Source organism: Malaclemys terrapin, chromosome 5 (genome assembly GCF_027887155.1).
Source record: "Malaclemys terrapin pileata isolate rMalTer1 chromosome 5, rMalTer1.hap1, whole genome shotgun sequence".
NCBI lineage: Eukaryota > Metazoa > Chordata > Testudines > Emydidae > Malaclemys > Malaclemys terrapin.
In genome coordinates this window covers 135,309,328-135,446,455 of record NC_071509.1, presented here as the reverse complement: position 1 = coordinate 135,446,455, position 137,128 = coordinate 135,309,328, and the positions used below count along the sequence as shown (strand labels likewise).

The 137,128-nt window shown below is 48.6% G+C and overlaps 5 protein-coding genes across 17 annotated transcripts; all 5 read right to left on the bottom strand.

Annotated features, from left to right (window-relative positions):
• Positions 1-4,827: 4,827 nt before the first annotated feature.
• Positions 4,828-44,387, bottom strand: LOC128837922 (UDP-glucuronosyltransferase 2A2-like). 8 transcript variants are annotated; one of them, XM_054029609.1, is made up of 9 exons: positions 30,077-30,622; positions 29,434-29,446; positions 28,626-28,653; positions 16,532-16,877; positions 13,228-13,376; positions 10,426-10,557; positions 9,679-9,766; positions 6,975-7,194; positions 4,828-5,533 (listed from the first exon to the last, which is right to left on the bottom strand). In XM_054029609.1, exons 1-9 carry the CDS (start codon positions 30,414-30,416, stop codon positions 5,254-5,256), a joined length of 1,596 nt encoding a protein of 531 aa, XP_053885584.1. In that variant the 5' UTR covers positions 30,417-30,622; the 3' UTR covers positions 4,828-5,253. The 8 variants fall into 8 exon arrangements, with proteins under 8 accessions (XP_053885584.1, XP_053885585.1, XP_053885583.1 ...); XM_054029610.1 differs by lacking the exons at positions 16,532-16,877; positions 28,626-28,653; positions 29,434-29,446 and adding an exon at positions 24,045-24,076 and having other exon boundaries at positions 30,061-30,616; XM_054029608.1 differs by lacking the exons at positions 28,626-28,653; positions 29,434-29,446; positions 30,077-30,622 and adding an exon at positions 20,456-22,902 and having other exon boundaries at positions 16,532-17,183.
• An 11,706-nt stretch (positions 44,388-56,093) lies between these two features.
• On the bottom strand, positions 56,094-58,715 carry LOC128838538 (fibrous sheath CABYR-binding protein-like). The gene has a single exon (XM_054030785.1). It carries the CDS (start codon positions 58,713-58,715, stop codon positions 56,094-56,096), a length of 2,622 nt encoding a protein of 873 aa, XP_053886760.1.
• A 13,926-nt stretch (positions 58,716-72,641) lies between these two features.
• Positions 72,642-86,019, bottom strand: LOC128838428 (sulfotransferase 1B1-like). 4 transcript variants are annotated; one of them, XM_054030609.1, is made up of 8 exons: positions 85,896-86,019; positions 82,975-83,123; positions 80,251-80,379; positions 79,923-80,020; positions 78,413-78,539; positions 77,525-77,619; positions 75,461-75,641; positions 72,642-73,034 (listed from the first exon to the last, which is right to left on the bottom strand). In XM_054030609.1, the coding sequence occupies exons 2-8, from the start codon at positions 83,120-83,122 to the stop codon at positions 72,922-72,924; spliced, it is 891 nt and encodes a 296-aa protein (XP_053886584.1). In that variant the 5' UTR covers position 83,123; positions 85,896-86,019; the 3' UTR covers positions 72,642-72,921. The 4 variants fall into 4 exon arrangements, with proteins under 4 accessions (XP_053886584.1, XP_053886581.1, XP_053886583.1 ...); XM_054030606.1 differs by lacking the exon at positions 85,896-86,019 and adding an exon at positions 85,327-85,419; XM_054030608.1 differs by lacking the exon at positions 85,896-86,019 and adding an exon at positions 83,830-84,108.
• A 5,111-nt stretch (positions 86,020-91,130) lies between these two features.
• On the bottom strand, positions 91,131-118,113 carry LOC128837928 (sulfotransferase 1 family member D1-like). 3 transcript variants are annotated; one of them, XM_054029626.1, is made up of 8 exons: positions 115,046-118,113; positions 100,361-100,523; positions 98,753-98,878; positions 97,247-97,344; positions 95,411-95,537; positions 93,342-93,436; positions 92,692-92,872; positions 91,131-92,241 (listed from the first exon to the last, which is right to left on the bottom strand). In XM_054029626.1, the coding sequence occupies exons 2-8, from the start codon at positions 100,506-100,508 to the stop codon at positions 92,129-92,131; spliced, it is 888 nt and encodes a 295-aa protein (XP_053885601.1). In that variant the 5' UTR covers positions 100,509-100,523; positions 115,046-118,113; the 3' UTR covers positions 91,131-92,128. The 3 variants fall into 3 exon arrangements, with proteins under 3 accessions (XP_053885601.1, XP_053885604.1, XP_053885603.1); XM_054029629.1 differs by lacking the exon at positions 115,046-118,113 and adding an exon at positions 106,794-106,897; XM_054029628.1 differs by lacking the exon at positions 115,046-118,113 and adding an exon at positions 105,039-105,148.
• On the bottom strand, positions 113,879-136,637 carry LOC128837929 (sulfotransferase 1 family member D1-like). Its single transcript, XM_054029630.1, has 8 exons — positions 136,333-136,637; positions 130,665-130,813; positions 130,403-130,528; positions 128,639-128,736; positions 128,252-128,378; positions 126,480-126,574; positions 119,969-120,149; positions 113,879-118,265 (listed from the first exon to the last, which is right to left on the bottom strand). The coding sequence occupies exons 2-8, from the start codon at positions 130,801-130,803 to the stop codon at positions 118,153-118,155; spliced, it is 879 nt and encodes a 292-aa protein (XP_053885605.1). The 5' UTR covers positions 130,804-130,813; positions 136,333-136,637; the 3' UTR covers positions 113,879-118,152.
• Positions 136,638-137,128: the final 491 nt, after the last annotated feature.

Here is a 137,128-nt window from a genome sequence, read left to right as displayed (position 1 = left end):
TGTCATATAGTGCAGAGCCATACATATGCTAGCTGTAATTTGTCACCTGAATCATGGCTTGTAGAGCTACTTCAGTAACTGGCAAATTATAGTGTGACTGTGTGTCTGCGCACATGTGTGTGCGTCATGCTAAGAAGAATAAATTAGGGCAGTAGCAATGAGGCAGCATCTGGCCAGAGTATAAAAGCCAAGCAGGTTTATGTCCAGATTTCACATGTTCAGCTCCTTCACATGCGGCCAGGCTTGTGAAAGTCTAGCACTCCACTTGCTAACTTCTGAAAAAGGCAGCCCTTTTGTCTCCACATACTTGTTCTCGTCCATCTTCATTCAGTCCTACTTCCTCTGACGGCATTTGTCTCCTGCTTAGGCAAACTTTTAAATAACCTGGTCCAGTAAGGCTGCAACTGTGCCTGGTAATTTCTGTGGGTAGCAGTCCATCTGCACTAAGTGCAATGCAGGTTACTGTGGGATCTTCTACAGCTGAATTCCCTCACTTGAAACTGCCATGTATTAACCTAAGCATTGCATGTTTTAGTAGAGGGAATCTTTCCTAGACTTAATCAGTTTGACACTCAATAATAGGAATAACAAATCAACCCAAGGAGCTGAATGCTCTAGCCACGAGGTAGCAAATATTTTGGTTAGCAGCAGTGGCGATGTAGTAGTATTAAGGGAGCTAGTTCATTCGACGAGTGCGACACGCGTTGAATTACACCAGAGCCTGAACTTGTATGACATTTTACATTCAAATAACATGCCTGCCCCCTCTCAGGCAGAGATCTTCCTAGGGTCATGCTAATGGGGTTTCATGGAGTGGGCTCACAGTTTTGTCTTTCCCTGTGAAGGGAAAAGTAAGACTAGAGCTGGTCAAAACTCCTCAGTGATACTTTCCACAAACTCTGCTCCCTCCCCCCCCGCCTAGCAGGTCTACCTAACTTACTCTGGCTTCCTGCTTCCAAGTATCAAATCTCTGAATGTTTTATATGTCAACAATCAAGGCTGTGATCGTGCCAACTGCCTGGATGGGCACATGCAGCTCCTGCTGACTGCATTCAGCCTGCATGCATTTCGCTGCAGGATCGGGGCACAGATTTGTACGGAGTTCCAGCACAGACCTAGGCAACCTGTAGATTTCTGTAGACCTTTTGTAATAGCTACTTGACCTAATTCTCTGGGGTGCACTGGCCTAGCTCCACTCAAGTGCTTACAAGAGGGCAGGTTACACCAGCTGAGGAGCTCACCCAGTGTTTCCAGTGATTTACAGCAACAAGGGGAATCTCAATGATCAATCACATAACGCTGGTGGCTGTAGCTGACTACCAATTTGGGTATTTTTCTGTATACGCAATATAAGTAAGCTCAGAAACATGACTATTCACATTAGTGTGTCTTATACTCCGTATATCTGCTATGATAGGCCCCGGAGGCTAGATTCTCCTAAATCAACATCAAGGTGTCCCGTTTTCAGTTTAGCATCAAAGCTTTAGCTTTGATGAACAAAGCCATTTTTCCATCTTCTATATTTAAGGCTTAAGATTTGTCACAGCCCGCTCCAAAAATTAGCGCTAATAAAATTGGGGCAAGAAAAAATATTCAGTAAATGAAGAACCTTGCTGTTTTCTCCAGCTGCTTTGTCTGCAGGCAAATAGAAGTTGCCTTCCATTAAGCGCTGGATCGTATTTACAAATGCAACCCAACTCTGACAAAGGCAAGTTTAAAGGCACTCTTCGACATGAGCTGGTGGCTTGCTTATTGTAGCAACCATGCAATACTGTTGCTGCATAAGTGATCCTCAGCTGTTCTAAAATCTTCATGGCGCTCAACAGAATAATTGATATGGATTTAGTGTTGCTGAGGAGTTGGCCTGCTACGCAGGTAATAGGTTTGCCCGTTACTGAGGGAAATTAGCAGTTCCACTTGGTGTTTCCAGGAGCATCTTAAGACAACCTCTTACAGACCAGTGAAGCCACAAGGTCCATTATTCAGCAGGTCTCCTCTCCAGCAGCTCTGGAATGCTGTAGCACAGGTGACCCACTCCTGTGTACAGCAGCAGACGCTTGGGAATTACTGACGGCACGATGAGCTAAGCCAGTAAAGGCCTGAGCCAAAGCCCACTGAAGTTAATGCAAGTCTTCAGGGAGCTTTGGCAGCTGTCAGGATGTGCAAGTCGCTGGTTCTGCTGTGGAGGCCAGCGAACAAGATGAACAGAGACCATGTGCCCTAAGGCCCACGGAAGGGGGACCACTGGGAAGAGAGTCCTGCAGCACAGGGAGGCCCGTATGTGTGTATGGAGGGGATGGGACACAGTGGAATGCCTTCCCTGCACCAGTCTGTCTCCCCACCTTGGTTGGGCAGAGCAGCTGTTTCTTCAGCTTTCTGGGTTGCAGTGGGCCGGCGCTGGAGGCTGAGCACAGGACTATGGAGCAAAGGGGGCAGACCTAGATGCACATAAAACCCCTTGAGTTATTCTGCCATTTCCTGGATCCCCTTGTGTACTGGTTTGACCATTGGGAGTTCTACGCTGTAGCGATTGTGATCTTCCCTGCGTATAGAGTTGTGGAATGCCTTCCCTGCCGTTCGAACAGCCACCCCCTTTCTTGGGCCCACACTCTAGCACGTGCCTACTGAATTCCCAGCGCTATAATTCTCAGCCATCAAATTGTGTCTTCACCCACAGAAATTAAACTCAGGGTAAAGTCTCATTAAACTTTGGAGAGATTTTTCACAAGAGCCAATGCAGAAGGGATCTGATTGGAGCCTCCATATCACTACACAAACCAGTCCCCTTTTATACTCCGGATCAGGCTTTCAGACACGGGACGTGAAGTTCTTCTCTTTGGCTGAGATTTTGAAAGGAGGCCAAGAGAGTTGAGGACCTTGAGGTTAATGGCAAGTGCGATAATTTACAACATGGTTTTACGAAGGGCAGATCGTGCCAAACGAATCTGATCTCCTTCTTTGAGAAAGTAATGGACTTATTAGATAAGGGAAATGCGGTGGACCTAATATACCTGGATTTCAGTAAAGCATTTGATACTGTACCCCATGAGGAATTACTGGTTAAACTGGAAAACATGGGGATCGATATGAAAATCCAGAGGTGGATAAGGAATTGGTTACTGGGGAGAATGCAGCGGGTGGTATTAAAAGGTGAACTGTCAGGTTGGAGGGAGGTTACTAGTGGAGTGCCTCAAGGTTCGGTTTTGGGACCCATTTTATTTAATCTATTTATAACTGACCTCAGAACCGATTGCAGGAGTGGGCTGATAAAGTTTGCGGATGATACGAAGGTGGGAGGCGTTGCCAATTCGGAGGAGGATAGGGATATTCTGCAGGGAGACTTGAATGAGCTTGTGAATTGGAGTATCAGAAATAGGATGAAATTTAATAGTGAAAAGTGTAAGGTGATGCACTTGGGGATGACTAATAACAATTTTAGTTACAAGATGGGGACGCATTGGTTAGAAGTAACGGAAGAGGAGAAGGACTTAGAGGTCCTTGTAGACCGCAGGATGACTATGAGTTGACAATGTGATGTGGCGGTGAAAAAAGCCAATGCGGTCTTGGGATGCATTAGGCGAGGTATATCTAGTAGGGATAAGGAGGTCCTGCTTCCATTGTATAAGGTGCTGGTGAGACCTCATTTGGAGTACTGTGTGCAGTTCTGGTCTCCCATGTTTAAAAAAGATGAACTTAAACTGGAAAGAGTGCAGAGAAGGGCTACTAGGATGATCAGAGGAATGGAAAACCTGTCGTATGAAAGGAGACTAGAGGAGCTTGGGTTGTTTAGTCTGACAAAGCGAAGGCTGAGGGGGGATATGATTGCTATCTTTAAATATATCAGAGGGATAAATACAAGGGAGGGAGAGGAATTATTCCAGCTTAGTACTAATGTGGACACGAGAACGAATGGATATAAACTGGCCGTGGGAAAGTTCAGGCTTGAAATTAGACGAAGGTTTCTGACCGTCAGAGGGGTGAAATATTGGAACGGCCTTCCGAGGGAAACGGTGGGGGCGACGGACCTGTCTGGTTTTAAGATTAAGTTAGATAAGTTTATGGAGGGAATGGTTTAATGGTAAAACATAGTAGCCAAGGAAAACCAAGCAATGGCAGGTAAATAGTATAATGGCTAACAGGGGTCAGGCTGGAGACTCTTGCCTACATGCTCGGGGTCTTACTGATCGCCATATTTGGGGTCGGGAAGGAATTTTCCTCCAGGGTAGATTGGCAGAGGCCCTGGAGGTTTTTTGCCTTCCTCCGCAGCATGGGGCAGGGATCACTAGCAGGAGGGTCTCTGCTGATTGAAGTCACTGAAACACAGGATTGGGGACTTCAACAGCAGAGTCCAGGGAAGGGTTTTGTGGCCTGCAGCATGCAGGGGGTCAGACCAGATGATCATAATGGTCCCTTCTGACCTTAAAGTCTATGAGAGTTTGGTGAAATTCAATGGGAGTGGCGCCCTTAACTACCATAGGTGCCTTTGAAAATCCAATTCCTTGATCCTCACCATGGTTGCTAAAAAAAACTGATTTTCAAACATGATGAGCACCCAGCATCTCCAACTGAAGTCAGAAGGAGCTGCTGCATGCCCAGAACATTGGAAAATCAGGTTATCTATTAAGACACTTAAATATGGACATAGGAACCTACAGGCAGATGGCTATTTTCAGAAGTCTTGGCCTTTCGGGTGGGCATCTTCTAGGAGCATCTGACCGCTTATCTGGACTCCGACCTAGTCAGTGTCTGCTCTTCCAGGAGCCATACAACAGACACACAGACATTTCGGTTCTGGGTGATCTAGTGAGGGGACACACTCACAGATCGTAGGGTGGGCAAATCAACTTTAATACCCGCAGGTGGAAGACACAGCAAAGGACCTAAAATATATGGGCTTTGTCCTTTTAAAATAAAGTCTCTGGAAAGTTACATTCTGAACATCATTGCCCCAGTTAGCATATGACAAGCCCTGTGTAATCACCGAAGGAGTCCGATTGGTGGATCAAGCTAATGATTCATTCTTATTCAAGCCAAAAGGAAGTTACTGTCAACATCACATTCGCTAAGTGTGCAGCTTTCCTGATACTACTTCACCAGAACATGGCCCTGATTACGCATGGGTATTGCAGCATGCGCCTCATTTTCAGCATATGCCTAGATCAACAGGACCACGAACACGTTGAAGTACCTGGCTGAACCACGGCCGAACCACGGCCTAACCAGAGACAAGCGTGGCCAATGGGAACAGCAAATCTACTCCGTTTTCTTTTTCTTTACAATCCTACCGCATTTCTTACAGCAAAACAAGCAGCACCTGACAGCAATGAAAACAGCAGCTGCTGCACAGACGAGCAAGAACGCCAGGACATCCAGGCAGTGATACTGGTACCAGGTGAGCTCGTGAGCTGCTGGTCTCAAGTGCTTTGCCCCTTTGTGGCGCATGACAAATTCGATCCAGAAGACAGCTCGGTCCAGAGGCTTTATGGGCTGGTCGTGGTGAATCTCGGATAACCTCACTGCATTTTCTTTATAGCTGAAGGAATGGGGGGAAACCAAAACAACATGGTGATTATTCTGAAACAGTGCTTTCCTCAACACAGCTACAGGATGGGGCAACTTGCAAGCAAAGGGATCACTGACCCGGCTCCCTCCACACTACAGGGTCAGGTCAATGTAAGCTGCCTTGTCTCGACCTAGCTGTGGAAGGGGGAGGGATAGCTCAGTGGTTTGAGCATTGGCCTGCTAAACCCAGGGTCGTGAGTTCAATCCTTGAGGGGGCCATTTAGGAATCTGGGGGAAAAATCTGTCTGGGGATGGGTCCTACTTTGAGCAGGGGGTTGGACTAGATGACGACCTGAGGTCCCTTCCAGCCCTGATATTCTCTGATCTAAGCATCTTCACTTAAATTTGGCGCCCACTGATGTAAGTGCCTCTCTACGCTGATTTATTAACACCCCCTCCCTGAGCGGTGGAGAGTCACGGTCGATGGCATTAGGTCAATGCAGTGTCAGTGCAGACACTGCATTGCTTACGGTGACTGCTACCGGCTTTCAGGAGCCATCTCTCAATACCCCGCACTGACAATGCAGTCGATAGAAGCGCTCCTGGTGAGGATGCGCACCACCGACACAAGGAGCCAAGTGTGCGCACACAAGTGATTTAATAACTGCGGTGACTGCTGACATAAGTTAGGTTGACTTAATTGTGTAGTGTAGGCATGGCCTCAGTCAAGATGTAAAGTGAGCTGAAAAGATGAACTAGCCCCAATTTGCTATTACATAATGAGACTTCTCCAGCGGGTTCGCCACAAGACACTCCTAGCATCCAGCTTTTTCTAGTGTCATTTTCCCTTGCAAAAAATACTTCTGGGAAGATAATTTGCAGGGTTTTCCCTCCTGATCTGGTGTTTCGTAGCTTGAGACAGGTGGAATTCCCCCAATGCCCTATGGACAGTGGTAGCAAGTTGGGAAGCCAAGACGCAGTGTCACAAACTAGCCAAGAAGGAAGTTTGCCCATGGTCGCATGTGTGCATTGGAAATTGGCTGGGTGACTTCATTCGAACTTGCTGCAAGAAGGGAGCAGAAAACTACACAATCTCCGGGGCTGCTCCAGGGCCTTTTCAGAGGGATCTTTCCCAAAGAGATCACAAAATACAATGTGAGGGAAATTGATTTCCTGTCCACCCCTTCCAGGAGCTGCTGCATGCTCAGATAGAGACACGCTTAATGCAAGAACCTTGGGGAGGTTACCACTTGTTTTATGCCCAGACTGTTCAGCATTTTTGGTGATAGAGTTCCCAGAGGAGAAAGCCAGCTGGGTTTCTCGCCTCAACAGCACTGTTTCAGTAAACTGACCCTGTCCCATTAGAGATACAAGGTAATAAAAGATATTCCCTCGCCCACCTTATCTCCTTAGTCTCCTTGAACCAACACAGCTACCACAACCCTGTCCCATTAGGCAGAGACTGAACTCACCTGGAGTTGTTAATGACCATATTCAATGCATTGATTAAATCCTGGGTTTGCATTGTGTTAAAATCCAGCTCGACTGCCATCCCTTTCGCCTTCATGTGAGCAATGTTATCTGGCTGGTCAGCGAACATGGGAATCCCAACCATGGGAATCCCATGGTAGATCGCTTCATAGATCCCGTTGGTTCCACCGTGAGTAATAAAGGCTTTGGTCTTGGGGTGGCCTGGAATAGGAGGAGAGAAGTGTTTAGGAACAATGGGTACATAAATGCTCAGATTCCAGAGAAAAGGCAACAATTTTGTACTAACTAGATAAATAATGGGTTGTTTGACAAGGGGCTAGTCCTGATTACTCCAGATTAGCATTAGGAACAGATAATGGGGTGTACATGCTCGAACCCTAGCCAATGGGGAAGTACCTTGCAAAACTTTACAAACTCTGCTGTTGATCTACGATTAAGGCTGACCCAGCAGGAAGTTCTATTTCATTCACACCGATCCCTGCACAGGTTATACTGCATGGGTGGAGCTGGAGAAGTGGATCTCCTGGAGCCAGACTGGCTCACATAGAATCATAGAATCTCAGGGTTGGAAGGGACCTCAGGAGGTCATCTAGTCCAACCTCCTGCTCAAAGCAGTACCAATCCCCGGACAGACTTTTGCCCCAGATCCCTCAATGGACCCCTCAAGGATTGAACTCACAACCCTGGGTTTAGCAGGCCAATGCTCAAACCACATGTTCTGGGACTGGGACACAATCCTTTTAGCTAAAAGTAGGCAGGAGGGTTACGATGATGATAGATACAGAACCTCCCTAAAAACTACTTCCTGAAGTGTGCTTTGGGATCTATCCCATCAGCTGGGCAACTCTCTCTGGGCGGGTACCGTTTCAGAGAAGAGGGACCTCAGACCAAGTATTTTCAAATTGGTTAAAATTTTTGAAAACTTTGACTAATCCCTAGAGGATGGAAACGGAGATGTTACTCTCCTTCCCCTGCCCTTTCTTTCCTTTCCCTCACTTCTTTGCTCTTTTTACTCCCCCGTTCTCCCCTTATTTTTGTAAAAAAAAGATTCAACAGAATACAAATAAAAAGGGAAAGGCAGTGGCTGCCTTCTAGATACTTATGTTTAAATGCTACACACCAGTTACTGGGCCTGTTTCACTCCCGTTTATCCCAGTGTAACTCCAGTTTTTGCATCACTTCTGCTGCCCTTCTTTGTGTTTACTCTAGTTTTTGTCACGGGAGCCACACACACTGATTCCAAGGGTAGGGGCACCAGGACAAAGCAATGTTGTTCTCTCTCTGGTTTTATGGCAATGCTATTTCGGTCCATACCACTGAGGACAGCCCTGGCTGGTTTCAGGACTTCAGACCCAAAGCTGCTACCCGGATAGAGCTTTACTGTCGCTCCCACTTGGCTCACTGCTTTCCTAACAGTCAACTGTGCAGTTTACACCCCTCTGCCCCAGGAGAAGACTCTCCACTTGTCCATACTGAGTCTCAGGTTGTTGCCTGGTCCACTCTCTCCATAGCTCTGGTCCCCAGCGCGCTCGTCTAACTGAGCCTACGTAGGCCAGCAGCCAGCTTTGAACCTGGGACGCACAGAGCTAGAAGAACAAGTCTTCACTGCTGAAGTTAAGCTACTAAGGGCCGGTGCCACACAGGTATTCAGGCTTCTAACGTCCACTGTTATCAGTGAGAGTTAAGCACTTTAGTACCTTTTGTGAACCCTATCCTTGCTCTGCGACCATCAGGACCGGCTCTAGCTTTTTTGCTGCCCCAAGCAGCAAAAAAAAGCGCCGCCCTCCCCCCCCCCCGAGCCTCCCAGCCGAGTGCCGCCAGAACCCCCCCCCAGAGCGCCGCCCCCCCGCCGAGCACTGGAGGCCGCCCCCCCCCCACGCTGAGCGCCGCTGGAACCCCCCTCCAGCGCCGCGCCCGCGCCGCCCCCCCGACGAGCGCCGCATGCCGGAGCCTGCCCCCCGTGCCGAGCGCCGCCAGAACCCCCCCCCTGAACGCCGAGCCCCGGGCTGCCCCCCCCACCGAGCGCCACGCAGCGCACCGCTGCCGGAGCCCGCTCCCCGCCGAGAGCCGCCGGAACGCCCCCCCGCGCCGCCAGAGCCCGCCCCCCACCGAGAGCCACCGGAACGCCCCCCCGCGCCGCCAGAGCCCGCCCCGCGCCGAGAGCCGCCGGAACGCCCCCCCCCCGCTGCCAGAGCCCGCCCCCCGCCGAGAGCCGCCGGAACGCCCCCCCGCGCCGCCAGAGCCCGCCCCCCGCCAAGAGCTGCCGGAACGCCCCCCCCCGCGCCGCCAGAGCCCGCCCCGCGCCGAGAGCCACCGGAACGCCCCCCAGCGCCGCCAGAGCCCGCCCCCCCTCCCCGGGAATGCCGCGCCGCGCTCCCCCCGCCGCCCCTTACCAGGTGCCGCCCCAAGCATGTGCTTGGGTGCCTGGTGCCTGGAGCCGGCCCTGGCGACCATCAGGAGGGTAATTAAGGCTGAGTAAGCACCTCTCCCTAGATAACAAACACACTAAGTACCCTGGCCTCCAAGTGACCTCTGAGGTACTGCACTTGGCTACAGGATGAGCTTGTGTGTAGAATGGGCCAGCTAGTCTCTTTGTGTCATAAATGAAATGAGTAAAGGGAGGAGTGAACACGCTTGTCAATACTGAGAAAAGCTCAGCTAGGAACATTTCCAGCACAGTCTTACCAAGCAGGTCATTCTGGGGTATCCAGTCATAAATCCTAGTGTTGGGTCCTAACGTTTCTGGTTTCTTCCCTTTGTACCTCCAAAGGACCTTGAATGAAAATGTTTGAAGATACATGAGCTGTAGTTCAAGCTGCACTGTGGCACCGCAATGCAATCTGGGGCCTGATCCAAAGCCCACTGACGTCTACTGGAGTCTTTCCATTGATTTCAGTGGGCCTTAGATCAGGCCCTTGTTTAGCAAGGCTTCTTTTGAGCTGCTTGAGTTATTTACATAATACGGTATTGATTAGATCTCTCAAAGCGCTTTGAGAGCAGTTTCATTATCCCCATTGTACAGATGGGGAAACTGAGGCATGGGTGGGGAAGTGACTTGCCCAAGGTCACCCAGAAGGCCAGTGGCCAAATCAGGAATGGAACCCAGTCCTGCTCTCTATCCACTAGTCCACACTGCCTCATTGCGGCATGGGAACTCACCCCACATGGTTTTGTTCAAGTGAGTCATATACCAGAAAAATACTATAAAGTTAATTTCTGTGACCACTCGGGACTCAACCCTGCTTCTTTGCAAGCTCCAGACCCAGTGACTTCAATTGGAGCTGCAGGAGAAGAAACATCAGAGCACTTCTATTGAGGGGAAGTAAAGAGCCTACCTTTAGGCAAGGCAGTTTGAAAGCTGTGGCCTGAGGGATTTTGCAGCAGGGCTGCTGATCTTGTTGGCAGGAATGCAGTTCATTTACAGAAACTGACCTTTTGTGGAATCTGGCTGAGGGCCAAGGCAACCATGTTACTTTTCTCCTCGGTTAAGTTGTAAACCATCGAGCCAAGAGAAAACACCACGATACCATGTTCCCCTGAACTCTGGACAAACTCTTCCATTTCCTGGAGAGAGACAAGAGCCTTTTAGTTTTGGAAAGCAGCCCACACCGTCCAGTGCTGTTGTGTTCTGTTCACGGCACGCCTACGAAATAAAACCAAAATACTCTAACTGAAAGTCTAAGCGTAACACTATTTTTATCCTTAGACTCCAGAAATCTCACACACAACAACCAAATACAGAGCCGCACCTCAGGGAGAGAGGCACAACCCAATTCACCAGGCCCTAGGCTGCCTCTTTTGCAGACTGACTGCTGATCTCAGCTTCCCTACAGCGTAGTCTGCAAGCATGAGCAGCAAACCCCTTAAAATGACAAGCTATCACTTTAAATTCTAACCCACTTTTCAATGCACTGCAGAGTGAAATAGGTGAAAGGTACTCGGTAGAAATGCACGTGGCAAGAGACATATTTATGTGAATACAAAGCTTATCTAAGAGAAGGCTAAAATGTTATTTGCTCACGGTCTCTAAGCACCTACATGGGGAAATTTCTTATAGCAGAAGGTTCTTTAATCTAGCTGACACAGGTATAAGGAGCCAATGGCTAGCGATTGCGTGGGTAGCTGGTTTAACAAAGCTTTCATCGTCATCGATTGTTAGCTGTTCAGCACAGATACGTGCCTGGCGCCGAGCAGTTCAATCCGGCCATCATTCCTATCTGACTTAGGCGATGTCTACACTACACACCACTTTCGTCGGCGCAGCTACACGCTGCAGGGAAAGGCAGCACCACGTCCATGCTGCGGGTGTCAGGGAAAGGGCTCTGGCAGAGGGGAGGCAGCCAGGAAAGGCTCAGTCTGTCCCTGCTGCTTTTCCCCGCTGCCGGAGCCTTTCCCTGCAGAGCCTGTGGAGGGAGGGAGCAGCTGGCACCTTTCCCTGATGCTTCTCCCCCGCCAAAGGCTCCAGCGGCCAGATGTGATGCTGCTAAAAACAGCAATACAGATGTGGGAGTAGGGTGACCAGACAGCAAATGTGAAAAATCGGGACAGGGGGTGGGGGGTAATAGAAGCCTATATAAGAAAAAGACCCCAAAATGGGGACTGTCCCTATAAAATCGGGACATCTGGTCACCCTATGTGGGAGACACAGCTTGGGTGAGTAGAGAGCCATGGGATGAGGGGTGTACTCGGGTATTTTTTAAGCTGAGCACTGGATTCACTACCGGGGGGGAGGGTTAGCTCAGTGGTTTGAGCATTGGCCTGCTAAACCCAGGGTTGTGAGTTCAATCCTTGAGGGGGCCATGGGGGGGACAAAACAAACAAACAAACAACTGTCAGGGACAGTACTTGGTCCTGTAGTGAAAGCAGGGGACTGGACTTGATGACCATCAAGGTCCCTTCCCGCTCTATGAGATAGGGTTGTGGAAGCAGAGAAAGAACGGACAGGAAGGGGATGTGATGCATGACAGTTCGTTAGCAAGAGTCAGGCTAACTGTAACCCTAATAACGCGAGATTTGTAGAAGCGAGGAATGTGTAAGGCAAGTGGGAAAGAACTGTGTGAGAAGTTGTTGCAACCTTGTGTAGATAATCTGGAATGTAGACTAAGAGTCTACATCAGTGAGCAAAACAAGATATCAGAATGACCTATGTATAAACAAAATGCAGCTGTTGCTCATTATTGTCTGTAACAAAAGGTATAAATGCTTGCTGTAATTGTTTACCTGTTGAGAGACCTGCTTAGCTCTCTCCCTCTGCGCAACTGGGAGAGAAATAAAGCATCTGACTAGCTGTACCCAAACAAAAAGTGAGAGCTGTGTTTTTCTCCAACAGGTATATCTCCATATATTACTGCTATGCCTTAACAACCCTCTTCCCCCATGAGGATCCACAGGTGGGTCCTACACGTGGTGTACCTCATCCAGTGCACTAAATATCTCAACAACAATTACGGGGGTGAAACCAGACAATCACTACACTCTCGAATGAACTCACCCAGGGAAATGATAAAAGACAAAAACACCCTGTCACGTGGGGGTGAACACTTTTCACAGAACGATCGCTCCCTATCCGAGCTCTCAGTCCTCAGCCTCAAAGGAAACCTGCCCAACACTTTCAAAAGACGAGCCGGGAAGCTTAAATTCATGACTCTGCTAGAGACTAAAAATCAGAGACTGAACAGAGACACTGGACTTATGGCTTATTACAACAATCTCTAACCCCCTAAATGACCCCTCCCCCAGCTGTTTCCTCCCCCCTCCCCCCTTCCTTTCCTCCCTATCACCGGAGAGATGTTAACAGGTCACTTCACTTCAAATGGTCACTTGACATGTGGTAGTTATTTACGCTAAACAATCTGTTCCATTTAGCTGGGACACTCTGAAGAAGAGCCGTGTGTGCCTGGAAAGTTTGTCTCTCTCGTCAATAGAAGTTGGTCCAATAAAATATATCCCCTCCCCCACCTTGTCCCCCCCGCAGGCAGACAGGCGATGGACTACAGGCCAGCTCCTGAACTGGAGTAAATTAGCACAGCTCTGGAACTGGCCCTGTATTTTCAATCCGCAACGGAGCATCATCCAACATTGCAGTGATGCAGAACAGATTTCTCTTGCCCAGAGCGGACATTGTTCTCAGCGAGCGCCCCAGGATATGGCACACCCTGCGTGTGGAAACCAGGGAACCAAACGGCGGTTGAGCTGATGGGCAGATGACTAGACCAAGGGAGAGTATTAAGGTACCTCAGGTAAAGGCTTTGCAGGCTTGCAGTGGAGTCCCCCGACAAACTCAAAGTTAGGCAGGAAAGGGCGAGGGAATTCAAAGTCCCAGTACGTGCGGATCAGCCACATCTCTGCTTTGCCCATCGTTTCACACAGCGTCGTGGGCCTTCCTGCAAGCAAAAGATAAGGCGTTAAAATGAGCCGCAGGAGGGAGCAGTCTTGCTCATTGTCTATTGAAACATACCAGCCCTACGTCTGAGACCCAGCGCTCCTGGACACTGCTCAGTGCCGCGTGGCCTAGTGAACAGAACTGGGACTCAGGAGACCTGGGGTTTGTCACAGCTCTGCCGCTGGATTGTTGCATGGCCTTGGGCAGGTGACCTCAACTCTCTTTCCCCTCCCATCCTTCAGTCTGACACACTGCAGCTCCACTGATTTACCTTAAACTGGGTTTGTTCAAATGGTGCAACTGTGTGTCTGGACTTTCTTAGAACTTGTTTTAGTCACATCTATCAGCTGAACTGGAGCCTGTACACTTCTGTATGTACAGTGAATCAATACCAGTGGCCACACAACGTTACAGAGGCTTAACTAAATTGGTATAAAGTGACCCCTTTAGCTGAATCGCTACAACTGTGTGTTTAGACCAGGCCTCAGATTGCAAACTCTTCAGGGCAGGGATTATGCGTTTGTCCAGGGCTTAGCTCTGGGGACACTAGCTGCTACTCGCAGATAAATAATAGGGACCTTTGTCTAGAGTCTCAATCACGCCAATCGCAGCTAGGAATGAAGATTGTCAATGATTGAGCCCCATGTCCTGCCCTGTTCAGAGCTGAAGTGCTGACTAACAGGATTTTCACACCCACATGACACCATGACACAGTAAACTTTGATCATGACACAGGTTAGTTAGTATGCAATGTTGTTGTAGCTGTGTCGGTCCCAGGATATTAGAGAGACAAGGTGGGTGAGGTCATCTCTTTTATTGGACCAACTTCTGTTGGTGAGAGAGACAAGCTTTTGAGCTACACAGATCTTTCCTTCCTTCAGGCCTGGTCTACATTACACGGTTAGGTCAATGTAAGCTGCTTTGCGCCGACCTAAGTGTGGAAGTGTCTTCATTTAAATTTGGCTCAGTCGACCTAAGTGCCTCTCTATGCCGAGTTAGTAACACCATCCCCACAGGCCGCCCACAGGGCATCCCCGCCCCGAGCCACTGATCTCGCTGCAGAGCACAACCTACCGAACTGGAGAAGGGGAGCGGTGGGGAGGCAGGGAAGACTCTGCTAAAGGAGCCAATAAGTTCAACAGCAGTCCCAGAAAACTGCTCCCCTGCTGGGCAGCTGATAATCATATAGGCGTTTGCTCTCCTTTCTGCATAGACAGAGTTTGGAAAACAGTCCAGAGCTGACAACACTATAAAGACCTCTCAAATCATCAGGCTACAGCACGTCTGTACTTTGCTGGGCCAAGCGTTCTATTGGGCTCGCAATGCTTACCCACATCTTTAAAGTGTGTTCGGATCTACAGATAAAGCACTACAGACATATACATCATTGTTAGTAGCCTTATCTTTTTCAGATGGGTTAACTAAGGCCCGGCGAGGGTCAGGGACTTGGTTGGCAGGGCCACTGGCCTAGGGATTAGGATATCGGCTGCCTTCTGTCTGATACTTAATTTGCTCTGATCATTGATCACTTTTTCCTGATGTTGAGAGGGAAGGCAGGCTGTGCTGCACATGCCTCGCCAGTGTAGGCCTCAAGCCTGCACATACAACTTCACTCCAGGAAGTTGTCTCAATGCGCAAAAATGTCAAAAGCTCCCACCTCACAGGGCTCTGGCGCCCAAGCTCCAGTCTGAGCCCAAACACCTACACTGCAATTAAACATCCCCACAGCCCACGTGAGCCCAAATCAGCTGGCATGGACCAGCCGTGGGTTTTTAACTGCAGTATAGACATATCCGAAGTGTCTTAGGGTTAGATTTTCAAAGGTATTTAAGTGCCTAAAGATGCAGCTAGGTGGCAGTGTGGAATTTATAGATGTACCTCGGCAGGTTAGGTGTTTAACTCCCATTGAAACTCAAAGGGACAAACTCACTGGGGTGCTTTTGTAAATCCTGCTAGACGCCTAAATTCCCTTTGCCAATTGGATCCTTAGGCCTGGTCTACACTAACCCCCCAATTCGAACTAAGGTACGCAATTTTAGCTACGTGAATAATGTAGCTGAAGTCGACGTACCTTAGTTTGAACTTACCGTGGTCCAGACGCGGCAGGCAGGCTCCCCCGTCGACTCCGCGTACTCCTCGCACCGAGCAGGATTACCGGAGTCGACGGCGAGCACTTCTGGGTTCGATTTATCGCGTCCAGACAAGACGCGATAAATCGAACCCAGAAGTTCGATTGCCTGCCACCGAACCAGCGCGTAAGTATAGACAAGCCCTTAGTCATTTTCAAAAATATGCTTGAAAATGTTGCCTATTGTCTGCACTGGAACTAGCATATGGTCATCATCTTCGCAGGATCAAGTCTTCAAGTTGCTATCTGAAAGCCGTGGTCTTACCTCTCATGTCCATTACAAAACTCAAGCACTTATGAGCAAGATCACACCTCTTACACTGCCCATATAATAAACAAACATTATTCTTATAATATACAAGATAATTAAGATATCAGCACAATCTGGCCCCAATTCCGGAAAGCACATAAACACGTGATTAGATCCCACTGACTTCAAGTTAAAGCACATGCTTAAGCACTCTTCTTGAGTTGGGATACTTTGCTGAATTGGGGGCTTAACTTTGAACCTGGGCCTCATGTAGATACTTCCCAGGGAAATGGGACTAAGAATGCAAAGGTGGTTAATTGGAGATCAGTGGTAAAGTTTAGCTCCTGTTTATTAAAAAGGGAGCAGAGCTGTGCCCACGTTCAGGACATGTTTGGCTGACACTTTAGGCTTTGTGAATACAAGTTTCTACAAAACCTAGGATGTTAAATTTCATTTAAAATGCAAACAACTTATTCTTATGCACGGTCCCTGCAGGACTGTGCTCACATGGGAAAACCAGGAAGTGAAATGTATTCGAAACGTTTATAAAACTAATTGTCCCAGCTCAGAGAAATGCACAAATTGATCAAACAGTGAAAAGAAAATTACATTTAAAATTTCTTTCAATCTCTGTATCTGGCTTTGGAGGTGAAAGTGCTCAGTGCTCTTGAAAAAGCAGGCCACTTAGGGACCTAAATGCAGTTCCTAACTTGAGGCCCCCAATTTTTAAAGTCTTGGCCTGGGCAAAAAAGCTATGTCTGTCCAGTCACTGCCTTACCTAAGACATCACTGTAATACTGATTCCACTCATCCACCAAGAAATGCAGGAAAAACACATCATGGTAAATATAAAGCAGCAAGTTTGTTATCTTCTCTGTGAAGGACATCCTGTCCGTCAGTCCCCCCGTGCTGGCAGGTACGTACGAAGGAGGGGCTGGAAGCCCCCCACACAGCCGCTCCATTGTGTTCCCTTCAGAGAACCGGAAGGTATAGACAAAAGGAATTTCAAGCAACTCTGCTACCAGCTCACCGCCTGGAGAAAGAGGGTCTGAGATTAGCACATCAAACCCTGCTTGCCGGAGCTTTGCTATCAGCCTGGGGTTCAGCACGACACTGTCACAGGTCTGCTTGAACATCTTGATAGAGACTGCCATGAATTCTTTCATTTTCAACATGAGCTCCCAGTAGGACAGATGGGGAAGCTCGTACAGACACAGGTGCAGGAAGTCCTCCAACAGGGCCACCTTGGTCTCCCTGGTAAAGGGCACCAGCAGGACCTCAAAGTCAAATGCGGAAGAGGACTCATTGTAATCGATGAGTAAACTTGCTGAAGGCGCCAGCACAGTCACATCGTGGCCCCGAAGGGAGAGTTCCTCCAGCACCAGTTTTATGTTGAGCCAGTGACTGGCATCGGTGGGCCAGACCAGCAACTTCCCACAGGATCCTGCGCTCCAGCAGCTCATGTGAGCCCACAGCACCAGCAAAAGCCACTTCTTCAACATCATGGCTGCACGTCTGCAACTCCTATCGGAGCGAAGTTCTGTTCCAAAGTCCACAGTGTAAACGCTTCTAAGCACAGCCCACAAAGACTGGATCCTGAACGTTCCAATCTTCATATAAGGTCATTTCAATGCAAAATTAGCATAGGTGGGGACAGGCTCAGCAAGTACCAAACTCTGTCGTGGATCACCTACGATTGTCCTACAGAGACGGCACTGTTCCCTCTGCAGGACAACTGTTGTAACGCAATGTGTGGAGAAGGTGGCTGTGGATGCAGCTGCGGCCTCTTTACAAGGAGAAGGGAGCGATCCATCCTTGGATGATGGAGCATGGATCACTACATTATCTTTCCACGGGAAACTCTGCATCACTCTTACCGCCTCGCCTGCCCTACACTCAGATCACTGGGGCACAATCAGAGCCAGAGCTTTTTGCATGCAGTGCCCAGCGCGATACTGCTAGTGCACATAGGTCACAGAGCAGCCATCACACACTCACAGCCTAGAAGACGAGCGCCTGTTTTTATCATTAAGAGGGAAGTTGGTTAGGAACCAGACCTCTCTGCTTAGTGTTCTCTTCAGCGACTCGGGGAATGCCATTTTTGGATCAATCAGTTAACCTTTGGGAGTTGAAAAGTGTAACCCTCCTTCTGGTGAAGTTTCCATTCTCAGAGCAGGTAGCTGGCAAACAACCAGCTTCCTCATTACCTTGCCTGAGGGCAAATGCTGTGTCTGTGGTGTGTTCTCAGAACTAGTCCCAGCCCCCAAACTCAAACAGGTTTAACTACCTCGGTCACGATGCCAATAAATAACTCGTCTCTCACATGGATAAGGCAAGTGACAAACTGAAACTGCTACTTCTCTGCACCGGCACCTTTCACTTCAGCTTCTCGTTTGCAGTGAATATTTGCTTTACCTGAGCCACATCTTTAAAGGAAAGGTCCACATCATGAATTTGTAAGACCCCTTTTCTTGGCATTTATCGTTAAATGTCTGGTCTTACCCAACTCCTCCAGCTGGCTCATCCAGGCGGCCGCCTTTCACTGTGGTCTGTGACCCTTTGTTTTTCTTTTCAAGGCGATTTCACAGATCCTGAAGTCCTTGCTGCAGCTCATCTCTGTTAGCAAGTTCCAAATCGGCCAGAGTTTTCTTGGTCTCCACTAATTCATGGAAAACCTTCAGGTCTATGGCAGTCAGGTTGCTGATCACCTCACTGATCTGTCTTACTATTGCAAACTGGGAGTGTTGCAACTCCAGTCTGTCCGGACTTTTTGTAGTTGCCACTCCAATACATATTTCACCTCTGCCTGCAACTCATCCCTTGGGCTAGTCTGGGAAGACTCCAGATGCCGCTTTAATTCCTTTTGCAAAGTCTCCAATTGTTTTAGGTCTTGTTATACTTCCTTTTGTCCAGCTTCAATTTCTCTGAGCACTTCCATTATTTGTTCCATCTTGGTTCAACAGAAAGGCCAACTCACAAGCTCTCTCCTTGAAAACTGAATCCCATTTTTTGCCCTGAACGGTTAACCAAAGTTCAGGGTCCTGTGGATTGTTTCCGTTAGCAAGAGAAATTGAGAACGGAGACAGGTATCTCTGTGACGCAATCCTGCTTACTTGTAAAGAGAGCACAAAACCCGGTTTTCTTCAACACAGGAGGAATCAGACAGCAGGAGGCAGTGTCTTCCAGCCAGCACTCTGCTCAAAAAGCTCCCTATAGAAGCTTTTTTCCCCACTAAGGGCTGTCCCCAGGCCTCTGCGGGGGGACAGTGGAGGGGGCTGTCCCCAGGCCTCTGCGAGGGAGGAGGGGGCAGGCCTCCGAGGGGAGAAGGAGCTGGACTTGCTTGGGGGGCAGGAGGGAACCACCCCTCAGCACTCACCAGTGGTGCGGCTGGGGCCGGGTCTGCACTTCCCACCACCAGGGAGTTCAGACCCGGCCTTACTACAATCCTCAGGGGAGTGAGGGCGGGACTGGGGCAGAGCCGGAGCAGAGGCTGGAGCAGCATGCAGCTGCGCAGGGCACAGGAAATTTGGTCAGGGCCGTCCTTACCCATACGCAAAGTACGCAGCTACACCCCCTGCCCCCTCCTGGCAGAGGCTTGGGGCCAGTCCCCCCGCTCTCATCCCGCAGAAGCCTGGGGCTCCACAGAATAGCTAGGGACGGCTCTGAATTTGGTGCCCCAAGTTTCCTGGTGCCCTACACAGCTGCGTACTTTGGGTATGGGTAAGGACGGCCCAGAGCACTCTGCTCAAAAAGCTTCCTATAGAAACTTTTTTCCCCACTAAGGGCCATTCTCCCAGGCCCAGTGCTTGTCTCTTTGGCTTTCAGTTCCTTTTCTCCTAGCTTCTCTGGTATGTTCATCTGCTTCTCTGACACAATCCACTCCAACGAATCCCCCGCCCCCGAGACGGTTATCAGATCACAGAGGAAACTGGGGGTCACATGACAACTCCAGCCTTCCATGTGACTTTGTTTTGGGCAGAGGCCCCTGACTGTTTCAGCTATCTGGTTCCATGAAGAATTTTATTTATTTATTTATTTATTACATTTATCCAGAATGAGGGGCACGGATACACCCACCAGTTTCAATAAGGTTTAACCCTTATCTGATCAGCACATCACAATGTTTAATATATTTGTCCTGATAATACCCCTGTGAGGTAATGCACTGCTAGTACCCCCATATACCGATAGGGAACTGAGGCACAGAGGGATGGAGGCGTTATCTAAACAGGTTTTTTGTGTTTGTTTCTTTTTAACCAGTACAACTATTGAAATGAAGGTATGGTTTGGGTTTTTTTTTTAAAAACAAAATAGCTAGACCAATATAATCGCTAGAGGACTCAGAGATGTTGACTGAAATGTGCCTTATACCCATATAACTTATTCCCCTTTCCACATGGGAAGAGGCGATGCTGCTATAAACACCTTAACACATCCCTCCTCACTCCAGGGGTGGTACCATTTTAGCTACAATGGTATAGCTAAAGCAGTACAACTTTTATCTACAGACAAGCCCTATGTGACTTGCCCAAGGACACCCAGGAAATATGTGGCAGAGCATGAAGTTGAACCAAGGTGTCTGGAATCCCAGGGTAGCATCCTACCCACTGGACTAGCCTTCCTTTCGGAAAGTGCGGTCCCACATTTTTGATGTTACCGTATAGACACAATCACCGCTAACAAGAGCGGCCTTACCTAAAACATCGCTGTAGTACTGATTCCATTCTCTCCACAAAACCTGGTAAAAGAGAACATCCTGAAGAGCATAAAAGAGCATGTTTTCCATCCTCTCCGTGAAGGACATCCTGTCCGTCAGTCCCCCCGTGCTGGCAGGTATGTACGAAGGAGGGGCTGGAAGCCCCCCACACAGCCGCTCCACTGTGTTCCCCATAGAGAACCGGAAAGTATAGACAAAAGGGATTTCAAGCAACTCTGCTATCAGCTCACCGCCCGGAGAAAGAGGGTCTGAGATTAGCACATCAAACCCTGCTTGCCGGAGCTTTGCTATCAGCCTGGGGTTCAGCACGACACTGTCACAGGTCTGCTTGAACATCTTGCTAGAGACTGCCATGAATTCTTTCATTTTCAACATGAGCTCCCAGTAGGACAGATGGGGAAGCTCGTACAGCCACAGGTGCAGGAAGTCCTCCAACAGGGCCGCCTTGGTCTCCCTGGTAAAGGGCACCGGCAGGACCTCAAAGTCAAATGCGGAAGAGGACTCATTGTAATCGATGAGTAAACTTGCTGAAGGCGCCAGCACAGTCACATCGTGGCCCCGAAGGGAGAGTTCCTCCAGCACCAGTTTTATGTTGAGCCAGTGACTGGCATCGGTGGGCCAGACCAGCACCTTCCCACAGGATCCTGCGCTCCAGCAGCTCATGTGAGCCCACAGCACCAGCAAAAGCCACTTCTTCAACATCATGGCTGCACATCTGCAACTCTTATCGGAGCGAAGTTCAGTTCCAAAGTCCACAGTGTAAACGCTTCTAAGCACAGCCCACAAAGACTGGATCCTGAACGTTCCAATCTTCATATAAGGTCATTTCAATGCAAAATTAGCATAGGTGGGGACAGGCTCAGCAAGTACCAAACTCTGTCGTGGATCACCTACGATTGTCCTACAGAGACGGCACTGTTCCCTCTGCAGGACAACTGTTGTAACGCAATGTGTGGAGAAGGTGGCTGTGGATGCAGCTGCGGCCTCTTTACAAGGAGAAGGGAGCGATCCATCCTTGAATGATGGAGCATGGATCACTACATTATCTTTCCACGGGAAACTCTGCATCACTCTTACCGCCTCGCCTGCCCTACACTCAGATCACTGGGGCACAACCAGAGCCAGAGCTTTTTGCATTCAGTGCCCAGCGCGATACTGCTAGTGCACATAGGTCACAGAGCAGCCATCACACACTCACAGCCTAGAAGACGAGCGCCTGTTTTTATCATTAAGAGGGAAGTTGGTTAGGAACCAGACCTCTCTGCTTAGTGTTCTCTTCAGCGACTCGGGGAATGCCATTTTTGGATCAATCAGTTAACCTTTGGGAGTTGAAAAGTGTAACCCTCCTTCTGGTGAAGTTTCCATTCTCAGAGCAGGTAGCTGGCAAACAACCAGCTTCCTCATTACCTTGCCTGAGGGCAAATGCTGTGTCTGTGGTGTGTTCTCAGAACTAGTCCCAGCCCCCAAACTCAAACAGGTTTAACTACCTCGGTCACGATGCCAACAAATAACTCGTCTCTCACATGGTTTAGGCAAGTGACAAACTGAAACTGCTACTTCTCTGCACCGGCACCTTTCACTTCAGCTTCTTGTTTGCAGTGAATATTTGCTTTACCTGAGCCATATCTTTAAAGGAAAGGTCCACATCATGAATTTGTAAGACCCCTTTTCTTGGCATTTATCGTTAAATGTCTGGTCTTACCCAACTCCTCCAGCTGGCTCATCCAGGCGGCCGCCTTTCACTTGGTCTGTGACCCTTTGTTTTTCTTTTCAAGGCGATTTCACAGATCCTGAAGTCCTTGCTGCAGCTCATCTCTGTTAGCAAGTTCCAAATCGGCCAGAGTTTTCTTGGTCTCTGCTAATTCATGGAAAACCTTCTGGTCTATGGCAGTCAGGTTGCTGATCACCTCACTGATCTGTCTTACTATTGCAAACTGGGAGTGTTGCAACTCCAGACTGTCCGGACTCTTTGTAGTTGCCATTCCAATACATATTTCACCTCTGCCTGCAACTCATCCCTCAGGCTAGTCTGGGAAGACTCCAGATGCCGCTTTAATTCCTTTTGCAAAGTCTCCAATTGTTTTAGGTCTTGTTATACTTCTTTTTGTCCAGCTTCAATTTCTCTGAGCACTTCCATTATTTGTTCCATCTTGGTTCAACAGAAAGGCCAACTCACAAGCTCTCTCCTTGAAAACTGAATCCCATTTTTAGTCCTGTGGATTGTTTCTGTTAGCAAGAGAAATTGAGAACGGAGACAGGTATCTCTGTGACGCAATCCTGCTTACTTGTAAAGAGAGCACAAAACCTGGTTTTCTTCAGCACAGGAGGAATCAGACAGCAGGAGGCAGTGTCTTCCAGCCAGCACTCTGCTCAAAAAGCTCCCTATAGAAGCTTTTTTCCCCTAAGGGCCATTCTCCCAGGCCCAGTGCTTGTTCAGCTGTCTCCTTGGCTTTCGGTTCCTTTTCTCCTAGCTCCTCCAATATCTACATCTGCTTCTCTGACACAATCCAATCCAATGAATCTCCCGCCCCCGAGACTGTTATCAGATCACAGAGGAACAGTGTGGGTCACATGACCACTCCTACTCCAGCCTTCCATGTGACTTTGTTTTGGCCAGAGGCCCTGACTGTTTCAGCTATCTGGTTCCATGAAGCTTTTTTTTTTTTTTTTTTTTTTTTTAAACATTTATCCAGAATGAGGGGCACTGATACACCCACCAGTTTCAACAAAGTTTAACCCAACCTATGACTGTATTTATCTGACCAGCACCTCACAATGTTTAATATACAGGGGAGTCGCATCTTACGCGGGGGTTAGGTTCTGAAGTCAGCGCGTAAGGCGAAAATGCGTATAGTAAAACGCTCATTGAGTGGAATGGTGGGCGGAATCGCCCGCACTACAGGTACAGTATTTAAATTGTTATTTTTCTCTTTTTTTTGTTTTGTTTTGTTTTGCCGAGCGTGTATAGTTAAAATCGGGTAAGTTCAATGCGCCTATGATGTGACTCCACTGTATTTGTCCTGACAACACCCCTGTGAGTTAATGCACTGCTAGTATCCCCATATACAGATAGGGAACTGAGGCACAGAAAGACCAAGGCCTTGTCTAAACAGGTTTGTTTGTTTTTAACCAGTACAACTATTTCCACGAAGGTATGTTTTTGGGTGTGTTTTTTTAAAAAAACAAAATAGCTAGACCAGTATAATCTCTAGGGTGGACTCAGAGATGTTGACTGAAATGTGCCTTATACCCATATAACGTATTCCCCTTTCCACATGGGAAGAGGCGATGCTGCTATAAACACCTTAACACGTCCCTCCTCACTCCAGGGGTGGTACCATTTTAGCTACAATGGTATAGCTAAAGCAGTACAACTTTTATCTACAGACAAGCCCTATGTGACTTGCCCAAGGACACCCAGGAAATATGTGGCAGAGCATGAAGTTGAACCAAGGTGTCTGGAGTCCCAGGGTAGCATCCTATCCACTGGACTAGCCTTCCTTTCGGAAAGTGCGGCCCTACATTTTTGATGTTACCGTATAGACACAATCACCGCTAACAAGAGCAGTCTTACCTAAAACATCGCTGTAGTACTGATTCCATTCTCTCCACAAAACCTGGTGAAACAGAACATCCTGAAGAGCATAAAAGAACATGTTTTTCATCCTCTCCGTGAAGGACATCCTGTCCGTCAGTCCCCCCGTGCTGGCAGGTACGTACGAAGGAGGGGCTGGAAGCCCCCCACACAGCCGCTCCATTGTGTTCCCTTCAGAGAACCGGAAAGTATAGACAAAAGGGATTTCAAGCAACTCTGCTACCAGCTCACCGCCCGGAGAAAGAGGGTCTGAGATTAGCACATCAAACCCTGCTTGCCGGAGCTTTGCTATCAGCCTGGGGTTCAGTACGACACTGTCACAGGTCTGCTTGAAGATCTTGATAAAGACTGCTATGCTTTCCACCATTTTCCTCAGGCCCTCCCAGTAGGACAGATGGGGAAGCTCGTACAGCCACAGGTGCAGGAAGTCCTCCATCAGGGCCACTATGGTCTCCCTGGTATAGGGCACTGGCAGGACCTCAAAGTCAAATGGGGAAGAGGACTCATTGTAATCGATGAGTAAATTTGCTGAAGGCACCAGCACAGTCACATCGTGGCCCCGAAGGGAGAGTTCCTCCAGCACCAGTTTTACGTTGAGCCAGTGACTGGCATCGGTGGGCCAGACCAGCACCTTCCCACAGGATCCTGCGCTCCAGCAGCTCATGTGAGCCCACAGCACCAGCAAAAGCCACTTCTTCAACATCATGGCTGCATATCTGCAACTCTTATCGGAGCGAAGTTCAGTTCCAAAGTCCACAGTGTAAACGCTTCTAAGCACAGCCCTCAAAGACTGGATCCTGAACATTCCAATCTTGATAGAAGAATAAGGTCATTTCAGTGCAAAATTACCATATGTGGGGAAAGACTCAGCAAGTACCAAATCCTGTTCTGGATCACCTAAGATTCTCCTTCCGGAATGAAACTGATGGATTCTCGTGCAGGACTGAAAACAACCCGCTCCCTCTGCTGGACAGCTATTGTTACACAATGTGCATTTTCAGATCTGCAGGGAAATTCTAGTCTGAACTGCAAACTATGGCCCCAGTCCAAAGCTCGCTAAATCAATGCGAGTCTTTCCACTGATTTCAGTGGGCTTTGGATCAGACCCTTGTTACCAGGACTTGACCCTGTAATCACTGGTTTCTCTTCCACCAATCACGACTCACTGTCACCAACTTATTCATGAGTTGTGATTGGCTGAGGAACAGTTTTACAGACGCATTATTTGGGAACACTTGTCCTGAATGGGAATGTGTGACTGAGCGCCTGGCTTCTGCCTCCGCGCTGGGTGATAGGAGTAGTGCTTGAGGAGGTCCGAGGGGAGAGTCAGCCATCGTGGGAGGCACTCCAGGAGACGGGCAGGCAGAGGAAGCTTTAGGACATCGGCGTGTCACAGTTCTTGCCCACTTGGCTGCCGCTGTGGCTTCCCTTGCTCCCCAAGGGAAACACTCTCGCTGGCTCCCAATTTCTCCATGGTGGTGGGGGCAAGGCAGCAGAGCCTCTGTGTCACACGGGCCAGCACCAATTCACACAAAACATAGGGCCAGATTGCCCCTCCCCCTATGGGAAAACCCCCAGGGCAAAGCAAAGGGGGACAGCAAAGGGAGATGCTCCCTGGGGGATGGCTCCACACAGAATGGGGTAGCCCACTCACCCCACCATCCCCCAAGAGCCACGTGGATCTCAGCAAATCAGCAAGAGGCCTGGGCAAATTGCATGGAAGCCCTGTGCCTCCACACTTGCACAGAGGGACTCGGAGCCGTTCCCTAGCCATGGTGCAGTGGAGCCAGGATTACAGGGACCCCCCCCCAAACACAGCTGTCTCCAGGATCCCTCCTGTAAGGGGAGTCTCACACCGTGGGGGAGGGGCAGAATGATAATAGAGCTGGGGACCGTATTATCTTCCTCTGGGAAACTGCAGGGCTGATGGCGAGACAATCCTAATCACCCTACCCCAGCTCTGTGTGTGCGCAGATCCTTGGCCCCACAGAGAGCTCTTTGCCAGCTCTGGGAGCAATTGAGGAGGTGGCTGTGAAGGCAACTGAAGGATGGAGCATGGGTCACTGTATTATCGTTCCTTGGGACACTGCATCACCCCTATCTCGGCCCCATCCCACTCCATCACTAGGGCACAATCAGGGCCAAAGTTGTTTTGCATGCACTGCAAAGTGCGATACTGCTAGTGCATTTAGATAACAGAGAAGCTAGGACACTCAGCCTTGAACATTAGAGCCTGCTTTTAGCATTAAGAGGGAAATTGGTTAGGAGCCAGGTCTCTCAGCGTAATGTTCTCTTCTGCAGTTGGAGGAATGCCATTCTTGATCAACCAATTAAGCCTTTGGGAGTAGAGGATTTCATGAAAGTGTCCACTCTCAGAGCAGGTGTAATGCTGGCAGATCCTGGTTCTCTTCAGGCAGGATCAAACCTGGGACATCTGGAGCTAAATGCATGAGTCTCTACTGCATGAGCTAAAAGCCACATGGCTGTTAGCTAAAGCTGTAGAGCAGATTCAATCTCGCTAAGTGGTCTCGGTGCCACTACATGGGACAGAACACCACACCCCAGGAGGTGTGAGGGTTACACAGGTAGAATCATAGAATACCAGGGTTGGAAGGGACCTCAGGAGGTCATCGAGTCCAACCCCCTGCTCAAAGCAGGACCAATCCCCATTGTCAGTGCCCGGCTTCCTCATAATATTGCCTGTAGTTTGTTTCACAAATCTCTGATAAAAATCAGACTCCAAGTTTTAACTACTTCTGCCATGATGCCAACAAATCACTCCTCTCTGGCACTTCTTAGGCATATGGCAAGCTGACACTTTCGCTTCTCTGCTGAACTCACATCAATGTATTGTTACCGCATCCTCTCAATAGCATGTATCCGTTTTGTCCACCTCTCACATCAGGTCTGACACCCAGATTGCAAGATCTCCGAGTCAGGGCTTATCTTTTCTGTTACTTATCTGTACAAGGCTTAGCACAGGGGCCTTGATTGTGGTTCACAGGAGCTACCATAGAATGAACAACCAATTACCATGAGCATAATAAATTAGATCGGTATCTAGAAAAGTAGCTAGTTGATTTGAATAAATAATAGGGGGAGGGAGGGTTTCAAAAACAAAAGGATTTAGAAGCTAAAGTCCCTCAATGGTGCTTGTGCTCCTAAATCCCTTACACACTTTTGAAAATCTCTCCTTTGGTCTAGATTTTTTATTTTGTAAAGACAGTTGAAACCCTTTGTACATAAGACAAAGAGCCAACTACCTAGTGACTTTATATCAGTGGGTTTAAATTCTTTTTTTAGTGAGCAATGTCAGACAATCAAACCAGGGAAAGCAAACCAGCATGACTCCATTTTATATCCGAGTTCACATGGGGAATGATTCGTCTTCTCTCCCTTTGCATATCAGCATTATTTGCAGTGCAGTAGCCCCTGATATAGGCTAGGTTCTGTACTGTGACAGACCCAGACCAGTGGGGTACAGGAGTCTGGTAGAGGGCAAATATACTGGTCACTGGATGACCACTGAGTGACCAGAGCAGGGGCTGCACTAGAATAATCAGGAACCTGCTAGAACCAGTTAAGGCAGGCAGGCTAATTAGAACACCTGGAGCCAATTAAGAAGAAGCTGCTAGAATCAATTAAGGCAGGCTAATCAGGGCACCTGGGTTTTAAAAGGAGCTCACTTCAGTTTGTGGTGGGAGTGTGAGGAGCTGGGAGCAAGAGGCGCAAGGAGCTGAGAGTGAGAGGCTGTGCTGCTGGAGGACTGAGGAGCACAAGCGTTATCAGACACCAGGAGGAAGGTCCTGTGGTGAGAATAAGGAAGGTGTTTGGAGGAGGCCATGGGGAAGTAGCCCAGGGAGTTGTAGCTGTTACAGGAAGCACTATAGACAGCTGCAGTCCACAGAGCCCTGGGCTGGAACCTGGAGTAGAGGGTGGACCCGGGTTCCCCCCAAACCTCCCAATTGACCTGGACTGTGGGTTCTTCCAGAGGGGAAGGTCTCTGGGCTGTTCCCCAACCCACATGGTGAATCTCTGAGGCAAGAAAATCCGCCAATAAACGCAGGACCCACCAAGATAGAGGAGGAACTTTGTCACAGTACATACACACAGGACAGCAGGCTGGGCCCCAAAGAGACGACTGTCTCAAAAGACAAAACCAGATGAATGTTACAACAAGTCTACTGCTACCCCTTCTCATTTGGGAAACTCAGTATACTGCGCCTTCACTGGGTGATGTCCCAAATGTCTCCATTTCAACAGCACTAGTCGCTTATAACTAGCTACTCATTGTTCCACTGCAGTATTTGCCCTGATCACACCTTAATTTGAAACAGATTCTTTGAAAACGTAGACTAGTCAGGACCTGATTGAAAAGCCCTGGCAGCTTTGTTTACGTCAAGTGGACCCGCACACGCTTAGCCCCTTTGGAAATCAGGCCTCATTTTGTTGTTCTTATAATAAGGTTCAAAATAGAAACTAGAGCCCAGAGTGTAATGTTTGATCAATTCACCGCAAACAGCTTTCAAAATGGTTCCTGGTATACCTATTGTGAGCCACCTTATTATTACTAATGTCACAATAGAACCTAGAGCTGCCAACTGAAAATCAGGCCCTGTTGTGCTAGGAGCTGTACAAACACACAGCAAGAAAGCTTGCCATCTAAACAGGCGAGACGACAAACAGATGGGAGAGAGGAAGGATTATTTTACCCCTAGTAAATGGAGCCATGAAGAAGTGAAGTGACATGCCCAAGGTCACATAGGTAGTCTGTGGCAGAGCTGGGACTAGAATCCAGATCTCTTGCATTCCCAGTCCAGTGCTTTCACCACAAGGCCTGGTGGTTACTTGTTGTGCTGCTTTATAGGATCATGCCAAAAGAAACGGATGGAATGATTTTAGGTCCCAGTTTCCTCTACTGGGAAATAATCCATGGAGGGGAGAGAAAAAGCTGTGTTTCAACCAGCAGCGTTTCCTAGAGTCTTTCCCTTTCTCCTCTGCCTCCCACCCTCTCAGCTGCACCATGTAGAGCAGGAAGTTGGCACAGCTGGGCACTGAGACCAAGGCTTTTTCTTCTCACTCCCCTTTCTAGCTGTGAATGGAAGTGGCAAAGCTGGAAATGTCACAAGAATGTACAGCTGGGGAACTAAGCACAGAGAGATTAAGGTGTGGGCTCCATGCAGTTCTTGTATTGATGTACCTTTTCGGTTTAGGGATGTGATTTTTTACCAAAATACCTATGCCGGTACAACCCCTGGTGCAGACACAGTTAAACTGATATAAAAGTGCCTTAGGCCAGGCCTACACTAGTAGTGTTTTGCCAGTATCCTAGCTTGGCAAGTGCTCCTTAGAGGACTGCAGCTTATACCAGCAAAACTGGGCTTTTCCGGTGTAGCTTATTCCAGCCCCTCTAAGCAAAACAAGCTATACAAGTAAAACGGCAGTTTTGCTGATACAACTTTGTTTATGCTAGGGGCTAGGGCCAGTACAGCTGCCGGCAGCAGTCTAGACTTGGCCCAGGAAATTGAAGCCGTGTGCCTGGAATCCTCACCCACTGGACTAGGCTTCCTTTCACACAATGCAGCCCAAAGTAAAGACACAATCACGTCAAACAAGAGCAGCCTTACCTAAAACATCGCTGTAGTACTGACTCCATTCTCTCCAAAAAAACTGGTGAAACAGAACATCCTGAAGAGCATAAAAGAGCATGTTTTTCATCCTCTCCATGAAGGACATCCTGTCCGTCTGTCCCCCCATGCTGGCAGGCACGTACGACGGAGGGGCTGGAAGCCCCCCACACAGCCGCTCCACTGTGTTCCCAATAGAGAACCGGAAAGTATAGACAAATGGGACTCCAAGCTTCTCTGCCACTAGCTCCCCACCCAGCACTAATGGATCTGCAAGGAGAATGTCAAAGGCAGCCTCTCTCAGCATCTTCATCAGCTCCTCATTCCACACCACCGAATCACAAGTTGCTTTGTTTATAGACACCAACCGTGATATTAAGTTACACATCCTGGAAGTGGTCTCCCAGTATGAAAAGTTGGGCAGTTCATAAACCCACATCTGGAGAAAGTCTTCCATCAGGGATGCCATATCCTCCTTTGTGAATGGCACAGGGATCACCTCAAAATTGAAAGGAGAAGATCTGGTGGGATCTGTGCCCAGAAAGGATGAAGACAACAGCACGGTCACCTCATGGCCCCTGTCTGCGAGCTCTTCTAAAATGGACTTTACATTGAGCCAGTGACTGTTGTCAGCTGGCCAGACCAGCACCTTCCCACAGGACCCTGAGCCCAAGCCAGAGCCCAGAACCAAAAAGAGTACTGTAATATACTTCTCCGACATCATATGGCTGCGTTTCCTTGTAAGCTGTTCCACTCTGCCTGCTTGCTTGCCTACTTCTTTCGATCCACGTGCTGGTACACAAGAGGACAGCCCACGGTGGAGATTATTCTAAAACTTCCAACATTGATTAACCTTAGTTATCTCAGAGCACAGGGAATACCTTGGCAGTAAAATCAACCTGTGCTAACACAAAATCCTGTCCTGGATAAGACAGTATGAATCGCCTGCTTCAATCTACAGCAGGAAACAAGAGTCGAGTCAGATCACTTCCTCTGTTGAGCAATCACTAACATTCATTCTTGCTCTGGATGAATTACTGCTCTTCGTACTAACTGCTACTGCCCCTAGTGCTTAGAGAGAACTAGCCACCAGATAGAGTAAGGACTCTAGAAAAATATTGCCTTACTGTAGAAGAGCATTAAGAAGAAAGAAAGAAAGAAATGCATTGCAGCATGTGGGTTTCCGTAACTGTTTTTCAGTGATAGATCCTACAGAAGCTGTGATAGGGAAGCCAGGAAAGTGACAGCATGTCTATTATAGCCAGTCTGTAATATTAAGGGCTTGCTTTCTCAAGACTTTTATACCTGGAGTTAACTGATTGCCAATTAACTTGAGGTAATTACCAGATTTGTAAAGGCTGGTGTGGACACAGGGCACACATTTCATCATGTTACACAGGCCTTCTTCTTTTCGCTAGGGATCAGCATAGCCTGTCTGCAGTGGGGAGTGTCCACATTAAGCCTTTAGAAACATGTTAATTACCTCAAGTTAACTGGCAATCAATTACCTCAAGTTAATTGTCAATCAATTATCTCCAGCTACCACAGTCAAGTGAAGACAAGCATAGGCCCCTTCTATTTGGGATAGTTCACCTGTGACTCTCTTGGCCTCTGTTTTCACCAGTTTTTTTTCTTCCCTCTGCTTAATCTGGTTTCCTATGTTGGCTGCTTCTCTCTAGGCTAGTAGGCTGGGTTAAATACCCTGGGTCTCTTCTCACTCTGTCATACCCTCCTTCTATCACTCTGTGGCATAAAAGGGACCCAAAGCCAGATGACCTGGCCACCTGGGAATTCTCTTTATGCAGGGAGTATACAGCCTTTAATCCTCTTCATGCAAGGGTTTCCCTCTTATGTGTTAGAAAGGCTCGGTTAAGCCAATGGGATTCTTTCCAATGGGCTGTCAATCAGCCCTAAAATTGTAAGTAATCCCCAAAAGAAAATAAATGCAGTTCTTCTTCGAGTGCTTGCTCATATCCATTCCATTAGGTGTGTGCGCGCCGCGTGCACGATCGTCGGAAGATTTTCTACCCTAGCAACCCTACCCAGCGGATCGGCTGTGGAGCCCCCTAGAGTGGCGCCTTCATGGCGCTGAATATATACCCCAGCCGACCCGGCGCCCCCTCAGTTCCTTCTTACCGCCCCTGACGGTCGTTGGAACTGTGGAGCGCTGCTTAGCTGTTCTCCACTCTCCCTAGCTTAGTTTGTTGTATCACAGTTATAGTTATAGTTATAGTTATAGTGTTTATAGTTAAATAGTTAAATAGTTTAAAAGTTGTTCTAGTTGTTCTAAGTAGTTCAGGGGATTAAGGGGGTCGTCTCCTCCTTTCTCCCCCGGCCGCGGGGCCGGGCTCATGCCCAACGCTCCCGGCTTCAAGCAGTGCGCCTCCTGCGCTAAGCCTATGCCCACGAGCGACCCGCACGACTCCTGTCTGAAGTGCCTGGGAGAGTCCCATCAAACAGACAAGTGCAAGATCTGTAAGGCCTTCAGACCAAGGACCAAGAAGGAGCGGGACTTTCGGCTCCGGCAACTCCTGATGGAGGCGGCACTTAGTCCGGACGCTCCATCTACAAGTCAGACCCCGGCACCTAGCACCTCGGTGCGCAGTGCCCCGGCGGCACCGGCTATGACGACCACGCGAGTGGCGTCAGACAAGCCTCCCCGGCACCGGACCTCGTCGGCACCGCAAGCAGTGCCTCGGCGCCGGTCATTATCCCCGGGGCATAAAAAAGCCCATAAGACGGGGACATCCGTGCCGAAGACGCCGGCTCCCCCAGTGCCGGGGGTAGAGCCGCGTCCGCCGGTGGAGCACCGGAAACAGGTACCTCCAGCACCGTCGACTCCGGCGCCGAGGCCGTTGAGTCCGGTGCAGATAGCGTCTCCACCGAGACCGGCGGTGATACAGTGCCTCCCGTCGACTCCAGAGACCTTCGCGGCGGCGAGAGACTTAATAGCTCTCACGGAGCCGGCACCGCCTCAGCCACCGGCACCGACTGCACCGTTGACTCGTCCGGTCCAGTCGAGGGGGAAACCTGCCTTGATGCGCCCTCCATCACAAGGGCTGGAACCTCGGCACCGGTCCAGGTCCAGAAGCAGGTCCCCACGCCGCTCGCAGTCCCGGCACCGAATATCACCTCGGCACCGGTCGTACTCGCGGCCAAGATCTTCGTCGCGGCACCGCTCTACGTCTCGGCACCGCTATGATCATCGGCACCGATCAACGTCGAGACGTAGTTCTCGGCACCGCTACGGTCGACGCTCGACGTCGAGAGGCCGCTCCCGGCACCGGGCATACTCCAGGTCCTCGTCGAGGTCCAGATCCGGCTCCCGGCACCGACGAGGTCATCGGCACCGATCGCGGTCCCGGCACCGTTCGCCGGCACCGCGCAGAGATAGATCATCTCCGGACCGGTACCGTGCGGCACCGCAGCCCACGGGGATCGTTTCATCTCTCTCGGCACCGCCATGGCCGTCAAGATCGGTGTCTCGCTCCTCGGAGGACCTGTCGAGATCGGCATACCCCCCTCAAGGGCAAGCCGAGGAACGGAACTTGGGCCATTGGCAGGAGATGGCAGAGGACCACTCTCATGGACCATCTCACTGGTCATTTTGGACCCCGTGGGCGTACCACCAGGAGCAAGGGGCTCCAATACCATCGACCTCTCGCTCAGGTCACTCGGTTAGAAGGGCCCCAGAATCCACCATCTCTCGGCCTCCGCCAGGGGGCATGGAGGCTTCCGTGTCCACGCCACCTGACACCATAGACCCAAGTACAGGTGATGCTCCGGCCCAAGAGCAAGGGGATCAGGACCCCCCCTTGGATCCAGTACCACCGGAGGCATCTTCCTCCTCCTCTCCGGATGAGGCAGTGGCGGGCACTTCATGTACGGGTCCCCCTCCGATAGATCTTCGGGCTCACCAGGATCTCCTGCGTAGGATGGCCCGTAATATGGACCTGCAGGCGGAGGAGATAGTGGAAGTACAGGACCCTATCGTGAACATCCTCGGAGCGGATGCCCCATCGAGGGTGGCGCTACCCCTGATCCGCACGATACAAACCAATGCGGATACAATATGGCAAACTCCTGCCTCTATCCCACCCACAGCGAGAGGGGTGGAAAGGAAGTACTTTGTCCCGTCTAAGGACTACGGGTACTTGTATACCCACCCCCAACCGTGTTCACTGGTGGTGGCATCAGTGAACGCACGAGAGCGCCACGGCCAGCAGGCTGCAGCGCATAAATCAAAAGAGGCTAAGCGGCTCGATTTGTTTGGCCGTGAGGTTTACTCAGCCGGAGGGCTGCAACTTAGAGCGGCGAACCAACAGGCGCTACTGAGCCGTTACAATTTTAACTCCTGGAACTCTATGGGGAAGTTTAAGGAGTTGATTCCCCAAGAGTCCAGGGAGGAGTTTGGAGCCATGGTAGAGGAGGGTAAGAAGGTGGCTCGGACCTCCTTGCAGGCCTCCTTGGACATAGCAGACTCCGCTGCGAGGACCCTGGCTTCGGGTATCGCTATGCGGAGGATCTCCTGGCTTCAAGTTTCGGGTTTGCCTCCAGAGCTGCAGCAAACCCTACAGGATCTGCCCTTTGAGGGACATGGATTGTTCTCGGACAAGACGGACTCTCGCCTGCAGAGCCTCAAGGACTCGAGAACAATCATGCGCTCCCTGGGGATGCATGTTGTGGGCCCTCAGCGCAGACCATTTAGGCCGCAGCCTCAGCGCTTCTACCCCCCCCCCGCCTCGTCAGAGACAGGACTCGACCCGGAGGCGAGGGCGAGGTGGTAGAAGAAGGTGGACCGGCCCTCAACCCGGCCAAAACCAAGGGCCACCTAGACCACCTTCAGGCCCCAGGCAGAACTTTTGAAGGTGCGGTCGAGGACGGCGCCCCAGTCATCCCCCAGGATCCAGCCCCCTCCTTCCGGGATCGCCTCTCCCACTTCCACCGTGCTTGGTCCCTTATAACTTCGGACCGCTGGGTCCTCCGCACGGTGGAGAAGGGATACGCTATCCAGTTTTCTTCTATCCCCCCCTCCCACCCCCCTTCCCCATCCCTCTTCAGGGACCCTTCTCACGAGCAACTTCTTATACAGGAGGTTTCTACGCTCCTGGCCATGGGGGCCATAGAGGAGGTTCCGATAGAGTTAAGGGGCAGGGGATTTTATTCCCGTTACTTCCTGATCCCCAAGTCCAAAGGAGGTCTGCGGCCCATCTTGGACTTGCGCGGACTCAACAAATTCGTAGTAAAGTTGAAGTTCCGTATGGTCTCTTTGGGGGCCATTATCCCTTCCCTCGATCCTGGAGACTGGTTCGCCGCCGTCGACATGAAAGACGCATACTTTCACATCTCAATTTACCCACCTCACAGACGCTTCCTGCGATTCGTGGTAAACGCGGTGCACTACCAATTTGCAGTCCTTCCCTTCGGCCTATCCTCGGCCCCAAGAGTGTTCACGAAATGTATGGCTGTCGTGGCAGCGTACCTTCGTCGGCAAGGGATACAGGTGTTCCCGTACCTAGATGACTGGCTGGTACGCGGTCGCACCAAATACCAAGTTCAAGCTCACGTCCACATAATAGTGCACACATTCAACGAGTTGGGCATCCTACTCAACAAGGACAAATCCACTCTAGAACCTACCCAGAGAATAGATTTCATCGGCGCAGTTCTAGACTCCAGACGTGCACAAGCCATCCTGCCAGACAACCGCTTTGGCACCATCACGAGCCTCATTCAAGGGCTACAGGCCTTCCCAACTACCACGGTGAGGTCGTGCCTTACCCTGCTGGGTCACATGGCTTCCTGCACGTACGTAACCAGGCATGCCAGACTTCGGCTTCGCCCACTCCAGACCTGGGTGTCGTCAATATATCGACCACATCGGGACAGCCTGAACATGGTGGTCACGGTCCCGATCTCGGTCCTGACCTCCCTCACCTGGTGGCTAGATCACAATGTGGTCTGCGAGGGGATGCCATTTCACGCCCCACAACCCTCTCTGCACCTGGTCACAGACGCTTCATCTCTGGGTTGGGGCGCCCATCTCAACGAACACCATACCCAGGGTCTGTGGACTGCACCCCAGCTAGCCCTGCACATCAATGTTCGGGAACTGATGGCGGTGCGCCTGGCGTGCCAGGCATTTCTCAACCTCCTACGTGGCCGATGTGTGTTAGTTCTCATCGACAACACCACGGCCATGTTTTACATCAACAAGCAAGGAGGAGCACGTTCGTCAATTCTATGCCAAGAGGCCATTCGCCTGTGGGACTTCTGCATCGCCCACTCAATCCATCTCACGGCATCGTTCCTCCCTGGAGTCCAGAACACTCTAGCGGACCGACTCAGCAGGTCCTTCCAGACGCACGAGTGGTCTATCCGTCCGGACATCATACATTCCATTTTCCAAAAGTGGGGGTTTCCCCAGATAGACCTGTTTGCATCTCGAGACAACAGGAAGTGCCACGTGTTCTGCTCCCTACAAGGTCGAGCTCCGGGCTCCCTCTCGGATGCGTTTCTCCTTCCCTGGAAAGACCACCTGTTTTATGCCTTCCCTCCGTTTCCTCTGGTCCACAAGGTACTGCTCAAATTGCGCAGAGACCAGGCACAGGTAATTCTGGTCGCTCCAGCGTGGCCGAGACAACATTGGTACACCACACTGTTGGAACTCTCGGTTCAGACACCGATCCCGCTTCCGTTGTGTCCGGATCTCATCTCTCAGGACCACGGCCGGCTGCGTCACCCCGACCTGCAATCACTCCACCTCACGGCGTGGCTGCTCCATGGTTCACCCAGGCAGAGCAGCAATGCTCGCACTCTGTCCAACAGATTCTGCTGAGCAGTAGGAAGCCCTCAACACGCACCACGTACCTGGCCAAGTGGAAGCGGTTCTCCTGTTGGTGCGAACAACGAGCCATGTCCCCGTTGCAGGCACCCATTCCTCTCATTTTGGAATATCTCCTCTCCCTAAAACAGCAGGGGTTGGCGATATCTTCAATTAGAGTTCACCTGGCCGCTATATCGGCCTTTCACCCAGGGGAACTCGCGTCCTCGGTATTCTCTAACCCGATGGTCGTTAGATTCCTCAAGGGCTTAGACCGGATGTACCCACAACAACGTCAGCCCGTTCAGACGTGGGACCTCAACCTGGTTCTCTCCAAGCTCACAGGTCCTCCATTCGAGCCACTGGCCACCTGTTCACTTTTGTACCTATCCTGGAAGACAGCCTTCCTTGTAGCCATCACCTCAGCAAGGCGCGTTTCTGAACTCAGGGCGCTTACATCCGAGCCCCCTTATACAGTTTTCCATAAGGATAAAGTGCAGCTCCGTCCACATCCTGCCTTTCTCCCTAAGGTGGTTTCTCCTTTTCATATCAACCAGGACATCTTTCTCCCGGTCTTTCATCCCAAACCACATGCCACTCGCCAGGATCAACGTTTGCATTCCCTGGACGTACGAAGGGCCCTGGCCTTCTATATTGACCGCACAAAGCACTTTAGAAAGACGACGCAACTCTTCGTTGCAGTGGCCGACCGAATGAAAGGCTCACCGGTCTCCTCACAACGCCTATCCTCCTGGATTACGTCTTGCATCCAGACTTGCTATGACCTGGCAGGCGTCTCAGCACCGCACCTCACCGCTCACTCCACGAGGGCCCAGGCTTCCTCGACGGCTTTCCTGGCACAAGTTCCGATCCAGGACATTTGTAGAGCAGCGGTTTGGTCATCAGTCCACACATTTACAGCTCACTATGCACTAGTGCAGCAGTCCAGAGACGATGCTGCTTTCGGATCAGCGGTTTTGCACACAGCAATGTCTCACTCCGACCCCACCACCTAAGTTGGGCTTGGGAATCACCTAATGGAATGGATATGAGCAAGCACTCGAAGAAGAAAAGACGGTTACTCACCGTTGTAACTGTTGTTCTTCGAGATGTGTTGCTCATATCCATTCCAAACCCGCCCCCCGTCCCCACTGTCGGAGTAGCCGGCAAGAAGGAACTGAGGGGACGCCGGGTCGGCTGGGGTATATATTCAGCGCCATGAAGGCGCCACTCTAGGGGGCTCCACAGCCGACCCGCCGGTGTTGCTAGGGTAGAAAATCTTCCGACGATCGTGCACGCGGCGCGCACACACCTAATGGAATGGATATGAGCAACACATCTCGAAGAACAACAGTTACAACGGTGAGTAACCGTCTTTTTCATCATGAAGCAATTGCAAGAAGCCACGCAGAAGAGCAACAGAACAATAGCAGTCATCAGCGCCAGCTCCTTCACAGGCATTAGATACTCTCAGGTGTATCTCGCAGTTTCAAAATTAGGTACAACCTCCATTATCTGAATGCAATGAAGGCAAGAATAGGCTGAGATAAGTGAGGTTTCAGATAGCAGAAGAGTTTCTGGTGTAAGGGCTTGTCTATGGGTAAAGTTGGTTTAACCAAAGATGGACATGACCTTGGATAATTGAGGTGGACCGTGCTGCATTTGACATGAGAAACAAGAAGTGTCTGACTGAGGAGGGACATTTTCAACCCATGTGCATGATGGCATCCTCCTGCTGTAAAGAAATACAGCACCATGACAAAGAAAATAACTCCTCATGGATCCTCTTGTTGTTCTCTTCCAATGGCATTCCAGGCCAGTTGTGGTTCGGTGAAACATACTGGTAGCAGCCACGTGTGACACCACAGTACATAAATAACATTCCTACAAGGTTTTCACAAGTGCTTCCAAGGAGATTCCAGCCACACACTTCCCTCATCAGAATAGACAGCGTCACTGGCTGAGGAGAAGGGGAAGGAGGAGAGAGGTCGTATGGATTCAATATAGCTGCTGTAATCAGAGGGTCCTGGATCTCATTTATCCCTGTTTTAGGCCAGCGTCTCTGTTGATTTCAGTCAAGTCGCTCCTGAGTTACAACAGTGTCAGAGGAGAGGCAGCCCCACTGACTTCATCAAATATCATCCTCTGTCTCAGAGGAAACAGACCATTGATTATGTTTCCCTACTTCTGATACACAGATGTTCACCCTCCAGTGAAACCTCTAAGTTGGCCACATACTCAGCTCATATAAACCAGCGTCATTCCACTGAAGTCCATTTACACCAGCTGAGGATCTGGCCCTGTACTCAATCATTGTGTCACCTTATGTTACCCATCCCTTTTGAAAATAGAGGTGAGTACTTACAGAAACTCACCCAATACACTGCTGTAATAGGAGTCCCATTCCTTCCAAACCAGGAGCTGCAGAACGTCATGAATGAGATAGAGCAATAGGTTTTCAGTCCTCTCCAAGAAGGACATCTTTTCTTGTAGTTCAGAGGTGGCAGCTGGCACGTAAGAAGGAGGAGCCAATATCTGACCACACAGTCTCTCAAATGCAAAGCCTGGGGAAAACCTCAGGGTGAAGATAAACGGCACCCTCAGCAGCTCCGCCAGCAGCTCCCCACAGGGCAGCACTGGGTCTGAGAGAAGGACATCATACTGGGACAACCGCAGCTTTTCCAGCAACTTCCTGCTTTTTACTGCCCCATCACATATCTGCCTCTGCGTGTGAGAAACGCTACGCGAGAGGCTCCTCATTGTGCTATGCATTTCCCAGAAGGAGACCTGAGCTTTCTCATAGACCCAGAAATGCAGGAATTTTTCCCACAGTGATCGCAGCCTGTCAGATGTAAATCCAACCTCGATGGGCTCAAAATGAAGAGCGGAAGCTGAAGTAGCGTTGACAGAAAGGGATGCTGAATGGACCAGCACTGTAATGTTATGGCCCATGCTTGCCAGTTCTTCAGTCACCAGTTTCAGATTCATCCAGTGGCTGTAATCCGCAGGCCACACCAGCACCTTCCCAGACAGCACATTCTCAGCCAGCAGGGAGAGGCAAAGAAGTATCCTGCAGGTGCACTGCAAATTTAGCATCACTGCAGCAGCTGTGAATCAGCAGACAAAGGCTGTGTTCACACAGGGATCTGCCTTAAAAGAGTGAGTCATAAAAAATTCATGCTGTCAGTAAGAAACATCCATGATTTATGATACACCCATCTCTTTCTGGAAAACCTGGATGGGAATTCCATTCAGCATGGAATGGAGCAAACTTTGCAGCTCTCCCTATCAGACGGTACAAGCAGTGAACACGTGAACTTGCTGTTCCATGTGATTTTTAAAGCTAACGGCACAACTGGGAGTTAGGCAATCACTGACTTTTAATCAGAGATAAGGGCCAGATTTACAAAGGTATTTAGGTGCCTAATGAGGCAGACAGGTGCTTAACCTGCTTAGGTGCCTAGTGGTATTTAGACAAGTGCCTAACTCCCCTTAGCTTCTTCAAAGGGAGTTAGGCACCTAACCTGCTCAGAATGAAACCGCTCTAAAGCAACACTGTTTGATCACACACACAAATAGGGAAGTGGTTTGAAGAACTTGCCTCCTCTACAGCATCGCCAATGATCAAAGATGTCTTTCAGATGGTTAAATTGGTCTGCAGGTTGGGGTCCTTCTGGACTCCTCGGTGTTACTGGCTGGCCAAATAACCCTGGCCGCAAACAATGCCCACCCACTGCCACCTGCTGAAGAGAATGAAATACCCATGTGCAGCAAGCCCAGGGCTCTGTTGAAACAAAAGGGTTTGCAGGTAGCCTGTTCTCTCAGTAACTGGGTGGCTGAAAGAGGCCTGCTGTGGCCACTGAATATGCGCTGCACTCCAAGTTCTGCCCTTGGCAGAAATGTGAGAATGAGCTACAGGCCTGTTGCTACTATCTGCTCTGATAAATGGGTTTCCTCTGTTTAGGAATGGGCCCTGAGTAGTACAGCTAATTTAGAAGGGGCTCTAACTTTTCTGGGGGGCCCCTCTCCTCAAACCCCCATGCAAGCTGGGATCTGGGGGACTCTGCCCCTCCAACACTGGGTCTGAGCTCCTCTCCCTGTCCCCCCCCCATATGTGAGCCAGGAGCTGAGGGCCTCTGCCCCTTTGGGGGAGTTGAAGTTGAGCTACTTTCCCTGACCCCCCTGGGATCTGAGGTGGCCTTGACTCTGTACAATGGAGATAATAGCACTTCCTTACCTCACAGGGGTGTTGGGAGGATAAATACATTAAAGATGGTGAAATGCTCAGATGCTATAGTAACACAGGACAAATAAGTACAGTACCTGAAATGGAACTAGACTAGATCCCATGCAATGAGATGTTTGGTATAAGAGCTGTATGCTCTTCTGTATGCCACTAGGTGACAGTAATGTACTGTAGACTGGATTTGAAAGTCTTTGACAAAGCACTAGCTTTTTCCTGGTAACCTATTCTCTCTGCACTTAAGAAATCACTTGAAGTCCCTTTCACTGTGAGAAAAATACCTTCTGAGCTTCTGCTCTGCAAAAGTTCTCATTGTTTGTCCAGTCACATTGTTGTTGTCCTAATGTCTTTCATTGCAGCTTATGCGTACTGTTTGGATCATTCTTTCCTTTTTCATTCTCTGTCCATTCTTCCCATACAAAAGCAGACAGGTATTGTAATGGAATCGCTATGGGAAACCAAGCTGAGTCAAGTGATCTGCTGTGATTGCAGTCTGACAATAGAGGTCCATTTTCTTGAAGTGTGAAGGGCTCAGACTTGCAAGGAACTGAGCCTCAGTCAGGTGCCGGAGTCAGTGGGAGTTGAAGGTGCAGTTCACAGTTCAAACCTATTAAAATGTCATTCACTGATCCTATGTAATTAATATTTAAGTAAATGATCAGCATTACAAGACAGATTAGCTCCACTGACAACAATTCAGAACAAAGGTTCTATGTGAAATGAAAGAAATTGCAGTGCCCTCATTGCGTATTACTGGATGCAGTGTATGTAAGCATAATTTGTTTAGAAAAGAGAGGCTTGGTTTTAACTAACCTGTGATGTAAGTATGGGCTTTGGTTATCTGCTGAGAACCTCTAAATTTTCCTCTCATTCACCCGGCCAACTTGCCATGCTGGGAAGGAACGGTTTCGGCAGCGTGTATTTTGTCTTCAGCCTTTATCCACAACTGATTTGTAGCACTGACACAGAGAAAACTGGAAAGCCATCTTCACGATATTCATAGATTTTAAGGCCAGAAGGGCTCATTAGATCATCTAATCTCATCTCCTGTGTAACACAGGCCAGAGAATTTCACCCAGTTACCCCTATATTGAGCCCTATATCACAGAAGAGCCTCCAAAGTTACCATATCTTGCCATTAGGGGAAAATATGGCTTGGGTTCTGGGTCAGATCAGTGCTACCCAATACAGAAGCAATTCAAGAAGGGGAGTACCCATGGTGATGGTTTAGAACATCATGGCAGCAGCCTCTCTATAATTTAGGCTGTAAGTAAGATTCTAAAAATGCCCCAGAAAAGGCAGTTCATTCTGAATGTTGGCAGGTTGAGCCATGGGCCAGGGTTGGCTTCATGGGGAGAATCTCAAGTCAGTTGAACTAGGGGTTCCTAAGAAACAGCACACTACAAAATTGACTTTTTTCAAAATAACAAAAATACTGTAACGTTTTCTGCTCACCCTCCTGGAGGGGTGAAATGTCTACCCCTGTGCTTTTGTGGCTGACATCTTGTGCCTGGGCCCACAAAGAAAATTTGGCGCGTAAAATACAGAAAGGTATTAGCAAAAAGAACGAGGAGTACTTGTGGCACCGGCACCTCGTTCTTTTTGCTGATACAGACTAACACGGCTACCACTCAGAAAGGTATTTGGCTTTTTTTTTAGGAGCTATGGAAAGACCATGGGGACTGCTGGTGATCCATGGATAGAGGTCAGACTAAGAGATCTAATGGTCCTGTCTAGCCTTAAAATCTAGGACTCTATGGCTCACTAGCATTGTGTGCAGACTCCTGACTGAGTTCAGCACTAGCTCTCCTCTGAACCTAACAAAAAGCACAGAGGGAATGGGCAAAATGATGTGCTTGCTTGCTTCTCAGGTGGATTTGAACCCAGGACCTCCAACACCACAGTACAGACTTTTACCACTTGAACTAAAACAGTAACTACCTCAATTAGCTAGCAGCCCTTGTAGGTTTTATCATCTTATGGGAACCAGCCACTGAAGAGTCCACATAACATCACTGAACCAGTGGGTTGCACTTATATACTCCCATCAAACATCCTTTGGTCTAGGAGCAGCACTGGGCTAGGGACTTCTAGTCTCACCTCTTCCAACACACTAGTAGTTCCCTCACACCCCTTATTACTGAGCTAGTCATTGTGCCCCTGTCCTGGAAGAGAAACAAGCATCATTAATCCTCTTTTAGAGATGGGATAACGGTAGTTGACTGGAGACACAAGTTCACTTCTGGTACTGTTGGGAATAGAACCCTGGTCTCTCATCTGTCCTCTTGTAAATACACATTATAACCATCTGTAATTACATGACCGCATGCAATTTGTTCTATAGGACCCCTACCTCATTCAGGGACAGTAAATGAGACAGACAGTTGGAAAGGTTAGATTGTAAGGTCCTTAAAATGCCTAGCACAATCGGGTCCCGGGGTGACCAGACAGCAAGTGTGAAAAATCGGGACAGTGGGTAGGGAGTAATAGGCGCCTATATAAGACAAAGCTCCAAATATCAGGACTGTCCCTATAAAATCGGGACATCTGGTCCCCCTATGGGGTCCTGGTCCATGAGTTGGACTCCCAGGCCCTACAGTAATACAAATAATAATAATAAAGGCTGTTCTCCCATGGTTAAGGCACTGGACTGGAACCTAAGAGAGCTGACTTCTATTCCTAGCTCTGCCACAACGGTGTGGTGTGGGGCAAGGCTCAGTTATGCCCATGCAGATGCACAGTGGGGCCGGACTGATGTTGTCTGGGGCAACTTTAATTCTGGTGCCTCCTAACTTATAAGCGCTTGTCTTTGCAACATGAACATTCTTCTGACATAGATTTTTGGATGTAATATCGTTTGAGAATGAAAGAGTTAAATGCTTACCTAGAATTTCACTGTAATATGAATCCCATTCTCCCCAGTAGCTCTGAAACACATAGTCTTGTAGGAGGTAAGACACTATGTTTTTTATTCTTTCACTGAATGACAACGTGTCTGTGAGCTCAGACAGGGCTGCGGGTGCATACGAAGGCGGAGAGGGCATCTTCCCACAATGCCTCTCTACTGTTGAGGCTGGTGTGAAACGCAGAGAGTACACAAATGGAATTCCGAGTTTGAGAGCAACTAGGTCACCACCGATAGTCACCGGATCGGAGAGAAGCACATCATACTTGTCCCTCTGCAGCCGGGCCATTAAATCCCGGTTGGCTAGCACGCCATCACACAGCTGTCTATTCATCTCATTCGCTTTGCTGATCAGCTTTCCCAGTTCCTTGTAGAACTGCCAGAAGGTCAGTGTGGTTGGTCTGTTATACAGCCACAAGTTCACCATCTCCTTGATCAAGGAGTCAATGTAGTTCTTTCTGAAGGGCACAGGGTACACCTCAAACCTCTCAGCCGTCTCAGCATGCGGTGTGATGAAGAGGGAAGCGTTTGACACTAGGATGGTGACATTGTGCTCTCGGCGTATCAGTTCCTGTATAATGATCTTAACATTTAGCCAGTGACTGGCTTCCGTAGGCCAAATCAGCACATTCCCACAGAAGACCGTTCCTATCAGAGTGACCTGAAAAGCTATAAATTGGATGTGCTTCTTTGACACACTGGTTCGGGCTGTGGTGGAGGCCATGGCAGGTTTGGTGACTGGATAGGAATTATATTTTTCACTCTCAATCACTTTCTCAGTCTCTCTCAGTGATGTGGAATAGCCACTTGACCAGTACTCCTAATGCCGAACGGACATGCTCCAGAAGAGTGGGTTTTCCAAACCTGTACGGCGATGGATACACCTGGAACACAAGTACAGTTTAGGTGTCTGGATTAAAAAGACAGAAAGGGTTACGACATTTCTTTCTCGTTTAACTCTTCTCTTTCCACTTGTTTTTTAATTGTTAGTTTTGGCTGAGGAGAAAGAGGGCCCGTAGAAATCCTAAACATTAGTTAAGCCTTCAAAAATAGGGCTTCAAATGAGACTTAAGTGGGAGCCTTGTGTTGATCTCTCTGCATAGGGGTGAATTTAATCCTTTGGCTTTATCTGTGGTAGGACCATAGTATTTCCAGACAAAACTATTAATCATGGAAATGAGGATAAGTACGGAATGTCTCATGGTGCTCTTCTTGTATCGATTTGTTAGGGAAGTGTGACGATATGCCGCCTGTTCATTTTCCCAGGCAGGGCCACTGGAAAGCATACGATCATGTCAGGACTGTGACGGTTAGCTTTTTTAACTGTAGCATGATTGGCATTTATTTGTTCTAATGTTTGTGTTACTTACTATAGTAACTTTACTTTTAATTTAACACAGGTTTTTCTTTTGGTCTAAATATTTTCTTTTCTTCCCCCCCCCCTTTTTAAAAAAAAGATGTGGTGACACTAGTGGACGCCAGCAGGTGGCGCTGTTATAAGCAGTGTGATAAGGTCTATTCAAGAAATGCTTATTGGCGATGGAGAGGCAACCTGCCACCACAGCACTGAGCCTTGCGTGGGGAGAGGCCGCTATAGCAGGGGTCAGAGGTGCTGAATCCCCCATAGGGCTCTCTGCAATGAGGAGGGGCTGGCACTTCCCATAGCCATCTGCTCCAAGGCTGGTGGGGAGAGCACCACTTTCCTGGCCCTCTGCCCTGAGGATGGGTGACCCATAGAACAGGAATACTGGGCCAGGGTAGCCCCCTCTCCTCAAAGTCTCATGAGTGGCAGCACCAGCTGTGGTGGGTTAGGGAGGCGTGAGCTTTGCCTGCTCACTGAAGGACCAGTGGTGGAGGCTGGAGGGCTTCCTCCTCCCTAAGGAGAGCCAGCAGCAGCAGTCAAAGGCTCCCCTGCTCCCACAGTAACCTGGGCCCCAACCTCTCATCCCGATTAGCTGCCCGAGGAGCAGAAACACACTAAGATCCATCTTAACCAGGGCCGGCTCCAGCGTTTTTGCCGCCCCAAGCGGCGGGAAAAAAAAAAGATAAAGCCATGATTGGCGGCACTTCGGCGGCAGCTCTACCGCGCCACTTCATTCTTCGGCAGCCAATCCTTCCCTCCAAGAGGGACTGACGGACCCGCCGCCGAAGACCCGGACGTGCCACTCCTTTCCAGTGGCTGCCCCAAGCACCTCCTTTCTGCACTGGTGCCTGGAGCCAGCCCTGATCTTAACCTTATTCACTGATAGCTTGGCAATCTACCAACTCACATGACTGTGTATGTAAGGACATACGAATGGCCATACTGGTCAAACCCATGTTCCATTTAGCCCAGTAGCCTGTCTCTGACAGTGGCCAATGCCAGGTGCTTTGAAGGGAATGAACAGAACAGGGCAATTATCAGGTGATCCACCTTTGGTCATCCAGTCCCACTTTCTGTCACTCAAAGGTTTAGCCATTGATGGACCTATACTCCATAACTTATCTAATTCTTTTTTGAACCCACTTTCACTTTTGGCCTTCACAATATCCCCTGGCAGTGAGTTCCACAGGTTGACTGTGTGTTGTGTGAAGAAGTACTTCCTTTTGTATGTTTGAGACCTGCTGCCTATACATCTCACGGAGTGACCCCTGGTTCTTGTGTTATGTGAATGGGTAAAGAACTCTCCCCTATTCCCTTTCCACACCAGTCATGATGTTATAGACCTCTATCATATCCCCCCTTTGTCATCTCTTTTCTAGGCTGAACAGTCCCAGTCTTTTTAAGCTCTCCTTATATGGAAGCTGTTCATCATTTTTGTTGTTCTCTAGACCTTTTCCAGTTCCAGTATTCAAGGTAGTGGCGTACCAGGGGTTTATATAGTGACACTATGATATTTTCTGTCTTATTATCTAGCCGTTTCCTAATGGTTCCTTAAATAACAATAGCTTTTTTGACTGCTGCTGCACATTTGATGGCCACTGCACACTTAGTGGATGTTTTCAGAGAACTATCTAAGATGACTCCAAGATCTTTCTTGAGTGACAACAGCTAATTTAGACCCCCATCATTTTCTATGTATAGAATCATAGAATATCAGGGTTGGAAGGGACCTCAGGAGGTCATCTAGTCCAACCCCCTGTCCAAAGCAGGACCAATCTCCAGGTAGATTTTTGCCCCAAATCCCTCCCTCAAGGACTGAACTCACAACCCTGGGTTTAGCAGGCCAATACTCAAACCACTGAGCTATCCCTCTCCACCCCCCATATATTTAGTATAGTATAGTAGAGTAGAGATTGTTTTCCAATGTGCATTACTTTGCACTTATCAACACTGAATTTTGTAACATCTGTAAATTTTGCCACTTCACTGTTTGTCCCCTTTTTCAGATAATTTATGAATACGTTGAACAGCATACGTGCTGATGAGGTTCAACAAGGACAAATGCAGAGTCCTGCACTTAGGAAGGAAGAATCCCATGCACTGCTACAGACTGGGAACCGAGTGGCTAGGCAGCAGTTCTGCAGAAAAAGACCTAGGGGTTACAGTGGACGAGAAGCTGGATACGAGTCAACAGTGTGCCCTTGTTGCCAAGTCTAATGGCATTTTGGACTGTATAAGTAGGAGCACTGCCAGAAAATCGAGGGCCGTGATCATTTCCCTATATTTGGCATTGGTGAGGCCTCATCTGGAGTACTGTGTCCAGTTTGGGGCTCCACACTACAAGAAGGATGTGGAAAAATTGGAAAGAGTCCAGCGGAGGGCAACAAAAATGATTAAGGGTCTGGAGCACATGACTTATGAGGAGAAGCTGAGGGAACTGGGATTATTTAGTCTGCAGAAGAGAAGAATGAGGGGGGATTTGATAGCTGCTTTCAACTATCTGAAAGAGGGTTCCAAAGAGGATGGATCTAGACTGTTCTCAGTGGTACCAGATGACAGAACAAGGAGTAACGGTCTCAAGTTGCAGTGGGGGAGGTTTAGGTTGGATATTAGGAAAAACTTTTTCACTAGGAGGGTGGTGAAGCACTGGAATGGGTTAGCAAAGGAGGTCGTGGAATCTCCTTCCTTGGAGGTTTTTACGGTCAGGCCTGACAAAGCCCTGGCTGGGATAATTTAGTTGGGGATTGGTACTGCTTTGAGCAGGGGGTAGGACTAGATGACCTCCTGAGGTCCCTTCCAACCCTGATATTCTATGATTCTATGTCCCAGTACAGATCCTTAGGGGACCTTCTATTTATCTTTCTCCATTCTGAAAAGTGAACATTTATTCCTACCCTTTGTTTCCTGTCTTTTAATGAGTTACTGATCCATGAGAGGACCTTCCCTCTTATCACGACTCCTTACTTTAAGAGCCTTTTGTGTGGGATCTTGTCAAAGGCTTTCTGAAAGTCCACGTATACTACATCAACTGGATCACCCTTGTCCACATGTGTGCTGACACCCTCAAAGAAATAGATTGGCGAGGCATGATTTCCCTTAACAAAAGCCATCTTGACCCTTCCCCAACATATTGTGTTCATCAATGTGTCTAATAATTCTGTTCCTTACTACTGTTTCTACCAGATTGCCTAGTACTGAAGTTAGACTTACTGGCCTGGAATTGCCAACATCGTCCCTGCAGTCTTTTTTTTAAAATAGGCCTTACATTAGCTCTCCTCCAATCATCTAGTACAGATGCTGATTTAACAATGTTTTCCGACTTCCATGCCCTTCTGAGCCTCCGTCAACACCCGCGAATATTGGTCACTCCCGATACCATCCAGCATAACTAGTAATTCACACATAACATTTAAAACACAGGCACCGCAAATTCAACCCCATAGTTCCTACTTAGGTACCTAAATAAGTATCCTATGAAGCTTTCTCTAACTCTAATAGAAGTTGTGGGTGCTCAAACCCTCTGAAAATCAGACCCGTTATTTAGATGCCTAAATGTGGATGTAGGAGTCAACTTTACATCCCCAATTTTGAAATTTTTGGCCTTTTTCATATTCAGACTTTTTAAATTGACAAAGTTCCCCAAATCCATGAGTCTAAAGCAAATTAAGGCAGTGTCCTGGAACAGTACAGTATATCCCAAATCAAAATAATTTATCATCACAATAATAATTCATACCTAGTTCTTATAATCAACAGGTAGTTTTTCAATTGCTACTAATTCGATGAATTAAGTAGACAAGTGGGGTTCACTTATATACCCCAACACAGTTCACCACTAACCTCGTAACATTAACTATTCTACCAGTGCCTGATTTTCCACTAACCAATTTTACCGTTATGCAGTGGCTATTCTGGAATAGCCCCCACTGTGGACAGACTATTCCAGAATAAAAGTCACTGTATTCTAGAATAATCTGTGCACTCACAAAGTCCACTAATAATTCCAGAATAAAGTGACTTTTAGTCTGGAATAGACTGCCCAAACTGGGAGCTATTCTGGTCAATTTCCCCATGTAAACAAGCCCTAAGAGAGGATGCATACACATGTACCAGAAGGCAGTCTTCTTGGGCCCTAATCCTCTTAGGCAGATTCCTGCTTTGGGGCCTGAAAGCACAGATGCAGTTGCAAGACCTGGGCTTTGGTTTGCCTATCATTATCTCAATAAGATGATCCTGTAAGAAATCGATATAAAATTATATCACCAATCACACAAAATATGGAACTTCCCCACAGAAAATTGCAGAAAAAAAATCATGCAAAAATCTCTTACCTAACGGAACATCCTGATATATATATATTTAAACTAATTACTTCTTTTTCTTCATAATTAAGTACAGTTTATGTCAACCTAATATATTACCAACTGCACACACTGTCCCATTGCTACTTACCTGATCTTTCCCTTAGAAGCTCTGACAGCCCTTGTGCTCTGGCAAAAATAAAAGGAGCTTAAATATGTTTACCCCGAATAGAGCTTTTAAATAGGAAGAAAGTAATATGATAAGGAGCCAACCTCATCTGCACCAGGAAATGTTTTTTGGAGTCATTTATCACTTTTTTATGCTCCAGTTACTAAATAATATTTCCACAGATCTAGTATGGGTGGGAACATCGTAATTGGCAACCTCCAATAGCCAAATAGGGCCAGATTTTCAAGTGCTAAGTATCTACTTCTAGGGCCAGATTTTCAGAAGAGATCAATACAGTTTAGGCATCTAAATCAAGGCCAAATTCTCAAAAATGCTCAGCACCCAGCAGCTCCACTGAAAAACATGGGAACTTCGGAGTGCTGAACCTTTTTAAAAACCTGGTCACTTCATTTAAGTGCCTAAACGGGAGCTGTGTTTTTCTGAAAATTTGGCCCTTTCATAAAAGCCTGATTTTCAAAGGTGCTGAGCACTCCGTAGTTCCCCACCGAAGTCCAGAGAGAAACTATTGCTTACGGTTCGTATTGACGATTTTCAGAAATGCTCAGTGGCTCACAGCTCCCATTGACTTCAGCAGGAGCTGCTAGGACTGCAGCACTTTTGAAAATCAGGACGCTTACTTATGCACGTCATACTTAGGAGCCCCCATTTTAGAAAATTTTGACCTTAGTATCACATTTCAATTTCAACCTTTCAGAAAAAACCTTCAGAATGTTGGGCACATTCTACCACTAAAATCAGGCCAGTAAGGTGAACGTGAGGCAAGATTTTCAACAGTACCTATGGCCTTGTCTACATGGGAAAGTATAACCTATGGTGTGACTTTAAACCCAACATTATCATACCACTATAACCCCATGTAAACACTTATTCTGATATAACAATGTCTTTTTTTGGTTTTGTTTATGTTGCGTTGGAAAGGATTTTGTTAAATCTAGATAAGGCATTCCTATACCATAAGAAGTGTCAACACAAGGGATTATATCTGTATAACTCTACTGACACAACTGGTAAGAGATTAAGGGTACGCCTACACCACAAATTAAGGTGTGATTGTAACACAGGTAGGCATACAGTGCTAGCTTTAATCTAGTTAGTGCAGGTAACAACAGCAGTGAAAATGCGGTGGTACAAGCCCTCCAGGGACTCTGGGTATGTACTTGAGTTGCTGACCTGCGCCGGTGAAGCTGCTATATCTTCACTGCTGTTGTTACCTGAAGTTAGGTAGATTAAAGCTAGTGGCAGGTATTCCTGCTCATGTTGCAATTATACCTTTATTTGTGGTGTAGACAAACCCATAGAAGCAAAAGTCCCTGTGAAAGTCAATGGAAGCAGTACTTCTAAATCTTTTAGGTGCTTTTGAAGACCTCCTTCTTAATAAATAGCTCCATGGGAAATTAGAGCCACTTCTAATGGAAGCAAAATGGTTTCAAGTTCCAGTATTCTCAGTGGTTACTTTTCAAAGCTGATAATCAAAGTAGAAGAAAAGCCTTTTGAGAGGATTAACTGACAAAGAATTTTTTTAAGGTCTGTGTGGCAAACAAATGAGAAAAGTAGGTTGGAAAATTGCAGGTGTTGTGTTTCACACCTGTTTCACAGTTCTAGTATTACAAATCCCAAATATCATAGTAATTGACACTGCTTTAGTGTCCACTGGTTCTTCAAGGTTGAGATTTAGTCACACAAAAGTTATGAAATTCAGAGTTATGGTTCCCACGGTGACCTATGGGACTTAAGCACATGCTAAAATTTAAGTACATGTACAAATTAAGTACTTTGATGAATCGTGGTCTAGGTGTATATGACATTTCTATTTTATTTCCAAATCATTTTTGAGCCATCCAAAGCCAAGAAGATTCTGAAGAGAAAAACAATTTTTCTTCATATTGGGATCACTCCAAACAACTCTGCAGTTTTCCGTTAATTATTCTGAAAAAAGCAACTTCTGAACTGAAGGCTACCATTAGGAATCTAAGCCCAAAAGCTCATTTTATTTGGGAAAATGATCAGACTGCTAAAAGAAGAGATCTATAATTTAAATCCCAATTCATTCCTAACTAGAGATGCTAGTTACAGTGCAATCATACAGATTTAACATCAAATTGAAATATCTGCAGTTGCACAAGTGTAACCGTTCAGTAAAGCACAGGCTTATCCTTTTATTATGGCAGAAGTAGTATCCATTGGAAATTTGTCCCAATGATGTAGCTGAACTGGTACAAACTCGTAGTGTAGACAAGGAAAGCTATGATTTGTACTGACCGAGCTTTGCCTGGTTTACAGCATGAGACCTCACTTGAGCACTATGTCCCAAATTTTACTAGAATGTGGTGTAGCAACACAGGTTTGTGCGTGAATTACGCAGTGTGCAATCTAGCAAATTAGCAAGGATGGGGACAGGACCAAAACTGGAGTTTACCATGCCAAACAACTAACTATAACAGAGATTATGAAATGACAAAGTAAGAAATTACAGGTCAGATCTGCAGCTGGTGTATATCTGCACAACTCCGATTACTTCAGTGAAGCTATGCCAATAAATACTAGCTGGGGACATGGCCCTGTGCATTCAAACTGTGAGGCACCATCTCCAGAAAAATCTCACAGGTTAAGTTTGTTATTTTACAAGGTTTTATTTGTTTAAATTCAAGTTTTTACTAGTTCTTTTTATTCCCATTCTGGCGTCGTGGAGTCATCTTTACATGTAAGTGCACAGATATTGGTGTTGCTCGTGTCGAGGTTTTTGTTAGTCTGCAACAAAAAGACAAACAATAAAGGAAAGGGGTTTAACTATCCCTGCCTTGTGATATATACTCATTTTCAATCCTTAGGTGGTGCCACCTCGTTTTTTGGCTGGGACTACTATAAAATATGGTAACTGAGATTATTCAGAGCTGCTTAAAAGATCGGGACAACCAGTTCTTGCCAAAATTAATGGATTTTGAGCATCCAAATCCCCTAGGTTGCTTTGAAAACCTCACTTGGTATAGATCAACACATCTGCAAAGGTTGACAATAGCATTGGGCAAATTCTAATTTATTTATTGCGCTTCTGCAAAACTTGCTCCTCAGGATTTTGCTCTAGGAAAACAAAACCCAAATCTGGGGTGATTTGGATATGGGACCCTTACATCCACATCCCCACAGTTTCAGGGCATAATAGATAAATGCTTCTGGCTCTGACACATCTCTAGCTGACAAACATCTCAAGCTGCCAATCAGGGTTCAAACTGAATAATTTGTTTAGGGATGAGAGCGAGATAAGGCATTGGTAGGTCCATTCTCTGGCAGGAAATGCTGGTTATTTGGAGCAACTGGAGTCATTCCAAAGGAGAAAAGAAATTACTCTCCAAATATAAATAAATCATAATAAGAATAAGAATGCTTTAGTAGATTATACATACATATTATATATATATAGAGAGAGAGAGAGAGTGCTTTTCATCTTGAAAGCACGTAATGTTAACCAATCAGATATATGTATTTATTTTATTTTTATCATAAAAAAATAAAAATACACCCATTGCCTAAAGAGGATGCGCACATGAATAACAATCCAACATTTTGGCTGCATTTAAGGGAATGCAACCTACTCTTCAGTTAAAAATTCAGTCTTTCTGAACATACAAAAGAGCTATGCACTGAATGTTATAACCAACTCTTTCAGACAATTGAGAAACCCCAAAAAAGCCACCCCATTACCAGTCTCCAGACATCTAGACCCTTGAGTGTGTAAACAGGGGAGGTGATTTTGCCTCTGAATACAGCATTCTGTTTTTGCCTCTGAATACAGATATCAGAATACTGCATCCACACCGATGCCCATATTTTAAAAAGGGAAGTGGTGGATTCTCCATCTCTTGATGTCTTCAGATCAACACGGAATGCCTTTCTGGTAGGGCTGTCAATTAATCACAGTTAATTCAAGCGATTAGCTCAAAAATTTAATCACAATTAAAAAAATTTATCGCGATTAATCGCACTGTTAAACAATAGAATACCAATTGAAATTTATAAAATATTTTTGGATGTTTTTCTACATTTTCAAATATATTGATTTCTATTACAACAGAGTACAAAGTGTACAGTGCTCACTTTATATTATTTTTATTACAAATATTTGCACTGTAAAAGTGATAAACATAAGAAATAGTATTTTTCAATTCACCTCGTACAAATACTGTAGTGCAGAGGTTCTCAAACTGTGGTCCGTGGACCACTGGTGGTCCACGAGCTCCATTCAGGTGGTCCATGGATAGTTCCCTCTAAGGTGCGTGCCTGGGTGGCCACACGAGAGAATGAAGAGCCACCCACCAAATTAGTGGAGCCACACAGGTGTGGCTCCACTAATTAGGTGCCTGGACCCTGGAGAAGATGCACATGTACGGTGAGTTGGTGGCCTTGGGGGGAATAGGGCATAGGTGGGAGGGGGCAGTGGGGTGAGAAGAGGGGGTGGGGGGAACTTGGGACATGCAGGGCTGCGGCAGCCAGAGAAAGAGGTGACTTTCTCCAGCTCCAGGGCTGTGGCTGCTGGGGAAAGATGGCCGTCCTTCCCAGCCTCAGCTCTGTGGCTGTTGTGGCAGGGGAGAGATCCCCCTCCTTCCCACCCCCAGCTCAGGGGTTGCTGTGGTGACGGAAAGAGGGCACATCCATTAGAAAGTTAACACTACTGATATTAAAATATGAGTTGTGTGCTTTTATTTGTAGAACAAAAAAACATTACTTTTTTTAAAAAACCACAGTATAGCACTTTTATCCAAAGCACTTTACAATAGTTAGCTAATCCTACAAACAATATTTGGAAAGATCATTAAGTGGTCTGTAGAGACCCCTCAGAAATTTTCAAGTGGTCCACGGAAAAAAAAAGTTTGAGAACCACTGCTAGTGTAATGTCTTTATCATGAAAGTACAACTTACAAATGTAGATCTTTTTTGTTACATAACTGCACTCAAAAACAAAACAATGTAAAACTTTAGAGCCTACAAGTCCACTCAGTCCTACTTCTTGTTCAGCCAATCGCTAAGAAAAACAAGTTTGTTTACATTTACAGGAGATGCTGCTGTCTGCTTCTTATTTACATTGTCACCTGAAAGTGAGAACAGGCATTCACATGGCACTTTTGTAGTCGGCGTTGCAAGGTATTTGTGCCAGATATGCTAAACATTCTTATGTCCCTTCATGCTTCAGCCACCATTCCAGAGGACATGCTTCCATGCTGATGATGCTCATTAAAAATAATGTGTTAATTAAATTTGTGACTGAACTCCTTGGGGGAAAACTATGTCTTCAGCTAGGTTTTACCCACGTTCTGCCATATATTTCATATTATAGGCGTCTCGGATGATGACCCAGCACGTTTGTATTAAAAATATTTTCACTGCAGATTTGACAAAACGCAAAGAAGATACCAATGTGAGATTTCTAAAAATAGCTACAGCACTAGACCCAAGGTTTAAGACTCTGAAGTGCCTTCCAAAATCTGAGAGGAACAAGGTGTTGAGCATGCTTTCAGAAGTCTTAAAAGAGCAACACTCAGATGCGGAAACTACAGAACCCGAACCATCAAAAAAGAAAATCAACCTTCTGCTGGTGGCATCTGACTTAGATGATGAAAATGAACATGCATCGGTCCTCTTTGCTTTGGATCGTTATCAAGCAGAACCCATCATCAGTATAGTATGTCCTATGGAAGGGTGGTTGAAGCATGAAGGGACATATGAATCTCTAGCGCATCTGGCACATAAATATATTGCGACACCAGCTACAAAAGTGCCATGCAAATGCCTGTTCTCACTTTCAGGTGATATTTGTAAACAAGAAGCGGGCAGCATTATCTCCTGCAAATTGTAACCAAGTTTGTTTGTCTGAGAGATTGGCTGAAGTAGGACTGAGTGGACTTGTAAGTTCTAAAGTTTTACACTGAAAAATAAAACAATGCAGTTATTTTTTGTACATAATTCTACATGTGTAAGTTCAACTTTCATGATAAAGAGATTACAGTACAGTGCAAATATTTGTAATAAAAAAAATATAAAGTGAGAACTATACACTTTGTATTCTGTGTTGTAATTGAATCAATATATTTGAAAATGTAGAAAGCATCCAAAATATTTAAATAAATGGTATTCCATTATTGTTTAACAATGCGATTAATCGCAATTCATTTTTTTAATCGTGTGATTAATCATGATTAATTTTTTTAATCACTTGACAGCCCTAATTTCTGAAAGAGATGCTTTAGCCAAACACAAGTTACTGGGCTCAGTACAGGGGTAACTGGGTGAAATGTAATGGCCTGTGCTATACAGAAGGTCAGATTAGATGATTGAATGGCTCCTTTTGGTCTCAAATCCGCTGAATCTATGGAAACAAAGAATGTACTGGTGGTACAAGAGCTACAGGTTTTTCTGAATAGATGAGTAAACGGTAAATGACTTCACAGGTAATTTTCAACCCAATCCTTTCAAATCTACACAAAACCGGACACTGTATTAGCTTTCTACAGTGCTGATCTAGAAGAAAAGATTGGATGCTCAGCCCTGCAGCAGGGCAAGTATGGCAGCACTAGCTTTTTCTACTTACTTCTTTGATGCTACACGCTCAGTGACCTTCTTTACCACCCCAATACCTTGTGGGGGCAAAGTCTTGCTCTTCACAACTGGGAGTTCTTGATATGAAGTTTGTACCTGGGCCTCGGTACATAAACGGGACGAACGCCACTTCTTCCCCACAGGTATTTCAACAAGCGAGGTCTGCACCTGGGCCTCGGCATATTCAGGGCGTGGAAGCTTCAGCTCTACCTCCTCCTTCAGCGTCTCTTCTTCTAATATTTTAACATCTGGGGGAGTCGGAGGCGCTTGTCTCTCTTCTGTTATTTCAACCCTGGTGGTTTGCATCTCAGCCTGTGTTTGGGATAGGGAAGGAGCCTTTTCTTTTGCCTCTAGCAATTCAAGCCTGGAGGTTTGCACCTGGGCCTCAACTTGTAGTCGTGATGAACGCCACTTATTCCCTGCTGGTATGTCTACGTACGAAGTTTGCACCTGGGCCTCTGTCAATGTTAGTGGGAGGGGCTTCTCTTTGATTGGGGTAGCAGGCATCTCATCCTCCAACTCTGGTACTTCAAAATAAGAAGACTGGATATGAACCTCAGTTTGTGATGGGGAAGGAAAGGCAGTCTTTGCTTCTGTTTCTGCAAGTTTGGAGGTTTGCACCTGGGCCTTGATTTGTGAGGGGGAAAGAGGCACCTCCTCTGCTTCTGTTACTGTAAGTTTGGAGGTTTGCACCTGGGCCTCGGTTAATGACGGGGAAAGAGGCACCTCCTCTGCTTCTGTTACTGCAAGTTTGGAGGTTTGCACCTGGGCCTCGGTTAATGATGGGGAAGAAATCTTCTTCAGTAACTCAATACTTGACGTTTGCACCTGGACCTCAGCTTGTAGCCGTGACGAACGCCATTTATTCCCTACTGGTATGTCTATAAATGAGGTTTGCACAGCAGCTTCAGCTACGGTTTTGGTGAGAGGCTTTTCTTCTATTGGGAATGGGGCCTCCTCCTCCTCTGCTTCCGTTACTGCAAGTTTGGAGGTTTGCACCTGGGCCTCAGTCAGTGAGGGGGAAAGAGGCACCTCCTCTGCTTCTGTTACTGCAAGTTTGGAGGTTTGCACCTGGGCCTCGGTTAATGACGGGGAAAGAGGCACCTCCTCTGCTTCTGTTACTGCAAGTTTGGAGGTTTGCACCTGGGCCTCGGTTAATGACGGGGAAAGAGGCACCTCCTCTGCTTCTGTTACTGCAAGTTTGGAGGTTTGCACCTGGGCCTCGGTTAATGATGGGGAAGAAATCTTCTTCAGTAACTCAATACTTGACGTTTGCACCTGGACCTCAGCTTGTAGCCGTGTCGAACGCCATTTATTCCCTACTGGTATGTCCACATATGAGGTTTGAACAGCAGCGTCAGCTATGGTTTTGGTAAGAAGCTTTTCTTCTATTGGGAATGGGGCCTCCTCCTCCTCCTCCTCCTCTGCTTCCGTTACTGCAAGTTTGGAGGTTTGCACCTGGGCCTCAGTTAGTGAGGGGGAAAGAGGCACTTCCTCTGTTTCTGTTATTGCAAGTTTGGAGGTTTGCACCTGGGCCTCAGTTAATGATGGGGAAGAAAGCTTCTTCAGTAACTCAATATTTGATGTTTGCACCTGAGCCTTGTTTACTAAGAAGGAAGAAAGCTTTTTCAGTAACTCAATACTTGAGGTTTGCACTTGGGCCTCAGCTTGTAGCCGTGATGAACGCCATTTATTCCCTACTGGTATGTCCACATATGAGGTTTGCACAGCAGCGTCAGCTATGGTTTTGGTGAGAGGCTTTTCTTCTATTGGGAATGGGGCCTCCTCCTTCTCTGCTTCCGTTACTGCAAGTTTGGAGGTTTGCACCTGGGCCTCGGTTAGTGAGGGGGAAAGAGGCACCTCCTCTGTTTCTGTTATTGCAAGTTTGGAGGTTTGCACCTGGGCCTCAGTTAATGATGGGGAAGAAAGCTTCTTTAGTAACTCAATACTTGACGTTTGCACCTGAGCCTTGTTTACTAAGAAGGAAGAAAGCTTTTTCAGTAACTCAATACTTGAGGTTTGCACTTGGGCCTCAGCTTGTAGCCGTGACGAACGCCATTTATTCCCTGCTGGTATGTCCACATATGAGGTTTGCACAGCAGCGTCAGCTATGGTTTTGGTGAGAGGCTTTTCTTCTATTGGGAATGGGGCCTCCTCCTCCTCCTCTGCTTCCGTTACTGCAAGTTTGGAGGTTTGCACCTGGGCCTCGGTTAGTGAGGGGGAAAGAGGCACCTCCTCTGCTTCCGTTACTGCAAGTTTGGAGGTTTGCACCTGGGCCTCAGTTAGTGAGGGGGAAAGAGGCACTTCCTCTGTTTCTGTTATTGCAAGTTTGGAGGTTTGCACCTGGGCCTCGGTTAGCAATGGGGAAGAAAGCTTCTTCAGTAACTCAATTCTTGACGTTTGCACCTGGGCCTGGGTTAGCAATGGGGAAGAAAGCTTCTTCAGTAACTCAATTCTTGACATTTGCACCTGGGCCTCAGCTTGTAGCCGTGACGAACGCCATTTATTCCCTGCTGGTATGTCCACATATGAGGTTTGCACAGCAGCGTCACTTTGGGTTGTGGGGACAGGCTTTTCTTCTACCGGGAATGGGGCCACTTCCTCCTCCATTTCTGTTAATGCAAGTGCTGAAGTTTGCACCTGGACCTCAGTTTGTGATGGGAAAAGAGGCATTTCCTCTGTTCCTGTTATTGAAAGTTTGGAGGTTTGTACCTGGGCTTCCTTTTGTGAGAGGGAAGAAAGTATCTTTAATAATTCATGATTTGAGGTTTGCGCTCGGGCCTCGGCTTGTAGTCGTGTCGAACGCCACTTATTCCCTGCTGGTATGTCTACATATGAGGTTTGCACTTCAACTTCAGCAAATAATGGGAATAAATTCTTCACCTGCATGTCTTGAAAGTCAAGATCTGGGGTCTGCTCCAGGGGCTCACTTTCTATGGGGAATAAACTCTCTGCATCTAGTACTTCAATATGTGATGTTTGCACCTGGGCCTCCATTTGCGATGGCAATGAAGTCTCCTCCTCTGATATTTCAAGATCTGAGGTTTGTACCTGGGCCTCACTTTCAAATGGGAGGAAAGTCTCTTCGTCTGGTAGTTCAAGATTTGAGGTTTGCACCTGAGCTTCTGTTTGTAATCGCGACCAACGCCACCTATCTCCTGGTGGTATTTCGACATAGGAAGTTTGCACTTGGACATCGGCACAGAATGAGTCTTCTGCAATTTGCTGTAAACGACAAAAACCAAACCCCCCATAAATATGTCCATCTACTTTTCAAAGCAAAAGTGAAGCTCCTGTGATGTTGCACTCCATATATTTTATGGAAATATGCTTATGAGTGTAAATATGATGTAACTGGAATATGCTTTATGCAAAAGGTCTCTTGTAAGGTATCATAACAAAGGTTATAACCTACTGAACATATTCCTCCTATTTGTATGCATGTATCATTCTTGTATCTGAAGCTAGAAAAATATAAAGTATAACTCTGGGGTCCTATTGTAATTATGTAAAGTGTTGGCCATTGATGATGGTTTAGAATCTTGATGGCTCCCATTGACTAGGACAATTGGTTGTAAATGGCTCTGTTTACTTGCAAGCCTTCCTGTGTTTGTGTAAGCCACCCCAGGAAGAATGGAGGCTGGGGGATCTCACAGGACATGTGACCATGTCACATGATGCTGAAATCCATCTTAAATCTGGTACTTTTTCATTTAGGAGGAGGGTGAGAGACAAAATATACCTGACTTGGGCCAAAGCTATAAAAGGGGGGTAGAACAGAACAAAGGGGGCTGCCAGTCATGAGAAATCCCCTAGTTACCACGTGAGCTGGAACTAACAAGGACTGTACCAGGGGAAAGGATTGGGCCCAGACTAGGAAGGGATCTGGTCTGTTAAAGAAGCTTATTGGAATATCTCAGAGGGTGAAATTTTACCTGTAAACAATTTCTTAATGTATTAAGCTTAGACTTGCGTGTTTTTGCTTGGTGACTTACTTTGTTCTGTCTGTTATTACTTGAAACCATTTAAATCCTATTTTTTATACTTAATAAAATCATTTTTATTTATTAATAAACCCAGAGTAAGTGATTAATATCTGGGGGAGCAAACAGCTGTGCATATCTCTCTATCAGTGTTTCAGGGGGCAGACAATTTATGAGTTTACCCTGTATAATCTTTATACAGAGTAAAACGAATTTACTTGGGGGTTTGGATCCCACTGGAAACTGAGTGTCTGGGTGCTGGAGATAGGTGACTTGCTGAGCAGTTTTTGGTTAAAGTCTGCAGCTTTGGGGGTGTGGACCAGACCTAGGTCTGTGTTGCAGCAGGCTAGCATGTCTGGCTCAACAAGGCGGGGTTCTGGAGTCCCAAGCTGGCAGGGAGAGCAGGCTCAGAGGTCATTCCAGCATGTCAGGTGACAGTCCCAAGGGGGACTCTGTGACCGAACCTGTCACAGCTCCACAGCTAGAAAGTCCTCCACCCCTGCTGGCTTGGCATAGCAACCCACACAAGCCAACAAAATAAAGAACAGCCAAAGAGACCTACAGGACATTGTTCTCAGACCAGTAGTTTACTTGCTGCTGCTTTTAGTGGGCAGCAGTATGGCACAAGGTAGTGCCCCTGTCTGTTGACTGAGCAACGAGGTGGAAGCTGTGGTCATTATCTGCGCCAAAAGATAGACATCAGCATCCAAGCGGCTCATCTTGTGGACAATGAAGAACTGTGATGGCAGTAAAGGAAACAGAAGCAGGCAGTATGCTTTGTGCATGTGTCCCATTTGCAACCACTCAGCCTGCATGCTTGCATTTCAGCAAGAGATGTCCTAGAAGTAGGATGACCAGATGTCCCAATTTTATAGGGACAGTCCCGATTTTTGGGTCTTTTTCTTATATAGACTCCTATTACCCCCCCATCCCTGTCCCGATTTTTCACACTTGCGGTCTGGTCACCCTACTTAGAAGAGTGCTGGGAAATGGAGCGATGGCAAGTCATTGGCCATGTGATTATTGTACAGCATTTGCACGAGTACTGTGCAGTTTTAAAATGGGGAGAAAAAAATGCATGGCTTGCCAGTTTTACAATTTGATATGTTATCCAAGAGCATCCCTCACAAAAAGGATACAAAAGTCAGGGCTGCAACATTTAATTTCTCTGTTGCTTGGGGGTTCAGGAAAACCTTCAATACTTAACTTGATTTTATCAACAAATAAAAATGTTAAGGGACAGATTTTTCAAACAAGCTCAGTACCCAACAGCTCCCAGTTAAGTACCTAAATAAAGTGGCAAGGTTTCCAAAATTGTTCATCAGTAACTATTAAGAACATGGGAGATCTCCATTACATGACAGTTTTACCACTGACATCAGTGACAGCTGCATTAGGCAAATGCTGAGAACTTTTCAAAATCCTTCCCAATGGCAGCTGCTGGGGGCTGAGCCTAGGGTGACCAGATCACACAGGTGAAATATCAGGGGACGCGGGGGGTGGGAGTGCAGGGGGAAGCAAAAAAAAAAGCCGGCAGAGGAAGCACAAAAAACCACGTCTGGCTTCCGCTCCGTCTCCACCTCCCTCCCTCCCACCAGCACTTGTGCCGCCATACAGCTGATCAGCACAAGCCTGGGGGGGGGGAGGAGGAGGAATGCAGCCTGCTTGGGGAAGAGGCGGGGCCAGGGTGGGGATTTGGGGAGGGATCCAATGGGGCAGTGAGGGGCGGGGCTAGAGGTGGGGCCAGAGCAGGGATTTGGGGAGGGATCCAATGTGGGAAGGAGGGGGTGGAGTTGGGGCGGAGGGGGGCATGAGCCCCCTCCAGGCTCCGCTCCGCCTGTGAACGGAGACAAAATATCAGGACAATTCACATCCCAACCGAAGGTAGGTCGGGATGCAGGACAAATAAGCAAATATCAGGACAGTCCCGATAAAATTGGGATGTCTGGTCACCCTAGCTGAGCCCCTGTGAAAATTTGACCATTTTGTTTAGGTGCCTAAATGGGAACTGAGTTCCTTTTGAAAAATCTAGCCTTAAAAGTAGCTTAAGACCAAAATCTCAGTTATTTAAAACTCGTTAGAATCTGGTTTTGAACATACCTTTCACATTCAATAGATCTTCTCTGGGTTTATTATTATTAGGGAAATCTACCATTCTGTTTCTGAGATTTAAAAAGTACATAGCCCATATTTATGTATTACCTATACAAAAACAGTATTTTGTATTCCCCTTACTGGCTGTGTTGCAGCTGTTCAGCTGACCAACAAACCCTATTTCCAGAGCAATGAAGAGTAATGTTATTATTTGTATTGCAGTAGTCCGGAAAAATCCCAGTCATGGATCAAGACCCCATTGTGATTGGCACTGCACAACACAGAACAAAAAAATAGTAACAGCTCCTTGGGGTGAAACCTATCATCATCAAAGATTATGGGATGGTGGGGGAAACACATGAAACAAATCAAAGGATAAATACATTTCAAATCCTATTAGAAACAGGAGCGTGGGAGAAGCTGTAGGATTTCATTATGTGCACAGTGGAAAAAGATAAAAACAGAAAGACGTTTTATTCTTGAAATCAATGGAAGAATAAAATTATTTTTATACCCCGTGACAGTGTTTCTTTAAATTTTAAAAGGACTCATTCTCTGTAGCATAATAATAATAAATTGCAAGCTACTGAAGAGCTAAATTCTGATCCAGTTACTCCAAAAGAATAGGACCTTACTCCACAAGTAGCACCTGTATGAATAAACGGGACTACTTACGGAGTAAACGAGCATTCAGTGTGCAGTAAGGGTATCAGGGTCTAGCCTTACATGCAAAGCAACAAAAATGAGGTTTAAAAAACCTGACCTGTGAGGAAAGGTTAAAAAAATGGGCATGTTTAATAGTGAGAAAAGGAAGACTGAGGGGAGAGCTGATAGTCTTCAAATATGCTAAGCGCTACTACAAAGGAGGATGGTGATCAATTGTTCTCCATGTTCACTGAAGGTAGGACTAGAAGTAATGAGCTTAATCTGAAGCAAGGGAGATTTAGGTTGGATATTAGGAAAAACTTCCTAACTATAAGGGTAGTTAGGCTCTGGAATAGTCTTCCAAGGGTGGTTGTGGAATCCCATCACTGAAGGTTTTTAAGAACAGGCTGGACAAACACCTGTCAGGGATGGTCTAGGTTTACTTGGTTCTGCCTCAGCATAAAGGGGTGGACTTGATACCCTCTCAAGATCCTTTCCAGGCCTATATGTCTACGATTTCTAAGGCCTTGGCTACACTTACCAGCTAGTTCGACGGCTGGAAATCGAAGTTCTGGGTTCGACTTATCGTGTCTAGTCTGGACGCGATAAGTCGAACCCGGAAGTGCTTGCCGTCGACTGCGGTACTCCAGCTCGGCGAGAGGAGTACCGCGGAGTCGACGGGGGAGCCTGCCTGCCGCGTGTGGACCAAGGTAAGTTCGAACTAAGGTACTTCGACTTCAGCTACGTTATTCACGTAGCTGAAGTTGCGTACCTTAGTTCGAATTAGGGGGGGTAGTGTAGACCAAGCCTAAGATATTATAACCCAAAGGCACTCCAGATCATGTCTATGTTTATCATAGTGAATTTAACAGATGGGCTGTAGGAAAGATGCGACTCAAAGTGCACTCAACCCATGTGATTATATGTAACAACACATGCCGTGTCGTGCATTATTTACTTAAAAGAGCACATGTAATTAAAGCTACCACTCCCCACAAGTCCTTCTGCTCATGCAAATATTTACCAGTTTTATTTCTTCTGCCTCCTCAGCAGGTTCCTCCGGCTCAACGTCGTTTATATTTATACTGCAACACAGGATGGGACAGAGAGATTCAGAGCCTGTTAATCTCTCAACAATGGTGCATTTAATTAATACAATAAAATAATGCGTAGCTATCATAATACACAACACAGAAAATCTGTAAAATAGAAAGGACATGACCCCAACAGATTCTAACAATTTTGGGGTGACAAAGCACATTTGGCACAGGAAGGAATGATACTTGTAGAGGTGTTGTGCTTTCTCTCTTGCCACCCCTTATGTGTAGGAAAACCTCCTCATACAAATTCATAAAGTTGCCACCTATATTCTCAGTCCCTCCTTAAAACCCGCCTCTCCCAAAACACCAGACAGGAGGGATTTATAGGTGTTTTGGCAGGCAACCGGCAAGCTGAGACTTCAGCTTTCCTGCTAAACCTTCATTTTATTGTTATTTCATCTTCCAAACTTCAACCCAACACCCTCTCTGCAATCCACATTGGTTTTGTCCACCTAGCACATCCTGTCATATGTGAAATCCTGGTCCCAGTCACGTCAATGAGAGTTTTGCCATTAACTTCAATGGGGCCAAGATTTCACCCCTAGATTGTACACGCTCTAGGCCAGGGACTGGAGATTTTGCTACACGACCCTATACCTACAAACAGCAAAACACAAAACTGTCCTTTCTGAATTTCCATCTTTAATAATCCAGTGCTGAACATGCTTTCTGGATGGAGGGCCAGAGGTGATGGCAAAGGTGGTTTTAAGCCCTCTTTGCAGCGAAATCTTCAATCATGGGGCCAGCTGGCTGTCAGTCTGGCCCTCTGCGTAAAGTAGAGCAACCTCAAGGCTGTTCTACTTCACACTTGGCTGCCTACAGTCCCACACCCCTTTTTGTCTAGCCATGCTCTCTCTCACTGGTGGAGAGCTGCTGGAGGAGCACTAAGCCAGTCACCAGCCCCAGGTGCAGCATTCATGTCAGGGAAAGGGGCACGAAGGGGCTGGAGCCAGAGCATACTGTGTTCCAGCTATTCTCTGCTTGGCTGGGCCCTTGAGGGCTACATGGACTGGCAGCGGTTCTCAAATTGTGGGTCAGGACCCCAAGGTGGGTTGTGACCCCATTTTATTGGGGTCGCCAGGGCCAGTGACCCAGGGCTGAAGCTGAAATCTGCGCTCCACCTCCACCTGGGGCGGCAAGAGGCCTGGGCTCCGGCCCCCGGCCCCCTCTCCCTCCACTCAGGGCGGTGAGAGTCTCTAGGGTTACCATATTTCAGCAAGCAAAAAAAGAGGATGGGAGGAGCCCCGGCCCTGCCCCTCCCACTTCCTGCCCTCCTCAGAACCCCCAGCCCTCCCCCCGCTCCTTGTCCCCTGACTCACCCCTCCTGGGACCCCTGCCCCTAACTGCCCCCCAGGACTCCACCCCCTACCTAAGCCTCCCTGCCTCTTGTCCCCTGACTGCCCCCTCCTGAGACCCTCCCCCCATCCTAACTGGCCCCCTACGACCCTACCCCTACCTGTCCCTTGATTGCCCCAACCCTTATCTACACCCCCAGACAGACCCCTGGGACTCCCACGCCCCATCCAACCACTCCCCACCACCTGACAGCCCCCCCCCAGAACTCCCAACCCATCTAAACCCCTCTGCTCCCTGTCCCCTGACTGCTCCGATCCCTCTCCCCACCCCTGCCCCCTGACAGCCCCCCCCAGAACTCCCAAACACCCCCCCCGCTCCTTGTCCCCTGACTGCCCCCTCCTGGGACCCCTGCTCCTAACTGCCTCCCAGGACCCCACCCCCTACCTAAGCCTCCCTGTTCCTTGTCCCCTAACTGCCCCCTCCTGAGACCCCCCCACCCTAACTGCCCCCCCAGACCCTACCCCCTACCTGTACCCTGACTGCCCAAAACCTTATCCACCCCCCCCGAAAGCCTCCCCCCGAACTCCTGACCCCTCCCCTCCCTGTCTCTTGACTGCCTGCTCCAGAACCTCCCTGCCCCTTCTCCGACCCCCTGGCCCCCTTACCCTGCTGCTCAGACCAGCGTGCCGGGGAGGAGGAGCAGGGGGAGGAGCTCCAGACTGCCGGTGCCAACGGCCGGCTGGTGATCTGCGAACGCGGGGAGGGAGGGAGGGAGGGAGTGCTCTCAGCTGCAGGGGAGAGGAGGGGGAAGTGAAGGAAGGGCTCTGGCTGTCGGAGCCCCATGTAAATGGCACCATCCGGCCAGCTGCCCTGTTAGCCGCGTGCGCTCTGCATGGGGGGAGGGGGGGAGTCTGGACATTTACAAATTCCCCCCGGACGCGATTTTTAACTCTAAAAGCCGGACATGTCCGGGGGAAGCCGGACGAATGGTAACCCTAGGTGAGAGGTCCAGGCCCAGGCCCTGCCTCCCACCTCCCCAGGGGTCATGCAGAAATGGTGTTGTCAGAAGGGGGTCAGGCAGGGCCCAGAGGACAGGGAGAGGAGCCCCTCCACCCGGGCGTAGGGCAGAGAGCTCAGACTGGCGCTGGGCTCTCTCCTCATGATTTTACCTCAGCTGTTGGAGCTTGAGCTGACAGCCCCTCGTTGTGTCTGCTGGGGGCAGGGCGCCCCGCTCTGGGCTCACTCACGCTCTCCACAAGGCCATGCCGGTGGCTGGCTGGCTGCCCTGAGAGACCCCCGGTGACTCCTCTCAGCTCAGACCGCGCCCTCCCTCCCACACACCCAGCCCAGCCGCGCCTGGACAGGCCTGGCTCTGCACTGAGCCCTCTTGGCCACCGGGGACAGCCAGGGTGCCAGCACCAAAGGCAGCAAGATGGCCTCTGTTCCCTGCGGGCACCCTGCCGGTGGAGCCATGGAGAGGGCACAGCCGGATGCTGCAGGACCTTGCCAGCTGCCAGGTAAGAAGGACACGATGAGGGGCAGATTGCTCAGGGGCCTGGCTGGGGGGAGGGAATAGGACTTAAGAGGGAACAAGGTGGAGGGACGGCGGCTCCAAGAAGGAACATGGGGGTTCCCCTTGAGCCCTTCTACCTCCATTCTGCCCTTCCATGAAGCCCATGTCCCCGGGGGAGATTGGCAGGTCAGTCCCTGTCTGGGTCACTCTGTCCCATCTGGATAAGCTCTGTGCACTCAAACCACCTGCACCGTGTCCCTGAAACATGCCATAGCCAGGGCTGGGATAACCATACAGACCTTAGTATCCTAGTACTGCATTAGTAGCTGATGGCTGCGAACATGGTCCCTAGCATGCAGGAAGGTTGGGCCCAAGCTTTGTCTGCTTTGAACAGGGTCCGATGGTAAAGAGTTTGGGACCCGCTGGTCCAGCATTTGCTGACTTTCACAGTGTGTTGCAAGGAACTATTATTTCCCATGCTATGTCCGAGAAGATGGGTGAATGGGAGAGAAGGGCTAAGGGGAAAGGCTCTGGATTTTATGGATTGGGAAGAATCATGATGGTTGAACTGAGTCAGTTTGAACTTTTGCATGTAATTGATGGCATTGTACATGACTTGGGAGCACTGGAAAAGTGCATTTGATAGAGATGAACACCCAGTATTACTGTATTGTATTTTGGTTACCAACTTTTTGTTAAAGACAAAAATAAATGGCTGATAGTACATTTTCTTATGCAAGAATTAAAAGGGAGCATAACAAATGCAAAAGGTAAGGGACTACAGTAGAGCTATGAGGAAAAGGGAATAAACAACATGCCATAATCACAGCATCTTCCTCACTTCCTTTCTTAAAGCATTGTGTAGTGTTCTTGTGAGCAATTAAACAGCTGCCGTGTTCTACCACAAAGGTGGCTGCATTTCAGTGAAGGATGAAGTGACCCCTACATGCTGTTATGCATAACTGTGCCCATAACCAGTCACACATTTAGTACCTTCCGACAATCACAAACTGCATTGCTTTTACAAAACACCTACAGCAACTTTGTTTAGCGCCTTTCATCCCAAGGTTTCCCAAAGTGCTTTACAAGATTATATATGCAATGTATTGTTAAACTGTCCAACACCACTCGGTCCTCCATCAAAGGGATGAACAAAGCCGTGGAAAGCAGAACTGTTCTGGAGATACCAACATCTCCCTATTAAAGGGCCCCATCTCTCCCCTACCTTCCCCAGGGCCATATGTGTTGTCTCATGCCAGACTTACAACTAAGGCCTTGTCTACACTAGATGGGGTGCCTATTTAGCTATATTGGAAAAAACACTTTTAGGGGAGATACAGTTTATACTGTGTGGCAAAGTACCTTCTCCTCAGCAGGCTCAGTCCTTTTTAGCCTTATAGACACAGGCTTGGACAAGTCAAATCCTTATAGGTAACACAGGGTCCGGCTATTCCTTTCCTCAGTCAGTCCCTTGTGCTTGTTTTCCTTCCCTTGTAGGGAGGAAGTGCAGCCTTCCTTCCTGGAAGAGTTCAGTGTCTTGCTGCACCCTGCCTGCCCCTCTCTCTCTCACTCCTTCTTCTTCTTCTTGTACGCAGCCGGGGAGGGTTTAAAAAGGTCTCACACCGTTGGAGCCAGCTGAACCTAATTAGTTCCCTGGTAACTACTTTTCCAGCTGAACCTTATTTCCCCATGGTTCTCTCTCCTCAGTGGATAGGGAGAGGCCTTTTAACCCCCTGGGACTAATTACTTCCCCTCCCCCTTATAGCTGTTTGTCCTGGGGGGCTGTTTGTCCTGGCAAAATAATTCTTACTGCTTAACAAAATAAGCTATACCAGCAAAAGGATGTTTTTGTTAGTATAACTACATTTACATGAGGGTTTTTGCTGGCGCAGCTACTATATCAGGTAGGGGGCAATTTTTCCACACTACCTACCAATATAGATAAGCCAACAAAACTTTCAAGTTAGTCAATTCCTTAGAAACAGAGATGTGGCTTACCTTATTGAAGATTTTGTTTGCGGAGGGCCAGCACAGCAAAAACATAATTTCCAGCTCCCTGTGAGCAGAACAGCAAAAGACAGAAGGACAGTAGGGCTTTTGCCTTCCAGTGTATTCATCCCATGTACCCTAAACCTGGAAAACGATTGATCGATAGCTTCCCAAGGTCAGAAGGGACATCTAGTTTGATCTCCTATATAATATAGGCGATAGAATGTCCCCAAAATAATTCCTAGAGCATATATTTTAGAAAAACATCCAATCTTGATTTAAAAATTGTCAGCGAGGGAGACTTTACTATGGTAAATTGTTTCAATGATTGATTATACTCACCATTAAAAATGTGCACCTTATTAAGATGAACCCTGACTCTGGCTGAACTCCCTGAACCTAAACACAAACTGAGCAACTGGTGCTGATTATATGCATAGGCTAGGTCTATACTAGGAAATGTTTACAAAAGATTGCTAGCATTGCAATGTTCGGAGCCCTAGTGTAGGTAGCTTTCTGGCTCTAGCAGCCATTTTCAGCATCACCTTATTTAAGCGAGCCTAGTTGACAGTGCTGACACACTTCCTCACATGGCTAACGCAGCAATATTAGCAACCGTGGAAACTCTTCTAGACAAGGCCATTCAGAAAAGAAAAATCTTAAAGTCACTTGGGACTCCTGTTTCTGTTAAGTGAGCATTTTTTGGAGTGGGAAGACATGACCAAATTAGTTCCATCATCAAACAACTCTACTGCCTCCCTATGCATTGCAAAATCCAGTTCTAAACTGACCACTTTAATGGATGCCAATCTCACAGATTTTGTCTATCCCCTCTCCTTTCACTTTTCACATCTCTTGTTTTAATTTGGCCTTCTCTCCTTCCCTCCGTGCAACTGGGTGCTGCCTATAAAGGAGGCTTCTCCTTCACCGTTATTGCCATTTGAAACAGCCTGACTGTAGCTCTCTGCTTCTCCAGTTATCCATCTCATTTCAAACAGCTGGTGGAAACATAACGTTTCTCTCTGCTGTTATTGTATTGTTTAACTCAGCAAGGCAATCTGGGATACAATTTGAATGAAAGAGATACAAAATTAAGTTGTATGGTATACCAGTTATTCCTCAAAAATGCCATGCAAAAATCCTTGCGACAATTAGGTGATTTGGAAGCACCATAGAGGGACCCCAACATTTCTCATACGTGATGTAGCGCTATACTATAATAATGAAGTGGTACTTTGTGAAATAAGTTTTAGGTATCTCAGCTCTGACTTGATATAATGCAGTAAAGGCTTCAGAGCATGATGCAAAATTCATGGATTCGTTGAGCCGCTCAGGAGACATCAGAGGACTGAGACACAATGACAATAGGCTCACACATCGGAAACCCAAAGATGCTAGTGACTTTTCAAGCACTGTTACCATACAGCAAGAGAAATACATAGACTCCCTGAACTGGTACAAACCCCAGCGCAGAATATGTTTTAAATAACCTAGGGAGAAGGACATGAAACAGAAGTGTAAACACACCTCCTGGGGATCCGTGGCTGACTAAAGCTTGCCTGAGTTTTAGTCACACGGACTTGCCTGGATGGAGGGGCTTTTCCTTCTAAGATCACCAGGGCTGCTCTTGCTGACAAGTCCTAGGACTTTATTGTCTGGGCAGGGCATTTCCAGGTCAGGATCCAAATTTCCCCCTTTCTGGGGTGTGGCAGCTTTTATCACACAGTGCAAGGCATATTTGTTCTGGCAGGCCTTTCAGGAATCATCATACTGGTAAATCTGCTGGTTAGTATTTAGGGATAGCTGACTTGGACCGCGACTCCTGAGGGCAGAGTTGGGCTATAATTGCCGCCATGCTCCCTGGATGCTAGCGCAATGGGTGTTATTTAAAATAAATCTTGGGGAGCAGAGGGAGCTGGCAGCATTTCCAGCCTGGGGCCTAGGGGAGCTGCCAGCTGAGTGTGGGCTGGGACACCAGTGCGAAAGTGAGGCTGGGTACACAGGGAGAGCTGGGACCCTGCCCTGCCTCCCGCTGGGGCAAACAGGGGCAGCCCGATCTCTGTGCAGGGAAGCCCCACAGGGCACAGCCCCCTCCCTCTTCGGGTGGCCAGCTGTCCCTCTCACCTTTCTTCTCCCCCATAGCATCAGCTGCCTCTGCCCCTCTCAGCCCCACGCAGTGGGGCTGGGCAGCCGGTGGGGGGCGCTGGCTGGCTGCCTTCTCCGCCCCGCTCACTAAACCCCCTCCACCCTTCCCGCCCCGTGGGAAACTCAGGGGTCCCGTGACGTCCCGAGGGGCTTTTCTGACGTCACGCGGGCAAATACCCACAACGCAATACAGCCGGGCGCCTTTAGGGGAGCGGGCTGCAGCGCTCGCTCTGCCCAGCACTGGCGAGGAGCGTCCTGCTTGGGGTGCAGGCTGCCGGCACGCCCCGCTGCGCTCCGGAGTCAGCGATCCGCTCTGGGCGCAACGTGGATCCAGCAGGCTAACCCGTGTGCATGGTCCCACTGCGTCCACATGATCATACGGCTGCTCAATCTACATTGCTCACGGATTGTATCACTCACTGCAGCCAGGGTCGAGCTGGCGTTGTAAGCGATGGGGACCCAGGGATACAATCTATGTCCAGTGTAATCCATGTACTATGTTGATTCATCAGCGTGGTTTTCAGAGCAGCACAAGTCAAACATGACCAGTAGCTAAGTGTGAAAATGTGCAGTTGAAGAGAACCATTTTTTTAAAGTAATACTTCATCAGAAAGACAGTTTATTTTCCACTCATATGAACCCTGCTGGTATTTTTGCTCACTGCCCTGCTCATTAACAAAACCAGGGGGCAGCCTTTCCTCATGTTAAGCATCACTTATTTGCAGAAGAGATCCCATTGGGCACCCACGCACGAGTCCACACTTGCAAGTGTTCCCCTTGGGGAAGAGGGTTGAAGAAGGAGGCACAAGCTGCTTGTTGCATTGGTGAGTGGAAGGTGCACAGATACTAGGGTGACAGGTCGGCTACAAGAACCTGAATCGACTAAGCTACACAGGTGACCAAGCACTTTTCAGTTTAATTCAGATTTGTAGAATTTGACTTTGTGTCAGCATAAACTAGATGAAGGAGAAGTAATTTTATACAGGACTTCTCATATTTAGTCAGAACGTGGACCACTTCTTGAGAGAACTGGTCGCCCACTTCCCTGGCCCTATCCCCTCTATGAGCCCCCATTCTCTAGATAAATTACAATACTTGATGAATTAATCTACAATTAATACTCTTCAAAATCAAGAAAGCATCCTTTCCCAAACCACATTCCACCATTTCATTTTTCTCTTCATTGAATCTCTCCAGCACCTCCCTCCCCACCAAGCTACCCCTCCCCTCCTGTTTGCCCCACTCCCTTGTTAAAGAGTCTTATTGAGCAATTGCCTGGCTTCAGCCTCACTGGTGGCTTTGGTCATCTTGGCGACTTGTTGCTCTTCTCCCAGTAATGACTATAGGCTCCTCTTCCCTTAGAGTTTTAGAAGCTTCTTGTGAAGGCTGGGAGGTTTGCCCTTCCATTGTCCCAGCTGTTTTTACAGGGTGAGCCAGATGTAGAGAAGGACCTACCAAGTGCTCTATCTATGGACTAGAGTTTGCAAACTGTTGCATTACAGCATTGGCTGAATAAACAGTGGTCAACAAGTCAGCTAGAGATGCCCAAATGGTGGTATCTTCATGTGTCTGAATCATTCAGGTCTAGATCTTCAAAAGTAGTTAGGTACTTAATTCCCTTTCATTTCAAGGGACTGGGAGCTAGGTACCTATATAGCTTTGAGGATGTGGGCCTGAGTCCTTTGCCTCAGTTGAACCTGGCCAGTACTCAAAGTGTAACATAAAAGGTGTGTGTGTGTGTGTGTGTGTGTGTGTGTGTGTGTGTGTGTGTGTCTCTAGCCATAGAGCAAGGAGCCTTCCCTACTACTCAGACCCTATAGGGAATCCCAGACTCTTGGAACAATCCCTCTGCTCTGGAGTGTGTGACCCTGCACCATGGTCTACATGGTGCAAGACTCCAGGTTCCAGTGTCTGACTATCACTGGGGCAGAGACACTTCTCAGCATACTACTTCTAGTTGAAGAAAGGAGGTGGGGGCGGAGCTATTCTCAACAGAAACAGAGACCCGTCACCCGTCTATTAGAACTACAGCACTAAGATGCCAGGCTCCTTCAGATCTCTGTTCGGAACTGCAGTGTGGTCCCAGCCATTTTCCTCTCGTAATCTTCATTGAATGTCTCATTCTGGGCCACAGTGAAGTGATTCTTCCAGTCCCCAGCAATCCCTGAAACACAAAAAAATAAAAAAAAGACAGTGAATGAAACTGCAGAGCCCTTGGTGAAGCAAAAGAACTCCCAATGGTGGAAAATGCAATAGAAAAGAGTATCAAGAAAACATTAATGGTCTAAATTCTACTGTTACATTCTTCTCTAGCTCAGGGGTTCTCAAACTGGGGGTCAGGACCCTCAGGGGGTCACAAGCTTATTACATGGGGGGCATGAGCTGCCAGCCTCCACCCCAAACCCCACTTCACCTTCATCATTTATAATAGTGTTAGATATTTAAAATGTGTTTTTAATTTATAATGGGGGGAGGGGTGGTGTCACACTCAGAGGCTTGCTATGTGAAAGGGGTCACCAACACAAAAGTTTGAGAACCACTGCATCAAGCACCAATAGATTTGTGAGGGTTTAACTGAGGCCAGAATTTGAACCTCAATCTATTAAATTAACTACATTTTTGTTTGTGGTGCATGAAAAATGTATTCATTAAACTGAGTGTTTATTAGATAAAAACTCCTAACAGATTAACACTTTGAGCATCTTTTCCATATACTGAGCACAAAGGGCATCAAGAAAAATGCTGGTGTCCAGGACAGTGGATTGATAAAAATAGCAGACTTTGAAAAAAATGTGTTTCTGTAGCAATTAGCTTTTAACTGGAATTTAGTCACTGGAAAATTGGTGAACTGAAATATTATACTGATCAATTTTCTAATTGTTTGTGGAAGTGCTGGGTGGATGCCAGAGAAAGCAAACCAGCTAACCAGATCCTGCATTCCATATTGACTGTTTTCAACAGTTTTAGTGTGGAAATTATTGCCACCCACCTATATTATTATTAGTAAATAATAAATAAAACATGTTTATTACAGTAGTGTCCAGGGAACAGCAAAACTGCATCCCCATTGTGCTAGGCACTGTACACAGAAATAAACAGGCTTAGTCCCAAATGGCTCACACTGTATCATTCGGTCTTGTGGCAGAGCTCTGGCTTTGCCTCAGGGGGTCCTGCGCATCTAGGCAGTCAGGGCTGGCCTCAGGTTTGCTGTGGCCCTCAATTTAGCCTCTCTCCCCTCCTAGAGGCAAAGGTTACAGCTTACTGATCCACCTTCATCATCGGTCAGTCAACAGGTTTGGTGTAAGAGCCCTCTTTAGTCCCTGTTTCCTACTCAGGGAGCATTTTTGTAGAGGTGGGGAGAGGGTTGCGGGGGACCCAGGCCCACCCTTTTCTCCAGGTTCCAGCCCAGGGACCCTAATGGCACCAGCAACAGGTAGTTTTCCTACACTACCAGCGCTATAGCCCTTCCCTGGGCTACTTTCCCAAATGGCCCCTCCTAGCACCCCCCTTGGTACCTGACCACACTTGTTCTCCAGGGTCTTTTACTGCATACCTTCTTTCTCCCAGTCTTCCCACAACACACCTTCTTGCTCCTACCAGCTAGCCTCACTGAGGGGGCTTCCTTTTAAACTAATCCAAGCTGGTTCTAAATGGGCTTCAGGTGATCTGATTAGCCTGTTTCCCTTGATTGCTTTGAATCAGTTCTTAATTGGTTCCAGGTGTCTTATGGAGTCTGCCTGACTTAACTGCTTCTAGCCCCTTCCTGACTGCTCTCGGGTTGACCCTGCCCTGATCACTCAGGGAACAGAATACTATTCATCCAGTGTCCAATATGTTTTCCTTCTACCAGACTCCTGCACCCAACCATTCTGGGTCTGTCACAGTCTGCACTCCACCCTTTGGTTCTATTTTTATTTTTCTCAGTTGTCTCCTATGGCCAACATGCTTCTTTGCTTTTCTTTTTCCAGTGAATGTGAGGTGTGACAAATGTATGGAGATGTGGGGATTTAGGGTCAAATTTTGAAAGCGCGTAGCTCCCATTTAGGCACCGAAAAAATGTGGCCAGATTTTCAGAAGGGTTTAACACGCCGCAACTCCCGTTGTTCTCAGTGGGAGCCGCTGGAGGCACGGCACTTCTGAAAAATCCAGTCACTTCGTTTTGATGTTTAGCTGGAGCTGAACTCTTGAAAATCTGGCTCTATTGCCCCCATTTAGTCAAAGATCAAGTTCTAAACTGGTAGCAGCAGCAGCAGAGTGCAGGCTTCCGCAATGCCACTCCGCTCTGTTCCTCGGGGACTACTTCTAGGGGTGAGAATGTAGTTCAGTCTCCATGCCCACTCAGCCCTTGGCCTCTTTCAGGAGACTGGGATTGCTAATTAGTGTCTTATGTCAAGGCATCTGTGAGATATAAACACCTATCCACTAGAAACGGTACCACCAACCGGTTTTACACAAGCCACTGAAAAGCCATCAGATATAAACATGACCACCTTTCTGGGTAGCTTACAAAGGAAAGCTGGATGAAAAAGTATCTTCCTGTTACAACTGAGGAGAAGAAAAAGAGTTGCTAGTGCCTGTGTGAATCCTTACCTTTACGCATGAAAGGGGAGATGCTTTGATCCATAACATCATTTGGGACCATCGTATAATTTGTGGCGGGATTCTCTTTCATCATTTCAAATGAAGTGTGATAGACAATCCTGTCCAGAACCTCTTCCTTCAGATCCTTCCCCAGGAAATGCATCACCTTGCGAATTTCACGCTTCGGATCCTACAGAAAAAACAAGTGGCGCTTCAGGTGGTGGGACCCAGTGGCTCAACTCGTCAGGTGACCACCATGTAAAACAGTGAAAGTCTAGAACTCGTATGAGGTGCCAGCAACCTTAGTTGTTCCACTGGATCAAAACTAATATCCAGCAATCCATCAATACATTTCATCAACCTTGCACCCAATTCTTACACCCTTTCCCAAAATAGAAAGGAGATAAATAGCCCAAAAAAACCCCCAACCCTTCTTTGTCTCCCTCTCTAGCATTAGCACACTGCACAGGCAAGCTTAATTCTGGCTCTGCCTAACTTTTGAGTACTTGACTTTGCAACCCAAATAAAGTTATCTTAAACATATTTTTTGGGGGGTGCAAGATGTGGAGAGAGAGAGAGAGAGAGACACACACCAAGACTGGGCTGTAACTCACCAGTCCCATCACTTTATTTAGAAAGTGATGCAGACAGCCACTCCAGAGGGGCCCTAATTCCAGCCACATCTTCCCCAGCCAGGCACAGAATTCTTAGGGCCAGATCCGCAGCTGCTGCAGCCCTAATGACTACACTAGTGGAACTATGCTGATTTGAGGAGCTGGCCCTTACTCTCAAACTTCACTTCCTGTTCTTCAGCAATACGTGGATGCTAAACTTCAGAATAACCCAGCTCCAAATACTAGCCCTCTATTACTGTTAATTGGGAAGGTAGTGATTAATTCCATTTCATGTAGTTCAAAGCTATAGTTGGGATGTTTAGCCAAATCTCTCTGGTATGGAAATCATCCAAGATCAGACTCTCATGAGATTTCTGGTAGTGCTGGATTGGAAATACCCAATTCCTCTCCCAGCTAAAACCAGGAATTCCAGAGTGAAATTAAAGGGAACAGGAGCAACTGTTCTTTTTCAAATCCCCATCCAAGGTTCAAAGCAACAGAGGGTCCTGTGGCACCTTTAAGACTAACAGAAGTATTGGGAGCATAAGCTTTCGTGGGTAAGAACCTCACTTCTTCAGATGCATCTGAAGAAGTGAGGTTCTTACCCACGAAAGCTTATGCTCCCAATACTTCTGTTAGTCTTAAAGGTGCCACAGGACCCTCTGTTGCTTTTTACAGATTCAGACTAACACGGCTACCCCTCTGATACTTGCCATCTAAGGTTCAGTTTGGGTCTGAGCAAGAAGTTAAGTCACTTCTAGACTAGCTCCCCCATCTTTAGTTTTATGCTTCCCTAACTCCCCCCCCCCACCTTCCTGCCTCTTAATAAATGTGCTACATCAGTATTTTGAAATGAGAGGGGTAAAAGTCTCTTTAAAGAAAAGAGCTCTCTTTTGGTGCTTGCTCTTCAAGAGATGCACTCCCACAAGCCTGAACTCCAACATAGGCAAGAGGCTTTGGGAAAGCAAAATGGCCCAGTGGTTAGGGCACTAGCTTGGGACTCAGGACACCTGAATTCAGTTCCTTGTGCCACACACTTCCTGTGTGACCCTGGGCAAGTCACTTAACCTCTTTATGCCCCAGTTCTGTAAAAATGGGGAATAGCAGCACTGACCTCCCTCACAGGGGTGTTATGAGAATAAACCCATTTGATATCATGAGGCTCATGATAAATCTAGACACAGTTCTAGATAAGGGAGAATAAGTGGGGAAGGAGGGTGGCTCACAGCTCAGGGGTCGTATTAGCGCCAGCCAATGCATTTAAAGAGTCACAGTCTGGCCCTTTTACTCATGGTGGACCGCACTACCCTAGAGAGACAAATTCTCTTCAGGACAGCCAGACGGCTCTTCAGATGGACATTGCACAGTAGGGTAAGGCATTGAACAGGTGTCAGATTTGTTGCCGCCATCCTGGTGTGTGTGGAGTGGCCCCTCAAGTGGGTACCGGTTGCCCTCTCACCTCTTTCATGTCCTCATAGAGCAGGTATAAAATGGGATGGTCCTTTCTCTTCTCCCACCAGCCTTTCACATGGTCATACCAGGAACCATACGCAACTAAACTTAGAGAAAAAGGTACACAAATACTCTTAGTAACACGAGCGTGTCAGGTCACTGGGGGTCATGTTCTCTTTTGGCTTAACGCCACTGAAATGCATTGTGTGTGCAATTACTATGACATCTTGTGTAAATTGGGTAACTGGGCACAAGCCATCAGTTGCGGCTATTTGCCTACACTAGGTCAAATTCTTTGTCCCTTTGGTTCCACTGTCAGGTTAGAATCCTCATCTATTATTTTATGTGACTGGAGCAGAAACTAGATATTAACTAACTCTTCTATAAATACAGTTTAGGGCCAGATCCCAGCTGGTATTGGCATACTTTCAATGAAGTCAACGGCCAGATCCCCAGCTGCTGTAAGTCAGCGTAGCTTCATTAAAGTAAATGGGCCAGATCCTTAGCTAGTGTAAATTAGCCATTGCTCCCTTGAAGTCAATGTATCTATGCTGATTTACAGCTGCTGAGGAGCTGGCCCTATGTTATAGTTATACAAGGTCTGGGCCCGTGGACGCACTGTTACACAGATTCCCCAACCACTGCTCCCTCTGAAGGGGAGCACAGATGCAGGGGAGGCTACTCAAACTCTCTGGTCTAGTCTGAAAATTCCCTCCCTCCGTTCTCACTGTATTTCCTAGTATACGGAGAGTACACTGAAAGGACAGCATCCAAAGAGGCAGAACCTGGCCTGGAGAAATTCACCTGCAGTTGCAAGTCTCTTTTCCTTTATGCTTCAAGCAGCCTCAATTTAAAAACCTCAGGATCGTGACTTGCTAACAGATGTCAGTCTCACCTCGGCCTGCCATGTATTTCTCAACGTACTGCTCCCACGTGCCGGGCTCTGGATGCAGCTGGTTCATCAGGTCAAAATGGTAGAAGGAGACAGCTACATCTTTGGCATTTCGGGCAACATAGATCATCTGTGGCAGGAAGAAGAGAAGAATCCACGTTGCCTCGGTGACCTTGAGTTCTGAGTGGCTCTAGACTTGGATTTTCAGAGGGGCCTAAGGGAGTTGGGTGCCTAATTTTCTTTGGCTCCTTTCAAAATCCCAGCCCTACTGCAGGGGATCCAAACTGTGGCTCAAGGGCCAAATTCAAGCTGCAGGGATTGAAAGCGCCCCTGGACACTGTGGTCTGAGAGTAGAGCACCATGGACTGGGCATGGGAATGGAAGCTACAGGAGCTCTAATCCTGGCTCTGACACCAGCTTTTCCACTGACTCTGCACTCTTGGGTCGATCTCTCTGTTTCTCAGCTTCCCCATCTGTAAAAATGGGGAAAACAAACACACATTTCTGCCAGTGTAACCTAGTGCACAGGCCCCGCAGGGATGGAAACTGGCGGTACTAGTACTCCACTAGGGGAGCAACAGGCAGTCAGCACAACTGCCAAAGGGAGTGGTGTTTGCCAAGGAGGGATTGTGACCAGGATGCCTAGGGGATTGGGGATCTCCTATAGAGCCTGAGTTGCAGGTTAAACCAGCCTACCTCTGAAGGATGGAAACAATCCAATCCCGAAGTGCCCTGCCCTCAGGGCGCACCGTCCTACTCCCCTGGGTGTGGCAGTCAGTGGGTCTGCTCCCATGTGTATTCAGACATAGCCATTCATACAGTGGCAAAATACATCATGCCTTGCAGGGCCAACATGGCTACAGAGGAGTGAACTGGATTGTCTTCTGGCTCTCATACCATCAGGCGGAACGGTTAGTTGAGTTCCAATTGCAAGACCACATTTACCCCTCAGTTATGCGTGGGTAACCCCATTGAAGACAATGGGGATTGCCCAGGAAGCAGTATTTTAAGACAACGGGTGTTGCACAGATGTTGGCAGAATTTGCTTTCCAGGATCTTCGTTACTGATGAGGATGTATGAGCCAGAAAGAACCCAGCCTGGCTGTCATATCCCAGGGTGAGCCTGCAAAGCTGACGGCTGGAAAAACATCTTACTCAACACCGAGTGAATGTTATCTAAAGGCACTGGCATCCCATGAGGCCAATTTTAATGGGAAGTGGACGTCCTGATCCCTTAGGGATCTTGGAAAAAATCTCAGCCTAACTGTGAATACAAACTTGCATCCCAATGTTGTAAAGGTAAAGCTGCAAAAATGCTGCTGTAGGTAGATATCACCATGGAAACTCACAATTAAACCTCTTCCCACTGGAGAAAAGAATCAGTGGGTAAAAATGAGGGAGAGGAACCTGGCGGAGGGTGGGACTAGCAGGAGTATTCTGTGCGCTCAAGACACACGGTACTTCCCCTATCAGCCTATTATCCAGAAGGTCTGAGGTCCCAGTTACTGGTTACCTTGCAGCCATTTTCCCAGAAGGACATTGGAAGGAGCTGGACTGGGAGGTGGGTTTTCACTAAACGAGGAGATGACGTCTTGGCCAGTTTCTCTGTACCTGGTAAGCAGAGGTTCAAAGGGATCATTGATGCCGATAGAGAAGTCATTAAAGATAACATTTCCAAAAGCACCCAAGTCTGACAAAGTCAGGAACTGAACCCAGATCTTCTGAATCTTAGGCCAGTGCTCTATCCATAATCCTTTCTTTCCTCTCCTGAGCTGCAAGCTAGCCACACTGAATCATTGACCTTTTTGTCTGTAGTCACCCAACACTAGTGCTACATTTACCTGGTGGCATCTTTCCAGGGGCGGCAAATTCCAACATGGGCACTTTGTTGAAAACTGCATCCCGCTTGCATTTGTCAGGATCTCCGTCGTTCAGAATCATGTCCACAATTTCACTTATCCATGTAGTGCCTGGAAAGAAGACGAGAAAACAAAAATCCAGTCAAGAACAAAGTTTATCCCACAAGGAACAGTCAAGCAGGAACCCCATCCATTGTTCTTCCAGCCAAGACAACAGCACTTACGGTATTCAGCCTATTCATTTAGGATCTTCAATATTCTAGCTCAGCGGTTCTCCACTGTGGGTCGGGACCCTAAAGTGGGTCACGACCCCATTTTAATGGAGTTGCCAGGACTGGCTTAGACTTGCTGGGACCCCCACCATCTGATCCTCTGCCTGGGGCTGAAGCCCTTAGCAGTGGGGCTTTGGCCCCCTGACCCGGGGCGGCAGGGCTCAGGTGGACTCAGGCTTCAATCCTCCCTCCTGGGGTCACGTAGCAATTTTTGTTGCCAGAAGGGGGGGCTGCAGTGGAATGACATTTGAGAACCCCTGTTCTAGCTACATCTCTTCTACTCGCCCAAGGCTAAGTAGCAATGTGATATCATTAATCTGTAGCCAAACATAATAGTTTGCCAGCATTGTCAAATACAGTTACTGATGGCAAGCGGCCCACTTCACAGCTCTTTTTGTGGAAGCTCTGCAACCACACCCATTTTCAGGGATGGTGGGAAGCCTCTCCCAGGCCAACACGATTGCGAGTTGATTTTCCATTGTTATGTTTTTGATGAGCATCATCCTGTACTCAGCAGCTGCCTACATGACACAGGAGAAGACATGGTTGCAGCCCCAAGGAGAGTTTACCATTTATATAATGCATCACACTGGCCTATCCCAGCTAATGTGGGACAAGAGAGATGATGATGCCCCTTCTCCCATCCCAACACCTTAGTTTCCCCTCTTCTAACCCCTGCCCACTTCCCTATGAGCCAGTGCAACAGAGCTGCTTGTGCTACAACCCTCCAAGCTATGCCATAGAGTCACAGCAAGGCTTGACTGGTTCCTTGCTGGAATGGCAGGTGATCTCTGTTTGGAAAGATGAATCAATTGAACTCTGAGCCCTTCTGGCTCACAACCATTTAAACCAGTGCTTCTCAAAGCTGGTCCGCCGCTTGTTCAGGGAAAGCCCCTGGTGGTCCAGGCCGGTTTGTTTACCTGCCGCATCCGCAGGTTCGGCCTATCGCGGCTCCCACTGGCCACGGTTCACCGCTCCAGGCCAATGGGGGCTGTGGGAAGCGGCGCGGGCCGAGGGTTGTGCTGGCCACCCTTCCCGCAGCCCCCATTGGCCTGGAGCGGCGAACCGTGGCCAGTGGGAGCCGCGATCGGCCGAACCTGCGGACGCGGCAGGTAAACAAACCGGCCCGGATCGCCAGGGGCTTTCCCTGAACAAGCAGCAGACCGGCTTTGAGAAGCCCTGATTTAAACCATCCACACCATAATGGAGAAAATCCAGACCTCAGAATATTCTTCTGAGCCTGTTGCTTTGTTTATGGTTAAAGTAAAATATATGAACCACTCAAAATCAACCTATCAATTCAAGGGCCAGATTCTGCTGGCTTGCTCACATTTAATATTATTTCACTCTGGGAGCTATCCCCGGCATTAAAGTGCTAATCAGCATGAGTGAAGGTGACAGAAACTGCTGCAAAAACAAGTAAAAATAAAATAAACAATAAATAATAATAATTAATAATAATAAAAAAAAAGACATTATTGGTCAGCTGGCAAATGAACTGCCCTAGATTGCTCAGAATTCACCTGTCCCTGGAACCAAAGACCTTTTACTTGTCAAATGATTCATGCGTGCCTCAATTTCCCTCTTATTTTATAGTACCTGGGCTCTAAGGCACTGCACTGCAGTGATCATAGTTTGTGCATCGGTTTCCCTCCTTAATCAGAACAACTCAAAGTATCCCGGGACCTGACCTTAGTGACTCCACAAAGTCTCCAGCCCCTTGCAACCCAGATAGTGTTCTACTGGAAACATATATTAATAAATCGACCTAACGCAGCTTATGTCAACCTAACTTTGTAGTGTAGACCAGGCCTGTGTCTCCAGCCTAGCTAGGCACATCACCAAACACTAGGACAGCCCAAGAAAATACACCTCTACCCTGATATAACGCGACCCGATATAACGCGAATTTGGATATAACGCGGTAAAGCAGTGCTCGCACTCTGGTGGATCAAAGCAAGTTCGATATAACCCGGTTTCACCTATAACGCGGTAAGATTTTTTTTTGGCTCCTGAGGACAGCATTATATCAAGGTAGAGGTGTACTATGTTAAGTTTGTCCCTTTACATTGTGGGGGAGGGGAAATGCCCATCCATCTCCCTGTGACTGCATGGTGCCGGGGTATTCCCGTTTCAGATGCTGGAGGCCATAGAAAGATAATTTCAGGAAGGAACAAATCCCAGTCCAGATGGGTTTGGCATTAAATTTGATGGGATCATTTCCAATGAGCGAAATGTAGGCTGGGAGCTGTGAAACACTGGAAAGGCTCCTTGGCATTCTTGCTCATTATTGTTAGCAACAACTGTGAATAAGTGGAGCTGCTTCGCTTTCATAAGGGGAACATGATGGGGCTTGAAGGGACTCCCCTACATTTTCAGGACCATAGGGCAGGACTCATTGTGGCTCCTAATCCTGAAAGCCATGAAAACTCACCAGATTTGGGGTACGTGGCTATCACGAGGTCATCTGGCCTGCTCTGGAAGTTGTCAATCCTTTCCCAGTGGTATGAAAATGCACAGACCATTGGAATGTCATGGACTATCCTCCAGTCCTGTCGACGGTAATCTTCTGGTGAAGTCATGCTGCGGGGGAAGAGTTCAACAGAGTACAACTGGCAGGGGAGAAGATGGGAGAGCAGCTGGACAGGAAGATCAGTTATGTTCCCAGTGCGCTCAGCTGAGTGTGGTGGGATATTTCTTTTTTTGCAGCAGCAGGCCAGTCCCTTTCCAACTGTTTAATAGTACGTGCCCTTGGCTATGTTTCCATTAAAAACGGAGGCAGCGACGGAATTTCTGATGAGCGCACACTGTACCACATTAGATAACAGACAGCAGCATGCTTCAAAAGAGTTTGTTGCTCAGCTTTCTAACCTACTGACTCCTTTGTCACAGCAAAGGTGTACGGGGGGTGGAGGTGGGGGGTCTGCAGATGTCTGATGTGCATGCAAGCTCTCTCAGATCTCACCCAGCAAAAGCAAACAGTCTTTTTTATTACCTGAAAGAACAAAGGGCCTTGATCCTCAAGGTCAAGATAATTGCTTTAAAGGCTGGAGAGAAGCAAAGGAACAAACATTTGTAGTAGGCCAGACGCATGCATTGTTCTCCTGCTGTACGTGATGGGTGGGGGACTCAGGAGACCTGCAGTCTGATCTCAGCTGTACCTTGTCCTTGGATAAATCACACAATCTCTCTGTGCCTCAGTTCCCTCTCTGCAAAGTGGAGATGATGATAGTCCCTTTCTTACATGCTTGCTCTATTTAGACTTGTAGAGAGGTTGGCCAGGGCTCACCTCTCTCTGGGGCGGCGGGGACCCACACCGCCTCACTAATTTTGGGAAGAGGTCTAGCAGGGAATTAGTCTGGCTGCAGGAGTCTTCCTCCATGGCCCTTGTGAGGGGAGAAACAACACAGTTAGGCATCAGCCCAGGCCCTAGGTCTGGGCATGACATTGGTGAGTCAGGTGTTCAGGCCCTCAGGCAGGGGCTGAGCAACAACAGTTTATCAACAGTGAGCCCAGGCTCTGGGTGTGAAGGCCTGGGAGAGGGGGAGACGGCCACCCACGAGTTGGGTGGCAGGGGGGACGCACGCCCTCCCACTCCACTGCATCCCAGCCTAGGGCCCTAGCAGCAGCGGAAGACCCGCTGCTGAGTCAGTGGGGATCCCGGCCACAGGGGCTTGTCTGTCTCATGGGTGGCAGGGTCCCACACCGCCTCACTACAAGATTCTTTGGGGCAGAGGCTGACTTTCTACGTGTTTGTACAGCTCCTAACGCAATGGAGTCCTGAATTTAATCAAGTCTCTAACTGCTACCATAATAAAAATAATACTAATCACTTCTTGTAACAGCCCTTTCTCAGGCGAGACAACTGGATTAATTCAGGCTGCTTCCTAGTGCTTTCATCAAGCAAAAAATGTGGAGAGTCCAATGCTCCAGACTTATTACTTACACACGCTGGGCACATTTTAAAGCCCAGGCCCAGTGACACAATACCTTCAGCCACCAGGGATGTAGTGTTACACCCTAGGAATGCAGGGCCTGGAGTGAGTTATTGCTCCAGACTCAAGGGTACGCCTGCACAGCAGTTAAACACCCGCGGCTGGCCTGTGTCACCTGAGTCAAGCTTGCAGGCTTGGGCTGTAAAACTGCAGTGTAGCTGTTTGGGCCTGGGCTGGAGCCCTCCCCATCATGGGCTACCAGAGCATGGGCTCCAGCCTAAGTCTAAATGACTACACTGCAGTTTTACAGCCCTGCGGCCGGAGTCCCGTGAGCCCAAGTCAGCGGACATGGGCCAGCTGTGCGTGTTTAACTGCTGTGTAGCCATATCCCAAGGAAAGAAGAAGGACTCCAGGAAAGCATGGGACCTGGGTGCAGGCACTTTCAGGGCCCAGGTTAGGCCAACACCAAGCACTTTTGAAAATGTCACGACATGCATTTTGTGAAATCCGGAGTTCAAAACTATTAAGTCCTAAAAAGAGATAACTTATCTGCAGCAAGTCAAGTAACCACGTTCTGTGACCCCATAACTAGTTAATAATAAAACTTTCAGCCCAGCAGGGCAGCAGGGCTGTAAGCACCATGACCAGAAGGAACACACAGTACTCTCATTCACTGATCGAACAACAAACTTTAAGCAGTAAGGAAATCTCATTAGTTCAAGTTAGTGACAACGGCAGACTTTGATAGTACTTGTGTGTATGGCTGTGTATGGGGAATCACGTGTTCTTCAGCCTGAAATCAGCTGGCTTTGAAGCACTCCCAAATGACAGACAGCGTCAACTCTAATTACCCTTCATGAACCCTCTTCATTCCTGCCAACACACAAGGCAGGAGAGGAAAGTTTAGTTTTGTCTCTTCAGACCTCATTTTCCTCTGAAAAGAGCAAATGAAGAATATTTTAGTTGCTGCTCAGAACTAGTCACATTTTAGAAGCTGCTGAGCAAAGGAATTTTAGAGAAAGGCAAATAAAGATGCTGTAAACTAGCAAATAATTTACCATTGAGAGTCTTAAATTCATATGTAAATCACCAGACAATTCATAATCCTGCCCCCTCTCCTTTTACAAAACCTAAGCTTGGAGTCTGCAACACTGACCATTTCTGCAGTCCCAGACTAAACTGAGTCAAGTGTTGAAGCCCCAATAAGATTATAGACCCATTTTATAACTGTGCATCCAGTCATACTCTTCCCCAATGCACACAGCTCCTCTTCCCCGGTCTTAAAATGCCCAGGTTTGTTCCTGGATGTGTATCTCACCAGTCCTAGACAGGCTGCTCTGCCTGGCTGTTCGCGCAGACAACAGAACAGACAGACAAACTCCTAACAGTAACAGGCCAAAGAGTTGAAGTCTGAGTTTACCTTTCTCCTCTGGCGGTGCTGCTCCTGTAGGAAGAAGGAAAGGCTGTATGTAAATTTGCATGATCTTTACAAGGAGATTGTGAAAGTATTGGGGCGGGCTCAAATCCCTCAGGAAGGCAGCCAAGGGAAGCACAACCTCCAAGTTCTATGAACAGTGTCTCTGAGAGGGAGGGGCTTGGGAGTAAGACAAGCTCGGCGGAAGGCCAGGGAGGAATACGTTCAACTTGCTGAGAGGCCCCGAAATGAGGCCAATTGGAAAAGGCAGGAGGCCAGGGTCACCATGTACCCTAGGCTATTCCAAGAGCAGGGACAGGGAGGAATGCAAGTGTTTCTTCTGGGTCAAGGTCGTATTCAGGAGCAGGCGATGCACGCGACTGCCTGGGTCGCCAGGCTTGAGGGGCGCTGGGGTCAGGGTGCTGGGAAAATAGAACGTTTGAAGTGAAATGTTGTGGATTCATTTTTAACTAACCTCCTAGAATGTTCTGGACCTTTGTAGAATTTCATGGAATCTTCCAGACTCTCAGAACCACATTTTCCTTGAACCTCCTAGAGTGTTGTCAGCTATGCCCCAGCCATGGGTATATAAGGGGTGGGGCGTCGCCAGTCAGTCAGTGAGATATGAGACCGAAGTGAAGTGAGAGCCCAGCTGCAATATTGTGAAAGTGTGTTTGTGTTTTAAGAGTTGAAGAGTGTAAGTAGCGACTAATAAAGGGCATATTTAATGAGACACCAAAGATATCTATCGAACCCCTATCTATGCAACAATATAAAAGAAATGCCGTTACTTCTCTTGCCATGTGTAGTAGGGTCGCGCCAGGGCTCTACCCTCCGAGACGGAGGGGTGCCACACCGGCTCACTATAGCGCAGACAGTCGAAGCTCAGGTTCCTTTGCACAGGGGCTGAGTGGCCCGCAGTTCAGGGAGCTCAGGCCCTTAGGCAGGGGCTGAGCGCTAATCAGCAGTTTAAGCAGGCCCAGGCCCTGGATCAGGGCGGGGCACAAACAGTCCCAGCTCAGGCCCTTGGATGCAGGGGCTGAGCAAACAAGCAGTTAAGGAGCTCAGGCCCTCTGGTGCAGGGGCTGAGCAGACAACCAGTTGGGGTAAGCCCAGGGTCCTACACCTGAGCGTTGGGTGAGGGGGAAGCCTGCCACCCGTGAGCAGGGGTGGCAGGGGGGAAACGCAGGCCCACCCACTCCACTGCGTTCCAGCCCGGGGCCCTAGCAGCGGTTACTGTCGCTGCTGGTCAGTGGGGTATCCTGACCGAAACACACGGACATCGGCTCACAGGCCTCTGCAGCCTGACCGGGGTCGGCTACCCCTGGGCTACTTCCGTTTTCCCCCTCGGGGCCTACCTCGTTGGCGATGCCGGGTTCAGGCCAGTCCAGCAGCATCGGTTCCTCTGGTGCAGGGCTTGGGGGCTGGTCCGGCAGCTCTCCCCCAGGGTAGCTGGCACGGGGCAGGCTTGGCTCCTCCTCGGGGTAGCTGGTCCGGGGCAGGCTTGGCTAGTCCTCCTCAGGGTACCTGGCACGGGGCAGGCTCGGCCAGTCCTCCTCAGGGTAGCGGGTCCGGGGCAGGCTTGGCCAGTCCTCCTCAGGGTACCTGGCACGGGGCAGGCTCGGCCAGTCCTCCTCGGGGTAGCTGGTCCAGGGCAGGCTCGGCCAGTCCTCCTCAGGGTACCTGGCGAGAGGTAGGCTCGACCAGCGCGGGGGGGTAGCAGGCGGCTCGCGGCCTGCGGCTGTCTCCGAAGCAGGCGCTCGGCCCGGGACGTCTGCTCTCTCTGGCAGCCTGGGCCTCACTAAGCTCTGCCGGCGGGCTTTTATACTTCCGGGTCGGGGCCGTGACCTCGGAGGGGCGGGCACCGGACCCGGTGGCTCCGCCCACGCTGGGGTTGGAGGAAGCTCGGCCCTATCAGAGACGGAGGGGTGCCACACCGGCTCACTACACATGCATACTATGTAATGTTTGATGACTTTTTATGACTTTTGCTGTCCCTAATGCTGTCTCTTTTCCCCCATAGAAAATAAAAGATGTCCCCAAAAAAGCCTTCAGGAGCTCAGTATTGGGCTCAGTGTTGTAGCAAGGTGCAAATGTGATGGGAACATAGGCGCCGACTCCATGGTGCTCCAGGGCTGGAGCACCCATTGGGAAAAATTATCGGGTGCTCCGCACCCACCGGCAGCCAAGCTCCCACCTTCTCGCCTCCTTCTCTCCCCACCCCCCGAGCACGCCGCGTTCCCCCACGCCACCTAACAGCTGTTTGGAAGTGCTTATGACTTTCCGGGAGGGAGAGGGAGGAGCCGGGATGCGGTGCGCTCAGGGGAGGAGGTGGAGAAGAGGCAGGGCGGGGACTTGGGGGAAGGGGGTGGAATGGGGACGGGAAGGGGGCAGGGCTGAGGTGGGAAAAGGCAGGGTGGGGCCGGGACTTTGGGGAAGGGGTGGAATGGGGGTGGGGCGAGGGTGGTGCAAGGGTGGGAAGAGGCGGGGCCAGGGGCTGGCGGGGAGGTCGAGCACCCACCAGGCAGAGGGGAAGTCGACACCTATGGACGGGAAAATATCTGAAACAGAACAACATAGACCAGGCTTTAGGCAGTAGTGATCATCCCATGGGCAAAGACTATCAGTGCGAGGGCAAAGGCGAGAAAAGCGCCCTTTTGAACTAAAGGACTAGGGTTAATATTCTAAGTCTGTCCCCTATTGTAACACTATTTAATACTGGTCCACCCAATGTTGGTGCACAGTTCAATTATTTGATGTTAGTACATTTCAGTTATTCTTGAAATTAAAAAGTTTCTATAAGCTTAGAGGAAACCATTTTTTTTAAATTGCTTATATATGGCATGAATAAATACTGATGTACAGATCCTAGCATGCAAATTTGTCATCCTATATGACAGGGATAAATCATGCATGCAAATCGTGCATCAAAGTAATGAAATCGGCTACAAAAGCAATAAAAAATAAGGTATTCAAAAGTTTAACAAATGGAGTGGGGGACGCTGAAGACACTCCTCACCTGGAGCGCCATATGGTCTAGGGCCAGCCCTGTTCTGGGCCACACCCATGGCTGTGTTGCAGGTCATGTTACAAAACCATGGGGCAGTCACATCACCCAGGCTACCTGCCTCCAGACCCATAGGCGGCAGGTTTGTATAATTTTTGGTGGTGCCCAAAATGGTGGTGCCCTTTCCCCCCCCCCCCCCGGCTCCCGCCCTGTAAGCTGATATATATATTTTATTAACTAGTGTAAACATGGACTGGAAGCCGTAAGCATTTAAGTGCAATGTTTCTCTTTCTTGCACAATATCACTACCAGAAAAATCCATTGTTGATTATTAGTGGTCCTACAAATCAAGAATTTGTTGCTGGGATAAAATGAAACTACAGCGCATCGGCGCCACAAGATTACAAGGGTCAATTAAAAGTGGAAAATCAGAAGCAGCATTTGCCTGCTTCAATATACAGTATGATATTTTGTTGCACCTGTTGTGACGAAGTGGGAATGTTCTTCATGTTTTCTCTGACTACTGTGTGGGTGCCTCAGTTTCCCCTGCAAGGTGCCAACTGAAGGTGTTGGGGACAAAGAGATCAGGTGGCCTCCTTGTCCGGAAGAGACACAAAGGCCAGAGGAGGGAGTGTCAGTTTGGAGCTGGCTCGGGAAATGGGGAGAGGCCCAGAACTTGGGTCTGGGCTCCCCACCCCCCAAGATGGACCTGACTGAGGGGTCCTGTTTTCTGTACCTACAAGCTCTGTTTTAGACTGTGTTCCTGTCATCTAATAAACCTTCTGTTTTCCCGGCTGGCTGAGAGTCATGTCTGACTGCAGAGTTGGGGTGCAGGGACCTCTGGCTGCCCCAGGACTCCGCCTGGGCGGATTCGCTGCGGGAAGCGCATGGTGTGGAAGGGCATGCTGAATGCTCCGAGGTCAGACCCAGGAAGGTGTAAGCTTCTTGCCCTGGAGACAGTATGCTCAGAGAGAGGAGGCTCCCCCAGAGTCCTGACTGGCTTTGAAGGAGTGGTTCCAGAGCATCCCAGCGTCCCCTTCCACACCATGTGCTTCCCGGAAGTCCGCACAGGCACTAACACTCCCTCCTCTGGCCTTTGTCTCTTTTCCAGGCATTAGGAGGCCACCTGATCTCTTTGTTCTCCAACACCTTCAGTTGGCACCTTGCAGGAGAGCGGCCCAAGCCATTAGTTGTCCGGAGACAGGGTTTCGGCCATTCTCTGTGCAGACACCATCACACTGGCCCTCTAGGGCTCTACAACAATCACACCCCCTTATCCCACCATCTAGATCCTTAAGAAATTCATAGGGGAAACTGAGGCACCCAAACAGTATTCAGAGAAAACATTAAGAACATTCCCACTTCGTAACACCTGTATACGACTAGTTATATACTTTAAAGGGTGTAAAATAATCAAGTATTGTGCTAAACACAATGATACTCCAAACTGACCAAGCACCTTTACCCCTCCTTCCTTCACAAGCTGCACTGAGCACAGTTTCACAGCCTGGGGCGCAGCACTGGGGGGATAAGTACAGGGTGGGGGGCAATAACCCAAAGTCACTCCTTTGCCTCCTGGTCCTGCCGCTCCCTCAGCCCCCTCTGCTGAAGGGAGACCACAAGGAAAAAACATTCCCCCCCCCTTTTCCTTCCTTCTCCACCGGCACCAGCTGGGCTTCAGAGCCCCCTTCCCTGCCGCGCGGCTGCCTCGCTCTGCATGGAGCTGCCGGGGACCGCGGGCTGCTACTCCTCAACCCCCCGCTGCGCTGCCACCCCTTCCCCTCCTGGCAGAGCCCACCCCAGCTTGGGAGCCTCCTCCTCCTCATCCCCAGGGAGCTGGGCAACCAGCCTACACTGCCTGCAGCCCCGGAGCTAGCGAGCAGGGCTGGGGATGCAGGGGGACAGTGCCCGGCTGCAGACTCCGAGTCCGGAGCCCAGTGCTGGCTGCCTGGAAATTGGAAAGGCGCCGCTTTTGGAAAATGTGCACAGAGGGGAGCAGCCGCTCCCCTCCAGCTACGCTACTGGGCGGGGGGTGGGGGATGCTCCAGGGCGGGGGGGGGTGTGCCCGCTCCAGGCAGGTCCAGGGGAGAAACCCAGCTCCAGATATTGGTGGAGCACAGCCCCCAACCTTGAATATTCCTGGTGCTCGGGCACCACGAGTCCATATAACCTGCCGCCCCTGTCCAGACATTATGGGGGTTCACTGGCATTGACAAATGTAGTGGAAAGCCAACTCAGATTTACAGCCTTTAATCTGTGTGTGTGCTCATAGGCAGGCACATTTGACATCAGGGCCGGCTTTAGTAAGTGCGGGGTCCGATTCGAATACCCAACGGCTGTCCGGGTCTTCGGCGGCACTTCAGCAGCGGATCCTTCACTCGCTCCAGGTCTTCCATGGCACTGAAGGACTTGCCGCTGACGTGCCTCTGAAGACCCGGACCGCCGCCAGGTGAGTAAAAAAATTAAAAAGGCACCTAAGTTAGGCGCTTTTCTTTAGGGCGTGGGGCCCTCTTATGCATGGGGCCCAATTCGGGGGAATTGGCCTAAAGCCGGCCCTGTTTGACATGCATATGCAATTTGAATGAAAGACTCTTTTGCAGGGCATCACTTAATATCTAGCACTTACAGTGCTTTTCATCTCAAAGCACCTAATGGTCTACACATCAGTTTTGGCATATCTAGACTTTCTGGAACCTGCTGGTTTGAGTCACAGCAGGCTCAGCTTAGCTTTTCAGGTGTAGTAGAGAAACTCAGTACCATGTAGTTTACTGTGTCGGGCCTTGTAGATGAGACCTTAAAAACCGAGGCCAAGATTCCCAACGATAGCTTGCTGTAGTTTGCTAATGATAGTGGCTGCATAATCACTCTGGTGGAGTAACCTCAGTGTTGCCATCTCTTGTGATTTTACCACAAGACACATGATATTTGGTGGGTTTTCTTCAAGCCACAGCCCCTGGAGTCATGTGGTTATGTGGGAATCTCAGCGCACAACAGCTGAAACCATCACTGAGTCTAGTGACAGTCCAGAGGGGTGGGGCTTGAAGTCCCATCTGCATTATCCAAATGGCAGTTATGGAACTGAAGACCCCACAAAAATAGAAACGTATGGAAAAAATCATATCTAAAGTAGTTAACAGTTGCTGTTTGCTTTGGTGCCACCATTTAATTTCAATTTCTCCCTTGTCTAAGCCAACTAAACACCTAAGCCAGGGGGAAGGAAGCTACTGCTGCTTCAGATCTCCGTTCGGAACTGCAGTGTCGATCCCTTCATCTTCTCTTTATAATCTGAGTCAAATGCCTCATTCTGGGCCACGGTGAAGTGATTCTTCCAGTCGCCCGCAATACCTGGAGGAGAAAACCAGGAATCACTGAGTGAAATTCTGTGGCCTGTGTTATGCAGGAGTTCAGACTAGATGGTCACCATAATGGTCCCTTCTGGCCTATAAATCTGTGAATACAAAGGAATGATTCAATCTATAGTCTATTTTCTCCCTTCTGTCTCTTGCCTCTTTCAGAGATCTCACTAGGGCTTGGTTAAATGATGACAGTTTTTCACCCTAATTCCCCATTAGTTCCATTTCTCCTTGAGTAGTGTTTTTCCTAGGCAGCTCCATCGTTAGCCAGGTTTGTCTGGTAAAGAATAAAACTTGGATCCTGAGATTTTCCCCACCTATGGAAGCAGAACTAGTGGCTGGCTTTTCCTCAGATTATAGCTGTTATTGGCCCTGCTTCTATGTTACCAGCCATTCCTCTTTCCTGTAAACCCTCCTATAATTCTTGTGATTGGGCTCTCACCTTTTCTCATAAAGGGAGACACACTGTGATCCATATGATCTTTTGATACCATCTTATAATTGGCAGTGGGGTTCTTCTGCATCTCCTGGAATGAGGTGTGATGAAGGATTTTATTCACCACATCCTCCTTCAAGTCCTTTCCCAGAAACTGTAACACCTTTTGTATTTCACGTTTAGGATCCTAGAAAGAAAGACAGTTTGTCAGATGCCACACAGAATGATGTGGAAACTATTAAAAGGTGCTGGTACAACGTCACTTTTTCAGCCCGGGTGGTGGGATTGGGGACAGTGAGAATGGAGGGGTTTGGCATTTCCTTTTAAAGGGAGATCCCTAATCTTCCAAATCTGTGTGTGTGTAATATTATTGGGAATCACCAGATAGCACTATTGCAAATTATATTGGCTAGTTCTGTTTATTTGAATGTATAGGAATTGGATCGAGGAGACATGCCTATTGTCAGCTGTGATGTAGTTCTTTTCAGAAGTTGAGCATATTACCTGTGAAGCCTGATCCCTCTGCCTGATTCTTTTGCTCTCTGAATAAGTATTGTTGATAGGCATAGCTGCTTCCTACTTGTTATACTCATGCAAACAAACAACGCATGTGGGGCCAAAACATTACATGAGTTTATATTCTTTCCCTCCCTCACCTCTTTCATGTCCTCATAGAACAGGTACAGAATTGGCTTGTCCTTTCTCTTCTCCCACCAGCCTTTCACATGATCATACCAAGGTCCAAACGCAACTAAATCAAAGAGAGAGGAATATAAGAGAAGGGAAACATTCACATTTAATATGGATTCACTATGATATCAGCAAAGAAGTCAGATTAAATAGTGAATATTTTGGCTGACTCAAAAAAAACCCATAATGGCACAATCATGCCAGGATAATGGGTTGATAGGGAAATAAGGGGGTGCTGGATGTCTTGAGACACCCCTTTTAACACAACTAATTCCCGTCCCCCCTCCAGGAATGGATAACTTGAGACTTTAGCTAGGCAAGCAGACTGCCTGAGCATCTAAGGCCTGGTCTACACTATGGAGTTAGGTCGAATTTAGTCGCGTTAGGTCAATTTAAAAATGAATGTGTCCACACAATCAACTCTGTTTTGTTGACCTAAAGGGCTCTTAAAATCGACTTCTGTACTCCTCCCCAGCAAGGGGAATAGCACTCAAATCGATTTTGCTGGGTCGAATTTGGTGTAGTGCGGACGCAAATCGATGGTATTGGCCTCCGGGAGCTATCCCAGAGTGCTCCATTGTGACTGCTCTGGACAGCATTTTGAACTCCAATGCACTAGCCAGGTACACAGGAAAAGCCCTGGGAACTTTTGAATTTCATTTCCTCTTTGGTCAGCGTGGCAAGCTCAGCAGCACAGGTGACGATGCAGTCCCCCCCCATCATCTCCGTCCCTGAGGTTATCGCAGATTAGAAGGTGAATAAAACGCACTCGCGATGACATGTTTTCTGAGCTCATGCAGTCCTCCCACACTGATAGGGCACAGCTTAATGCATGGAAGCATTCAGTGGCAGAGGCCAGGAAAGAATTAAGTGAGCACGAAGAGCGGAGGCAGGACGTGATGCTGAGGCTAATGGGGGAGCAAACGGACATGATGAAGCGTCTGTTGAAGCTGCAGGAAAGCCAACAAGAGCACAGACCCCCGCTGCATCCACTCTATAACCGCCTACCTTCCTCCCCATGTTCCACAGCCTCTTCACCCAGACACCCAAGAACGCAGGGCGGGGAGGCTCTGGGCACCCAGCTACTCCACTGGAGAGGATGGCCCAACAACAGAAGGCTGTCATTCAAACAGTTTGTTTTTTAGTGTGGCTACAATAAGCAATGTGGCCTTGGACTTTCCTCCTCCCCAACCCCACCCAGGCTACCTTGTCCATTATCTCTTTTTTTTTTTAATTAATAAAGAAAGAATGCATGGCTTCAAAACAATAGTTACTTTATTTCGAAGTGGGGAGGGTGGTTGGCTTACAGGGAATTAAAATCAACAAAGGGGATGGGTTTGCATCAAGGAGAAACACACACAACTGTCACACCGAAGCCTGGCCAGTCATGAAACTGGTTTTCAAAGCCTCTCTGATGCGCAGCATGCCTATCTGTGCTCTTCTAATCACCCTGGTGTCTGGCGCGAAACGATTGTCTGTTGTTGCTTTTACGGAGGGAGGGGCGACTGACAACATGTACCCAAAACCACCCGCGACAATGTTTTTGCCCCATCAGGCATTGGGAACTTAACCCAGAATTCCAATGGGCGGCGGAGACTGCGGGAACTGTGGGATAGGTACCCACAGTACACCGCTCCATACGTCGATGCTAGCCCCGGTAGTGAGGACGCACTCCGCCGACTTAATGCGCTTAGCGTGGACGTACGCAATCGACTGTATAAAATGGATTTCTAAAAATCGACCTAATTTCGTAGTGTAGACATACCCTTAGGGATGTTCTAGGTGGATCCGGTTCTTGTTTCTGGACCAGAAACCAAGAAGTGGAGGTTGATGGGAGATGTGTTCATGTTCTTTTATCTTGCCCTGTAGGGGCTTCTGTCTAACTGAAATTTGGATACACTTATGGGAAGAGATTCTCATGTGGTATAATAAAGTATCTTTAGAGCAGCTGATAATCTGCTCCATAGTTCTTGGTTTAGCACGGTCACAGCCTGTGAGCTCAGTGTTGTAGGGAGAATCTAGCTTCAAGTTTTACCTTCCCCAGTTACAAACTTCTCCAGGAACTCATCCCAGGTGCCAGGCTCTGGATGCATCTTTGCCATTTGGTAGAAATGGTAATAAGAGACTGCCACATCCTTGGCATTTCGGGCAACGTAGATGATCTGTGGAGAAGAGAAGGATGTTTACCATGATCAATCGAGTCTATGTTAGAGTAACAAATCTGATTGAAAAACAAGAAAATAAATTTGCAAAAATATTTTCAGATTTCTTCCCACCCATATTTTCATTGAAATCTGACATATTTTCAGTTCTAAACATTTCAGTTAGCTCTGACATTGGCCAAAAAAGAGAGGGGTGGGGAGATTTATGAATACTGTGTCTATTTTTCCACCAATTTTGCAACCAAACTTCCAAAAAAAAAAATGTGACCAGTTCTATTGAATGAGCAAGTGTTTAAGGCACTTCAGCTGTTTGTAGGTCTCTCTCCAGAGTCACTATAAGTCTCATTGGAGAAATCACACTTCCAGGCTTAGTCATGGCATTAAAAGGCAAATCCCTCCGAATTTTGAAAAAAATGAACTGCTCAGAACCAAAGGGGCGTGGCAGAAATTCACAAGGTCACAGTCAACTGACGGGGACTGGCAGAGTAGGCAACACTACTGTTCCTCAGCGATATAATCTTTCACCCAGGGAAGTCACAGCACTTTACAGCCCTGAGTAATGTAGTGTTTTGCAGATGGGGAAACTGAGGTACAGGGAGGTACACTGAGCAGGAGTGGCAGAATTGTGAATAGTACCCAGTAGGCCTAATGGCTACTCTTGTTCTTTAACCATTAGTGCTGCCTCCCCCATCCTTGCAAAGAATCAAGCTGGAGGGGAGAGAGAAAGAGATTGAGTCCAACAATCAGCATTTCCTTCACAGTTGCCTAGAAAAGAGCACCCTGCTCTTAGGGGGGGAAATCCTGGCCCCACAGAAGTCAACGGGGCCAGGATTTCACCCTCAGGGTATGTCTACAATGCAACTGAAGGAGTGATTGCAGCCCACAGACAATATACCCGTTCTAGCTTTAATCTAACTACCACAGCTAAGAATAGTAGGGCAGACACAGGGACATGGGCTTCAGCATGGCCTGTACAGGCATGCCAGGGATCCTGGGGATGTACTCGCATTTCTAGCCTGCACCACCATGTCCTCACTGCTATTCTTAGCCATGCTAGCTAGATTAAAGCTAGAGTGGGTAGGCCAACCTGTGCTTCAAATCACCCCTTTGGTTGCAGTGTAGACATAGCCTTAGTCCCTGCTATAACTTGGCCCTGGAATCCTCCTCTCCAGCACTGCTGAGGGTATCAAATATGTCTGCAAAGTGCATGGATTGTAGAAATTCAGGGATGATATCTCATATCAAATTAGGCTCATTTGAGTGATGCATTGTTTGACCATCAGTACTTACAAAGATAGTTGGATTTAGTCACTGAGAATCTTTGTGTGTGTTTAAAAAAAAAAAACTAAACACACAGCAGGACTAGAATCCTATGGAAACTCCAGCTTAATCCATGAGTGTATTAATTTCCAGTGGAAAATCTCAGATAGAAGGCTGCTTGTATGGATAAGGCACTGCCTGAGATCTAGGTTCAGCTGCCAGATCTCTTACAGATTCATTATGTGATCTTGGGCAAGTCATTTAATCTCTCCATTCCTTAGTCCCCCATCTGTAAAATGGGGATAGTAGTGCTTCCTTTGTCTATTTATATTGCAAACTCTGCGGGGCAGGAATTTTCTCTCGCTATGTGTATTCACAGAGTGTAGCGCAATGGGATGTCCATCTTGGTTGGAGCCTGTGCTACTGCAATGCAAAGAAATAATAATAACCTTGCAGTTGTTTTCCCAAAAAGAGTCAGGAAGGAGTTGAACAGGAAGATGGGTCTTTACTAACCGGGGAGAGGGCATTTTAGCCAGCTGTGCAACACCTACAAAATGCAAAAGGGATTAAAGGAAAAAACAGGATTATTACAGCTTTGATCATAAACTATTTATACTCAGAGGGCCACTTTACGAAGAGAGGAATTGGGCCCGCAGCCTTTAATAATCCTGAGCTGCCATTCTGTCTCTCTCTACTGGATGAAGTCCCGATAGATGTGGATAAGGGTAGAAGTAGATTTAAGCAACTAAAGAACCATACGTTGGTTATGAAAGTGGAGCTGGTGAAATCTCCCTCACTGCTGGGTAGGCATGTTGTGTGCACATCTGGCAGAGTTTCCACAGGGGGTAGTTTTCAGGAAGTCAGACTAGATCATCTAATCAGCCTTGTCCATCTCTAACTTTTCTGATTCTAGTGAAATGTACTTATGTGAAGCTGTATGAGAAATCTTCTCTCTCCCACCCCCGTCTTTTAATGAGGTGTGAATATAGCTCTGTAAAAACATAGTAGCACATCTTAAAAATGTCAGGATGTGAACATATAATATTCTATACCCCTTTTAGGGCCAGATTTTCAAAAGAGCTCAGCACCTAACAACTCCCCTTGCGAACAGTGGAAATCTCACCTTTAGGGTGGGATTTTCAAAAGAAAATATGAGAGTTAGGTGCTCAACCTCTGTTGACCATTACTGGGAATTCAGCACCTAATTCCTATAAACTCTTTTGAAAATCCCACCTTAATCCATTTTTGTATTGTTATTTTTAAAACATTTCAGTTCATATTTAAGTTCCTTGTGCACAAGATCCTAATACCATTGACAGTTTGCACTTATATATGGCCAGATCCAGTGGGAATCTTTCCATTGACTTCAGAGCACTACAGATCAGACTCAGGGCAGGTCTTCACTACAGGGGGGGGTCGATTTAAGATACGCAAATTCAGCTACGCGAATAGCGTAGCTGAATTCGACGTATCGGAGCCGACTTACCCCGCTGTGAGGACGGCGGCAAAATTGACCTCCGGGGCTCCCCGTCGACGGCGCTTACTCCCACCTCCGCTGGTGGAGTAAGCGCGTTGATTCGGGGATCGATTGTCGCGTCCCGACGAGACGCGATAATTCGATCCCCGAGAGATCGATTTCTACCCGCTGATTCAGGCGAGTAGTGTAGACCTAGCCTCAGAGTGCCTTTTATTCCAAAGAACTCAGAGTGCTTTAGAAACAGTAGAGGCTAAATTCTATTCTCAGATCTATACATGCACTCCCAACACAGTCAGGGAGATTTGCTTGTATATATCTGAGGACAGAATTTGGCGCCAGTTAACCAACCCTCCCAACAGCCCAGGGAGGTAAGTATATATCCTCATATTCAGTTTTGGCCACAATTCCTAAAGGGAGGGTTGTCAAAGCTGCAGCTCCAATCTCTCCGGGAGCCTGCCTGGAGTGTGTGAAGCTTTACCATTTGAAATTCCAGGGATGATCAGCTCCATGAAAGGGACCCGAACGTAAATCGCATCCCGTTTACACTTCTCTGTATCACCGTTGTTATAGATCATGTCCACAATTTCACTGATCCAGGTTGTGCCTGGAAATATAAAGCAAACTCGCTAAATACTCTTCTAGCATGCAGTAGGCAGGTCATAAGCATGGAGTCAGATCCTCACTTGGTGTAAATTGAAGACAATGGAGTTATGCCAATTTACACCAGATGACGATCCCTTCTAGCCTATGGCCTTTAGCAATAGACTTTGAGGGTGGTGAAATCAGTGCTCCTGGGCTTTCTTGGCCTGTGCTTGAATATGTGATGTCAGTAACAAAGTGACTATCATCATGGAAGTCCAGTATCACCAAACTTGATATAACATCACAATGTTTCTGCTACTGCCTGAAGACCCAATGCAAATTTCCCACTAGGCTTGTGGGAAATAAACTACTCACAAATGGAGGTGTGAATTGATAGAATCCTGCCACCCTTCAGCGCTGAGCCTGTGTTGAGGGCAAAAAGCCACTTCATCCATCCTGGGAAAGAAGAACTCACCTCCGGCTCATGTTGGTCAGTATCAAGTTGACAATTTCCATTTCTGAACACTGAGTGAAGGCACTCCAGTGTCAGACCACAAAGTCTATAGCATTCAGCAACAGGACAGTCTATGGCTAAATGATGGTAAGAGAGCAACACGGAAGGAATATTTTGCCACTTTTTGAACACATCCATGTTAGGACAAAGGAGTTCATGGTCTTATTCTCTTTCTATGCACAGCATTGTCACAGGGCATGGCTTCTCCCCAGCTTCCAAACACTCCCGGCCCAGTCACCTTTGAGAAGGTTTATTTGCATAACACAGGCAAGAAGAGCAACAGAAAACAGTCTGGCACTCCTCCTTCTGGTAGTTCCCCACTGAGGTCTAATCAGCTCTGTTCCCTTCCTGGAGCAGTAGGCTCAGTGCTGCTTTCCTCAGCACCTTTCTCCAGGGACCCACTGCAGGAGTTAGCTCTACTCCACCATGGCTTCCCTTCCCCAGGCACAACCTATCCCACCCACTTCTTTCACCTCTTATTTCCTGCTCTCTGGCAGCCCTTTATAGGCCCAGGTGTAGCCCAGCCCCCTTTAATTGGCTGGATTGAGTTCACGGTCTCTGATGCAGGAGAGCTAGGCCCAGTTCTGCTCACAGGGACCCAGAGCATGGGGTTGCATCCCTGACCATCTTGGCTAATAACCATTGATGGACCCATCCTCCACGAACTTATCTCGTTCTTTTTTGAATCTCATTATAGTTTTGGCCTGGAAGGCTTCTTAGCTTCTTCCCTACATGACAAGGTCAAGTAAAACCCATGTAGACTGCAGTGTTTTGAATAGGGTTCTTCAATAAAAAGGGATCACGAAGGTACAGATGGAGGAGGCTTTGAGTAAGAGATTTCTATACCTAATGGAGGAATTGATAAAGGAGTTATGGTCTGAATGTGGCATACATGTGGCATAAGAGTTGGGCAATAGCCTCCATTTCTGCCCTGGGTTTGTGCCTTTTAGCTGCATAAGATGAATCTCCTAATAGATCAGTGACACTCACCTGACTTCGGGTAGGTGGAAATGAGAAGGTCATCTGGCCTCGCCTGGAAGGATTCCACCTGGGCCCATTCTTCAACAATACTCCAGAATAGGGGAACACCACAGACCATTTCTAATTTCCTCCTTAACACACTTTCATTATTTTCCATTCTGGAAACGCTGGGCTAAAGGAAGAGAAAAGCATGTAAATGGAAGTGATTTGCTTCCATTAAAAAGTGCTGGGAGACCCTCTCTTCCACTTAGCATTTATTTTGCACAGTGGAGTTTGGGAGACTTGTCAATATTAAATTGCTAGTGATAACCAGAGCAACATTCATGCTTGTGTAATAGTTTTAGGGCTTGTGTGCAATGTTGAATGTAGCCACTAGAGGGTGACATGGCAAAATAGACTTGAGCCTATCCACTGGAAGAGAGCAGCACTATTTACATATTCATTGGGCCAGATCCCCAGCTGGTTTAATTTGGCATAAAGTCAATGGGGCTCTACTGTACACTACTGAAGAGCTGGTCCATAAAGTCCTGAATGTTAAAAGAGTTCTATCCTAATTCTCAGCAGCAGAAATAGCCATGCTCTCAGTTGAAGGAAGAAACAAGTTGAGAGTAGTGGGGAGAGGAGGAAAAAATGAAGCAAACCGTAGAATTTTGAACCGATGGCAAACATTATTGAGAAGGCAGGAAGGACAGCACTCAGAGCACTACAGCAAATGACTATAATGGGAACCAACATTTTGATTCTAGCCAGAACATTAATGGGAATTTCTGCATGCTCCAAGAAGAAAAACAACAATAACAATACCTAACATTTTCATTTATAAAAGGCCAGATTCTGCCACCCACTCAACATGAGTTAGAGGGTCAGATTGTGATCCCTTATCCTTAGCAATATATACCTAAATCTTTATTTGAATGAATTGTCTCTGTTTAGATCCTATAAAATAGCCTAAGTTACTACATATAGCCCAGACTTGTACATTTGCACTTTTTTAAAACACAGCTTGATTGTGTCTAATTTTCAGAACAAATTTTGTATTATGAGAGCTATGATACTGGCCAGTTATTCCCACATACAATACAAATACATTAAAGACTTTCAGGCACTCAGATCCTATGGAAATGTTGTGGGGCATATAAGTCTGATTGACAGATAAATAGACAGGTAGATTGGATATTTGAAATCTTCACAAAACTTCATGAACCGTGATAGAAATGCTTATTTTTAAGATTAGATCTTCAGCTGGTGTTAGTTAGTGTAAGTGCTGATTTAAACCAGCTGAGGATGTGGGCCTTGTACTCTTTTTCCTAGATAAAAAATAATGCAAAAATCAACCCCCTGACTCAGAGATGAACAGCTGGGTGTGTGTCATTAAGCTAGCTGCAGGTCATGCTGCACTATATGACAATGGTTTTACTTAAGGTGTATTGGAAGAGGCATCCATTATGTAAATAGAAAGATTATCACTGCAGATATATATAGTAGAGAACAAAATTGTCAGACACATAGATGAACATAACTTGTTGGGGGAAGAGTCAACATGGCTTTTGTAAAGGGAAATCATGCCTCACCAATCTACTAGAATTCTTTGAGGGGGTCAACAAGCATGTGGACAAGGGGGATCCAGTTGATATAGTGTACTTAGATTTTCAGAAAGCCTTTGACAAGGTCCCTCACCAAAGGCTCTTAAGCAAAGTAAGCTGTCATGGGATAAAAGGGAAGGTCCTCTCCTAAGTTCTCTCTAAGCTGCGTGGCCATGCAGCAGGCTACCAAGAGCCGCACAGGTGGGGAGAGGTGCCCCTCCCCTGGCCCAGCCCAGCCTTGCCCTGCCCAGCCTTGCTCAGCCAGAGCTGCTGCAGCCGGGGAGAAGCGTCCCTCCCCTGGCCCAGCCTAGCTGAAGCTGCCATGGCCAGGTCCGGGTCACATGGAGTGGAGAAGAATTAAAACTCCAAGACAAGCAGCGGCGACCCCTGCCCATTGTGCTTCAGCCAACTCATCTGGTGGGTTTAATGAGCAGCTGTGAGTTAGCGGGAGGTGCCCAAGCTGCCGCCCCAACACCCAGCTGCACATCTTGGGATGGAGTGCCACGCTGCCCTGGGCCCCCCCGTGGCCTCTGCCCCCCAGCCTGTCGGGCCTGCCCCCCAGCCTTGCGAGCTAGCCAGTGGGATCAGGGAGGCAAAGGCTGATCCCGTGTGTGGCCCATAGGGCGCATGTAACCACGCGTGGGCTCGGCCATGTGTGCAATTCCAGTGGCTGATGCTGCCAAGGGTGGTTTTACCCCTCCTGTGGGAGCTGGGAAGCTTGAACCCACCCACGAGCACCTCACCCAGGGGGCACAGGGGGCAGGAAGGCAGAGCCCCACCCCACCCCATGCAAAGTTGCCCACTTGGCCAGCACCCTGTGAAGCTGGAGGTGCCCACAGTGGTGTGAGGAGTCTGTGTCGGGGGGCGCCCCCCGGGCAGCCCCTTACCCTGAACTTTGCTGGGCTGGAGGGGCCGCGGAGAGCGGAGCTGCTTGGGACCGTGGGCTGGGACAGCGGTGCTATTTCCCCAGCCCTGCACAGAGAGGCACCCCAGCCCAGCCCTACCGGAGCTGCTGTGACCAGGGAGAAGCCCCTCCCCCAGCCCAAGCTGCTGCAGTGAGAGAGAGCTAAGGGGTCCTTTCTCCCCACTGCAGCCCTGGGACAGCTTGCACCCCAAACCCCGCATCCTCGGCCCCACCCCAGAGCCTTCATCCCCAGCTGTAGCCCTCACCCCCATTAGGGGTATGGAATGGCTTCCGTATGAGAAGAGATTAAAAAGACTGGGAATTCTTAGCATGGAAAAGAGACAACTAAGGAGGGATATGATGGAGGTCTATAAAATCATGGCTGGTGTGGAGAAAGTAAATAAGGAGTGTTATTTACTCCTTCTCATAATACAAGAATTAGGGGTCACCAAATGAAATTAATAGGCAGCAGGTTTAAAACAAACAAAAGGAAGTATTTTTTCACACAATGCACAGTCAACCTGTGGAACTCCTTGCCAGAGGATGTTGTGAAGGCCAAGGGTTCAAAAAAGAACTAGGTAAGTTCGTGGAGGACAGGTCCATAAATGGCTATTAGCCAGGATGGGCAGGGATGGCATCCTTAGCCTCCGTTTGCCAGGAGCTGGGAATGGACGATGGGATGGATCATTTGATGATTCCCTGTTCTGTTCATTCCCTTTGGGGCACCTGGCATTGGCCACTGTCGGAAGACAGGATATTGGGCTAGATGGACCTTTGGTCTGACCCAGTATGGCCACTCTTATGTTCTTAAACTGAATATGCATAGACATTTCTGTGGAAACCACTTCTTTTTTAGTGGAAGTTTCATGTAGATTTTAAAATTGTTGTTGCCAGGTGAATCCAACTTACCTCATTCTGGAATAAATCATTTTATGAGAGGTCATTAAACCTGGGCGGTGTCTTGCATGCAAGAGACTAGCTCTCTCTCAAAATAATGGGCTACAATCTCTAACCACCAGAGCATGAGAATGTTCTAGTTTCTGTAGTTCTAAAGCAGACCTTTCACCGAATATGAGGGCTTATCTATATTAGCAAACATCACCAGTATATGGGAATCAATTTTAAATTATTTTATTACATCAGTGCAAACTCCTAGTGCAAACACATTTAAACTACTTTAAACCATGTTTATACTGGTTCTCTGAATTCAGTAAAATAATCAGATCAAGCTAAACTGCTTTAAAGATGATTTAAACCAGTTTAACTGCATGTATATTAAAAGTTTGCATTGGTGTAAATTGATTAGGTTACATAAGAGCAAAATACCATGCGGAGATGTGCCCTCTATGCAGGGCCGGCTCCAGCATTTCTACAGCCCCGAGCAAAAAAAAAAAAAAAAAGCCGCGATCGGCGGTGGCAGCTTAGTGGCAGGTCCTTCGCTCCTAGAGGGAGTGAGGGACCTGTCACCCCCGAATTGCCGCAGGTGCCACCCCTCTGTCTTGGCCGCCCCAAGCACCTGCTTGTTATGCTAGTGCCTGGAGCCAACCCTGCCTCTAGGTACCTGTCTTTTATCCCTTTCACTCTAGCTAACTGATTAACCACCCAAAACAAAGCACAAATTGAGGGGATAGGTGGTTCTGTTATGCCCAGACGTCTCAGTGATGCCAATAAGAAAAGACATTTTAAAAGGGGTGGGAGAAGTTGGCACATATCAACATTTATTCTTCCATTTAGAGCAGCACTCTGCAGCCAATACTGGTGTCAAGGCTGCTTCCCCACTTTGAACTTTAGGGTACAAATGTGGGGGCCTGCATGAAAACTTCTAAGCTTAACTACCAGCTTAGATCTAGTCGCTGCCACGACTCCCAAAGCTAATTCCCTTCCCTGGGTAGCCTTGAGAGACTCTTCACCAATGCCCTGGTGAATACAGATCCAAACCCCTTGGATCTTAAAACAAGGAAAAATCAATCAGGTTCTTAAAAAGAAGGCTTTTAATTAAAGAAAAAGGTAAAAATCATCTCTGTAAAATCAGGATGGAAAATAACTTTACAGGTAATCAAACTTAAAGAGCTCAGATGACCCCCCCTCTAGCCTTAGGTTCAAAGTACAGCAAACAGAGATAAACACTCTAGCAAAAGGTACATTTACAAGTTGAGAAAACAAAGATAAACTAACATGCCTCGCCTGGCTGTTTACTTACAAGTTTGAAATATGAGAGACTTGTTCAGAAAGATTTGGAGAACCTGGATTGATGTCTGGTCCCTCTCAGTCCCAAGAGCGAACAACTTCCCAAACAAAGAGCACAAACAAAAGCCTTCCCCCCACCCTCCCAAGATTTGAAAGTATCTTGTCCCCTTATTGGTCCTTTGGGTCAGGTGACAGCCAGGTTACCTGAGCTACTTAACCCTTTACAGGTAAAAGGATTTTGGAGTCTCTGGCCAGGAGGGATTTTATAGTACTGTACACAGGAGAGCTGTTACCCTTCCCTTTATAGTTATGACACGCCCCCCCAAATCACAGATAGTGTTGGACAGCTGGTTCCACACTGGCTGTGATTTCTTCCTGGAGCTCTAGGAGAAAACAGAGTTAATAAGACACATGTACCTTTAGACATACTACTGATTATATAAAAACTAACAATATGTTCCACATTCCAAGAACAATTTTTAACCAGTTGATTCTGGGAAACTTTCCCGGGAGAGTGCATCAGCCACTTTGTTAGAAGCCCCTGAAATGTGTTGTATTTCAAAATCAAAATCTTGGAGAGCTAAATTCCACCAAAGAAGTTTTTTGTTATTCCCCTTGGCAGTATGAAGCCACTGTAGCGCAGCATGGTCTGTTTGTAGTTGGAAACGCCGTCCCCAAATATATGGGCGTAGCTTTTCCAGCGCGTACACAATGGCGTAGCATTCCTTTTCGCTGATTGACCAGTGGCTTTCCCTCTCAGACAGTTTCTTGCTGAGAAACACGACAGGATGGAATTCTTGATCCGGTCCTTCCTGCATTAAAACTGCTCCCACGCCCCGCTCGGACGCATCTGTGGTTACTAGGAATGGTTTGTCAAAGTCTGGAGCCCTTAGCACAGGGTCAGACATGAGTGTCGCCTTAAGCTGGTTAAAGGCCTTTTGACACTCATCAGTCTACTGAACTGCAATTGGCTGTTTCTTTCTGGTTAGGTCTGTTAGCGGGGCGGCGATTTGGCTGTAGTGTGGTACAAATCGCCTATAATATCCGGCCAAGCCTAAGAAGGATTGGACCTGTTTCTTTGATTTTGGAACCAGCCACTTTTGGATAGCATCCACTTTGGCCTGTAGGGGATTTATAGTTCCTTGACCCACCTGGTGCCCCAGGTAAGTCACTCTGTTTTGGCCTATTTGACACTTTTTAGCCTTAACAGTTAGTCCTGCCTGCCGGATGCGCTCGAAGACGTTTTCCAGGTGCTCCAGGTGTTCTGTCCATGAATCAGAAAAAATGGCCACATCATCGAGGTAGGCAACTGCAGATTCTCCCAATCCCACTAGGAGACCATCTACAAGTCTTTGGAAGGTGGCGGGTGCATTTCGCAACCCGAAAGGGAGTACATTGAATTCATACACCCCTGCCTGGGTGACGAAGGCTGACCTTTCCTTAGCGGGTTCATCTAGTGGTACTTGCCAGTACCCTTTGGTTAAGTCTAAAGTAGAGATGAATTGGGCATGTCCCAATTTCTCCAATAGCTCATCTGTGCGTGGCATTGGATAGTTGTCAGGACGAGTTACAGCATTTAGCTTACGGTAGTCCACGCAAAAGCGTATTTCCCCATCTGGTTTGGGAACTAGAACCACTGGAGATGCCCATGCACTACTAGAGGGGCGGATTATACCCATCTGTAGCATGTCCTGGATCTCCCTTTGTATAGCAGTTTGGGCATGAGGTGACTCCCAGTAGGGTGGGGTTCTAATTGGGTGAGCATTACCTGTGTCAATGGAGTGGTATGCCCGTTCGGTCCGTCCTGGAGTGGCTGAGAAAATTGGTGCAAAGCTTGTGCACAGCTCCTTGATCTGCTGTCGCTGCAGACATCCAAGGGTCGCGGAGAGGTTCACCTCTTCCACGCCACCATCCCTTTTTCCTTCGTAGTAGACACCTTCAGGACACTCCGCGTCATCCGTTTCCTGGGCTGTAAACTGGCAAACGTTTAATTCTCTGGAATAAAAGGGCTTAAGAGAATTAACATGGTATACCTTAGGCTTTATGTTGGAGGTGGGGGAGGCTATGAGATAGTTAACAGCTCCTAGGCACTCCTGGACCGTGAATGGTCCTTCCCACGACGCTTCCATTTTATGGGCCTGGAGCGCCTTTAAGACCATGACTTGGTCTCCTACTTTGAAGGACCATTCTCTAAAATGTTTATCATACCAGGCCTTTTGCTCTTCCTGAGCATCCTTTAGGTTTTCTTTAGCAAGGGCTAAAGAGTGTCGGAGGGTGTTTTGTAGGTTGCTTACAAAGTCTAGAATGTTAGTTCCTGGAGAAGGCATAAACCCCTCCCACTGCTGCTTCACCAACTGTAATGGCCCCTTAACCTCGCGGCCATATACAAGTTCAAATGGTGAAAACCCTAAACTGGGATGCGGTACAGCCCTGTAGGCAAAAAGCAACTGCTGCAACACTAGGTCCCAAACATTGGAGTGTTCATTTACGAATTTACGTATCATGGCCCCCAAAGTTCCATTAAACCTCTCCACCAGGCCATTGGTTTGATGGTGGTAAGGGGTGGCAACCAAGTGATTCACCCCATGAGTTTCCCACAGGTTTTTCATGGTCCCTGCCAGGAAATTAGTTCCCGAATCGGTAAGGATGTCAGAGGGCCAACCTACCCTAGCAAAAATGTCTGCTAATGCCTGGCACACACTTTTAGCCCTGGTGTTGCTTAAGGGTACTGCTTCCGGCCATCGGGTAGCAAAATCCATGAAAGTGAGTATGTACTGCTTCCCTCTGGGGGTCTTCTTTGGGAAAGGACCCAGAATATCCAGAGCTACTCGCTGAAATGGGACCTCAATTATGGGTAGTGGTTGGAGAGGGGCTTTAACCTGATCTTGGGGCTTTCCCACTCGTTGGCACACCTCACAAGACCGGACATAATTAGCAACATCCTTGCCCATTCCCTCACAGTGGAAGGACTTCCCCAACCGGTCTTTGGTTCTGTTCACCCCAGAATGGCCACTGGGATGATCATGGGCTAAGCTCAAGAGCTTTACCCGATACTTAGTGGGAACTACCAACTGTCTTTGAGGATGCCAGTCTTCCTGGTGCCCACCAGAAAGAGTCTCCTTGTATAAAAGTCCTTGTTCTACAATAAACCGGGATCGGTTAGAATTGCTGAGTGGCGGTGGGGTGCTCCATGCTGCCGCCCAAGCTTTCTGAAGGCTGTCATCTGCTTCCTGCTCGGCCTGGAACTGTTCCCTTGATGCTGGAGACATCAGTTCCTCCTTGGACTGTGGACTTGGGCTTGGTCCCTCTGGAAGCGATGCAGGTGCTGGGGCTGTTTCCGTTGACTGTGAACCGCTGTCCGCTGGTGCACTATGTTGTATTTCAGGCTCTGGCTGAGCCTCTTGGGTAGGGTTATCTGCTGCTTCTGCCAGTTCAGGCTCGCTAGTGCCCTCTGGCGTTGGAGGTGTAGACGGGTTTGCAAGCGCTGGACTCAGTGCTGGCAATGGTTCTGGTGCTGGTTGCATTGCCAATTCCAGTTCTGGGACTGGCTTTGGCTGGGTCTCTGGGATTGGATCCACTACGGCTGTTGCAGTCGTTGGCAGGGGACCCGGTTCCACCACCTTTGTCTGGGTCTCCGGTAACACAGACGGGGCCCTGGTGGACGGCTCAGGAACAGGGATGGGGGTGCAAGCTTGCTTAGCCTGGCTGCGGGTGACTATTCCCACCCTCTTGGCTAGCTTCACATGGTTGGCCAAGTCTTCCCCCAGCAGCATGGGGATGGGATAATTGTCATAGACTGCAAAAGTCCACATTCCTGACCAGCCCTTGTACTGGACATGCAACTTGTCTGTAGGCAAGGTTACAGACTGTGACATGAAGGGTTGAATTGTCACTGGAATCTCTGGGTTGATGAGTTTGGGGTCCACTAGGGATTGGTGGATAGTTGACACTTATGCCCCAGTGTCCCTCCAAGCGATAACCTTCTTTCCGCCCACTCTCAAGGTTTCCCTTCGCTCCGAGGGTATGAGAGAGGCATCTGGGTCTGGGGATCTTTGGTGTGATTGTGGTGTAATGAACTGTAATCGGTTGGGGTTCTTGGGGCAATAAGCCTTTATATGTCCCAGTTCATTACATTTAAAACATCGCCCTGCTAAGGTATCACCGGGGTGATGTTGGTTGGTGGAGACTGGTGTGGTGGGGTGAGAAGGCGTCTGGGGTTTCCCTTGGGATGTGGGTGGGGCCTTGGGTTGTCCCCGGTGGTAAGGTTTGGTTTCGGGTTGCCCCTTCTGATATTCACTCCAGCTGCTACTAGTTTTTTTCTTTTCTGCCACCTCCACCCATTTGGCTCCAATCTCCCCCGCCTCGGTTACAGTTTTGGGCTTCCCATCTAGGATGTACCTTTCTATTTCCTCAGGAACACCCTCTAAAAACTGCTCCATTTGCATTAGGAAGGGCAACTCTTCCGTAGATTTAACATTTGCTCCTGATATCCAGGCATCCCAATTTTTCCCAATGTGGTAGGCATGTAGGGTAAATGACACATCGGGTTTCCACCTTAGGGCTCTGAACCGCCGACTGGCATGCTCGGGTGTTAGCCCCATTCTGATTCTGGCCTTGTTTTTAAAAAGTTCATAACTGTTCATGTGTTCCTTAGGCATTTCAGCCGCCACCTCTGCTAAGGGTCCACTGAGCTGCGGCCTCAGCTCTACCATGTACTGGTCTGTAGTGATGCTGTATCCAAGGCAGGCCCTTTCAAAATTTTCTAAGAAGGCCTCAGTATCATCGCCTGCCTTGTAGGTGGGGAATTTTCTGGGATGGGAAGGGGTACCTGGAGAGGATTGTTAGGATTGGCTGGTATAACCGGCCTAGCCCGTGCTAATTCCAGTTCATGCTTCATCTCTTTTTCTCTCAGCTCCATAGCTCTCTTGTGGGCCTCCTCTTTGGCTTTCTCTTCTCTTTCTCTCTGCTCCATCTCTTTTTCTTTCAGTTCCATAGCTGCCACCACTCCCAAAGCTAATTCCCTTCCCTGGGTAGCCTTGAGAGACTCTTCACCAAAGCCCTGGTGAATACAGATCCAAACCCCTTGAATCTTAAAACAAGGAGAAATTAACCATCCCCCCTCCTTCCTCCCACCAACTCCTTGTGGATCAAGATCCAACCCCCTTGGATCTAAAAACAAGGAAAAATCAATCAGGTTCTTAAAAAGAAGGCTTTTAATTAAAGAAAAAGGTAAAAATCATCTCTGTAAAATCAGGATGGAAAATAACTTTACAGGTAATCAAACTTAAAGAGTTCAGAGGACCCCCCCTCTAGCCTTAGGTTCAAAGTACAGCAAACAGAGATAAACACTCTAGCAAAAGGTACATTTACAAGTTGAGAAAACAAAGATAAACTAACATGCCTTTCCTGGCTGTTTACTTACAAGTTTGAAATATGAGAGACTTGTTCAGAAAGATTTGGAGAACCTGGATTGATGTCTGGTCCCTCTCAGTCCCAAGAGCGAACAACTTCCCAAACAAAGAGCACAAACAAAAGCCTTCCCTTCTCTCCCTATTTCCCCCCCCCCCCCCAAGATTTGAAAGTATCTTGTCCCCTTATTGGTCCTTTGGGTCAGGTGTCAGCCAGGTTACCTGAGCTTCTTAACCCTTTACAGGTAAAAGGATTTTGGAGTCTCTGGCCAGGAGGGATTTTATAGTACTGTTCACAGGAGAGCTGTTACCCTTCCCTTTATAGTTATGACATGGGAATAAGCAACTATAGATTTTATACAAATTTCATCTGCCTGGCTTTTGAAAATAAAAAGTTACTTTCTGCGTCGGAGGTTTTAAACCAGCAGGGATCATTATGATCATCTAATCTGACTAGCTGCATTACACAGGCCTGAGAATTTCACCCAGCGATTCCTCATCCATCCCAATAACTGATTTTGGGAGCCTCTCTCAGCACTGTACAAAAGACCTAGTGAGCCACTGTGGCAGCACCCTGCATACAGAAAATCAGAACACATAATACAAAGAGCATTGAAAAAGTACTGCACCTGAGTTTATTGACTGTCTATTCAGCCCAGTAATACTCAGCAGTGTCTTAAGATGTTTCAGTAATTCGAGGAGTTTCTAGTTTCCTTGATAACACTGTTGTTTACTTTGTGGTATAGGAGGTCATGCGAGACTAGCAAACTCCAGACACTGACGTTAATAGCTCTGAAAAGATTGTTGCTGCTGCAAGTTTTCATTAACCCATATTTGTGCCATATTTGCCCAATAATCTATCACATCACCCACTGTTATGCGGTCATCCTATACTGATGAGTATGCCTGTAAATAAACCATGTAAGGAAAGGCCCTACCATCATTCCCTTGCACATGAGCTTATGCTGCCATGAGAATTGAATAGTTTTCTCTCTGTTTTTGCTTTAAAATCTCAGACTTAACATTGCACTGACATAGATTGTCCCCTCTGGCATTAATAGCCACGACAGGAGAATGTTTACTGAAAATCCTCATGAAGATGAACCCAAATTGCCCCATTGAGGGAGCAGGGTTGCCACCTCCCAGACCTTTGGATTCCACAAGATTCACCTTGATCCTGGGTGGATCTGCAAGAGGCCACGGCCATCTGTACAAAGGCTCCACCTTCCTTCTCTTGTTTGTTGGACACCCGAACCCCCTGCCAGTGCCGTTGGATTCCCCCGGTGGCTGTGGAAGTTCCCAGGTTCCTGGGACAAGGGCAGCCAACATAAGTCAATATGGCCTGGAACTGTATTAATTTTTTCAGGCATCTTCTGTGGGGTTGGAGGGTGGCCGATATGCATCTCCCTGATTCTACTCCATCCCTCTCCTCCTGCAGTGTGGATCTTAGAGCCTGCAGTGAGCCCTCTGCAGTCTAGGAAGTGCAGGGGGATGGTGCCAGAGAGGATCTGGAGCTCCAGTTACATGTGGAGGAGGGGAGATGCACACACCGGATCTCCATGCAGCTCTCAGCAGGGGTGATTCTTACACTAGTCCTACTGGATGTGTTAGGCAGTGGAAGAGTTAACTGAGCTTACGGTTGTTTGGAAACCACAGGTGCCTATGTTAGCCTTGATTGGGAAAACAGCCAATCTGCAGCTGCCATCCTGTCATGATTGTGTCCCCCTTAGGGCTTAGCTCTTTTATAATGCATATTGGCCAAGGCCCTACTTAACTTGTGATTTTGCAGAAATTGGAGATTCCGCAATATTAGGCTTCCACCACAATTTTGACAGTGGGAGCCCCCGCTGTCAGCCCCACGTTCCCGCTCTCAGCCCCAGGCCCCTGCTCTCAGCCCCGGGTGGCCGATAGTGGAAAATGGCGGAAAAGTAATAATGGACTTTATTATTGCAAATAATAAGGTAATTACTTGTCCACCATTTTCCATGGCTTGTCTGCAAGTGAGCTGCAATTTTTTGACAATCATCCCACAATTCAAGTAGGGCCTTAGTAATGGCATTTTATTTAGTTAATTCTTAAACAGAGGAGGGTGAACTCTTGCCGTGAATTGTTTTTCAGCCCTAGCTGGCCTTTTTCTGTTTGGAAGTGAGTCATGAGAAGACTTTGGTTTTTACAAATGTGCTTATTATCATTATTACAGTTCTTCCTATGAGCCTCAACTGAGACTGGGGCCCTATGGTTTTAGGTACTGTACGAACAAACAGCCTCTGCTGTGAGAGCTGACAGTCTAAACAGACAGCGGATGGAGAAAGGATGGTGAACTGAGACACGGAGAGAGTAAGTGATGGGCTGACCTTGGGCAAATCACTTTACCGCTCCGTGCCTCAGTTTCCCCATCTGTGTAATAGGGATAAAAATGCTGACCTCTTTTGTAAAGTGCTTTGAAATCTGCTGATGGAAAGCTGTTGCAGAGCTGGGACATGAAGCCGGGTCTCCTGAGTTTCAGTCCAGTGCCTTATCCACAAGAACATGCTGCTTCTCAAATGTGTGTGTTTGTGGAACACTTTGTGTGAACATCTCTTGGACTAGAGGCAATTTGCAAACTAGGTTTGTTACGTACGTTCACTATTCTCAGTCATCCCCGTGTGACTGGTCCAATGCCGTCAGCAGCCCTAACAGCAGCCTCTGCCAGCAAAGCTTTGCCCTCATACCTATGTTCTTTTGCTAGTGGGGGGCGGATCACAGTAAACTGCTGTCCGGAGAGAGTTTTTTATTGCCAAAATGAGTGGGAAAAGCAGGAAGGCAGAGCGACTCCCAGTGTGTCAAGAGAATGAGGTGCAGCTTTATGCAGTGAGATTGGAGTATCTGGAAGAGCGTGTTGATCTGCAGAGGAATGTGCACATCATGGTTTTTCTGACAGAGAAGATGATGGCACTAGTGCAATCCCCTGGGAGAAGAGGGAGGAGCAGGAGGGCTCCAACAGCCAAGAACAAGGCATGGTGAAGGAGAGGGAATTTTTGACCACTAATCACATGATGGATGAAGAGGGGGGGAAAACAGGTACTCAATAAGAAGTTGAACAAGTAACATCCCTGTGACGCTATCCAAGGATGCCCAGAGTTGTGAGGCCCCTCGCTGCCGCCTGCCCTTGGTGTGAGGAAGCATTGTCTGTGCCTGCTGGGGGTCAACTCCCCAACGACATTGGCCACGGGCAACACAAGCCCTTTCTGGTAGGTAGGCCTTGCAGGCCCTGCTGTCTCCCTACAAGTTAGCAATCAGCACACTCCAGCTCTTCAACCCTCTGAACCTCTTCCTGAGTGTCCACCTCTGGTCCACTGGACACTAGTAGTATCCACAGATTTGCTGCTTCCAAAGGAATAGTACCCCCAGCTTATCAGTTTCACCTCAGATCCCCACTCCACTTAACACCCAGCACTGACACATGTTTATAGTCAAATAAAGTAAAAGTTTATTTAACACAGCCTCGAGATACAAAGGGGGAGGGATAGCTCAGTGGTTTGAGCATTAGCCTGCTAAACCCAGGGTGGTGATTTCAATCCTTAAGGGGGCCATTTAGAGATCTGGGGCAAAAAAAATCTGTCAGGGGGTACTTGGTCCTGCTGTGAAGGCAGGGGACTGGACTGGACTAGACTCAACTCAAGGTCCCTTCCAGTTCTATGAGATAGGTATATCTCATATAAGTGATAGCAAGTAGGAATATTGGAAACAGATGGTCATGTCCATAACATGCATTCTAGACTTAATTAACAAAATACTCTGATGTCTTGTAGAGTATCGCTCACCCACAATCTTTACAGAATTTCACAGCCAGGCTGGCTGTGACCCTTTCATAAGACAAACACAGTTAGCTTGCTTCCTTGATGAAGGAGTCTCTGGGTTTCCTTATATACCCCAACAATCCTCTGTCTTTAGTCAGAAACAGGACACCCCCTGCTGTTTGTTGTATCCTGTGAATTTCCTCTCTGGTAGTTTTCATAATCTTTTCTACTGCCTGGGGCTCAGTATGAAAACAGACCCAACATTGCCATGAATTGCAGGCCTGACACACATATGACCAATCAGGGAAATAGGCATCTGGTACCACTTGCCTGAAAGGAACATGTCTGAGTTATGTCACCTCCTGGTGACCTGCTTTAACTTTAAGACCGTAGGAACATAATTTTCAGTATAGATACTTAACTGCTTAAATATGATCTGTACACACCTTTTGCAGTGATTGTGTTAACCAGTGGGCTAGTGGCTCTCGGTAGAGACCTCACATGCCCTCTTTGGTGAACTATTTTGCCTACATCTGACCCAGGAATTCCTGTAAAAAAAACCTATGCACTCCTGTGCCCTCTGCCAGCTGGCATACAGAGGTCTCTGGGTCACAAGTCCCTTAATTCAAAATCCTCATTTCAGCTCCATTGACTGTATCATAAACTAAACACAACACAATAATTCCTCTAAAGGCTGCTTTTGACTGGCTTTTATTAAAGCTTGTCAGCTCATTGGAACTGCCCATTAACTGATAACAAATCTACATCACTATAAACCCTACTCACTGATCCAAAGTTAAGGACCCCTTGTGCCGTAAAGCTGGGGAACTTACTGTGTATTCAGTTTGGTTGTTGTTGGCTTTTTCGTTGATCAGAGGCTAGGATCCCTTCTGGGCTCTAGCAGTTTTCGTCCTTCAGTTGCTGTTTTCTAAGATCAGCTGCGCTCCTTTCTCTTCCCCAGTGTTATGTTACAGGATTTGCCTTTTGAGAGGCGGAGTCTGGCTTCCTGGATTTTCTTTCCAGGAAGTGGATTTTTTAGTGGAGATCAAAAGATTTTTTTCAAAAACAAGGTTAGAATTCAGAGTACAAAGCTGGATGTGTGATCAACTTGGAAGCCTGAAGGCCAGGGCTGGCTCCAGGGTTTTGGCCGCCCCAAACAGCCAAAAAAAAAAAAAGCCGTGATTGCAATCGCGATCTGCGGCGGCAATTCGGCGGAAGGTCCTTCGCTCTGAGCCGGAGTGAGGGACCGACCGCCGAATTGCCGCCGAATAGCTGGATGTGCCGCCCCTCTCCGGAGTGACCGCCCCAAGCACCTGCTTGCCAAGCTGATGCCTGGATCCGGCCCTGCTGAAGGCAAAAGCTACCTGAGTGCCAGAGCTACTGCTCAGAAAGGGATCCCAGCCTCCCATCAACTTATTAAAAGCCTACAACTAAACTGCCCCTCAGTTCTTCAGCTTCGCAATACAATGGGGATTCTGAACATTAACTCAGTGACTGGCAGTTAGTAACAAACTTTGTTCTCTATTAAAGGGATAATTTTTAAGGTGATCATTATACCATAGAATAAGAAGGAAAGTCTCAAGAATAGGATCGAAATGGACAATAGTTCAAAAAGAGAGACAAGGTGGGGGAGGTAATATATTTTATTGGACCAACTTCTTCTGTTAGTGAGAGAGACAAGCTTTTGAGATTATATAGAGCTCTTCTTCGGGTCTCACCTTTCTGTAAGCTCAAAAGCTCGTCTCTCTCACCAATAGAAGTTGGTCCAGTAAAAGATGTTATCTCACCGACCGTGCATCTCTAATACCCCGGGACCAACATGGCTACAACAACACTGCATACAAAAATGGTTTCCAAAGGCACTTGGCAATTGTATAAGTTCGTATAACCAAGAGACATGATGAATATCTATTTTCAAAGCGGAGTTACTGTACTTTGTTAATGCTTGCATTGAGAGGGCAATGAGGAATTAGATTAATATTTAGCTTTTACTAAGCGCATCCACAGGTCTCAAAGTGCCTTACAAAAGAGGGTGAGTGGGTGGGATTTTCAAAAGTGCCTAAGAAGTACACGTCATATTGACGTTCAGCGGGACGTGCTCCTAAGTCACTTCAGTGCTTTTAATGATAAGCTCCAGCACTCTACTCTATTTGTATATAGGTATCTGAGCACCTTGCAGCAGTGCATTAAGCATCCCCATCCCCATGGTACAGCAGGGAAAAACTGAGACAAAAGGTGGGATTTTGCAGCTGGGATGAGGAGGTGCCAAGGTAGCTTAAAACTGTTTCAGGAGCCATAGTGGCCCCTGGCGTAAGTCAGAGTAGCTCTAATTTATGGCAGCAGCACAAAAATCTCATCAACAGAACAGTTATGAGACTTGGCTAAGGTTACACAGCAGGTCATTGTCAGAGTGGAGGTCACTTTACTCCCAGTCCAGTGCTCTAGCCACTGGACCTCACTGCTGCCACGCATGTTCTTCTAATTATTAACCATTTTACTACATTGTGCGGAGCCTTTTTTAAAAATCAGCATCACATTAGCTATCCTGCAATCATCTGGTACACAGGCTGATTTAAGTAAACCATAGTTAGTAGTTCTGCAATTTATTTGAGTTCCTTCAGAACTCTTGAGTGAATGCCCTCTGGTCCTGGTGATTTATTACTGTTTAATTTATCAATTTGTTCTGAAACCTCTTCTACTGACACCTCAATCAACAGTTCCTCAGATTTGTCACCTAAAAAGAACGGCTCAGATGTGGGGATCTCCCCCTCATCCTCTTCGGTGAAAACCAATTCAAAAATTAATTTAGCTTCTCTGCCAGAGCCTTGTCATCTCTGAGTGCTCCTTTAGCAACACAATCATCCAGTGGATCCACTGACTGTTTGGCAGGATTTCTGCTTCTGATGTACTTTTTTTGCTGTTAGTTTTTGTGTACTTAGCTAGTTGCTCTTCAAATTCTTTCTTGGTCTGTTATATCATACATTTACACTTGACTTGCCTGAGTTTATGCTTCTTTCTAGTTTCCTCACTAGGACTTAACTTCCCATTTTTAAAGGATACCTTTTAGCCTCTAATCATCTCTTTTATTCAGCTGCTTACGCATGGTGGAATTTTTTGGGTCCTTTTACTGCCTCAGTTATGGTGCTTTTACATAGTCTCCATTCAGTTTGCAGGCATTTCACTCTTGTAACGGTTCCTTTTAACTGCCGTCTAACTAGCTTCCTCATTTTTGTGTAGTTACCTGTTTTGAAGTTAAATGCTATTGTGGTGGGTTTCTTTGGCCTTTCTCCCCCTCCAAGAATGTTAAATTTAATTACATCATTGTCGCTATTACTGAGATGTTCAGCTATATTTACCTCTTGGCCATATTCTGTGCTCCATTTAGGATTAAAATCAAGAATTACCTCTCCCCTTGAGGGTTCCAGGACAAGCTGAACCAAGACGCAGTCATTTAATGTGTCTAGAAATTTTACCTCTGCATCCGTTTTTGAGAGGACATGTACCCAGTCAATATGAGGACAATTGAAATCCCCCATTATTATTGGGTTTTCTGTCTTCATAGCCTCTCTAAACTCCTTCAAAGTCACCATCACCTTCCTGGTCAGGTGGTCGGTATCATATTCCTACTGCTATACTCTGATTATTCAAAATGAAATTTCTATCCATAGCGATTCTATGGTTCAGTTTAATTCATTTTAGATTTTTACTTTACTTGACTATGCTGTCTTTCACATATAGTGCCACTCCCCCACCAGCTCTGTCATTCCTATATATTTTGTACCCTCGTATTATCGCAAATCCACTGATTATCCTCATTACACCAAGTTTTCATGATGCCTATTATATCAATATCCTCATTTAAGGCCAGGCACTCTAGTTCACCCATTTTAGTATTTAGACAGCTAGCATTTGTCTGATGAACCATAGGGAAGCCTTTTCTTCATATCTCCATTTGGCATCTGAATGTCGAGCCTTTCATCTGCTCTTTATAATGTGCATCAAATATCTCATTCTGAGCCACGGTGAAGTAATTCTTCCAGTCTCCTGACATCCCTGATGGGAAGAAAACAAAAGAAGGGCTAGTTTATTCTCCCCTTCTGGGCTCCTGCCCCACTTCTGAGGTTCTGTTTCTGTTATCTTCTTTCCCAAAGATACTCCAAAAGGCCCTAGCATAGCACTGTGGTTCTAGTGCTATTCAGACAGAATTCTAAGTCAGGTTTTTGGTGTTCTCTTTGCCTAGATGCTTAACAGGAACAAAGGAGAAAATGTAGCAGATCAAAAGGCTGCATGAGACTTTCAAGTTAAGCAAGTTAAGGTTAGAAGCAGCGGGAAACATTTATTTGAGGGGCCAGTCCTTTGAGGTTGATGGGGGTCACACAAACTTTACATTGTCCTCACTGCTGGGGACTGTGTGTGTGTCGTGAGCAGAGGGGTCCTAAGGAACATCTCTTCACACCAGTCATGCATCTCAGGAGGTATGATTAATGCACGTACATTTTCCAAACTTCCGAGTGATCTTGGATGCTCAACTTGAGACACCTTTAAGGGTCCCCAATTTTCAGAAAATGCTCAGTACCTGCCTTCGAAAACTCAAACCCTTAAAAGGGGTCTCAGGCTGGTCACCCAAAAGTACCAGGAACTTTGGAAAACCTAGGCCAGTGTCTATTTTTCCTTCTCAAGAGAGAAGAGGACCTTTGTATCCAAACAATTGTTTTTAAGATGCATGCAAGAAACACCAACAGTAATTAGCACTGTTGAACTGTCAATGGATATTGTGTGGACTCCCAAATTGAGGACACTGACATCTGTGATCTCTTCCTGCAGGCCACAGTCACATATTAACTCAGGTCCAGGAATGGCAAATCATTAATATTATTTGGATTGCACCTGAAGTCCCCCACTGGGGTACGTACCGCACGCTGACATAGTATGAGACAAACTGTGCCCGGAGGAGTTTATAGTGTAAACCAGGGGTAGGCAACCTATGGCATGCGTGCCAAAGGCGGCACGTGAGCTGATTTTTCAGTGGCACTCACACTGCCCGGGTCCTGGCCACCGGTCCAGGGGGCTCTGCATTTTAATTTAATTTTAAATGAAGCTTCTTAAAAAATTTAAAAATGTTATTTACTTTACATACAACAATAGTTTAGTTATATATTATAGACTTATAGAAAGAGACCTTCTGAAAACGTTAACATGTATTACTGGCACGTGAAACCTTAAATTAGAGTGAATAAATGAAGATTCAACACACCACTTCTGAAAGGTTGCCGACCCCTGGTGTAAACAAACAAGGGCACGTCCTTCTGGATATCCCCATTTTGCAGATGGCAAAAGTGAGGCACATGGAAATCAAGGCCCACCTCCTCAAAGATATTTAGGCTCCTAATATCCATTGATTTCAGGGCCTCAGCGACTTGCCCAATGCCACAAAGCGAGTCAATATCAGAGCAGGAAACAGAACCCAAATTTCCTGAAGCCCCAGTTAGTGCCAAAACCACAAGATCAGTCATGCTCTCCAGAGTGCTACACCAGGATCTGCATGCTAGAAACTAAACAGGAGAACCTTCCTTATGGTAATTTATCTGAGCTGGGCCTTCCATATGCAGCTCCACCATTAACAGGGCTTGGCTCACAGAGAAAAACACTGACCCTGGGAATTTCCCTTTCTGTGAAAGTGGAATCAGGAGCTAGTAAGAATTGTAGAAAAACTGTTCCTGCTGTTATCTTACTGGCCTTTCCTGTAAGCCTCTTACCTTTCCTCATGAATGGAGACACACTGTGGTCCATAGCCCAGGTTGGCATCATTTCATAGTTAGCAGTAGGATTCTTCTTCATCTCCTGGAAGGAGGTATGGTGGAGGATTTTATTCACCACTTCCTCCTTCAGGTCCTTTCCCAGAAACTGGAGCACCTTCTCTATTTCACGCTTTGGATCCTGCAGAGAGACAGGCAGACAGACTCTCAGGTGGTGAGACACGATGAAGGATAATATGCTACTGAGGAGAAGTTTTCCCAGCCACTCCTGGACGTGTTGGTAGAATGTGACACATCTTTCTTGTATTCATTTGGGACCTAATGCAGAGACCAGTGGGTTGTGAAGCAGGCCTCTGATGAGCAAAGAGCAGCTCTTTTAATGAGTGATGCATCATAATAACCAATGATTTCTAGAGCCCAGAAAAACTTTTGAAAAAAAGGCTCAGCAAAGGGTTGCTATCCTGTACAACTAACTTTAAACACTCCATTTACCAAGTGGGCTGCTACCAGGGCCGGCTCGAACATCTTTGCTGCCCCAAGCAAAAAAAAAAAAAAAAAGCGCCGCCCCACAAAACCAAAACCAACCCTCCCGAGCGCCGCCCCGCCGAACCAAAAACAACCCTCCCGAGCGCCGCCCCGCCGAACCAAAAACAACCCCCGCCGAGCGCCGCCCCGCCGAACCAAAAACAACCCCCGCCGAGCGCCGCCCCGCCGAACCAAAAACAACCCCCGCCGAGCGCCGCCCCGCCGAACCAAAAACAACCCCCGCCGAGCGCCGCCCCGCCGAACCAAAAACAACCCTCCCGAGCGCCGCCCCGCCGAACCAAAAACAACCCCCACCGAGCGCCGCCCCGCCGAACCAAAAACAACCCCCACCGAGCGCCGCCCCGCCGAACCAAAAACAACCCTCCCGAGCGCCGCCCCGCCGAACCAAAAACAACCCCCGCCGAGCGCCGCCCCGCCGAACCAAAAACAACCCCCGCCGAGCGCCGCCCCGCCGAACCAAAAACAACCCTCCCGAGCGCCGCCCCGCCGAACCAAAAACAACCCCCGCCGAGCGCCGCCCCGCCGAACCAAAAACAACCCCCGCCGAGCGCCGCCCCGCCGAACCAAAAACAACCCCCGCCGAGCGCCGCCCCGCCGAACCAAAAACAACCCCCGCCGAGCGCCGCCCCGCCGAACCAAAAACAACCCCCGCCGAGCGCCGCCCCGCCGAACCAAAAACAACCCTCCCGAGCGCCGCCCCGCCGAACCAAAAACAACCCCCGCCGAGCGCCGCCCCGCCGAACCAAAAACAACCCCCGCCGAGCGCCGCCCCGCCGAACCAAAAACAACCCTCCCGAGCGCCGCCCCGCCGAACCAAAAACAACCCTCCCGAGCGCCGCCCCGCCGAACCAAAAACAACCCCCGCCGAGCGCCGCCCCGCCGAACCAAAAACAACCCCCGCCGAGCGCCGCCCCGCCGAACCAAAAGCAACCCCCGCCGAGCGCCGCCCCGCCGAACCAAAAACAACCCTCCCGAGCGCCGCCCCGCCGAACCAAAAACAACCCCCGCCGAGCGCCGCCCCGCCGAACCAAAAACAACCCCCGCCGAGCGCCGCCCCGCCGAACCAAAAACAACCCCCGCCGAGCGCCGCCCCGCCGAACCAAAAACAACCCCCGCCGAGCGCCGCCCCGCCGAACCAAAAACAACCCTCCCGAGCACCGCCCCGCCGAACCAAAAACAACCCCCGCCGAGCGCCGCCCCGCCGAACCAAAAACAACCCCCGCCGAGCGCCGCCCCGCCGAACCAAAAACAACTCTCCCGAGCGCCGCCCCGCCGAACCAAAAACAACCCCCGCCGAGCGCCGCCCCGCCGAACCAAAAACAACCCCCGCCGAGCGCCGCCCCGCCGAACCAAAAACAACCCCCGCCGAGCGCCGCCCCGCCGAACCAAAAACAACCCTCCCGAGCACCGCCCTGCCGAACCAAAAACAACCCCCGCCGAGCGCCGCCCCGCCGAACCAAAAACAACCCCCGCCGAGCGCCGCCCCGCCGAACCAAAAACAACCCTCCCGAGCGCCGCCCCGCCGAACCAAAAACAACCCCCGCCGAGCGCCGCCCCGCCGAACCAAAAACAACCCTCCCGAGCGCCGCCCCGCCGAACCAAAAACAACCCCCGCCGAGCGCCGCCCCGCCGAACCAAAAACAACCCCCGCCGAGCGCCGCCCCGCCGAACCAAAAACAACCCTCCCGAGCACCGCCCCGCCGAACCAAAAACAACCCCCGCCGAGCGCCGCCCCGCCGAACCAAAAACAACCCCCGCCGAGCGCCGCCCCGCCGAACCAAAAACAACCCTCCTGAGCGCCGCCCCGCCGAACCAAAAACAACCCTCCCGAGCGCCGCCCCGCCGAACCAAAAACAACCCCCGCCGAGCGCCGCCCCGCCGAACCAAAAACAACCCCCGCCGAGCGCCGCCCCGCCGAACCAAAAACAACCCTCCCGAGCGCCGCCCCGCCGAACCAAAAACAACCCCCGCCGAGCGCCGCCCCGCCGAACCAAAAACAACCCCCGCCGAGCGCCGCCCCGCCGAACCAAAAACAACCCTCCCGAGCACCGCCCCGCCGAACCAAAAACAACCCCCGCCGAGCGCCGCCCCGCCGAACCAAAAACAACCCCCGCCGAGCGCCGCCCCGCCGAACCAAAAACAACCCTCCTGAGCGCCGCCCCGCCGAACCAAAAACAACCCTCCCGAGCGCCGCCCCGCCGAACCAAAAACAACCCTCCCGAGCGCCGCCCCGCCGAACCAAAAACAACCCCCGCCGAGCGCCGCCCCGCCGAACCAAAAACAACCCCCGCCGAGCGCCGCCCCGCCGAACCAAAAACAACCCTCCCGAGCACCGCCCCGCCGAACCAAAAACAACCCCCGCCGAGCGCCGCCCCGCCGAACCAAAAACAACCCCCGCCGAGCGCCGCCCCGCCGAACCAAAAACAACCCTCCTGAGCGCCGCCCCGCCGAACCAAAAACAACCCTCCCGAGCGCCGCCCCGCCGAACCAAAAACAACCCTCCCGAGCGCCGCCCCGCCGAACCAAAAACAACCCCCGCCGAGCGCCGCCCCGCCGAACCAAAAACAACCCCCGCCGAGCGCCGCCCCGCCGAACCAAAAACAACCCCCGCCGAGCGCCGCCCCGCCGAACCAAAAACAACCCCCGCCGAGCGCCACCCCGCCGAACCAAAAACAACCCCCACCGAGCGCCGCCCCGCCGAACCAAAAACAACCCTCCCGAGCACCGCCCCGCCGAACCAAAAACAACCCCCGCCGAGCGCCGCCCCGCCGAACCAAAAACAACCCCCGCCGAGCGCCGCCCCGCCGAACCAAAAACAACCCTCCCGAGCGCCGCCCCGCCGAACCAAAAACAACCCCCGCCGAGCGCCGCCCCGCCGAACCAAAAACAACCCCCCCGCCCGAGCACCGCTTCACCGAACCAAAAAAAAAAACCCCTGAGCGCCGCCGCCCCTTGCAAGGTGCCGCCCCAAGCACGTGCATGGTCGGCTGGTGTCTGGAGCCGGCCCTGGTTGCTACATACGGTACTAATGCATTCTAGAAGCAGAGGGTATAAGTTCATAGAATCACTGAAGAGAGGAGGGGCAGGGGAAAAAAGTCAGGAGCCCATTGTAAATATTAAAAGTAAGTTGCTTTAATTTGAGATCTCACAAAAAGGGCATGAATTAAGCTTGTAAAGTTCTAGCACTGATAGTCATATGAACTAGCCTCCCCTTTTAAAGGCAGAGGCAGAAGCTAGCTGAAACCTTTAAACAAAATTCTCACCAGTCCTAAACTCTAACTTCAGCCAAACTGTAGCTCAGCTGTACAATCTCATGGATCCAACCCTTACTGGTTTTAGACAATCAGCCACCTCTACATACTTTTCTATTCTTTTGAGTGGGCCTGTATTCCCCCTTTTAAAACACCTTTCCATCTTGCTTTCTGTAGCCAGGAGGAAAAAGGGGCCCCTCACCAACAAACCACCCCAAATCCAAAACAACCAAAGTTAGAACAAACCAACCAGGTAATATTAATCAGTTTCCTGCTCTTCAATGAGATGCTGCAGTGTGGCCTTCCCTGAAATGCTGCAGTCCTAGCACCAGAGGGTGCTGTGGAAAGGTATAAATAGCAGCCCTTGGAAACCCCCTGCCTCATATGACCTTAAGTGGAGTCTAGCAGCCCATGGCTAGTATGGTAGCTGCTTCTGGTTCCAGTGAGAACTCAACCCAACCCCCTTGCCTTAAGGTAAGAATAGCTAAAAGCTTCTGTACACAAAAGAAGTTATCAGCGTAGCTATGCAGGTAAAACTCCCTGTATACACACTCCCATCCCAGACTTTCCCCAAGATAAGCCCTAAGTGTCTACTTTTGAGAGCTAATGAGGCCAGCTCTGCAGTTTGCAGCCTGCAGTGGAGTGGTTTGTTTTCTTTCTTTCAAAGTTATCTCCAACTCAAGGGCTTTAATACCCCTTAACAGATCTACCCCTTAGATGTCCCAATCCTCTCTGGAGGTTTGCTGAGTCACAACCGGCTTCAGCTGCCAAATAGATTTCAGCGGCATTCACCTCTGCACGGAACATTATGGATGTAATTGTACAACTGCCAGCAATCGAGCTCAGTGTGTGTACACAGAGATCTTCAGGCGGTACATCAATTCATCTAGGTATTTGCCTAGTTTTACAACAGGCTACATAAAAAGCACTAGCAAATTAAAGGCACTAAAATTTCATACAGACAAAATGAGAAAGTCAGCAATTTTTCAGTAATGGTGCGCAGTGACACTTTTATATTTTTATGTCTCATTTTGCAAGCAAGTAGTTTTTAAGTGAGGTGAAACTTGGGGTACGCAAGACAAATCCGACTCCTGAAAGTGAGTCCAGTAGTCTGGAAAGGTTGAAAACCACTGATCTAGCACTCCTTATTTAGGTGTGTAAATAGGAGCTGGGTTTTTCTGGAAATCTAGTCGCTGTTGTGGGTGCACGTTTGAAACTCTTGCCTTAAGTGACTCTGATGCAGAATGGAACAGACCTAAAGCTCCCCTGACTCCCTTCCTGTACTTAGTCACCAAACTACCTTGTGTTCACCCTCAGAACTTCAGTGTGTAAAATCTATGTGTGTTCGTTATGTTGCTGTTTGACTGAATGCAAAGATGCGAGACATGAGAATATTTAAGGATGGCTCAAATATGAATTAAAGATCCATTAGACTTCTAATATGTCACTGACTCCGGCTAAGCCTGGTACCTCCTCCATCTTTGTTAGTGCTCTGGGTGCAAAAGACAACAGGTTGGGGAAGAATAAGCCTGTTAATTGATTTGCCTGGTGGTGGTGAGGGCCAGCTGGTGGGAACTCACTAAGAGGGGAGGATGTGTGTGTTGGCAGGGGGCTTATTGTGTTACCTAGATGATGAGAGGAGGGTCCTGGTCCCTCCATCCCCTATTAGTTCTACCTTCTCTTGGGATTGACAGGGGCACAAAAGGGAGTGTTTATGGACAAAACTAAAATCAGGTCTGGGGAAAAGTCAGGGGTCATTGCTTTCTGAACCAATGGGACATGAGCCATCTAGCAGTTTAGGGATTGTTGACCATATTATTATAAGAAGCTAAGGGGCAGATTAAAATGAATCATGGCTTGGATCAACTGAATCCACTGTCATACCTATGGGTGGCAGCTGTAGGCAGGAAGTTTGGGGCTGTGGACTCGCTGTCTTAGTTCGGCACTGAACATGGCTGGTTCCGGCATTGTTTTGTTAATATTCCAGATACATGTCAATGTACCTCAGAGCCAAATGCAAAGTATTTTCCCACTGGGTGTAGTAAAATAGGCGACTGCAGAACCACCCCTCTACTCCTAACGATGCCAGTGTTGCAAATGGACATGCAGGAGAGGAAGGATGAATTTCTGAACTGGCACTTAGAAGATGTGGGTTCAACTCCCGGGTCTGTCACAGATTCCTTCTAGGCAAATCACTTAATCTGGCAGTATCTAAGGGTATGTCTACACTACCCGCCGGATCGGTGGGTGGTGTTCGATCTATCGGGGATCAATTTATCATGTCTAGTGTAGACGCGATAAAATTGATCCCCGATAGCTCTGCCGTCGACTCTGGAACTCCACCACGGCGAGAGGCGGAAGCGGAGTCGACGGGGGAGCGGCAGCAGTCGACTTGCCGCCGTCCTCACAGCCAGGTAAATAGACCTAAGATACGCTGACTTCAGCTACGTTATTCGCATAGCTGAAGTTGCGTATCTTAGGTCGCCCCCCTCCCAGTGTAGACCTAGCCTCAGTTCAACAGGAGTAACACAGCTACTCTCCCATGGGAGTGTTGTGAGGCTACACTCATTAATGATTGGGACATGCTCAGATAGGACAGTGCGGGGAGCTCTACACATACCTAGATAGATGTTAAAATCACCTTCCTTCCTTAGGGAAAGGGGGCATTTGAAGCAGGATCCCCTGGCATCTGCTCATCGCTTCCCCTTCCTCACCTTTTTCATGTCCTCATAGAACATGTACAGAATTCGATAGGCCTTTTTCTTCTCCCACCAGCCTTTGACATGATCGTACCAGGATCCATAAGCCACTACATCCAGATTGAAACAAGCAACAAAGAAAAGGAGGAGAGAGAGATCACAGCTAGTACTGGTTCTAAGAGTGTCACAGGGGACGTGAGCTGTTAGGTTATTAGACCAGTCTCCCAGCAGGAGGCTGGGAGCCCCATTGCTTGGGACTTTTAAAACCAGGCTGGACAGAACAGTGGACTGTGTGCCATGTGCACTAATCCTGCACGGGGGCGGGGCAGGGGTGGATGGGATGAACTGCTAGTCCTTTTTCTTCAATAACCAGCTGGAATTTTTAAAGGCATCTAAGGGTACGTCTACACGGTGATTAAAAATCTGGGGCACTGAATCTCAGAGCCTGGATCAGCAGCTCAGGAAGCAGGGCTCAAATTAGCAGTGAAGACATTCAGGCTCAGCCTGGAGCCCTGGCTCTGAGACCCTCGGCCCAGCTGGGGTTGCCAGTTTGGGTTGGGTGTATTCCTGGAGGTTTCATCACAGGACATAATCTTTAATTCAAGATTAATCTTTAATTCCTGGAGACTCCAGGACAGTCCTGGAGAGGTGGCAAGCCTAGCTCCAGTGCAAGCCCAAACATCTACACTGCAATTGTATAGACCCGTAGCCCAGGCCCCGTGAGCCTGAGTGAATTGAGCCGGGCTCTGAGACTCAGGGCTAGAGGTTTTTTATTGCAGTGTCGACGTACCCAGAGGCACCATCTGATCGGCTGCTTTCTCCTCCCAGCCCCTGCACCCACACTGAGTTGAACCTGTTTCTGTGGGGCAGGCAGGAGAAGATGGGCACGTTGAGTCCCCAGTCCTGGTCAATGCCTCTGGACAGAGGGATAAGGTGGCTGAGAACGGTTTGGAGGGGCTGGGGGGGCGGAATTAAAAAGGTAACTAACCAGATACGTTACATGCTTGTTCTACGTTGTCTGGCCGGGGGTTTTGTCTAGTTAGACTGTGCCGTCTGGGGAGGGGCCATGTCGTTCTCTGTGTGTGCATGGTGCCTGCGTGGAGCTGTTGGGCCCCACTGCAATGCCAACATTAAATACTCATCATTATTTTGGCCTTAACAAGGCTTTGCAAACTCCTCTTCTAAGTAGTGTGTAAACATTCTGGTGGGTTTGGATTCTTGGCCCCAGACCAGAAATTGAAATGTTCGGGCTCTGCTCCTGAAGGGGAGGATAGTGACGGCACCGAGTATAGTAAGAATTATTTTTATTACAGTAGCCCTGTGGGATTCCCTCGTGTTAGGTACCGTACACCCATAGTGAGAGACAGCCCCTACCTCCAAGAGCTCACAATCTGAATAGATAAGACAAGGTGGGAGGGCAAATGAAGTCACAGAGCCGTGACTTGCCCAAGGTCACACTGGGGGGTGAGGTGACTTGCCCAAGGTCACCCAGCAAGTCAGTGGCAGAGCTGAGAATAGCCCCCCCCCAGGTCATCTCAGTCCTAGTCCTGTGCCCTATCCACTGAACCATGTTGCCATGGTTTAATGTTCCCATCCTGCCCTAAGGAACTCACCGTCCTGTCAGGCTCTGAGGAGCCAGGGGAAGTCACTGACACTGGACCCTTTGTAGCCTAACTGAATAACGTATCCCTGGATTCCTGCCCAGGGGGTGAAGGGAGAATCTCTTTTCTGTTGTTTACGATCTTATGCCACACCTGTTACTGTGGTTTCTGAGAGGTTACGCCTACCTTTCCCAGCCATAAACTTCCCCAGGAACTCATCCCAGGTGCCAGGGTCTGGATGCATCTTTGCCATCTGGTAGAAATGGTAATAAGAGACAGCCACATCCTTGGCATTTCGGGCAAGGTAGATCATCTGCAGGACAGAAAAGGGAACGTAGTGCAGTCTGAATTAGCAGGGGCTGCAGGGACTTTGACCTGACCCCCTGCATAGGTCTGGAAGAGATTTCCCCTGCTCCAGTACAAACACCATCACTGCACAACTGGCATATAAATTATGGGGAGGTTGCTTTTCTGAGGTGTCAGGCACTGGATGCTGCTGGAACCAGGAGGCAGGCGTAGGTGGGCTGACAGATGACGATTCCTACATCGCCATGTCTCTCTGGAGCTGGTTACCTTGCAGTCCTGCTCCCAGAAGGAGACAGGGAGGAGCTGAACTGGGAGATGGGTCTTCACTAGCCGAGGCGATGGCACCGCAGCCAGCTGCTCTGTGCCTGGAAAACACACACGGAGGTTAAAGGAATCGTCTGGAGCACCTGGCACATCCTGAATGAATGAATCAGCAGCACTTCCCGCCTCTTCCTTTCATGATACCTAGAAAGAGGGAAGTGTGGCTAAATGCCCTCCCCATCCTAACTCTCCTGCTGCTGGCTACCTTCTCACGCATAACTGCTGCACCTGAATCTTTGATCAGCTCCACTGATTTGTTCATTGCAGCCACCAGTCCAAATTTACCTTCTCTCTTTAAATCCCCCCATGGGCCCACTTCAGCTTGTCTCTTGGACCCTGCCTGTCCCTCTGCTGCCCTCCCCTGCCCCTCTGCTCATTTAGCTCTGGTTTCCTATGTGACCCGCCAAACAATCCTGCAACTGGTGGTGCAGATTCATCCGCTTGGCAACTGCTGCTGGCTAGAATGACTTTCCTGCATCTCTCCGCCTCATTCAAGAGGGCCTCTCTCATTTCAGATCTCATCCTCGCCAATAACTCTTTAGTTAAGCACTGGAACAGGAACCAAGGGAGGTTGTCGAATCCTCACCTTTGGAGGTTTTAAGAACAGGTTAGACAAAGACCTATCAAGGATGATTTAGGTATATTTGGTCCTGCCTCTGCACAGGGAGGTGGACTAGAAGGCCTCTCAAAGTGCCTTCCAGCCCAACATTTCTATGATTAGTAGCAGCAAAAGGAAAAATAAATTATGATTATTTATATAGCACTGCCAGTGCTTTACAGACATGACAGAGTCTCTGAGCCTAAGAGTTTACAGTCTATCTAAACACGGGTAGGGACTTGGGCTAGGATGGGAACAAAAGCAGCGTGATTGTCCCTTACTCCATTTAAACTTTTCACATAAGAATCACAGGGCACATCTTCACTACCCGCCGGATCGGCGGGTAGCAATCGATCTATTGGGGATCGACTTATCGCGTCTAGTGATGACGTGACAAAATCGATCCCCGATGGCTCTGCCGTCGACTCCGGAAAGCCACCGCGGCAAGAGGCGGAAGCGGAGTCGACGGCAGCGTGGCAGCGGTTGACTCGCCACCGTCCTCACAGCCAGGTAAGTCGACCTAAAATACGCAGCTTGAGCTACACTATTCACATAGCTGAAGTTGTGTATCTTAGGTCGACCCCTCCACCCCCCGTAGTGTAGACCTAGCTACAGCGAGAGAGCTGCTTTCTTCTGACATGGAACAAGGAACTCCACCAGAATAAGATAAACCTCAGGCTTTGTCCCTAATGCTGCTCTGTTTCACTCTAGAGTTTCTGGCTTCCGGCTACAGATTCAAAGAAGCAGAACACATATCGCACACTAGTGCCACAACATTTTTCTACTGACTTTGTTTTTCTGTGGTGAGGAGCAGGATTAATCAGCAGGAAACAAATGAGTTTGAAGGCCAGCTTTGGGGGAGAAATGGGCTGATGTGATGTTGACCAGGTCAGGGAAGGGGTTCCTGGCTCTGTAATTGCATGTGTAACCCTGTAAAGCACGTTGGTGTACAGTTTGTACAAAGACACTATAAAACCAGCTGCATTGTTGTAGAGGTTGAATTACATACAGGATTAGAATCAGTCCAGAGACAGCATTCCTACTTCTCCTCCTTCCGTGGCTCCTGTGGGAGGGGACTCTTGCATTTGTCTGATCTCCTGCACAATGCTTACCACTTAGGAGTCCAGGGCAGCTCATTTCCATGAAAGGGACTCGATTGAAAATTGCATCCCGTTTACATTTCTCCTCGTCCCCGTTGTTGTAAATCATGTCCACGATTTCACTAATCCAGGTTGTGCCTGAAACGTAGATTGAAAGGCAGCATTTCAAAGTTAAGCGTATTCTGTCTCCTACTGGTGGATGGATACAAAGTTAGCCCCTCCCCCCCCCTCCACACACACACATACATTTACATACACTCTTATTTTTACTTGCCTGATTTCGGGTAGGTGGAAATGAGAAGGTCGTCTGGCCTGGCCTGGAATGATTCCACCTGGGCCCACTTCTCCACAAAAGGCCGGTAGAGGGGAATTTCATGGATAACCTCTAATTCCTGCCTTGACAAATGTTCCATCTTGGGAGGGCTGAGTTAAGGTGAGGAAAAAAGGGGTTAAATGGCTCTCATTATTTGCATGATAACTGTATGGAAGACATCCCTATGCATCATGGAACTAACATTGGTTCCCAAGAGGTGGGGGTGGAGGAAGTAGAATTCTGTTGTTTTGATTTCTGTAGTGTCTCTTACATGAATCAATATACTTTGCAACTTCTAACAAAAAAAAACGTTGTTAAAGAAGCGTTACGATTGGAAGTGTTCCACTGGAGCCCAGTGTAGCCTTTTATTTTATTTAAATTTTGCATCGTGGTATTACATCACCGTGGGTTCAGCTCTGGCGGCTACAGTTTCAGGCTTAACAGTGAAAGTCACCTATGCTACTTGCTTTAGATTTACAGTCTCTGGGGCAGTGGTGGGCAACCTGCGGCCCATTGACCGCACCAGGCCTGTCAGGGTAATCCACTGGCCATCCGCAGGCACACCCGCCCGCAGCTCCTGGTGGCCGCGGTTCGCCGTTCCTGGCCAGTGGGAGCTGCGGAAAACGGCGTAGGCTGCAGGGATGTGCTGGCTGCCGCTTCCCACAGCTCCCATTGGCAGGGAACGGTGAACCGCGGCCACTGATCATGCCTGCAGATGGTCAATGTAAACACTGTCTCACATAAACCCAAGTCATTGCAGTTTTATTATTGCTAACTATCAACCTAAGAAATGCTGAATTGTGCAACCTCGGTTAGTACAGCAGAGAACCTCTCTGATGATGTCGAAGGAATTAACCCAGTGTAATCTCAGTCTTCCTGCTTGACTGTTTTCCTTGCATTGTTCATTTTTGACCTTTGTGCAGTGTTATCAACCCCAGGCATTCAAAAATCCTGAGTCAGGCCCCCAGAATAATCAGACTGGCTTAAAAATCATGTTTGAAGAAATTGGAATCTTTCTATGTGCCTTCTGTTTTTTCTTTTAACATTTTGGGTCCACTCAGAAAATGTTTTCAAGCTTTTCCCTACAATCATGAAGGCTAGAAAAAAAAATTTAAAATGAAAACTGAGAGTACATAACTCCTGGAAACATCAAATATCACACAACTCATGATAAAATATACAAGAGCTGACAACACTGTTGTCCCAAACACGTGTAAAAGGGTGTTTCCCCAATGCAAATGCAATTTTTGCACCTGCAAAAAGAGAGGCCGGGCCACACATTATGTATTGTAATATCAAAACTAGTGTGGTATTCAGTAACAGCTGCAGGTACGGCCAAGAGAGGGATCTCAGGAAAGCTAAGAGCAGATCCTCGGAGCTACCTCACCTGGAGAGAGGTGACACACACACTCCTGTACATCTCGCTCTCACAGGGAGGGTGACTGACTGACCCAACCCTCCCTGCCCAGTGCTCTCTATCCTCCATGGCTGGCTGGGCCCCCAGGATGGACCCTCCTCTTCTAGTATCTGGTGCCATGTCTTCCCAAGGCAGCAGGTGGGGGGGGGCATGCAAAGTCACATGCCCCCTCCCCCACAGATTTCTGCCGGGGTTCATACCAGAATGTGGCCAGCAATAGTCTTTCAGCACTGTGTAGGGTGACCAGACAGCAAGTGTGAAAAATCGGGACAGGGGTGGGGGGGTAATAGGAGCCTATATAAGAAAAAGACCCAAAAATCGGGACTGTCCCTATAAAATCGGGACATCTGGTCACCCTAGCGCTGTGTGGGAGGGAAGGTAGGGGAGCTGCTTCCGGCCACGGGGGAGGGATGACCTGGCCCATGTCTTTGCAGAGGTCATCTCTTCCCTCGCCCTCTCCCCTGTGGCTGGAAGCAGCTTGTCCCTTCCTTCCCTCACTGTGTCGAAAGGCAGCTAACACCTCCAAGCTGCTGCTGGCCACCAACATAATCCAACCGCCTCCTGTCTCCTGGCTACAGCATGGGCAGGAAGGGGTTAAACCCTAAGGATGCTTTGTGCACCAGGGCCCAGGGAACCAGACTGCAGGGACTTCACAGAACCCGACTAGAGAGGTGGCTCAGCAGGGGAGGGTGCCTAGGGCAGTGGTCTCCAAACTTTTTTGATCGCGCACCCCTATCAGTAAAAAATTTTTGAGCACGCACCCCCAATATCTGTATATTTATGTATAAATTATATACATGTGCTACTATACCAATATATTATGTACATTATAAAACATACACAAAAAATAGAAATTTTAAAAGGATGAGATAAAAAGGTGAAATAAACAATATTTTTAAAAAAAATTATTTTATTTCTTAACGGTACAAAAAACCTTTGCGCTCACAAAAAAATATTAATAATAATTTTTAGTGAGAGCAATGTGATTGAATATGCTTCATTATTTCTGAAAATCTTGGTTTAACACTGATACAGCGATTCGAAGGTCTGGGAGGGAGTTAGGGTGCGGGAGGGCGCTCAGGGTGGGGTGCGGGGTCTGGGAGGGAGTTAGGATGCGGGAGGGCGCTCAGGGTGGGGTGCGGGGTCTGAGAGGGAGTTAGGGTGTGGGAGGGCGCTCAGGGTGGGGTGCGGGGTCTGGGAGGGAGTTAGGATGCGGGAGGGCGCTCAGGGTGGGGTGCGGGGTCTGAGAGGGAGTTAGGATGCGGGAGGGCGCTCAGGGTGGGGTGCGGGGTCTGGGAGGGAGTTAGGGTGGAGGAGGGTGCTCAGGGTGGGGTGCGGGGTCTGGGAGGGAGTTAGGATGCGGGAGGGCGCTCAGGGTGGGGTGCGGGGTCTGAGAGGGAGTTAGGGTGTGGGAGGGCGCTCAGGGTGGGGTGCGGGGTCTGGGAGGGAGTTAGGATGCGGGAGGGCGCTCAGGGTGGGGTGCGGGGTCTGGGAGGGAGTTAGGGTGGAGGAGGGTGCTCAGGGTGGGGTGCGGGGTCTGGGAGGGAGTTAGGGTGGAGGAGGGTGCTCAGGGTGGGGTGCGGGGTCTGGGAGGGAGTTAGGGTGTGGGAGGGCGCTCAGGGTGGGGTGCGGGGTCTGGGAGGGAGTTAGGGTGCGGGAGGGCGCTCAGGGTGGGGTGCGGGGTCTGGGAGGGAGTTAGGATGCAAGAGGGCGCTCAGGATGGGGGTGCGGGGTCTGGGAGGTAGTTAGGGTGCGGGAGGGCGCTCAGGATGGGGGTGCGGGGTCTGGGAGGGAGTTAGGATGCGGGAGGGCGCTCACGGTGGGGTGCGGGGTCTGGGAGGGAGTTAGGATGCGGGAGGGCGCTCAGGGTGGGGTGCGGGGTCTGGGAGGGAGTTAGGATGCGGGAGGGCGCTCAGGGTGGGGTGCGGGGTCTGGGAGGGAGGTAGGGTGTGGGAGGGCGCTCAGGGTGGGGTGCGGGGTCTGGGAGGGAGTTAGGGTGGAGGAGGGTGCTCAGGGTGGGGTGCGGGGTCTGGGAGGGAGTTAGGATGCGGGAGGGCGCTCAGGGTGGGGTGCGGGGTCTGGGAGGGAGTTAGGGTGGAGGAGGGTGCTCAGGGTGGGGTGTGGGGTCTGGGAGGGAGTTAGGGTGCGGGAGGGCGCTCAGGGTGGGGTGCGGGGTCTGGGAGGGAGTTAGGGTGCGGGAGGGCGCTCAGGGTGGGGTGCGGGGTCTGGGAGGGAGTTAGGGTGCGGGAGGGCGCTCAGGGTGGGGGTGCGGGGTCTGGGAGGGAGTTCGGATGTGGGAGGGCGCTCAGGATGGGGGTGCGGGGTCTGGGAGGGAGTTAGGGTGCGGGAGGGCGCTCAGGGTGGGGTTTGGGGTCTGGGAGGGAGTTAGGATGCAGGAGGGCGCTCAGGATGGGGGTGCGGGGTCTGGGAGGGAGTTAGGGTGCGGGAGGGCGCTCAGGGTGGGGTGCGGGGTCTGGGAGGGAGTTAGGGTGCGGGAGGGCGCTCAGGGTGGGGTGCGGGGTCTGGGAGGGAGTTAGGGTGCGGGAGGGCGCTCAGGGTGGGGTGCGGGGTCTGGGAGGGAGTTAGGGTGCGGGAGGGCGCTCAGGGTGGGGTGCGGGGTCTGGGACGGAGTTACGGTGTGGGAGGGCGCTCAGGGTGGGGTGCGGGGTCTGGGAGGGAGTTAGGGTGCGGGAGGGCGCTCAGGGTGGGGTGCGGGGTCTGGGAGGGAGTTAGGATGCGGGAGGGGGCTCAGGGTGGGGTGCGGGGTCTGGGAGGGAGTTAGGGTGCGGGAGGGCGCTCAGGGTGGGGTGCAGGATATGGGAGGAAGTTAGGATGCGGGAGGGCGCTCAGGGTGGGGTACGGGGTCTGGGAGGGAGTTAGGGTGGAGGAGGGCACTCAGGGTCGGGGTGCAGGAGGAAGCTCATGGCTGGGGCAGGCAGGAGGGGCAGAGCACTTACGTGGGGCAGCTCCTGTTTGGTGCAGGGGGTGTGCAGGTGGCTCTGCGCAACGCAGCACCGCCCCATGGCCACTAGCTGTCCGCCCCCTTCCCCCGGCAGGCAGGGCCACCGGGAACGCAGGGGCTTTAGGGGCTGCAGGGCCCTGGGCTAAGGGAGCCCCGTGGCCCTGGCCTGCAGCTCTAAAGCCCCTGTCAGAATGCGGCCCTGCGAGCACGGGCCGGAGGACTCAGGAGGAGCAGGGGCAGCGCACAGCCAGCGGCCGGAGAGAAGCGACGCTTTCCCCTTCAAAGTGCTGCTTCTCTCCAGCCGGCTTTGAAGGGGAAAGCGCCGCTTCTTTCTGGCTGCGCGGCTGCCCCGGCTCCTCCATGGGCCGGAGGACTCGGGGCCACATTCCGAAAGGGGCTTTCCTGGGGCACCGGCCCAGCCAGAGGCAGTGGGGGAAGGAAGGAGCTGCCGGCCACGCTGTCGGTGAGCTGAGCGCTCCGACCAGGGGCTGGTTCTCTGCACAGCACAGGGAGCGGGATGCACCCTGCCAGGGGGGGTGTGGAGGAGCAGTGGGGCTGGGGGGGCGGTGAAGGGGCAAAGCAGGGAGAGGACAGCGAGAGGTGGCGCACGTAAAGGGCCAATAGGTGGGCAGCAGAGGCGACATGTAACCGGACACTGCCAGGAGCCTGCCGACACTCAGCAGCCACTGCAGCACGCAGCCCAGGCCGGCTGGGAATGGGGACGCGGGGCCCTGCCGAGAGCCAGCACGCAGCAGGGGCTGCGCTGATGGACCAGCATGGGGAGCGGCCACCCCGTGCGCTGCAGCTTTGCCCCATCACCAGCCTTGCACACCCACCCCCATCGTCAGCCACTGGACCCCCCGTTCACCACTGGTGGGCGGCTGGCTGGCGAGCAGGAATCCGGCCAGAGGCAGGACCCACAAGTATTGATGTGGGGGAGACAGAAAACATGGAACAATTTGCCCATATTTAAGAAAAAGTCGGGACACCTGCAGGAGGGCTCAAATATGGGACTGTCCCTTTAAAAACAGGATGACTGGTCACCCTAAACTTGAGTAACAGCTGAGCCTGTGTGCAGCTGAGCAGATCACAATTTTCAAGGGCTTGCGCAGAGCACGCAAAATGGACCAGACACACTCCCTTTTCTCCCCAGGTTCCTTAGGTGACCAAGGGCATCTTTCAGAGAAGCAAAAGTAAACAATCTGAATGCAAATGTGTCCCACCCTCTCTCGCCCTGTGCAGTATAATACCTGGATATCAGGGGGCTTCCACAGGTTTTACTTCAAGGGAGTATTTCTTAGAGTTGATCCTTCTCCTGCGAGAGCTCTGAGTTTCTTCAGTCCCAAATCTCAGTTTTTCCCCCTTCTGGCCTCAACAAGTTAACACACTGTTTATCGACTTTTTACTTCCTGGTTCCACTCTGGACTATGTTTAAAGGGCTTATCACTAGATAAAACAAGCTGGTCTCGATATGTTCCCACTTGTCCTTGGGCTCTCAGCTCCCATGTAGTACCTGTAGAAGTCTAGCGTGGCATTGTGCAGCATATGTGTATCTCTTTCACTCAGTCTTGTCCGGGATGTTTTCTCGTGTCCTTTGTGTTGCACACAATCCTGGCCCAGCAGGAAACAAGAAGGGACAGAATTTGAGTGAAGGAGACAGCAGTGGGGCCTAAAGAGGGTGGTGTTTCCAAAAGATCGGCTGTAGTCCAACCAGAAATTGCAGCCCTAATGCAAGAGTGACGGGATAGAATTCTACAGGAGGGTCAGACTAGATGAACGGAATATAGTCCCTTCTGGCTTTAAAATCTATGACTGTGGGATGGAGGAGAGTGACTCTGCTGGAAGGATACTGGCGGACACCATCAGTGACTCGTGTAAACTCCACACACCCAGATGGCCATGAAATGGCATGAATCTCCCTGGTGATTAAACGCCTCCTTTGAGAGAATGAGTGCATCCCTCATGAGCCCCCATAGTCTCTGTCCCCCGCTATACAAAGTGAGGGGCCCGGACAGCTCCTCCCAGCAGGTCACAGGGAGGTGAAGA

Bases quoted from the DNA above. Each gene is read 5' to 3' on its own strand.
- LOC128837928 (XM_054029626.1), bottom strand. From the start codon at position 100,508: ATGGAAAATAATGAAAGTGTGTTAAGGAGGAAATTAGAAATGGTCTGT. The intron at 92,873-93,341 runs GTGAGGGAGGGA...CTTTCTTTCTAG, and splicing joins TCTATGAGGACATGAAAGAG to GATCCTAAACGTGAAATACA. The intron at 92,242-92,691 runs GTGAGAGCCCAA...TTTCTCCTCCAG, and splicing joins GTCTCCCTTTATGAGAAAAG to GTATTGCGGGCGACTGGAAG.
- LOC128837929 (XM_054029630.1), bottom strand. From the start codon at position 130,803: ATGGAACATTTGTCAAGGCAGGAATTAGAGGTTATCCATGAAATTCCC. The intron at 120,150-126,479 runs GTGAGGAAGGGG...GTCTCTCTGCAG, and splicing joins TCTATGAGGACATGAAAAAG to GATCCAAAGCGTGAAATAGA. The intron at 118,266-119,968 runs GTAAGAGGCTTA...TCTTCCCATCAG, and splicing joins GTCTCCATTCATGAGGAAAG to GGATGTCAGGAGACTGGAAG.
- LOC128838428 (XM_054030605.1), bottom strand. From the start codon at position 83,633: ATGCGTCTGGCCTACTACAAATGTTTGTTCCTTTGCTTCTCTCCAGCC. The intron at 83,124-83,535 runs GTAATAAAAAAG...CTTCCCCCGCAG, and splicing joins AAGGCCCTTTGTTCTTTCAG to CATGACTTCACCAGAAGATT. The intron at 75,642-77,524 runs GTGAGAGGGCAA...TTTTTTCTGTAG, and splicing joins TCTATGAGGACATGAAAGAG to GATCCGAAGCGTGAAATTCG.
- LOC128837922 (XM_054029608.1), bottom strand. From the start codon at position 21,286: ATGAAGATTGGAACGTTCAGGATCCAGTCTTTGTGGGCTGTGCTTAGA. The intron at 13,377-16,531 runs GTAAGGCAGTGA...TTTTGCTTGCAG, and splicing joins GTATTACAGTGATGTCTTAG to GAAGGCCCACGACGCTGTGT. The intron at 7,195-9,678 runs GTAAGACTGTGC...CTCCTATTCCAG, and splicing joins ACCCCAGAATGACCTGCTTG to GCCACCCCAAGACCAAAGCC.
- LOC128838538 (XM_054030785.1), bottom strand. From the start codon at position 58,715: ATGGAGGAGGAAGTGGCCCCATTCCCGGTAGAAGAAAAGCCTGTCCCC.